Source organism: Motacilla alba, chromosome 13, assembly GCF_015832195.1.
Source record: "Motacilla alba alba isolate MOTALB_02 chromosome 13, Motacilla_alba_V1.0_pri, whole genome shotgun sequence".
NCBI lineage: Eukaryota > Metazoa > Chordata > Aves > Passeriformes > Motacillidae > Motacilla > Motacilla alba.
The window spans coordinates 12,817,721-12,958,151 of NC_052028.1; the positions used below are offsets into that span (position 1 = coordinate 12,817,721).

The 140,431-nt window shown below is 46.9% G+C and overlaps 4 protein-coding genes across 7 annotated transcripts; 3 read left to right on the forward strand and 1 right to left on the reverse strand.

The window, feature by feature from the left end:
- Positions 1 to 18,599: 18,599 nt before the first annotated feature.
- On the forward strand, positions 18,600 to 100,178 carry GALNT10 (polypeptide N-acetylgalactosaminyltransferase 10). Of its 3 annotated transcripts, XM_038149799.1 has the most exons (13): positions 19,011 to 19,026; positions 42,363 to 42,426; positions 56,599 to 56,701; positions 57,567 to 57,705; positions 60,841 to 61,007; positions 77,106 to 77,291; positions 79,130 to 79,313; positions 80,189 to 80,306; positions 88,379 to 88,486; positions 90,266 to 90,487; positions 91,758 to 91,874; positions 93,606 to 93,755; positions 94,455 to 94,622. In XM_038149799.1, the coding sequence occupies exons 4-13, from the start codon at positions 57,596 to 57,598 to the stop codon at positions 94,620 to 94,622; spliced, it is 1,530 nt and encodes a 509-aa protein (XP_038005727.1). In that variant the 5' UTR covers positions 19,011 to 19,026; positions 42,363 to 42,426; positions 56,599 to 56,701; positions 57,567 to 57,595. The 3 variants fall into 3 exon arrangements, with proteins under 3 accessions (XP_038005725.1, XP_038005727.1, XP_038005726.1); XM_038149797.1 differs by lacking the exon at positions 42,363 to 42,426 and having other exon boundaries at positions 18,600 to 19,026; positions 94,455 to 100,178; XM_038149798.1 differs by lacking the exons at positions 19,011 to 19,026; positions 42,363 to 42,426 and adding an exon at positions 55,936 to 56,057.
- Positions 100,179 to 103,539: 3,361 nt separating this feature from the next.
- Positions 103,540 to 115,187, forward strand: SAP30L (SAP30 like). The gene is made up of 4 exons (XM_038149800.1): positions 103,540 to 104,006; positions 105,775 to 105,897; positions 107,549 to 107,647; positions 109,585 to 115,187. Exons 1-4 carry the CDS (start codon positions 103,821 to 103,823, stop codon positions 109,711 to 109,713), a joined length of 537 nt encoding a protein of 178 aa, XP_038005728.1. The 5' UTR covers positions 103,540 to 103,820; the 3' UTR covers positions 109,714 to 115,187.
- Positions 115,188 to 122,705: 7,518 nt separating this feature from the next.
- HAND1 (heart and neural crest derivatives expressed 1) lies at positions 122,706 to 125,199 on the reverse strand. 2 transcript variants are annotated; one of them, XM_038150638.1, is made up of 2 exons: positions 124,272 to 125,199; positions 122,706 to 123,721 (listed from the first exon to the last, which is right to left on the reverse strand). In XM_038150638.1, exons 1-2 carry the CDS (start codon positions 124,776 to 124,778, stop codon positions 123,623 to 123,625), a joined length of 606 nt encoding a protein of 201 aa, XP_038006566.1. In that variant the 5' UTR covers positions 124,779 to 125,199; the 3' UTR covers positions 122,706 to 123,622. The 2 variants fall into 2 exon arrangements, with proteins under 2 accessions (XP_038006566.1, XP_038006565.1); XM_038150637.1 differs by having other exon boundaries at positions 122,706 to 123,724.
- On the forward strand, positions 124,820 to 131,905 carry LOC119706678. Its single transcript, XM_038150602.1, has 5 exons — positions 124,820 to 124,902; positions 125,180 to 125,438; positions 126,239 to 126,314; positions 127,074 to 127,171; positions 128,292 to 131,905. Exons 1-5 carry the CDS (start codon positions 124,820 to 124,822, stop codon positions 128,607 to 128,609), a joined length of 834 nt encoding a protein of 277 aa, XP_038006530.1. The 3' UTR covers positions 128,610 to 131,905.
- The last annotated feature ends 8,526 nt before the right edge of the window (positions 131,906 to 140,431 follow it).

Sequence of the window (140,431 nt, forward strand, 5' to 3'; positions counted from 1 at the left end):
GATGTAAGATTCAATTAATAAAGAATTAAAGGATAGAAATCTAATTAATGGCAGTCCACATGGTTTGTGGAAAACAATGTCTTGTCAAACAAAGCTGGCTGCTCCGCGGTGGGGTGGTGTTGGGTGAGCAGAGGTGACTGCGACGCTGCACCAACCCACGATTCATGGCTCTGGCTCTGGCTCTGGACTGGAGGGTGCCTGGTCCCCCAAAACTGAGGCTGGCAGGCTGCCAGCAAAGGGTGAGCAGCTGGGGTGAAATGTGGGGCTCACAGCATTGCAGGGACACTGCACAGGCTCACCGCAGCTCTGCAGGCAGACTGGGGCTGTGGTGACACACACAGGGACCCTGCTGCCACCCCCTCAGCTCCTGACGGCTGGAGTTTGCAGTGTTAAATGAGGCAGAAGAAGACCTTTGGTGGCTGCTCCTCCTGCAGGAGGGACTCTGCCTGTCCCCCTCACAATGTGTGAGGTGAAATGACCTCTCCTCCACTCCTGCTCTTTGCACAGTCAGCCCACCAGCTGGTTTCCCCCTTTTTCTCTCCTTTTTTTTTTTTTTTTCATGATTTCTTGTTGCTTTTGAGCTGGTTTCTTTCTTCCCCTTTGTTTTAATCAGGGATAAGATTTTGGAGGCAAGATAGACCTGCAAACAAGGCACAAGGAAGGGGACAGGGATCTGTGCCACGTCCAGGAGTGCCCTGCACATGTCACCCCCAGCACAGTGCCAAGGCGTGCAGGGCTCTGACGGGCACGGGGCAGGCATCCCCCACATGCCAGGGACAGGGGTTTATCAGTCACATCTCTCCCACGCTGCACATCACCCTGCTCTCACTCCACTCTGGGGAGGAATTATCCCTAGAAGAAATGCAAAGGTGTCCCACCAAGGCGGGTCCCCAAGCGCCTGTCACATCACCTCGGGGTGCAGCACCAGAGGGGACTGGAGAGCTCCCTGCAGGGAGCGCTTGAAAAATCTCCTTTCCAATGGGAAGGAAATGGGGAGAACGTGAGCAGGGGGAAGAGGGGAACATCGTGGGCATCCCAGCCGCGAGCCTGGCTGGCCACGCTCCGCAGCGAGGCCACGTCCCTGCGCAGCTGTCCCCTCCCCGGGCGCTGTCCCCAGGAGCCCAGGGGCTCCTCTGCCCGGTTTGAGCAGCGCTCCGAGGCTCTGCCTCATTGCGATTCCGTGTCCTCGCGGCGGCTCCTGACACTGGATCATTTACAATGCCCAGGAGGCAAATACAATGACTCATTATTATTAGTTAATGAAGCATCCAAGCACTAAACCCACAGTCTGCCGAACGGATAAAGAGCTCCGGCTGAAGCCGATTTAGCACACATCTCGGCGGCTCCTCCGGCTGCCTGCTGCAGCCCCCGGCCCCTGCCAGCCTGGGTGGGCAGCAGGCAGGGAGCAGGAGCAGGAGCAGGAGCAGGGAGCAGGAGCATCCATCCATCCATCCATCCATCCATCCATCCACCCATCCACCCATCCATCCATCCATCCATCCATCCATCCACCCATCCACCCATCCATCCATCCACCCATCCATCCATCCATCCATCCACCCATCCATCCATCCATCCATCCATCCATCCATCCATCCATCCATCCATCCATCCATCCATCCATCCATCTATCCATCCCTCCATCCATCCATCCATCCATCCATCCATCCATCCATCCATCCATCCATCCATCCATCCATCCATCCCCCTGCCGGAGTGCTGCTGTCTGCCCCTGCTCAGCAGAGACCACCAGAAAGGCACTGGTAATCCCCCTCCTGCAGGGGCAAAGCCCTGACACACAGCTGGCTTCAAAGCCACGAGCCTCAGGGGACAAGGGACACCAGGGGACGAGGGATCTGCTCTGCATTTCGAGCCTGCACCGAGGGGTCAGGGTGGGTGAGGGCAGGGGGAGGCAGGAAGGACAGGGCACGTCCTTGGCTGGCAGCACGGGTAATGCAGAGTTTCTCAGGCTGCATCTCCCTTCCCAGAAGAATAAATATTTGATAACAAATTACTTTGAAGATAATCCACTTAATCCTTTGCCATGTCTCCAGGTTTCAATATAATTAAAGTGTGATTAATGTTCTAAAGAAAAGCTAAAGCCCTATGCCTCTTCTTGCCCCCTCTCCCCACGCTGCAGGGGATGGGCTCAGCCCATGACAGGGATGATGGGGTCCTACCAAAATCACTGCTGGTGGTCAAGTAAAGTCCAAAACTGGACCTACACGCATCCTGCATGGCTCAAGGCACCAGGCTTGGAGCAAGGACAGGCAAGCCAGATGTGCTTCTGGCACTGGGAAGGGATGACACGGGCATGCACTTCCCTGGAGCTGCTCCCACAGATGTATCCCTGGACTGGGAAAGGACTTTCAACCCCGTATCAGCCTCCTTCCAATTCTCCACTGCCTCTCACTTTCATTAGCCCTTGTCCCCCACTCTGGGCAGGCTGCTGATGTCCCTCTGGTATCCCAGTTTAATGCTGTGGTCTGCAGAGCTGGTAGGATTCTCTTCTGCATCTCCCAAAGGCTGATGCAGCTCCAAACCAGGACTTTTAGATCCTCAGCCCTTAACCCCACCTCCATCGAGGCAAAAATATATTATAGTGGTATCCTGGCAGGGATACACACGTGACAGAGCAGAACTGTGTGGGCTGGGGAGCAGCACAGAGGGGAGATGTGTGGGCTGTGCCCTGCTGATGGAGTGGGATCACCTTTCCACTCCTCAAGCTCTGAAACCAGGGTTGAGTCAGTTGATTAAAAATAGAGAGTGAGGGGAGGTGTGAAAGCCATGGGGAAAAAAAGAAAACAGGAGAAAAATAAAGAAAAGCCAACCAACCTAAGACAATCTGCATTCGCCTTCCTGAAGGTCCTGGAGCTGGGAGCCTGGCACTTGGGTATTTCAGAGCTGAGATACCTCCAGGGAGCCATGGTGACACCTCCCTGGTGCTCCCAGACATGGCAGCACTGTCCCCATGGGGATGGTGGCAGCTCTGACTGGTCACACCTCACAGCACACAGCGAGGGATCCGAGGGATGGGTGGGGGGTGCTGGCAGCAGGTGACACCACTGGAGCTGGAGGACAGGACCCTCCCTCTGCTCTTCACTCCCAGCACAGCTATCAGGGACTCAGATGTGCAGAAACACCACGAGGTGCATCCTTCATTCCCAGCAGTGTCCCTTGTCCTGGAGCTGTTTGCAGCAAACCCAGGCTGGATTTTCTGGATTTTGCTGACCAGTGTTGAATGAAGCTCCCTACAGACCATCACCACAACGTGTCTGGGGCAGCAGAGGCAGAGCTTGTCCCAGCCACCTGTGTGTCCCCTACCATCAGGGAGGAGCAGAGGAGAGGAAAGAGGCAGCCCTGGCTGCTGACACTCATATATTCCCCTTCCTTGTGGCAAAGCAGCTCTCCCAGCAGCACTGGGAGGATGGATGTTCCTGCATGCAGCTCTGCTCCTGGTCCTGCATGACTGGTGCCACCACCTTGTCATCCCCAGGGGATTCCCCAGTCCTGAGGCAGCTCCTTTCAAGGCTGGGTGTCTGAGGAGTTCCCAGCACAGGCTGAGGGCAGGCAGATGAGCAGCCACAGTGGTAGAGCTGAGCTGGGCTTCTTGTAGGAGCTGATCCTTCCTGGGGACATTGTAGCATATCATGGGATGGAGCCTTGGTGCCAGGCAAGCCCAGCTGCCTGTGCCAGCCAGGTGAGTGTCACACTTTGCCTGCACCTAACGAGGATATGGATCCTGGCTAAAATTAACACTGTGCTTTCACTGCTCCGGTCCTGGCAGGGCTTTCCTTGTTGTGTGCCCTGGATAGTTGTGTCTTCAGGTCAATCCTGTTAAGAGAAGCTTTGGAGCTCAGGACCATTCATCATGAAGTTAAAAACCCCCTTAGCTGAGGGAGCGTGGGAGAGCAGCACGGAGCTGCGCTCAGCCAGTTCAGCCCAATCAATGCTGGCTCTAAGGACACTGACAGAGCTGCAGTATTCAGAATATGAGGTCTAACTATTGAATGTCAATAGCTGGCCAGTGCTTCTAAGCATCAAACACAGCAGGCATCTCGCTGCAAGTCAGGATGCTGCCCTGGAGCTGCCTCTGCAGCCAGGGACGTGGAAATCGGCTGAAGAGAAGGAGCCAGTTGTCGAAGCCTGCCAAACTGTCAATGGGAAAAGAGTTACACTGCTGAAGGATCAGTAATTCAACAGAGATGGCAGTTTCATTGCTGGGATGAATCACAGAGCCGTGGCAGCCGTGGTGGGGGAACTCTGCCCGGCAGAGGCTGCGCAGCCATCGGGGTCCGTGCTGCTGGAAGCTCTCAGCCTGATGCTGGGCACCAAGAGCAGGGTGGGTTTCCAACAAAATACCAGCAGGTTTTGCATCACAAGCTGCAGGGTTGACATTAAATGATAATGATAATCAAAAGGAATAAAACTCAGCACATTGCAAATTTTTCTCTCGCAGGTGCTCAGCAGAGTGCAGCCTGCAAGGCAAGAGAGCTCCGCTCCATCTACTTTGCTTTTGCTGTACCCCGGGGTAGCCCTGAGGAAGGGAAGAAACAGTTGCTTTCACAAGCCTTTCTCCCTGCCTCTTTCCTTCTACTTTTCCCATTGAATTCGGACTCCCAAACAAAACTAGGCAGAGAAACTCTCCTGGTGGTGCCTGCCCGAGCTCTCTGCAGCAAGAGGGAACTTAGGAGCATCCTGCTGGCCTTTCTCTCTCCCCTCACAGGACCTGGACAGCCATAGTGCTGAAGACCAGTGGTAAAGGGGTTGAAATCAACCTCAACCAGCACCTCCAAAAACCACTTGGCAGTGCAGGAACCCCAAAGTCCCTTCCCTGGCTGTCCCTCCCTGCTGTCCCCAGAGCCCTGGGATGCCCCTGAGGGCTGTGCCCACGCTGAGGCACGTAAGGGTTCACCTGGGGCAATGCCAGCAGGCAAGTTTTGTATTTATCTCCCTGGAAAATATGTCCTTAACAGGCAGTTAACATTATGCTTAAGTGACAACGAATTACACATTTCATTTAAGAGCAGGCACAAGGAACATGTAATTCCCTATAGACTAATGGTGCATTTCTCCTCACAGACAGTCAATTAAATATTTAATCAGCACAATAGCCAGTTAAGTATTGTATGTGGCCATAAATACAACCCAATACATTTCCATGCCACATTAAGCTGAAGCTTGTAGACACTTGTCTCCCCAGCATCAGGCACAACAGCTCGGTCAGTGCATCCTTCGAAAGCAGATTCTATTTATTTTCTGTCATATTAAGCAGGCATCATTTCTGTCCTGTCCCAGCCGAGTGTATTAACTCCTCAGCAGCACCATGTGAATAATCTGCATCAAATTGTGGGCTGGGGGAAGATTCCTGCCTTCCTGCTCAGCAGCTGTTTGTGAGGTGACTGCAAATTTATTTGAATAATTTCTCTTTGGGTCACATCCTGGAGCTGCAGCAGTGGCCAGAGGGCTCCTGCTCCCTGTGCTCCTTGGATGCTTTAGAAGAGATGAAAGATTCAGCAATTAAAAACACAAGCTACAAAAAGCAAGGGAAAGAAAATAATTCTGCTTCTCCTCATTTAATAGAAAGGGCTGAGGTTGGAAAAGCATTAAAATTTAGGTTTGCAGACAGGGCACTGCCAAAAGGAGGGAGGAAGGGAGGGGGAGATGGGGCTCATGGACCCCTCCAAGGACACAGCAGAGCACAGGCTGTGGGCACAGTGTCCCCCATGGGCAAGTGGAGCTGGCCCCAAAGGAGAGCAGTGCTGGATCTGGGCATGCAGGGCCATTCCAGGGCAGTGTCCAGAGAGAGAAACATTAATTCCTCTTTCCCACCACCTGGGAGATGTGTTCATTCTATCAGTGTCTTCTTTCAGGTTGATTTCTGCTCTGCTTGCTTTCAGTCCCCACTACCCCAAGCTCTCATCGGCTCAATTATAACCGTAAGAATAAATCTATTTATGGTGCCTTGTTGCAAAATGAATCAATAAACCTGGAGCAAGCACAAGGCCAAATCCTCGACATCCTGAATGGTTTTGTGTCAGCTGCAGCAGGGGCTGCCTCCCACATCCCCCCTGAGTCTCTCAGGTGAGTGCTGTTTGAAAGCACAGGGGTCATTCCCGGGACAGAAAGCATATGGATTATTGACAGATGGTTTTCTTTTCTGGCTTCTGAGCAACTTCAGGTACAATTGAAAATCCTCTTTTTAGTTTTGGAAGCCACAATGATCAGTGCTGGTAAAGCAACAAGAGGAATAGGAACCTCCTCTCGTGCTTGGAAAAGGGGTCTTTGCTTGATTTCCAGATTTCAAGCACGCGTCAAGGGCACAGCACCTGAATATGGCAGAGCTCCCAAAAATTTGGGACCATGTAACTGGAGGGCTGTACCAGAGTAAATCCTACAAAATGCCACTGTAAATGGCTTTTCAAGGGTTGTGAGCCACCCTTTGGAGAGCTGGAGACTGTGAAAAGCTAATGTGTAAGGAAAGGTCCAGCTATGGGAGGGGACACCAGATTTTGGTTCGTTTTGCCTGCTTTAGAATAGTTCCTGAAGAAATCTGTTACATCACGTAAAAGTTTGGGAAAGTAAAGACTGTAACTCACTGGAGGCCAATGCTCAGACGAGGCACCCCAGGCTGAGGGGGTCACACTTGCCCAGCGAGCTGTGGTGGCCAGCCAGGACTGTGACAAGTGACTTCATGACCTCCCAGAGCTTCATTCTGGCACACAATTCCATCCTCAGCCTGGCTACCAGCATGCTTTTGCTGACTGCATCAGCTTGGCTGAAGCACAGTCAGGCTTTAAGCCACATGAATGCCCTCAGTTCTGTGGCCCTTGCCTTAATTACAGCCTGAACTTCACCAGAAGTCAGTTTGATCCTGGGCACGGGGAGGAATGGAGCTGGGAACCTGCCCACAGGTGCCCCCAGCCACCCCCACGGGCTTCCTGCTAATAAATCCCTTCCATTAGGAAACAACAGGCAAGCACCAAGGGAGGGTGGTTTACACTTTTCTGTCTCTGTTGCTCTTTGTTCAACCTCTGCAACAGCTGCCAGGAGCCATAAATCACCAAGCACAGTCCTGGAGCTGGGGATCACTGTCTTGTAAAACAAACATCTTCCAGATTTTGTAGCACCTGATGCTGGTTACAAACTGTTGGTTGTCAAATTCTTCCTCTTCCATTTATTTCCCAGCCCCTCATCTCTACTGCTCCTTGTCTGCCATATATCTTCTGTTTATTGTTATTTCTTTTCCCCCTTTGTTTTAATAACTCTTTTACTGTGGATTCTTGTAAAAACAGCTGCTCTAGCCAGTAAAAGAAAAAAAAATTTAAAAAAAGAATATCTGGAAACAGATGCCCTGGCATTGCTTCAGCTGTAATCTGTTAGATTTATAATTCCTCTTCAGTTCAATATTGATTCAGAATAAAGCAACTCAAAACACACTGGCAGCTCACATCTTTTTGTAGGCTTCTCCAGTCTTTCTTCTTCTCTGCCACAACATTTCTTTTCCCTTCATCCACACAACTAAAATATGCAGAGGAACAATCCAATCCAAGCTGGTGAGATATACCCAGGTGCCTGTAGAGCAGAGGGTTTATTTCTGTGGAAGCTCAGAGGAATGATGTCAGCTCGTTTTTTATTGTTTTAATTTCTTTCCTCTTGTCCAGCATTGTCTGCCTTCTCCCAGCACCCCCTTAAGTCACTGCCCTGTATTTCAGGGACTCTGGGTGTCCCCAGAGCTCACAGGGAGGCAGTGGCAGCCTGGCAGCCCTGAGCCAGAGCACAGCACCTGCCAGAGGACCCAGCTGGGGCCATTCCCCTGGGTGTGGGTGCAGGAGGCACCCAGGCACTGAGGCCCCTGTCAGCCTGTCTGCCTCTGAGCAGCTCCACAGGGATTACTGAGTCCCCTGGCACCACGCTGGGAAGGGAACACTAGAATTTCCCTTCCATAAAGTGCCTTGAGAGCCCCCACAGGACAGGAGAAAGCTGTTAGCACACATCTCAGGTCTGTGGAGAAAAAAGCCCATTTAGGATGCATGTGTTAGACATAAAGCAGCAGATGTCCCTGAAGCCTGACTGTAAGTGGCTTGAGGCCACACCACCCACCCACCAGCACACAGATTCCCTTTGACTGACCCCACACCAATGAGACTCTACCAAAGTGCTGAGTGGAAGGGTTGTCTGAAGCCTAAAAGAGGAATCTGCTCTTTTGAACATTTCCCCACACTTCAGACAATGCTACCTGCCTCTTACATCTCCGTTTCTCTCAGGACTCTTCACCTTGGACGTTGGGACAATTTATAACTGGCCAAGTCCAGGGTTCCTTCCTCATTCCTGAGAAAGCTCTGCCAGTCCCACAGGCTGTGTCTTCCCAGTGGAGCTCCCATTTGGGTACTGTAAATGTATTAATTTCTTCTTTAGGAGAAGTGGCCTGAGCTCTCGTTAGAATGTAAAACCTCAGATGGTTTCCAGTCTCACATCCCTCCCAGATATGATACCACCCACATTCTCCAAGCCCAGCAGATCCCTTTGGGTCTCCCCTCAGATTCTCCCCTGTGTTCTCTTCTCCTCTGGCTTTTTTTTTTCCCCTTTCTCTCTGAGGAAATGGGCCCAGCTCGAGGGCAGCACACGAAGCTCAGCAGCCACGTGTGTCTGCACTTACCTAAACCAGGCTCTAAGAGGAGCAAATTTAGGCAGTATCAGTCCTATGATAAGGTGGAAAATGCCACTTCTAGCAAAGCCAAAGTGCAGTAGGGAATTTGATTGGGGAAAACAACTCCCAGTCCTCCCAGCCCACAGCCAGGCTGTCTCAGTTGGGACAGAAGTTCACTGATTCCCCTGGCTGTGCCTCATGTCAGCCCAGAGCTGAGAAACCCTCCAACAATCATTTGCATCCCTGTGCCTGGAATGGCAGAAATGATTCTAGAAAAGTTCCCAGAGGCTCTACATCAGCAGAAGAGCTGCTGTCCACGCTGTCTGTCTGCACACTGGAGTGTCCTGCTCTCCTCAGCACGGAGCCTCCTGACAGGGTGGGTGGTTTCTCCAGGAGGGATGGGAAGACACTTTTTTTTAGCAAGCTCAAGATCCACCTTCACCATGTTGGCCCAACCTGGATCATGTGTAGCCAGGGAAAATGCCAGACAGGAGCAGCTTCCTGTGCTGAGAGTCCCCGTGGTCCCCAGCTAGATGTCAGGCACAGCCTGCTGTAACCAGCCATGTCCCCTGCCCTCTGCCATGTCTGCATCCCACAAGAGCACACAGGCAGCTCTGGAAAGTCACTCGGGAGTGGCAACAGTGAAGTAACTGCGTGCTTCCAGCACAACAACTTGGAATAATTGTGGTGGGGTGTGTGTGGGGGTGCACCAGAGTGTCAGCACATCTTGAGCAGGTCAGCAGGGTGACAGACACCAGAATGCCTCCCTGCCCCTGTGTTCAGCTCTCAACAGCACTGGGGGATTTGCAGCTTCAGTGTGTCACATTTTCTGTGCTGTCCCCTCCTTCCCATGGGAACAGCACCAGGACTGAGCCCTCATGTGAGCTCTCAGGTCTGCCAGCCTGAGAGCTGGGGCTTGTGACCTGTCTGAGGTTTGTCACAGCGTCCTTGAAATCTGCTGGTGCAAAACAACTGGGATTTAACAAATTGGCAATCTCTGAGGGGGAATAAAAAACCCCTGTTCTGTTGAAGCATTTCCCACCAGCTCTGTGGTCACTGTATTTCTCTCTCAGGAACTGATGCATTGGCAGAGATGCACAACCCACGCAGTCCCCAGGGTGGCCTCTCCCTGCCTTGCACCTCCTGCCTCTCCAGCTCATTTCCAGCACATTCCCCACTGCTGTCCATCACCACTGCTAGTTACTCTGCCACTCAGCATTTCCAGGGATGTGCAAGTGCACAGCCTTTCCCACTGGTACCCAGGCAGGGGCTGCTCCTGCCCGAGCCCAGGAGGGACAGGGTCCCATGGGCAGCAGGATGCTGCGGGGACAGCTTGCGTGCCCTGTCCCAGGAGCTGGCAGAGCCATCACCAGCCAATCTGGGATTGTCCTAATTTGATTATTTGTTGGCTGCCTTCAGGGTGCTAGAGGACAATGCACACAGCCAGGACACGCCCGTGGGTTGGAGATGGAGATTCATTAGGCTCATTGCATACCCCATTACACAGTTATGAGACTCTCTGTGGCTCTGATGCAGCTCTCTAGAAGATTTGCAGTCACATTGCTCTTCCCTGGTCTGTCTGTATTTATTTCAGGGGAGAAAGGGGGAGCTAGGCATGATGGTGGCTGGAGAAACAGCCCACGTGGAACTATTCCCATAGGAGACTCCACACTTTTGCAATCTCTGTGCAAGGAGCAGGGAAATGTGATTTTCCAGATGAGAGCATCTCTTCTCCAGGGCTGGACACATTTGCTGTGTTTTCCTTCCCTTCTCCCTTCTCAGACAGCCCAGCAGCAGAGCAAGATGCTGCTCTCTCAACTCTGCTTCACCCGGTTCCTCCCTTGCTTTCCTGGGCAAATTTATGTGTCAGCTCCAGGCTGAAATCCAAGAGTCCCACAACGGACTTTCTTGCTCAGTTTCCAACAAATTGAGCAAGCAAACACCAGAACTGTACAGGAGTGTTCTGGGGCACAGAAGAACATGAACCCCTGCCCTTTGTCTCTGCCCTGGTAGTGGGGGACCCCCAATACCACCCCTCTGACCCTCTGACCCCACAGCTCTGGCCAAGGGACTTTTCTGACTGCTATTTCCCCTCTGTGACATGGACAGGGTTCAGCCGGAGGTCTTCCTTGGGTGGATGAGTTTTCCTGCCTCCTCTGAAACTTTTTGATGTGTTTCCCAGGAGGGAAAGTCTGGGGGAGTCCCGTGGGAAGTGCTTTGTCTTACAGAGCTGTGTACTGCAAGATGATGGCTATTAGCACGCTCAAAGCAGCTGTCAGTTATCTTTCATCCTGCTGCACCCCCTGGGAATAAGGCAGAAAGCTCTGCACAGGGCTTTGCTCACTAGGCTCAAGTCTTTAACATAGGACTGCTGAATTAACAATCCTCAGCAACAGCAACAGCAATGGGATGTGACAGCCCCAGCCTGGGATGTCTCTGGTGCCTGGTGTCAGCCCTGCAGACTCACCTGCTAAGCAATACAGATGTGGGACGGGCAGGATTTTGCTTCCCAGGCTTCCCCCAAAGGCAGCAGCATCCCTCCTCTGTTCCTACTCCCACCCCAGCCCAACACTGCTCCCCCCATGGGGTCCTCCCTGCAGAAGGAGCCCAGGGAGCACTGAGAGCCTGTCACAGTGAGTGCTCCTGATGGTGCCAGGTTAATCACTGCCTCTCACGAACACAGACACTTAAGGTTGTTGTTTGCTGCCCCAGGAGACTCATTACTGGCTGCCTCACAGGGCAGGAGGAGAAGAGGGAGGAGGATGGAAGGGATGAACTGCAGACTGCAGGGGGAGGAGAAGAAAGGACATTTGGGATCTTCGGGATGAAGGCAGCACTGAACTTCACCTCTCCAAGGGCAAACATCTGGTCCAAGTAAGTCACTGTAGCATCTTCCCAGCCAAAGAATGGGGAAATTCCTCCAAAGGAGAGGCTGCCTGTCAGGAATGCCTGTTGGGAGAGGGTCTTCCAGGGAGAAAACTGCCTCTTCATTGACCTCCAGATAATCTCTGTGTACTTCTGTATATCAGAGTTAAAATGTAACAGAATTTCAGTTAATTTACAAGATTCAGCTGATGGGAGCTGTACAATTCCTTTCACAAAGTCTTTGTGTGTGTCAGAGGCCAGAAGCTTTATCAGACTCTGAAGAAATAAAAAGAACAAGAGCAACCCTGGGGATGTGAGTTAGAAAACATGAGGTATCCAAACCTCTGATGTTAACATATGAATTCATCTCTAAAAGATAAAAAACTGGCAAAATACACTGAGCAGCTGAGCAGCTCCATCCCTGGCTGATGTCTACCTGCAGCCACAGGGCAGCCTGGAGGAGTGAGGCTCCCTGAAGGTGCAGAGGGCAGTGACTTTGAGACACAGCTGAAGGTCTGAGCTGACCCAGGAGAGCCTGAGCAGCGAGCTCCTGGTGCCACAGAGCTGCTGGTTCTCCGTGTTCATCACCAGGGACCAGCACCACCACTCCAGGGAGCACCTGCCCTGCCAGTCTCATCCTCTCATCCCATCCCACACCACGTCTGTAGCCACGTTTCTCTTCACAGAGAAAAGCAAGGCACACTTCTTCCCAAGAATATTTCTGGTTTCACATTCTCTGAACCTCAGAGAAAGGAAAAACAATTCTTAACGTTTTTGCTGTGCCTGTGTTGTGCCAAAGGAGAATGCAATATGGAGATTGTTCACCCAAAGTGATGGTGTTTTGTTTCCTTGGCCTGTCAGGACCAAGTGTGTGTGTGTGTCGGGACTGTCGACTGACAGTCACGAGATGCTGTGCAGATTCAGTTTAGATGCAATAGTGTAACAGAATATAGAATAATATAATATAATATAGTATAATAAAGTAATTAATTAGCCTTCTGATATCAGTGGACTCCTCCTCATCATTTCTCCCTGCCACGGGGGTCAGCCCGTTTCAATACACATCTGCCTTCCTTCTCTGCTTCTCAAACACAGCTTTTTCTGCCTTTCTTTGTAGAGACAGAATATAAAGGACAGAGGTCCTGGTTTCCTTCTAGCTCTTGAACACAAGAGCCCTTGGAGAGGATCTATTTTAAGAGAGGAGAGCCTTCCCACTGCTGGCAAAGCGGCCCAGCAAGGGCAGGCTCGGTGCCGTGCCCCGCAGTCGGGCACTTGAGACTCCTGCTAACAGCCACTCCAGCTGCCACTGCTCCTCCAGCTGGGGCAGAAATCACTGCCTCCACGACAAGCCCTGGCAGGATCCACGGGGAAGAGGGGGGAAGGCGAAGCCCCCACTGCACACCTTCTGCACTGGCTCGTGGCACGGGTGGCAGCAATGCCACCTTTTCCCTGGAGTGGGCAAAAGCACCAGCCTCCAAGGCTGAACATGTCATGCTTTCAATCCAGAGGGCCGGAGAAGCAGATGGGAAGAGGTGGCCAGCCTCCCCTTGCTGAGGACAATAATTTTTTTCCTCAGTATGAAAAATCCTGAAGCTGATTCTATGTCAGATGCAGAAGGCAGGGCAAGATCCCACAGAAGCCACTTGGCACATTTTGTTCTGTGCTTGGAATCGTAAAATCGTTTAGGTTGGAGGAGATCTTTAAGATGATGGAGTCCAACTGTTAACCCAGCACTGCCAAGTCCGCCCCTAAAGCATCCCCAGGCTTGTGCTCCAGGGTCACATCTCATTTTGGAAAGCCCCGGTGAGCCCACTCCAGCCTTGCCTAGTAGGTAATTCTCTGCTTTTTTGATTCTCCACTTGGGAAGGTTCTTCTTGACATCTGTTCCGAATTTGATTCTCCTCTATTTAGGTTTTATAGCCCTTTTTCCTCTCCCCTTGGTAATTCAGATGATATTATCCATATCACTTATGTTTTTAATCACTTCACCTAAATTTTCTTATAATCAGCTTTATTTCCCCCTTTCCATATTTTTTTTAGTGGTGGGTTAAGCACCTTTATCCTGATTTCCCCTTTCTACATGGTTATTTTTTAGTGGTGTAAACAGAGTTTATCACACTTAGCAAATAATCCGTTAAAAGAGAGCTTGAGCATATAAGCATTCTGATCCACTGCAGATCCACCCTAAAGAAGACTTTGGACCTCAGTGATGTTCTTGTCACCCCAGAATGCACCCAGCAAGCTGGAAGAAGTGCAGACCTATCCTCCAGGTTCAGCTCAGCGACGTAGAAATGAATCCTGCTCACAGGAAAGCTGCAAACCTCCACTGAAACCAGCTCTTTCTTGCCCTCACACATGCATTGGAGAGTGTCTTTAAATTCCTCCTTGTCAAAACCATGCAAGCCCTTGGCATGCCCATTCTAAGAGCTGGTACCTGTTCCAAGCACTAATGGCTGCTTCAGGGAACAGAAAAGCAAGGCTGAAGGCTACGACGTTCAAAGCTGCCTTAATTATTAGAGCGTGAGCTTCCAAATCCCTCGAGAAGCACGGGGAGTGTTGGCCTCAAAATTCACGGCGCGCTCAGAGAAGCCAGGGATCCAGGGAGTTTTGGGGACATCTTGACTGCAGTCTGTCTGCCTGGCTCCACCAGCCTTGGAATGAGTCCGATTCATTGCAGCAGCTCTGAATTCAGAGCAGAGGGAGCAGACAAGGCTCATTGCCTATTCCAGCCAGAGAGACTGCAACAACATTTGTGGTTTTCGTTTTTTTTCCTTTAAAATAAGGTTACTTGAGTAGACAGCCAGGAATAGACGCTCTGTCTCCTCGTTCCTGTACTGAGCCCCACTGATAATTATGCACAAACTGTCAGGGCTGCTTTGGAAAAGCAGTTCTAGAACTGAAGCAGCCTGACATGCAAAGCTTTGCCTGGAGAAGTGGTGTCCTCGATGACCACCAAAGTCCAGCAGGGAGAGCTGGGACCATTCAGACCCTGCACAGTGCAGCAAGAACTTTTTTTATCAGCCACTAATGTTCCTGAAGTTGGGCAGCCTGGCCACAAGGGGCACGGATTCATGTTACTCCTGAGGAAAAATATATTTCTGTGCAGAGGAAATCTCTGGATATGTAGGTGCATCTGTTTGCAATGTGGAATGCGTGAGGCTCCCTCCTTGCTTCATACTCTGCTCTGGTATTTATCCTCCCAGCAAGCCATCACTGCCTCATCTTCCAGGACTGTGCTTCAACTTAGACATCAGCAATTTCCCCTGCCACAGGCAATCAGTGAAATTACCTGATTTAGGGCCAGAGGAGTAAAAAATGTTACCCTTTTTGAAAACTCTTTCCACAGCTCCATTGATTTTGCACGTCTCCAGGCTGCAGACAGACCCAGTCACTTCTTCCATTCTGCACCAGACTGGAGGAGTGACCACTGGTGATGGCACCACTTTCCAAGCAGGACCCTGAGCATTTTCCATCAGCATCCAGCTTCAGCCACCCTCTCCTGCCTTGCACTGCTGGGCTCTGTTTGTCCAAAGTAAATTCAGGCAGATTTCCCTGTTGACCGTGGGGATTTTGCTTGCTCAAGTGGATCACCATTTTTATTTTATTTATTTTTCTGCTGAAAGTCTGTTCTATGTGGATAAAACCCAGGTCAGTCACGCCACAGGTAACTCCCAACCAGGGCACAAGGATTCATGGATGTTGGTGCTGTCTCTTCATTTCTTGGGAGGGATGGGGAGAGGGTTGGATGCTCTCCCGCGGTGACAAGGTTTGCAATTTCTTTTTAAAAGCCTGTAATCATCTCACTTCTGTGAGCTATTCAGGCATTTACATTGTTTTTCAGCATCTTGAGTGCTGGCTGGAAGCAGCTCCAGGGTTTGGGGGAGTGCAGCAGGATGGCTGTGGGGGGCTTTGCTGACAGGCACCCCCATACTGAGCAGAGGAGAGCTGTGCTCCTGCCCACACGTGAGCAGGTTCCTCAGCATTGTCTTTTATCAGGTAAGAAAAAAGGGGGGAAAAAACCCCAACAAATCAATTCTGTTCACATGAAATATGAGCTGAACTTCAACTAATAAACACTGAAGGATAAAGAAATGCCACGAAAACAAAAGTCCTGTTGTGACACAGCCATGGCTGAGGTTCATTCATTTTTTAGAGATTGTTTTTCCTTTTCTCCTCCTGGCTAAAAATGAGATTTTCAGAAAAGAGAAAGCATCACCAGCATACAAACACATATCAAAAAAGGAGCTGACTTTCCCATGGGTGCAGCCATCTGACAGGACACAGTGTGGACACAGAGACCTGGATGGGAGCTCCCTGACTCCATCCCCCACAGTGGCAATGTGTATGTGCAGCATATCTGGGAACCCAAGGGAAAAGCCTAGCAGGCTCTTGGGTGATATTTCCCCCTTGCAGATGTGCCATCCCTCTGGCAGTGGTTTTTCCCCCTAACCCATGCTGTGAGGCTGCACAGCAGTGGGAGCATGGAAAGCCAGCTCTTGTCTCACTTATGACTACTTAGCAGGAGAGGGGGGATCCCACAGCCATTCACCTCACTTACAGGATCCAAAGGACTCCCTGCTTTCCTTTAGCCTCCCCTGCAGAAGTTCCAAGGTCGAAATGCAGCCCTTCACAAGAGTCAGTCCTTGCCCTGAGGAGCTGCAGGCAGAGACCAGAAGGCAGGAGAGCACTGATTCCCTCAGTCTGTGCCATCTCGTCTCCATGCTGTCATGCCATCTGTGGGCTTTATCCCAGGAGCTCCTGTCACATCCACTCCCATTAGCATTTTTCAGTGCTCTCCTGCCCTTTCCCAGCATCTGCTGACCAAGTCCCTCTGGTCAACCCATCCTTCATCAAGGCTTTTAATTTTCATGATGCTGTTACCCACTTTTGCTGCACTCTGCCCTGCAGCAGCTCAGCACACGAGCTGCAAACCAGGCAGCCCAGCTCGCTAGCAAAGAGAGCTTCCAGACAGGGATTGAGCTGCTATTAATTTATCCTATATTTGTTTTGAAAAGATGCCTGGAGAAGGTACACCATTTCCCTTTCCAGTTAGAGGCTTAACAGCCACAGGCTTTCTCCTTTCTCAGAAATGGAAATCCATGTTTATTTTGCATGTACTTGATCAATCCCTAAGGCATTGCATCCAACAGGCCGAAATCAGAGCTCTGACTCCACCAAAGCACTTCAGGAGAAAGAGGAGAGGGAGACATGCTCTACCTTTACCAGAAGAAACATCTATTTGTTTGGGACCAAGGCACCTGCATGGAGTATAAATTATTTTAATTGGTAAACCCAACAGGACTCAGTCCCTCTCAAAGCAGAAAGGGAAGACCTGGAACATCCACTTCCAGAGTGATCACTGAGAAGCTGCCAGACTTTAATTCCCAAGAGGCTCTTCTGAGGGTTTGATCATTCAGGATGCTCTCACATATACAAAATACCAATCTACCTGCAGCACCAGCCATAATCTGCTCCCAGTTAAAACTTGTGCAACTCTGCTGAAGCCAATTTATGAAGCAAACATTTAATTTAGCGAGCAGGCTCACAATCCTAAATTTAAACATATGTCAAGCCAGCTAGTGGCTTTGTTTTAATTAACTCTCAAACTTTGTAGCTGTCATTTCTTTATATAAATGAGGATGTTCTGCCAAGGGCAGCCTGTGTGCATCCCTATGAAACCTCCTGCTATTTCACAGCCACTTTTCAAAGAGCTCTTGCAGAGGTAAGGGGATGTGGATGTTATTATAAGGGTCCATATGGCAGTACACTGGCACTGCAGCATTAAATCAGAGGTATTGTAGCTTTCCAGCCCGGATTCTCACAGTAGCAGGTAATGTATATGTAGCTTTATTGTTGTACAATTTTAGTGGCTATGCATTATTCAGGAGCAGCCCGAGTCTCTGCACTGCCGGAGGTGATTCAGCGATGATAAAGGGAATACGCTTTGCTCTAAAGGCAGGAGGGAAGGGATTTCACGGGTCGCTATCTTCTCCACCCACGGAGAAACAATGGAAGCGTTAACACTTCTGGTAAAGAAATCAGCTGGCGACAAATTCTCATCGATAATTAAAATCAAAGTGCATGCTGCCTTAACATGTAGTTAGACTTAGGAACTCTAACCTGCTCTCTAAATTAAATGCTTTCCTCGATAATTTGCCTCTCGCAGCAGGCACTGAAATCTGCTACAAGATGCCATCTAGCGGGTTATGGAAGTTTATTTAAGTTTAAATCCACTCGCTGATGTGGGGCGAGGGTGGCAAGATCTGCAAATGCTGGGGTGCATAATGGTTTCTTTTTCGTTGTTGCTCCAGGAAATTCGGTGTTTCCCTGCGGGGATTCGCATTGGAAGAGAACTAATATTTATTTTACCAGTGCCCAGCAGGGCACCGGATTGTCAGAGCCTTGCTGTTGACACAGCCGAGCCTGACGGCTGCTGTGCTGGCAGAGCATCTTCCCGAGCGCCGGGGCTGCGTGCTCCTCACTGAGGACACGGATCCGCTCCCCATTCCTGGGAAAGCTGTGCCGCCATTGCCTTATTCCCTAAAAACACCCTTCAAGCGCTACCCTGTGCCTCTAAATTATGTCGCTTTCATTATAGTTAAAGCCACTTAATTGCTTTCGGTTAAACAGCGTTGTTTTTTTAATGCGAACCAGGGATGGGGATGGATTTGGAGCGGCGCTGCCCGTCGGTGTGGCCGGCGATGGCATCTCCATCCCTGGGGGAGATGGGCTTGTTGTCCCCCGGTTAACTGGTTTGTTGTCCCCCGGTTAACTGGTTTGTTGTCCCCCGGTTGTTGTACGCCCGTGGGGCGAACTCCAGCCCTTTGGGGACCACCTGGACCCTTTGGGGAGCATTTGCAGCCCTCGCCCTTCAGCCTGCTCCGCTTCTCCCAGTCCCCGCTCCCATCCAAGGACCCTTCCCTAATTAAGGCGTTTTAAGCCAATTAACCACCGTGACTCCCCCCCCCCACCGACGGCCGGTTCGAATCCCGCTCCGCCCAGACACCCCGCCGTGCCGCGGCATCCTCGGAGCGCCGTTCTTAGAGAGTCATTAGCGGGGAGTCATTAGCGGGGAGTCATTAGCGGAGGGTCATTAGCGCGGGGTAATGAGCGGGGAGCGGGGCGGGGCCTCCCCGGGCGGTGGGCGGGGTCTCGGAGGCCACGCCCCGCGCGCGAGCGGAGCGGAAGTGCCGGAGTTGCCGCCCGGCGCCGCCGCCGAGCGCGGGCGAAAGTTGCGCTCCGGGAGCGCGGCGGGGGCGGCCGGACCGCGCTGCCTGCTCGCCGCCCGCCTCCTCCGCCCCATCCCGCCGCTCGGCCCGCTCCCGGCAGCCGCTCCGATGCGGCGGAAGCAGAAGCGGCTGCTGCAGGCGGTGGGGCTGGCGCTGGCCGCCCTCGTCTTCTTGCCCAACGTGGGGCTCTGGTCCCTGTACCGCGAGCGGCAGCTGGAGGGCGGCGGCGCGGCCGGCGGGGACGGGGCGGCCGCCGCGGGGGCAGCGGCCGGAGAGGCGCCGGTGAGTGGCGGGGCTGGGGGGCTGAGCGGCCCCGGGTGTGCCGAGAGGGCTCCCGCGGGAGCCGCTGGGCGAGGGTCGGGGGGGCTCTCCCGGGAGCCGCTGGGCGAGGGTCGGGGGGCTCTCCCGGGAGCCGCTGGGCGAGGGTCGGGGGGGCTCTCCCGGGAGCCGCTGGGCGAGGGTCGGGGGGCTCTCCCGGGAGCCGCTGGGCGAGGGTCGGGGGGGCTCTCCCGGGAGCCGCTGGGCGAGGGTCGGGGGGGCTCTCCCGGGAGCCGCTGGGCGAGGGTCGGGGGGGCTCTCCCGGGAGCCGCTGTCGCACGGGGCGTGTGCGGGGCTGGGCGCGACCCCTCCCATCACACAGAGGCGAGAGAAGCGGCAGCTGCCCCCGTAAGAGGAGGGGGCAAGGGAGGGAAGCTGCTGTGGTCCCCGGGAAGGAGCTGGTTTATGTACGCTGTGCCTGCGGTGGAGGGGGAGCGCGAGTACTTTCTTGGCAATTCGCGGGAGGGTCTCCTTGCCTTTTTTTGGCTGAGCGTGGTAAGGGGATAAAGCAAGGGCTTTGCTTCTTGCGCCAAGGAGTGAGGCACGGCAGCTCGTCCCAGCCGTGCACGGAAAAGAACGGCAATTCCGTTTCCCAAGGGTGTGCCTCCGTGCCGTTTCTCTTCACCTGCCTTGGAAGGTGTGGGAAGCAACCATCACCTGTTACTCTGCGTCCCCGCAGAGCTCAGGGCCAGGGCTCGCAGAGAGAAACTGGTGGAGCTTGCGGATTGTGTCAGTGGAGTGATGCTCCTTTGGGAAAGGAGAAGCGGAGAGCTCTTCCTGAGAGGATGCCCGCCGGATATGTGGCCTGAGGTTGTTACAACACAGGGCTGCGTTCCTTTCTTGTCCCACTGGTGTTGTAGTAAATTTAACAGCCAAACCTGTCTGTGCAGCGTGTGAGTCAGGAAGGCTGGATCACCCAAATGAGACGTTTGGAAGCACAGTTTAGCTGCACGTTCTTTTGGCTGTCTAATAGCTTTGTCCTCTTCTGGGTTTAGCTTTGTGCCATTAAGAATGATTGGGACTTGAAAGCCTGAAATGTCATTGTGTAACTATCAGTTGAGCTGCCACTCTAAAAGGCTCCGCTTGTTCAAAACCACTTAAAACTCTTAGTCGTCTAAATCTTTCCCTCCTTGGAGACTTCCTGCTGTAACTGCACCGTAAAGGTGGAGAAACCTGCTGTGACAATTTCTGCTCCGAGGGAGAGAAGGCTCTCAAAGAGCTGTGCTCAAACTGGGACTGAGCTCTTCTTTCCCCCAAGAAACACTTTTTCAAATTCAAGCTTTTTAGTGTAAGTCTGGATAAAACCATGCTCATGTCCCATGCTGTTGGGGAAAGGGATCAGCTGTTGCCTGTCATAAAACATAAATTTGCAGCAGATCCTCAAATCTGCACAGAAGTCCTTTTGACTTGACCACACAGTGATCATTACATGCCTGGAGTTCCTGATGTTACTGCCTTGTGCTTGCATTTCTGTGGGATGCAGGGAATCTCTTTTGCATGACTGGTAAAAACCAAGCCCTGCTCCACAGCTTCATGTGTTAGGGCGAAATGAAGACCTTTGAAAAATCATGTGTCCTCCAGAAGTAATGAGAAGAAAGTTGGTAATTATTCTTAGGAGGCCTCGAAGTGGCAAGTTGGCTTTTATGGTTTCGGTCTTCCAAAATTGTCCTTGTGCTGCAGGCTTTGGGTAGGTGTAAGGCAGGCAGGATCTCTGCTGATTTCTGTGTCCTTGCAGTGTTCTCGGTGTTCAGCTATCCTGAGCTGCCCGTGTTGTACACAATGCCTGCTCCATTTTTCTTTATGTCTCTGTAAAGTATGGCAGCTGTCAGTGATTTGAGATCTGCTTTTGTTTTGATGGTGTGTGGAGCTGGGCAGGAAACGCCTGTGCAGCTCGCTGGAAAATTCGCAGTAAAACCTCTCTGCACTTGTGTAAATCAGAGTTGCTGGGTTTTAGGCTGAAGGCTTCATCTTCCAGTCTAATTAACGTGGAGTTACGGGCTGCAGGGGGTCTGTGAGTGAAGATATATTTGTATTATGGGCTTATTTTTTGAATGATTTGGCCCTGCAATGATAGCTCCAGTTACATTGAGCAAGGGAAAACATAGCCTTAAGGACAACAGGCTGTCTTGGTAAAAATAATTTCAGATGAAGCAGGATAAAAACAACTCAAATGTGATTTTGTTTTTTCTGTTTAGTTGTGTGGGTTTGTTTTACTGTTGTCATAGAGGTATCTGCCAGCTGACTGCAGAGAGTTTTTTGGGCATCCTCACAATCAGTGGTTCCAGCCTCCCTTCCTTGGTCCCGACAAGCATTCGTGGGTTTTGTACTTAATAATCAACTTCCAGCTTGTAAATGAATATGCTGTTTGTCTGCTTGTTCCTGAAGCCTTTCGAAAGAGCTGACTTCTTAATACAAAAACTCCAGATGACAGGAGAGAATATAATGAAAAAATATATTCAGAGCAGTCAGAAAATATTTTCTTCTGTTTCTGGTTTTAATTTGCCTTTTGTGCAGGCTAATCTTTGAATTGAAGACATTTCCTATGTACTTCAGAATTGAGCTTTTCAATGAAATCTCTGTCCAGGCTCATTCTTTCTCTTTAAATGGTGTCTGCTGTTTCAGTCAGTAGTTCTATCCCTCAGAGTAAAAGCAGAAGAGGGGAAAAGGTTTTAAGAAACAGCTGAATTAAAGCTATAAAACAATTCCTAGAACCTTGTAGTATTGCTAAAATTTTGAAGTTTGAAACCACCCAGGAGTTTTTGTCTGTGCTGCATTTTACCTTCAGTAACACGGCAATATGCATCACTATAGGTGATTTGGCTTTATTTAATCTTTCTAGTGCCCGAAACAAATGTGTCAGAAAATTAAGCAATCAGAAACGATGTAAATATATTCTAGGGAAGATTATTCTAAACGGTTTCTGCGGAAGTGCCTAGGCAGCTAATTGCTTCTGTATTTACATGTTCAGGGGAAACATTATGGTGGCTGAAAATAGTGTCTTGCTTTAATAAGGAGGGTGAGGTATCTGCTCTTTCCTCTGCCTTTGCGTTTGTTCTTCTGCAGCTCTGTGGGTGTTTCTCCCGCCACAGAGGAGAGATGGAGAGAAGTCATCAAGGTCTTGGCCTCAAGGTCGTGCTGCAGATCTCCTTAGAAAAGCTGAAGCTCTGAGTTAGTCCTCGCTTGACTGCTGTGTGCTCAGAAGTGGCCTCTGTCACTCTGTGCAGTGCTCAGCAGAGGAGATGATCTGGGAAGTCCTTTTTTCCTGGGGTGTGTAACAGGTCTGGCATTAAATGGGGCTGGTGGCATCGTGGCACTGAAGTGTTTCTGCTGACAGCTTAGAGGCTGCTTTGACTTCGTGACTGTGCTGTTTGCTCATCACTACGTGTGTCTCAGTGTGCTCACGGAATGCAGATTGACTTTTCTGTAGATTCATCTTTTTCTTTTTTTAACAACTATTCAATAAGTAAAAACATACGATCTGTGGGTGTGGGGGTAGGAAGAAGAAGAAGGAGTGCAGCTATTCCTTTTGTCTCTTGGATCTCTGCTGTCTGCCTCCGAGGCTGCTGAGCATCCTCAGCCCAAATGTTTAATTGATGTGGATGTAGCTTTGCAGTGTGTAAAGCCTGGATGAGTTAGGCTGTGGCCTGGTGGCTTATGTTTGGGCTAATGCAAGTGTTTATGTGGCTTTGAATGCTCTGCAGAGCTGCTGCTCTGCTCCTCTGTGGTCAGGCTGGAGATCCTCACTGTGTGAAACCTGCTGTTCTGGGAATGTGGCTTTTGAGCTCGGAGAGATACTAAGCTGGAAGGTTTTTCTTTGAATTGCTGGCTGAAAGCACTGTAGCAAATTAGCTGCCTTTCGTGGCAGTGCATTTTTATCTGATATGATGAATGCTTTATGGAGTCGCCCTGTAGCTTGTTGTAGCAGTAATTTGTGCTCTATAAATTAACTCGGGAGCATGATGGAAGTGTATAAATCACATCGCTGATTGTGTGGTGCCCTCTGCTGCCGGCCGGCTGGAGTGATGTGGGGTACACCCTCCTGCTGCTTCCTTGGCAATGAGAAACCAACTGCAAACTTGGGATTGAAAAATGCCTGGTGAGGGTGCTGCTTTTGGAAAGTTTGGGGCGATGAACTTTGGTTTTAGTGCCATTGAGCATAAAGTTTCCAGCCAGCATGGCTAAAAATGCAGCCCTGGTGATGACTGAGTGGGGAGTGATGCTGCTTGTCTCCTCCTCATCTGAGGAAGAGGATGGGATTTGCTGTTCTGACCTGGGGGCAGCTGTGAGCTTGTCAAGGTTTGTCAGCATTGCGGTGTGGTTGGCAAAAGCTGATAAGAAAGAGGGAGCCTGCTAAACCTGGGGAGGGAGGAGAAGGGCTTGGGGAAAATTAGAGGAACACCTGTTCTGCTCTCTGCCAGCCAGAAGGGAATTGGAGAACCAGCTTGCTGTACTTCACAGGTTCCTCTGGCAGACTGGCTGTGTCCTAGACCTTGCTGCTGCTCCTGTCTGGGTCCTGGCTCCTCACAGACCCCTCGGGCCCTGCTGTGTTGGCAGCTGTGTTTGCCAGGCACTCATCAGCTGATGTAAAGGGAAACTTTGAGAAGCTTGTTTTTGTAAGTGTAGTGTAAAACAATTGGCATCTAAGGACTGGAGTGCAACTGCTACAGCTGAACAAGCCTGTTTTAATTTAAGAGTGACTGATTGAATGTGGCTGCTCTGAAGTTTATCACTTCAGTGAGTGCACTTGTGAAACGAGCAGGGTTTCACAGGCTAGGGAAGTGTGTCCTGCACTTATGATTGGCAAAGGGAGCTGAAGTGAAGTGTCTAAACCATCTCACAGCTGTAAAGTGCAAAGTAAAATTTGAAAATATGTTTATAAAGAAACTGGAGCTTTCAATGGCCTTCACTCAAGGTCTCATTGTGGTGATGTTTGTTGTAATGGCAACACAGAGCTGAATGAACAAATGGGCTGTATTGTAGGTCTCCTATGCTGTGTGAAAATAAAAGGTTTATTGTACTTTGTTCTTCATCATCGAGCAGGTCCTTCTGTTATTGGGAAAGTGGTTCTGTTTCACTGTTCAAACATGCTTCATATGCACTTAATTGCTGCGATGGTGACCTTTCTTCGTGGTAGGAAGATTTCTACTGCAAAACTTTTTGGCTCCTGGCATCTGGACTGCGCTTTAGGTCACTGGTGAAAACCATAATCATGTGGTGATCTCCAGAGCTGTGTGTTTTTCCTGAAAGAATATGAATCAAATTGCAAGAGACAACTGATTTAAGAGCAACCACAGTTATAAATTTCCTGGTAGATAACTACCAGGTATTTGACTTAAGAGAACTGAAAAACTAACAGGAAGTTACTTATTACCAGTGAGGAGGGTTGGTGAAATAAGGCAGGAAAATGTTATCAACCAGACTTTGTTATATAGTGCCACCTTCCACTCCCTGTTTAAATACAGGCACAGGAGTCACTGGAAAAAGATAAAGAGCTGCAGTTTCCCTTCCTGTCACTCTGTATTTGCTTCCTTGTGGAGCCAGCTGTGACCTTGCTTACACTGTGTAGGAACAGACCCTGTCTAACTTTGAGGAAGTTGTATCCAGGTGTTAAAACAAATCTGCATGCTGCTCCTGTTTGTTTGCAGCCTTTTCCAGTGCCAGGTGAAGGCAGGCAACCTTCAGCTTCCTTCTGGGAAGCACAGAGCTGCTGGGGTGCATTCCGAGTTGGTAGGAGAGATTCTGCTGAGTGCTGGAAATATTGGTAGAAGAAAAATTGTGCTGCAGGAATTTGTTTTGATTGCCCATGAAAGCAGCCATTTCAACCTGTGAGCTTTTTATTGGGTGGGTTTTAGTGGAGCTGTCAGTGGTGGGTTTTTATGGAGCGCAGTGTGCTGAGTTCCCTGGTGCTTCAGCAGGGTGTGAGTGCTGTAAATGGTGTAAATGCTCGTGTAAACAAAGCTGCTGTGATATTTGCCATCAGAGGACACTCTCTAGTGTCCATCCTGCTCCATGCTTCCACCCTGTTAACTCTCTGGAGTAACCAGAGTTAACACTGCTTCTGTTCAGTAGCAGCATGAATAAAGCACAATTCTGTGTCCACTCAGGGAGAGAGGTGGCTGCAGTGACTTTGTGAATATGAATTTTTTTATTAGTTATAAGTCCCTTCAGGTCAAGTGACCTGAGTGTGTGCGTAGATTGTTTTTTTTCTGGATCACCATGTATAGAAAACTGGAAGGGCTGAATGGATTAAAAACTGTCTGCTGTGATGGCAAGGAGACATTAATGATTATTTTAATTGTCATTCATTTAAATATTATTTAAATGTTGCTTCAATCAGACTGAGCTAGATTGGGAATAGTTAGTTTCTGTTAATTTAATTTGCTCTCTGTTCCTATTCTGAAATCAGATCAGGAATAGCCTTTCTGCCTGACATTTGTACTTGGTCTTAACCTGATCTCCTGTCCCTGGACAGAAGGATTTTGGTCAGTCCTGGTGCAGTTTGGCCACTTGCATATTCCTTCTGGATACAGCTTGGTCTGGGATTCCTCTGCTTCTAGAGAGTTGTACAAATGACGTTCTGTCTTGCCTTCAGGCCCCAGATTGTTTGCAGAACCAAAAGCTGTCGGTGGGGATTTTTAGCAGTTCAGGGATAGTGTGAATCTGTTTATCATGTTTCACAGACTCCTGAGCAAATTCTGGTGCCTGAGTCACTTCCAAGAGTGTAACAGTGTGATGCTTAATTTCCAAACCCAGGGATAATAGCCCCCACTTTCTAATTTTAAAAATTCATGTACCGCTTTCAGACTGCCTTTTGTCTTTGTGATGGTGAAAAAACTAACTTATTCTCTGTTATCTCTTGAAGAGTGTGCTTGTGTTTTTCCCTTCAGGTCATGACTTCTTAGAGCTCAGGGAGCCAGTAAGTGCTGCTGGTCCTGCTTTATTCCACATGAAGCCTGGCCTCTCAGTGGCAATGGTATCTTTTTTATCAGTGTAACCAACACCCGTGGTGGTATTTCCTGCATTTGTGTTATCCTGCATGGGTGATGGATAGACAACAAGGAATGGAGTGTTTATCTACACAGCTTTGTTAAGAATATAAGTAGTAGTGGATATCAAATTATGGCTGACTTGTCAGACTCTGCCTCTTTTGTTAGATTTACAGGGTCTGGCAAACGATTGGAGAAAGCTCCAGATCAGTAAATCAATACGAGCACAAAGAGTTGCCAGGCACTCCTCCTTTTCAAATGCCTGGGTAGAAGAGTAACTTCTACTGTGTCTGAGATCTGCTGGCAGCTCTGCACCCCCTAAAATACAAGAAATGAGTTGTTTGACATGTCTCCTTATTGTTCCTTGTATAAACTTGATAAAGCTTTAACTTGCAGCTTCAAAGAAGGGAGGAGGTCTACCATATTTTTGGTCCTTAAGTTTGCTTTTCTTTCTAAATAATTACCTCTCTTCCCTTCTGCAGTTCCTCCATTTTCTCTCATCCTTGCTCTAGGTTATGAGAGAGCTCCCTAGAGCATATATCTATAATTAAGGCTTTTAAACCACAATTACAGCGGAGCATCAGTGGTGCTCTGGTGCGACCAATATCCAAGGGAGAAACTTGCTTCAGTGGAAAAGTTGTTGATTTTGTTACAAACAAAATCTCTCCTGTCCCACTCAGAGTTTCCTCTGGTACTGCTTCATGCCTTCCCACTTTGCTAAGTTATCTTCCTAAAGCTGATGGCTATCAATGACATGTCTTCCGTAGCTCACAAGAATAAAAAGGTTTTATTTAGTCCCCCTGTCATTTTCTGGAAACACAGGCTGCCGGCTCTACTGCAAATCATGTCCCTCACGAGTACATTGAGAGAACTGGAGGGTTTAAAATGGAAACCCTGTTTTAAGCAAACTCATGTAACTCATGTGGATATTTTGATTCTTTCTTTGGTCAGAAATAGAAAGCAAAGGAAGGGAATGAGGATGGAGTCTGCGAAGGCTTGACTGTGTTATGCTGCCCAGCTTGGTGGAGAAGCTCGCTCTTAATGTCACCAAATAAGATGACTGTGTCTTCCAGTCTCAACTTCTTGATAATTTCTCAGCTTTAATACCTTTTTCCTTTGCAATTAGCACAAGTAGCAGAAAGCAACTTCTAAAAACTGTCTTTGAAAACAGTGAATGCTGACATCCTTCTCTGTTAGGCTGCAAATTGCTTCTGCCCAGAGATCACTAATTTCTGATCAAAGCATCTCCCCTCACAGCTAATGTGTATTTCTCATGTGTGTGCCATGTGTAGCTGATCTAACACTAACCTGACACCTTTCCATGATGTAGCTTTCAAAGAGAGAACTTGTCCTGTTCTTTGTGTTTGCAGATCACAGGCAAGTACTGAAGTGAAACTTCCAAAAGGCACATCAGAATATTTTTTTTAAATACACCAAAAAATGCAGCTGTTTACTAAAATAATGACCAGCAAAGGAGTTAAATTTCAAACAAAAAGAACTCATGTCTTAAACTTGGATGCCTGTAAATGAACTCTGCCTTCCTGCTGCAGAACTATTTGGTCATAAAAATAAAAGAATCACAATCACAGCATAACAATAAATCAGTCTGTCTCCTGCAAGAATTTAAATTTTCTGGATGCATGGAATTTCTTGTTTGAATACTCTCCCTTTCAAAAAATCTGGTTAGATTGGCATTTTGTCTTTGTTAGTCAAGGTCTTGTGATGTTTTGGGACTTCACCAGATCTTATCTGTGAACACTGTCAGCTGTACCTCCTCCACACAGAGCTGCCTTGCTTCAGCCCTCCTGAACAACTGGGGCTTTTTTACAAGCTTAAGTTGCTATGAAAAGTTCTGCTCTGCTTGATCCCTAAAGCCTGAAATCCTTTGCTTGCAGCTATGTGTGCAAGCTAAGGTGACTTTTCATAGGAAAGTCATTTCATTCTCTCTGCTTATGATTATTCAGAAGACCTAATATTTCAAACCCCCCAGTAGCCAGTCTTGGTTTTTTCTCAGTGGAAGACCTCATAGTTTTTTCTTGTTTTTCTGTAAGTTGCCTTTACTTGTGTTCAGATTCATTTCTGAATGAATCTGAACTTGTACCTAGTTGAATACACTAGCAAGAAAACAATTTTTCTCCATGATGGCAAAGAACTAGGGTTTGTTGTTTTTTTTTTTCTTTCTCAAGCTTCCTTAATATTTCCCAGACTTCACATGGAGTCCAAAGAAGAAATGTTCACAGGGATTAGTAAGCATGAGCTGTTTCTTAATAAATAAAACAGGTGAAACAGAGTTTGAGTGTTCTTAACACTTAGACCAAAGTTTTCAAAGATGTCTTAGAGTATGATGTTCCTTTGAAAAATAAGAGTCTTAGTGACTTTGATCTAGAGTTTGGTATAAAAATAACCACAACCAGGACTGGCGTCCCGTAAGAGTTCTTTTTGTTTGTTTTCTGGGGTTTTTTATAATATTTTAAAAGAGTAAGCAGCTCTTTCACTTCTGCTCAGACTGACTTTAATCTTCACTGTGTTTCCTTGGAAGTGGCTCTCTTTACAGACTGTAATTTCAGCTCAGATAAATACAAGCAAAATATATTCCATTGCTGAAGAAAATCAGAACCCCAAAAACTAGATAAATACAGACATAATGATGTTGTAAAAGGCTTTCATTGGGCAAGTAAGTAATTTTCTGTAACATTACAAAAGGTCACTTAAATTGAGCCTGTCCATCCACGTTAGCCACTGTGTAACAGGCTTGTTCAGGATCTCAAAAAGAAGTGAACCCTGTGATTATCTCCTGTTTTCTCATTTATCTCCCTGGTGGCCTGTTGCCAGTGTTTTATATGTGATGGCCAAGTAAGAAGGAATAACTCCTTTTTTCCACTCCTGCACATGTTGGTTTTGCTGATCCACCAAATACACTCTGGGCTGTCATTTCCCTTTCATTCTCAGGCTGTGGCAGAAATATTTAAAACTCCTATGGATATCTTGCTGCTGCATGCTGCCTAATTTTTTTAATGTGTGTGGCTGTTTTGGAAACTGATTCAAGGTACTAATTTAGCCTAGAAAAAAAAAAATCTCCCTTCAGAAAACCAGCATCTGCTCACAGGTCTTATTTGCAGCAGTGAAGAAGTTATATTGGTACTGTTAAAGTGTTAGGAGTGAGATTTCTCAGGATCATTTTGCTTGCTTGGTACTGAGAGCACGGAAGTAAACTGCAGAAGTATCGGCAAAGTATTGGAAGACCTGGGATTTTTATGTAGGAACTGGCAGAATTGTATCTGGTTATGGAGACCAGAGAACTATCCAGGTTATCATTGTTGCTGTTGCAGCTGATTTTTGGAAATGTGATTCTTGACCCATTGTGCTTCAATTGTTTCTGATCTTCAGATGTGAATAGTGTGCTCTGCTAATGGAAGATGAGAAAAGTCTTTTCTGCAAGGTGTGAAGTCCTACTTGTTGTCCTTGATTTTCACCGCTGCAGAGAATCTGTGTAAAATCTGTATAAAACATAACAAGTCATTGTACTGTCATATTTTCTGCAAATAGGAACTTGGGCCTGCTGATTACAGAAAAAGACTTCTTGGCAAAGCAATTACAAACTAACAAGAAAGTGTCTTGAACCTCAGTCTGTGCCAGCATCCTTTTCTGTGCATCTTGGCCAAAGCTGTTATCAGCATAAACTTACACTGGTCACCCTGGGTGAAAGGCCTAAGCTGTGGAAACAACTGATGGTTTGTGGTTTTTCAAGTGCTGATATTTTTATTATAAGTGGCTGCTCCTGGTAGAAATGCATCTGAGAAGTTATGAATTGTCATGAATACATGAGCAGAGAGCACTGGCATTGCTGATAAATTAGCTGGGAATTGTCAGTTGTGTAGTAGAAGAACTCAAATATTGGCTTAACCTGAAAATGTGAAATTAAATAGAAAAGAACAGATTTTCTCTCTGGATACTTGAAAACAATAACAAGTCATGTGAAAACTTGTTTTAGAAATTATTTCTAGAGGGTATGAGTTTTCAAGCCTAATGCAGTGAAGTCTATTTTTGTAGTCCTTGAAAACAAAACCTGACAGACCATATTTGCCAGCACTTATATTGCTCTGGTGACAGTGCTTCTTTTTAGAGCATGCCAGAGGAAATACTCTGTGCTGGAGCATATGTCAGTGATTAGTGGGACCAGTGCTGCAGGATGAAGTGAAAGAAATATGGTTGTGTGAAGAAAAAGCTGAATGGACATAACGTGAGAAATGTAGCGGTTTATGGGTCAGGTTTAGGGTAGGAATGGAAAATAGTTATTTTTAGGGATGTCTGTATGTAGCTGACATGCTGTCTTCCCAATCATTAAGGTTTAACTGAGAGGATGACTGCTGTCTTTCTCTGTGTGTTCCCCTTAATTTCATCTTCCTGTAGAAAACTGTTTTCCCTTTGAATCGATCAGTGTTTGCATGATGCAGCTGTTACATAATGCAGGTATTTGTATGCTCAGGGTGAGCTGAAAACCTCGGGAAGTGAGAGACCTTGGCACCCACCCCTTTTTGTGGATTTAAGGGCTGAGGCAGAGAAGGGTCCTCAGAAACCAGCTGAGTCTCTCCACACCTGACATCCTGGCTCCGGAATTCTTGCCAGTCAAGCCCATGAGGTGTGTGCTCATGTTTGGGATTGGGGTGGCATTTGTCAGGGAAATCCTTCCTTTGTGAAGGATGCTGAGCTCAGAGCACAGCTCTCAAGTTCTGCCCCAGCCGTGTGGGACTCTGGGTGCTTGTGTTCCAGCTCCTGGGCTGGAGGGAAGAGGAGGAGGATGGAGCCCTGCTGTCCGTCTCCAGGATCACTGGCAGCTTTCACTCAGGAGCTGCAGTGCAGTAGCTACAGCCCTCAGTTGACTTTGCCTCCCTGCTTTGACCATCCAAAATAACAAATATCCATGTTCTTTGCAGGCACCAAAGCGTGCAGACAGGTGCAAGTGGTTTGTGTGCAGTATAGAGGCACCACTGGATAGCAGTGCACGCCTGGAGAAACCAGGTGAAAAGCCTGTCACACCCAGTGTTTTAATGGGATCCTGAAAGTGCCCCCAGACTGTGGGAAACACAAAGCTGGAAGTTGAGCTGCAACATGCACAGCCTTGTGATTTTCAAGTTTCTTGTATATTTAGCCCTTGACATCATGGGTTAGTCATCAGTCAAGTGCTGTAAAAATGTTCTGCTGCCTCACCCTGTTTTTCATATCTTGTCACTTTACGTTGGAGTGCTCCAAAATTTTTCCTATCCAACATAAATGGGAAGAAAATGAAAATGCTCTGTTCCCTTTATCACAGTTGATGCCTGTACTTGAACTTTGCCAGTGTTTGTTTATGAAAACTGCTTGTTTTCCCCTCTGAAATGTTTTTGTCAGAGCAGCTCAATACAGCTTGTATTAGGGGAAGTCAGAAGAGGTTAGAGAATCCCTGAAAAGTGGAAAAAGGATAGATTAGATTGCTACATAGAATTACCTAACTGGTATCAAAATTAGACTGCTGCTGCAAAGTAGATATTTGGCTATTAATATTTAAAGAAATAATGCAAGAAGTCAAGCAATATTCAATTAAATGCAAATTATAAGATAACTGTCTTCAGCTCACTACACTTTTACCTGATTTAGACTTTTTGTGGCAAAGTGTTCCCTCATATTTAAGTGTTTTTAAAGCTACTTTGGGTTTGGTTTTTGCTAAAAAACCTGTAAAGTTCTTGCTTTTGAATAACTCTTGAGATAACTGGAAAAACAGAATTAAATTATTTGGGCCCTTTAGGGAAAAGTGAAGGCTTCATGAGATTTGATTTGTATTTCTATAGCACACAGGAGGCCTAGTCAGAAGTCTGCAAGGAGAACGTAAAACGCCCAAAGGCAGACTGTTTCCAAAAAGTAACCCAAACTGAAAGTATATATTTATTTTCCTTCCTTAAATTTGCTCTGTAGAAAATATCTTAAAAATTAGATCATTTACTGGTACTTGTACCAAAAAAAGGAGCTTCTCAGCAGTGCAATAATTAGATTTTGTACTGTGTCACCAGTGCTGCATGGATTTTTGAAAGGGACATCTGGATTTTCATTGGTGACTGAATCCGGTGTTTAAAGATCTTGGTGTTTTCAGTCTGATATGTGATGTCTCTAAGTTTTGTAATTGCAATTCTGAGATTTATGGATCCAGTTTCCTCTTCCTTAGTTTGTCAGAGCTGTGAAAGGAACTGACTTTGAAACCTTGATGAATCTTTCTGCTTCCTTACAATTGTTAAAGATCTAAACATTTAAGAGGAGCCCCAGCTTACCTCATTTGGGAGTCACAGCTTCACAATGACATGGTGTCTTCAGCAAAATGTTTTCAAGCTTGTGGAAGTTGGATCCATTTGAAATGGATTCACATTGTGTCTGCAGACACAGTCTGGGTTTTTGCTCTTCTGCTGGAGGGTGGTGAAAGCTGTGGCTCTTGGTGAAATGTTGTGATGTTTCTGTGGACTTGTTCATCATCTGCAGTGATATCTGCTCAGGAGATGGAAGAGAATATCAAAGGAAATTTCCTTCCATCCTGCTTAGGAACTTTGTCAGCTTAACATGAATGAGTTTGGGCTTGTGCTCAGTGCTGCTGGATGATGCAGTTAGGATTCTCTCTTCGGCCTTCCTAAACAAGAGCAGCATGTAACACATCACCATTCAGTGTGTGTGCAGCCTGCTTGGGCTCTGTGCAGTCAGCAAGAAGGGTCAGGATTTAAATAATGAGATCAGATCATGCACCTGGATCTTGTTTGAAATCACAGGGTGAAAAGCTTCTCAAGCCTCTAAAACCTCTCAGCAGCTCCTCAGAAGAGGAGACTGGTTGGCAGACAAGACCCTGAAAACTGATGGGTTATAGTGTACTCTTAAAATTTAATGAAATGTAATCCAAGGTTTTAATTGCATGTCTGGGTTTATGCATTTAATGTTGACTTTAGCAATTCTGCTCAGTACCTCATGAGGCTGAACTCTTTGTGTAGCAGTGAACCTCCTCCAAAAGATCTTAAGATTAAGAAATACTTGAAAAAGCAGGGAGGGAGAGACAGCAGTTGCAAAGATATCACCTAGTTTCTTGAAGCTCTTTAGTTTTAGGTGTCCTTTGTGGTTCAAAGTAATCTTGGCTTCAGTTTGTTGTGAAAATTTCCTCCTTGCTGGTCTGCAGAATGGCTTGGGTGTGACACATGGCAAGTGTGTCAGAGATTTCTGTGATCTGCAGCCGGAACAGTGGAAGCATCAAACAGGCTCTGTAGCAAACATACTGCAGAACAGCTTTCCAGAGGGATTTAGAAATGTCCGTTCCTTCATCTGCTCCTCAGGCAGCATCCTAATCCCAAACCCAGCAGACAGAGTGGGCTGTGATGGGCAAACACTTGGCACTAACTCTAGGAAAGCTGATGGGCTGTGTGCTGGAAGCTGGCATCCTGTGGATCTGACCCAGTGCTTGACATAACTCCTGATCTGTGTTAATGGAATTGCCTGAGTGGCCTTAGTTTTTCACTGTGGAGTCAGCGAGGGAGATGTTTCAAGTCTGTGGGGTTGAATATTTGCTCCCAAGGCTCCCACCTAGCTCCAGGGTGGGAACTGTGTTCTCTGCAGGTCAGTGTGCAGCTGATGCAGAAGGTGGCTGCACTAAAGCAGCACTCTGAGGTGGTAATACTGTGTCCTCTCTCTTGCTTTCATGTGTCAGAATTGCTCTGGTTTCTCTCCTGGTCTGCAGCTTGAAAGGAAATATCTGTCATGTAAACATTTTTGTGTATGTATAACAAGCTGTAAACACTGAGGTGTTTTGGTATCTTAAAGTGTAGGAGACCATCTAGAAACAGTGTTATGGGTTGGATGGGCAGCTTTCAGAAAGAGGAAGGTGTCTCTGCTGTAGCTTTTGCTGATCTATCTGTTTCTATCATCATTTCTATTGCTGGAAGGGGACTGGCTGTACTTGGGAAAGGTTGCAGTTGAAAGAAGTTACAAAACAGCACCCAGCAGGGTATAATCTCCTCTAAATAAGTACTTGATAAGGCATTTCAAGACATAAGCCTTCTTTAAAGAGTAAATGAAAGTTCATTGGTGTCCAGACAAAGACCCTTTGGCCATCTGGACTTGACTTAGTGTTGTCTGCTCTTGCTCATGGGTGAGGAAGTGCTGTCTGAGCTGTGGATATAAGGTGCTATGCAACACTTAAGCTCCCTTGACCTAATTCACTTGCTTTTTTGCTGGAGCATGGATTAGCAGTGGCTTGCTGGTGCAAAAGTAAGCAGCAGTTAATTCTTGTAAGTCAAGTCCTGTATGACTGTGATTTGGGTAATGCCATCTTTGTGGAAAAAGCAGGGCAAATTCCTCAAATGAAGTGATAAAAGAGTGGCAGGGGTGATCCTGGAGGCAAATACCAACACAGCAGATAATTTGTGTGTTCAGGTTTGGATGATGCTGCCTGCTTCTGACTGCTGCTTTCTCTTTCTCAGTCATGACTGATCTCAGCTCAGGCAGAACAGGCTTCCTTGGAGGCCTTAACACATTCCACAGGATTCCAGATTGTTCTGAAAATGCTTTCTAAACGCTCTGTTAATTAAAGATTTCTCTAAGTCAGAATTAAGTTATTAAAATGTTCCAGGCATTTTGTAGAAGTCTTTTGAAAGCTGGCTGTACATTCCTTTCAAAGTTGATCTACTGCCTGTTCTGAGTTACAAAGTAATATTGTGCTGCTTGTGGGTTACTAATGAGTTCAAATAAACAAATGGTTAGGTTTTTTTGCAGTAGTTTGCCTTTTTGTGAACTGACACTGCTCTTGAGTCACTCTTTAGGATTTTGCAGTTGTGTAGTTGTGGTTCTTCGGCAGTAATGGAAGCAAATGTTTCATGTGCCTAGGAGGGCACTTCTAAAATCCCTGGGTATGTCAGAGCAGGCAGTGCTGCATAGGACAGTGGACTAACAGCCATCTAAAACGCTTTTGTCTTGCAGAACCTGTGTCTGCTTCTAAAAGACTGGGTGATCATAGATGATAGATTTCGTACCATACAGAAAAATCGCACTGTGTGGCAAGTTTGCTCCCTCAGCTCTGGTGCTGCGAGTACTCAGTGTGCTGCTGAGGTGATCTGAAGGTGACAGGTGCCAGAGAAAGAGAAGCTGTGCTGTCCTGGGTCAGTCCCTGCCGAGCTCTGTGAGAGGAGATGGTTCTCTGCCACCAAAATAGCAGTTAGAGCCTCAAAGCCACACTGTCCTGACTTTGGATGTACTGACATGGATCGAGTACTGTTGGTTTGAATCAGGCTTTTAGTGTTTTAAAGGCACACTGCAACAGAAATATTCTGTGTATCAAGCTGGAAAGGCTGTGTATCGGAGGGAAGTGGATTTCTGTAGCAGTAAAGTGAAGTTCTTCGCTTGAAATACATGTTTGTAAGAGAGCTCTGCTTCTGCTTCCTTTGCAAATCCAAGTTCTGCATAGATTATTTGGCAGGTAATTTGGAGGAGCTTCAGTGGAGTTGTCACCTTTTCCTGGCCAGTGTGTAGTTAACTTCTGCAGGAAGATGATAATCGGTGTCCCCTTGACTTAGCCAGTGTTAGGAAACCTTGACTCTGGTTCCACGATAAAGTCAGTGCACTGGTGCCTTCCTGAGCTTGCAGTTTGCTTTGGCATTTTGCTCCTCAGCTCTGTGAAGTTGCGAAAGGTTTTTAAAAAAAAATTGAATGAGAACCTTGTCAGTTTATGTTGCTTTTGCCGGGACCCATGAGCAGCTGTGAAAGAGCTGATAAAGCTGATGTTCCAATTCTGACTGGAATTCGGAAGAGCATTTCAGGTTAGAACTTGGCCTGAAAACAAATGTGTGGTTATAGAGAGCACCCTTGTCATGTACATCATCCCAAAATCTTTTACTGTAAGTGAAATGTTAATTGTTTTCTGTTTGCTCTGCAATCTTCTGGTGTATCAAAAGCTGTGTAATTATCTTTCCTTATTAAAAGTTCAGCAGTGGGAATGGATGACTGTGTCCATGTTTGCTGTGCAATTACTGTTAAGTAATGGGAAAGCCTGCTGAGGGGTCAGTCAGCAAAAGCATTACTGGGAAACTGCAGCTATGGAGCATGTGGGAGCAGAAGACAAATCTTTAAATGTCTTTTGTGTTCTGAAAGAAGGATGGGAGGCAGCTCTTACAAACTTTGCACTGAGATCAGAGTCTAAGCAGTGAAGGCAGTGAGTGCATTAATCCATGGCACTGAGAAAATGTTTCTTTTCCTAAGATAACAAACTTTGACAGGGCTGTTTATCTCCCTTAAGTTTCACAGGAGGTATGAACTCAAAGCACATTGTGTTCAGCCTCTTCTATCACTGTGCTAGATAATTCCTTTGTAAAACATCTTGCCCAGAGAGGTCAGGTTTTTAGCACAAGCCTTGCTCCCCTATTCCTGCTCTGTTTTGAGAGTGTTTTGCAGATGTCCCTGGTTCTGAGAGATGCTTTCTTCAGGGCAGCAGAAGTTTAGAGTTGCTTGCATTTAAAAGACAAGGCAGCATCATGGCTGTGTGAACAGTTGCTGCTCTCTGACCCACAAAACAACAATTATTGGGAAGATGGGAGTTTTTGGGGAAGGTTTACATAGTTTAACCACTTCACTGTAATCTGGAGCACAAGTTGTGTGTTTGTTTAGAGGATTTCCATTTGCAGTACATCACTCTCCCAGTGCTCTTGGTCTGGATCTGGCTGGTGGAGTGTCCTTAGTGATGTTGAGCTGTGCTCAGAGGCCACAAAATTGTGCTGAACATTTGCTATTTAAATTGAACATTTTTGCCTACCTGTAGCACAAGCTGTTTAAGGTGGCTTTAGCTTTCACATTCGGGAGTGATTGTTTAGGGCCATAGGAGCAGCAGCTCAAGAACCTTGGCAGCAGGAAAACCCCATCCCCTTGTTTGAATGGCTTTCATTCAGAGGGAATGGAAGACCTGGGTCAACACTGAGTTCCTGACTGATTTAAAATCCCTGCTCTCATGTACTTCTTTTGAAGCAGTAAGCCACTATTTATTTGAGATGAAGTTTAAATTTAAAACCCACAATGTAAATTACTTGGGAAGGGATGTCATTTTGTGCACCCATAATGGTGATAAGCTGAATAAAACAATTGCAGGAAACTTATTTCTGGGGGAGAAGCCAAGGGAGGTATTTTAGCCATGGCATTTTTATGATAACTTCTGGAGCTTGCTCCTTTTAACAGAAAGATTATGAATGTTTGACTGGTACAATCAAAACCAGCTGGATTTGGGGAATTTTAAGGGGTTGTTTTTTAAAGCATTTTTATAAAAACCCAAGAAGTCCAATTAGTAGAATTCAATTCATAGGAGTTTAAAAATTAATGGTAACTTACCTTATGAAATATGGATCACTTGAGACTAAACTGAGAGCAGACATATGGTTTTGATTTTTTTTTTCCTTTAAACACGGGCACGGTGCTAAGGCCAGACAACTTTATTTTCCTGATGCATTATAACCAGCTGCAGATGTTTTAGATTGTTATCGCTTCTAAATGGGCTCTGACAAATGTCTCCTGGAAGCCAGCAGCTCTAAATATTACATACACTATATTCCGAGGAAATGTTGAAAACAAAGTTTTAGGAATTAAATGTTCAGCGTCTGAAGCAAGAAAATTTACTTTCTGCCTTTCTCAGGGGGATTTGCTAGCTGAAAACATGCTTTTGTGAGACAGGCACAGATGTTAGTCAAGACACACATGGAGACTGGGACAAATATTGCCACAGATGGTTTTGCATGGTGTTATTTACTGGCCCTCTACTGCTAATACTGGAAGGTGGACACTTGGAAAGGTACCTTAACATATAACTAAATGCTGACCTAGAATTTGTAACAGGTGTACAGCTACTCAGCATTAAGGCAAAAAAATTTGAAGTATTTATTAAAGCATATGGAAACATTGTGTTTTGTGCATCAGTGAGCAGGGCATGGCCCTCTGCTACAAAAACTTGTGATATTTCACTTACTCTGTTCAAAATTAAAGTAAATGGTTTTAACTGAAGATTTTTTTGTGCTTCTTCTCTTTTTTTGCATAGCTTTGAATCCTTTGAATCACCCAGAAGGACATTTTCACATATATATGGGATACAAAATGGTGCTTGTGTATCAGATGTGTGGCTTTGTGGGGAGAGAGGGACCATATGAATATTGACATGGGAATTGCATCTGATGTCCTTGACTTGCAAAATTCAGACAGCTTGATTCATCACTGCATAAACCATTCACATTCATTTTTCCATACCCTGAGAGAGAGTGGGGAAATATCTGTGCTTTGCTGTAGGCACCTCATTACCATGTGATTCCATATGCAGCTCTGAGTTCTCAGGTCAGCAGGGGAGGAAGGAGGTGTCCTGAGGGGACAGGCTGAGTGACTAAAGGCTGCAGCCTGAAAACTGGGTAGTAGGATTACCTCTTCAGGCAGGGATGTGCCAAACAGGCACTACATCTGACAGGGCTTGTTCATTTGTTAGCAGTTCACCAAGTAATGGTGGTACTTGAAATTTTGTTGGGAGTCTTGCCAAAAATCTTTATGGAGTTTTAAAGGAAAATGGCAATTGCTGAAGTGTTACCGATAACTTTTTTTTTGTGTGTGAGAGCTGTTTTGGTAAAAAGATATTTCAGAACAAGGTATGTACTTATTATATGTATAAAAGGTTAATGATGCATCTAGTTTGTACCACACAGGGTGACCAAAGGGAATCTCCTTGCCTGTCTGTGTTACCCCTAAAGAGCCTTGCTCCAGCTTTGGTCTGGTTTAAATATAAGCCAGCTTGTGCTCCCTGGAATCCCTGGAGTCTGCCTGGCACTGGGGAGCAATTCCAAGAGCAGATTAGGGCTGGAAGCATCAATGGGTAAGTGCTGGAGCAGGGACCTGCATGCTTTGCTGGGAGGGACATGGCACAGTGCCCTTGGTGGGCGCAGAGCCCAGCAAATGCAGGTCTAATGATTTGGATTTTGCTATTTCACATTAGTGTTTAAAACTGCTTAGATATAATCCCCCCAGCAAATCTCTCCATGCTCTGGGATGGTGAACATTGGCTGCTGCGTGCTGATTTTTAAGTATGAACTGGTTACACTGAATTCTTGTGCAGCTGAACAAAGGCTCTCTCTGGTGCCTGGCAAAGAGGAGAAGTTTTCATGTCTGATTCTGTTTGTACAGGAGCATAAAATGGGTCTTTGTATCAACATGCTATAACAAATGAAACATTCAGGCAGAGGTTTGGTTTGATACTTGCCAGTTGTGTGGCGGCTCTGGAAAATCACAGAGTGTATGTATAAAATCCTTGGCAAGGAGGAGAACTTGTACTGAGTTCAGAGTCGAGAGCTACTGTTGCATGTGCTGAGTTGGACATTTTTTTCTTGGCTTACAGGCCATTACTAAGAAAGTTTATACATTGAAGGTTGATGTTCATAATACGAATCTTTTCTTAGTGGTTGCTCACCTGAGCCACAAAGAAGTTTCTTCCTCCAGTCACCCAGAATATTTTCACCATCTCTTGAGCTTGCTCTGGTGTCATGCCATAACTCCATCAGAAAAAAAATCTCAAAGATAGTACATCCCCTCAGCTGCAGCTGTCTCAACATAATTATGTTCAGAGGTCCTTTTTCTCTACTATGTATGGAGCCTGAATCCTTCACATTCCAGATTAAAAGACAAGCCACAGTTCATTTTCTGAAACATCAGTCAAAAGCACACAGTATTTTTATGCAGCTCTTAGAAGATTGATCTGAATACTCTGAAATCCATAGAAGCTATGAACTTTGGCTTGCATCTTCTTAAGGAAAAGAAAATGATCCTACCTTTGATGGAATCTAGCAGAAGGTTGGCTTCCATTTAACTTGAAGGAATTTGGGGTGGTTTCTCATCTCTGTGGTCTAAGTGGAATATCTTGGCTTGTTCGAAACAACTGCTGCTTTTTAAAAATGCATTTAAAGGAATTTTGGAGGTTAAAGTATTTGATTTTCCCATGTCACTCATCATGTACTGTAGTTTCTTCAGACTTACCCCCTCTTGGAGGAAATGTTCAGCTTACTGCAGTGAGAGCTGCTGCAGAAAGTGTTCCAGACAGTCAGGAGAGTTCTTACAGAGGACAGAGGATTAAGTGATGAAAGCTTTTATAACTACATGAGCATTGGGTTGGTTTTGATTTTTTTGGGTTTGTATTTGGTTTTTTTGTTGTTTTGGTTTTTTTTTTTAATGCAAAGGTCTTTCTGAAGCTTGCAAAGAAGATTAAATAGAACAGTGTTACTGTGGAGTTGTTGTTTAATCGGGCTCTTCTTTGACTGTCACTGAGATTTAAAATTAGATTAAAAACAGGCTTGGTGCAGTTCTAGAAACTAAAGCAAGTGCCTGTTTAAAGTTTCATATAGGGAATTGGCTTAAATTGCAGCAACTAATTAGATTTAACTGTTTGGAGATGTTAAAATAGGTGTACTAAGCAGACAAAAATGTGTGCAATTCCTCCCCTACTAATAATTATTTATTGATTCCTTTAAGGCTGGCACTGAGGTTTCCCTTCTCTTTTGACAGAAGCAACTTTCTGCTTGAAAAGGTTTTTAAACTCTTTGGTTTGATAAGCCTAAAAGTTAGGGGGAGGTGGAGATTGATACATGTTCCTCTATGAGGAAGTCTGAAAGTGTGAATTTGACTTTCAGAGAAGTAGAGATGGCAGGAAGAATAGTAAATTAATTGCCTGAAAAATAAGGGTGCAGTAACCAGGGCCTGTTAAGGAGGACTTTGACAGGGATTGTCTCAGTAACAAAGGCAGTTTGATGATCTTGCCCCCATCTTCCAGTTTATTTTCCCCTCTGTTGCACTGGTATGGCCCTGGATGGGGATTTACTGCAACCAGATCGATGAGAGAAGCTGGACTGGAGACAAGAAAAAAGCCTTTAAACTGAGCTCTGCTTCCAGAGATGATGAGTGTAGACCAGCAGTGTAATTCAGCAAACTGGTTTTGCTCAGCTGTGTAGGGTAAAAAGACTGTTGGTCTCACCCCTTCAAGGAATTTGCAAAGATTTACTTCAGACCATGGACAAAAGTGTCAGGATTTATCAATGTAAGATTAGCTTTACTTGAAAGTACAGAGCAGCCTTGATTTTTGTTTTGTTATGCTAATTGGACACTAATTCCACTGAATTGCATGTACTAAGAATCTTTCTTTTTACTTTTTGGCAAGATTGACATCTCATCATTACAGTAAGTGTTATGGTCCTCCCTCCTGTTAATGTAATTTGTGAAAATCCAGTCCTATGTAGGCTCTTCTGAGCAGCTGTCCTAAATGGGATTACTGAAACACAGACATTTATCTGAGCTTTTTGCTTTTATAATTCATAATAGTCTACTGCTCTGGCTTAGGCTCTTTGGGATGGTGAACTTGTCTTGCCTCTTTGCACAGTAGTAAATTTATGGAAATACATAAATATTTCCTAATCTGGGAGCATCATGTGGACGCTTAAATCTTGAAGTCTCTTTGCTTACTTCAAGTTTCAGAAGCTGTTCTTAGAAGTAAAAAAGACTAGTTCACTTTATGTGTGGTCTCTGGAGCGTTTTGTAACATGAGGCATGGGAAAGTAGGTCTGGTTGAAGTCATCTGTGAAGACGTAGAGAGAGAAGTGGCACTTGTCTCTGAGGTAGATACTGAGGAGGGGTGAAAGTGTTTCCTTGCTCTGTCTGCCTGGTGGTGTGAATGTAGATGTATCTGAAAGACCACTCTGGTTGGCAACTTGCTGTGAAATGCTAAGGCTGACTTTTAGTATGTGTTGGATATGAATTATGAAGTGATCTAGGTCCATATTCAGTGTGCATCTCTTAATAGCATAAAATTATTCAAAGCTGACTTGTTTCCTTGCATTAAATGTGTGGCATATTTATGATTCTCTTGGAAGGTGGCAACTTCCACATCTAACATTTAGCTTGTGTTTTGGGAAGGCAGTTGCTTTTCTTTTTTTTTTTTTATATTACCTTAAAATATGTAGTTTGTCTCCCAGTGGCCTTGCATGTGCTGGCACCCAAAACTGGCACTGTTTTATATGTTTTATAATGGATTTGGGATTCAGACTAATGTTCTTGGGCAAAACACACTTGAGGTTTCATGATCTCATGGGGAGAGACTGCTCACAGGATTAGGTGTGGCTGCCTGTGGTTTGGGCTAAATAATCTGCCTGCTTATTACTGCTAGTTTTGGTAACCAGTGTGCTGCTCTTTTCCCCCTGAAGCTTGACAAGCACCCATCCTGTTGCAGTTCCACCTTTACTTAAAAAGCCATCTTTCTTACCACAGCCTGTCTCATCCATGAATCCTTACCCCGAGAGCAGCACTGCAGAGGGGATGTTTTCCACAAGAGGTTAGTTGATTAAATGCTATGACAAATTATTACAGCTACTTGAAAGCTCTTGCTTCTGTCTTTAATTTTACAGTGTCAAGTTACTCTGTCTTACTTAAGTGCCAACACTCTCCAGCTGCCTTTTGTCAAGGTCATTGTACAAGGCTCACCTGTAAACATGCTCTCTTCTCTGGGAGGGGAGAACAGATGTTTCTGCCTCCAAAAGATGCTCCAGGCACTTGCTGCAGGAGATGGTCAGCAGGCTGTCAGAAGCAATCTTTATGGGCAGGCTGGTCTTTCACAAGGAGATGTGTTTACAGAGCATGAAATGAACATTTTTGCACAGAAGCAAATAATTGCTTACAACGGAGGCTTTAGTAGCAGATTTGAAGCTTGAATGATCATTAGTAAGGTCAGCTGGAGCACACACGATGTCCATCTCCTGAGCAAAGTCATTCAGGACTTTTTAGCTGTTCTTTTGTGCTGAAAGATTTTAAGACATTGTAATGTTCATGTCATGAGCTTGTCACTTTTAATAAAAACTTGTGTTAGGCTGTGCTGCTACGTGTGTATATATAGTGTAGTTTCTTCAAAATCATTCTTGAATGGAAGACTATTTTTTGACTTGCAGGAAGAGAGGAAGGAAGCCCCATGCCCATTATCTCAGTCTTAAATTAATATTTAATAGTATTCTAGCATTGGCAGGGTTTTTAAGATTCTCTGCATGAAGTGTGTGTGAAACAGGCTGTTGTCACAAGCGAAAGGGATCTCTGTGAAAGCTTTCTGTGGTCAGGAGATGGGTCTGAAGGGCAGCAGCTCCCAGGCAGTGTTGGCTGCCCCAAAATGCTCTGGTTAATGCTCTCACTCCTCAGGTCAGAGCTCTTTCTTGGGCAGTAATGAAAAATGGTTTCCGAAGAATGGCTATTGGCAAAATTAACCAGATTGATTCTTCACTTATGACACAGATCAAGACTTGAACTTCAGTCTTCTATGGTAATAAGACCAGTTCATCATCAGTAATTGCATCTCTTTGTTCCCAGCAGCTTCTTCAGCCTCTTACCCTCCTCCAAGGTCACTTCCTCACTCAACAGATGTGCAAGTCTGGCAGAGCATTTAAAAACCACAGAGCTTGAAGGAGATGAAGTTTTTGTTAAAGCAGTTCTGTTTAATTGCAGTTCACCACGTCACAGAATTGAGGAAGTCTGACTGATGTGAACTGTGAGTGCAGACAAACGTCAGAGCAGAGGGAGCCTCTCCTCTCTGCACACCACAGTAGGAAATGCTTAAGGCTTGGAGTGCTCCATTTCCAAAACATCTGCACTGCTTCAGGGAGGGAGAAAATTGCCAGTGTCACAAAGGCTGTTCTGAAAACCTCTTTAAAATGCTGTGTGTTACACCCATGATCTTCCCGTTGCTTTTCTGTAGGACATCATTCTCCAGAGGGCAGTGGCCCTTCTTCCTTCATTCACATTGTGCAGAACAGCACTAACCATAACCCCTTTCAGCAGAGTTATCCTTGTCTGTGCTGAAAGCCAATGAATGTGGCTCTTAAAAGGAACATCTGAGCATTGCCTGAATACTCCCAGAACAACTGTCCTTGAGTCCAGGGAACACAGAAAATCTAGGATACAAGTTGTGTCTCACTCCCTGTCCCCATTAAAAGGAGGCTTTAAAACAGTTTATGCTGCTCTGTGCAAGGCTGAACAGAGATTCACCTTCAGAATTCCTCCAAAGAGCTGGAGTGGAGCTCCCTGTGTGAGCTGAGCAGCCAGCACGGTTTTGCCAGTGCTGTTTTTGCCATGAGGTGTTACACCATAAATTTTCAGAGGACTCCAGAGAGATGAACACACAATGAATTAGTCAGGCACTCTGTAACACGACCTGCTAATAGCCTGCCCTCTCTGAAACAGTCCCAGCAGTGGGAACTTAATTCTTTTTTCCTGTTTAATGAGACTTGGTAGAACAAACACCTAAGCAAATCTGAGGGGTTTGTAGCTGTCATTCTCTGCTGCATCTCATGTATAACCATGCGTTTTATTTCTTTATTGATTTTTTTCCCCCTTTTTGTCGATGTTTAAGCAGTATTCTTTCAATATGGAGCAAGACTCGTAAAAATACCAGATATAATACATTAGAGTCAAATTGGGTTCTTCTTTATCCTGGTATGAGAAGCTACAAAAACTGCATTTCAGAGAATGTCCTGCAGTACAGCAATTTTTCTCAGTCCCATGGAGCTTCATTATAGCGAGGTCAGACTATGCCGTAGAGAAGAGAATTTATATTTTATCATAGGGCTAACTTCTATGCTCTTGTAATGACCCTGAAGGACAGTAAATGCTCTAAATAATTCAGCTTCTTTGGAATTTAGTTCTACTGTGCTATAAGAGCTAGAATAGATCTAGAAAAATAGAAAATGTTGTGGTATATTTAATGTGATGCCTAAAGGATGCTCATGAGGATGTTTGGCTGCTATAACTCTATCCAGGAAGTGGACATGTAAAATATCAGGAATTTAGTGTATTATCAAGGGAAAAACCTCCCTTAAGATCCTTGTGGTGAAATGAAACTCCTCAAAGTCTAATTGCCTCTCGGTCCAGGATGGAATATATTAATTTGTCACGTATTTGAAAAGCCTCTTCCATAATTCCATGTGTGGTGCTTCTAATTTCATGGCTTAGCCTTTTCTTCTTTGCAGCAGTGTGGAAAAGTGTGAGGGCTATTTGTAATGCATGCCTTTCCTTTTCTGCCCAGTCATCTCTGCCCTCATCAGCATCCATTATTTTGCATTTTTCTGCGTGTGATGTTTTTGTAAATATCTCGGGATGAAATTAGCTTTTTTCAAACAGCAGGACAGAGTTCCATACAGTCATGATGATAAAACAGCTGCTGAACAGCTGCATAAAAAATCATTGAAGTCTCACATTTGTGCAGCTAATGTCTTCTTTACCCTTTGAATTGTATCCTAAATTTTTGATGCTTTTTTCTGTGGCCAGGACTGCTTTTGAATTTTAATCCCATTCTCCAGTTAGCGACATCAGCAGATTTAACAAGCCTGTTTTCCATTCCAGTATTGAAATCGATAGATAATTTTACAGGGTCTGGAAAGATTCTGGCAAAGATTGTTTTGACACATGACCTGAATGTTTGCATCAGAAGGTGTAAGTTTTGATTAGATTTGAGTGAATTCCAATCTGGATATTAACAATAACAAGACTCAGCGTGCTCAGTTTTACATCACTGAGTGACACCTCTCTTTTCTCTCCTGTCTGCCTGGTCTGCTTGTTTCATCCTTTTTAATCCTGACACTGCTGTAGTTAGCAGCAGTTTGTCACTTCTAAGATGACATCCAGAAGTGACAGTCACCTTTTAAACATATGCAATGTTTTGGTGTCTGTATCCCCATCCCTGCTCTTCCTCAGTTCTCCAAAAGTGTTCAGCATCTTTCAGTTATTGGAAATTCTATCTGCCTTCCACAGGCAGCCTAACACTGTCAACCAGCTTCCTCCCAGACGCAATTGATTTGTTTTTCCAGCCACTTATTTCCCCTATTGCACCCAAACCAGGGTCAGTGGTCACTACTGGAGGGCATCCAGTGGTACCCACACAGGGTCTAACCTCTAGATTGAGCATTCCAGTGTGGATTACTTGATCCTTTCCTGGCCTTGGTTCAGCCTCACCTCACCCCAGGGTGCAGGCGTGGACAGTTAAGCCTTGGGGTGGCATAAAGATGTGTGATATTCCCAATTTCACGCAGCGTTTGAAAGGGGTGGAGTGAAGCCTCATGAGCAGCTTGCTTGGGAGAGGAGTATGAAACTTGGGAAGTGTGAGGAGATGATGCACACACAGTGCCCAGGAACAGGAGTGCTGCAGGGAGCTCTGCCAGCGCTTTCCCAGGGGAGGGAGGAGTGGGAAAGGGTGCCAGACACTCTCCCCTGCTGGGTATGTGAGCTTGGCACCTCAGCTTTTAACTGCTGAGAGGCCTCTGAACATTACTGTAAATGCAAGTTTATTTTCAAGGTGCTCAGAACTTCCCTGAGTGGTTTCTGGTGGGTTTTTTAGTCCATAATTGTGTGATATGTGTGTTTTCTCCATCATTTTTGCCACCCATCAATGGTGACCTGGTCTCCTAGAAGAGGTTGATGACTGAATTTGGGGTTTTTGTGCAATAACTCTGATTTTTGAGAATTTGGGAATCTGTGCATTTGCTGGGTGAGCAACAGTTAAATAACTCCTTGGGAAGAAGAGCCCTGTTAAATGTTTCTTTTCAGTGCTGATCTTTTCAGTTTAACATTTAACATAACACTGTCAAGAAGCATCAAGTTTGCCAGGAAGGTGGTAAGGAATTCACTTTAAAATCTTTAAATAGCTAAAAGGGAAACAGGAGTATTCTGTTGATGAAAGCCAGAAAATTGTGGTTTTGCTGCATTGCTGCTAAGAAAAAGCAGTGCTGAGAGTGATGCTGTTGGTGGGAATCAGGCAGCAAACCTGTTTTGGAGCACCACCTGAAGTAATAGTAAAAGTTTATTGAAAACAATGATTCTTTTTTCCTAAACTGAAGCTGTCAGAGTGGTTGTTGATTTCTCAGTGTCTGCAAGGCAAGTGAGCAGTGTCAGCACTGAAGGTACTGCCTGAAGAGTGGAAAATCAAATAGAATAATGCTTGTGGTTCTTTTTTGCTTTATTGGAGTTAGCAGGAACTATTTGGTTCAAGATGTGTGTGTTATGTAGGCAGCCTAATTGTTCCTGGTAGCAGGAGATACATGGGGGAAGAGTGCACTCTGAAAATATCCGTAGCCTCTTGATGGCTCAAGTTCTCCCTAAAATCCTTTTGGCTGAGTATTCATTGTGCCACCTGTCTGCATTTCCAGGGACAGTTTAGGGTTTAGCTGCAGTCATGCTCTGCTGGGCAAGGCGAGCTGGCAGAGCAGGTCTGGGGATCATTCCTGGGTTGCTGGATGCTGTTCTTAGATGTTCTGCCATCCTCTGGTTTTGGGTCTGACTCTTCCACAGATGACAGTCAGATTGTGCCTCCTCTCAAATATCTGGTTAGAAATACTTCATTAATTTCATGTATAACTCCTAATGATGAGTCAAGGCTCAAGGAAAAAAAAACTAAAATACAGATTATTTTTTTTTTCCTAGTAGCTTTCAAAATTCAGAGAAGAAACAGTTTCTAAACATGATATGCAACTTGCTGTGGGAAGTGCTGTGCTGACATAAAACACATTCCCAGTACCTGGCACACAACAAAGTGGCAGCTACAGTTCTTATTCCAGTTTTTGAGTCATATCTGTCATGTAGGTTTTGTATGGCTTGAATATATTTTTCCATAGCACTGAACATTGGGTCTTTTTTTTTACCTTTTTGGAGGTTTGAGAAGAGCAGTATTAACCTTTCTGAAGCCAGTGTACTGTGTTTGCTGACAAATCCTTGCCCCTCACTAGGCATCAAACCTTCCATAATGTGCCCTTGAATTTTGTTTGTGTAAGTTTGGCAGCAGCCCAATTTCCATGAGGAAAGGTAAATATCTGATCTACACTGTCAGCTGTTGCAGACTGCAGCAGCTCTGTCAGGCTTATGGATGCCTTATGGTGCTCTGCCTGCTTTTTTGGGCAAAATCCTGAGCATTTCTGTTTACTATTATGAACTATAACTGTTGGCAAGCTTTCAAACTGCCTCGCTCATCTTACCTCAGAAAACATGTTCCAGTGCAGTCTCACTTGTGCCTTTATCACAAAGTGCAGAGTGTCCTGGTAGTATACTTTGCACATTGGTAAGTCCCCAAAATTAAGTGTTTTTCTCTTGAAATGCCTGTCTCTGTGGAAAGTACTCAGAATTCTTCTTTTGCATGTCTAGCAGCTAGATCTTTTTCTGTCCTTGCTTCAGTGATTATTGGAGCATTAGCAGCCTTATCTCTTTTTTTTTTTTTAATTTGATTTCATTTTTCATGCCAGTTATGCCAGTTTATACCAGGACTTATACCAGGGTTTCCCAAGGACCCAGTCAGGTGGATTCTAATGAACAAAAGGCAAAAATTACCATGTTTTATCATTCAAAAAGTTATAGATGCTGTACATTTTTTCCTGTAAACTGAACAGGTCAAATTTGCAGTCACACATTTGCCAGATCTACCTGTGTGCAGCACCACCTGAGTTGTCATCTGTGTTGGTTGAGTGCTGGGAATTTCACCTCTGTGTAGTATTTATGTGTTGAGGGTATTCTGGATGCTCACTGTGATGTATTTTTAATGAGATTTCTGCTAATATTATACAGGGTGTGCTTCTATGCTTGTGTATAAAGTGTTTGGAAGTTGTGTTCATCTGAGCAGTCCTTGATTGGCTTAACATTCCTATAATCTGGTCAGGAGTTTATAGCTCGAGTACAGGGAATTCACCAAAATGATGGAATTAATAGGTTTTTGTGTCCTGCATTTTTATTAAATCTTAATACAGATTATTTGCCTATTTTTGTATATGCAGCATAATCTGTAAGTCTTACTGGAAAGTCAGATTTCAGAAACAGTGCTCCAAAGTTTGCCCTTGTAGAAAGCCACTGCACCTTGTGGGCTGTTCAGTTGAGTTAAATGGAGTGTGGGTATCTGCAGACACGTGCCAGGTTCTGCTCCAAATGGTCACTTGTCAAACTGATCTCCACGCCAGCTTGGTCTCTCCTTCTGTGAATGTAAGGCTGCATTTAAGACTGCTTCAGCTCGCACTAGGTTCTGTGGAAAACAAAGTGCATCTCTCTGGATTTTATGCCCTTAGCTTCTGCCAGGAGTTCAGTCCAAAACCAGCTCTTGGACGTGTGATAAAGCACTAAATGTGCCCTGGTTCCTTGGGAGAGCTCATCTAGTTTTATGTTTCCAGCAGAAGTGGGAGGTGGGAAGTGTAATCTTATTTGGAATAGCAGTTGAGAGATTACTTTTGTCTGCATCTTCATTTTGTATGTTTATTGTCCCAGCCCCTCCTGCTGTTGTACCTCAGGCAAGGTGAGGAGGGGGTTGTCTCCATCAGCCAGAGGCTAGCCAGGGCATGAGATGCTCTTTAGGAATTTTATAGGGTGTTGCTGTATCTTAGAGCAAGGTCAAAGAATTTTTTCTATTGCTTGAGGGGGAAACACGGTGGTTTACCCCAGCTAAATGCCTGCAGGAGATTATTGCAGGGTGTTCAGCAGATTCCTGAGAAAGGCTCAGAGTGGGAGGTGGAGCACTTCTGTAGATGCAAAGGGTTGTAAACGTTTTAGTGAGCAGAAAAGATGAGAAAGCTCTTGTGGGCAAATGAATTCTAAAACTAGGCCAGCTGGGGTTTTAACAGCTGAAAGGAAAGTCTGAGACTGAAACCACTGTGCTGTCACAAGATGTGCTTAAATTCAGGGAGGAGAATGCTGCTTGGTGCTCTGTGCTGACCTTGGAAGGTGCTGTGCCTCTGCTGGCCTGGGTTGAATTGGTCAAACAGTAAGTTCACAACAGCAGACATCACAAAAATGTACTATTCCATCTAAAGGTAAGCAAAGAACAAAGTGTGAGGTGTTTGGTAGAGGCAGGTGACTAAGCTGGATGTTGAATCATTGTCCTCAGCTGATGTCTGCAGACTTTAATCCACTGATGATCCAGGACTTTTTGCAAGATGAATTTTTATTTCGTGCTAAGGGATTTTCAGCAGTTGATGTTGAATAAAACTTGTTAACTGAAGGAATTTAGGGAGGGGGGGAGTTTCATTTCAAACAAGTACTGTTCTAGCACTTGATCCAAAAACTTACTGCATTAAAAAGCAGAGTCAGCTGAAAGCAGCAGGCTGTCCCATCCACTGAGTATCGCTGGTGTTCTGCAAGGAACATATTCTTTAATAACTCTACAGCTCCCAAATGTCCCTGGGTGTTGTGCACAAAAGGCTCTGCTTTGTGCCTTTCTGCACTGATCCCTTCAGCTGGTTCTGGTCCAGCTGTGGTTTTATCCTCTGACATGGGCTAAGGACTGATCCAGGAGTGCCCACACTTATCTGGGGCTCTACTGCTGAAGGAATCAGGATATTTCCATGCTCCAGAGCCTGGCCTCCTCAAAAACAAAGCAGAAATCTGAATTTCAGTATTGCTGGTGTTACAGCTGGGCAAGAAAATGATGGCCAAGGTATAGCATTCTGCAGGAAAAATTCAGGTCTGGTTCAAAGCTGTTGCTTGGATGTGAGTCCCAACAAGCTGTGAAGATGAACTTGGCTTTTTTTGTCTTTGAAAGCACTTAAAAATTCTGCATGATGGGGTACCATTTAGTCCTGTGTGGCCTTATAATAGTTCCTGAAATGTTGAAGGTATGAATTATGTTAATGTACCTTTTAAATTTTTTATGGACTGAAATAGCTTCAAAAATTAACCTTTTGAAAACACTTGGGTAGATCACACAACAGGCTTTTAGCAGCCTTTTTTTCCAGTAGTGTGCTGCCTCCTGTTCCAGTAAACGAGGAGCTTTGATTGACTGAGGTTATGCTCAGCTTCCTGACCCAGGAGCAGCCTCCAGCTGATGTTGGTGATATTTTTATTTTTCATTAGCTCATCTGAAAGTCTCAGCTGTTTTTCTGCCAGTGGAAAGGATGGAGTCTGTTTGTGCTGCGCGAGTGCTGTACCAGTTTGTTGTTCAACACTTGCTGATAGAGCTCTGACAAACCAAAAAAAGAATTGAATTTCTTCATGGTGCAATAACACTTGCTATCTATTTATTTATGAAAGGGTCACTTACATTTGGCATGGATGGTCCCAAGATCATTAAAACCTGAGTTTGCTGCAGTGAGAGGGAGGATTCCTCCTGTTTTCTGCTAGACCTGGCTTCCCTCACATTTTGCTTCCTGAAACACCTCAGGTACTGCAGATTTTGGAAGACTGGAAAGAATCTGCCTGTAGATGTTTTCTCTTTCTGCTTTGCCATGTCACAGAATGTGACAACTGGGTTGTTCCCTGGTGTGTGCTCTTGAGTGTTCCACCGAGTTCACCTCAGGTTGCAAATTCCTTTAATAAATAGAGGAATGGTTCTTATTTTCTGCTTTCCTTTTCCCTGTTATTGTTCTTGAATTATTTTGGCATCTTCAGCATCTTGTTGTAGGATATAAGTGCAAGATAGACTTGCTGAGGTGCTGGAATAAATGAGGCGGTCTGGAGTAAAGCAGATGCCTTGTTTGACACTGTCTCCAAAAATCATGGGTCTGATTATAGGTCCTTGATTTGAAAGAAAATAATAAATCAGCAAAACAAATGTTTGGAGAGGGTTTGAGATCTGTACAGCATTATGGTTAACATAAATGCTTCAGCAAATCTTTTTTCCTCATGTGTAGAAAACTCTTGGCTTATGTCTCAATCTGCACTTCTTTTTTTTTTTTTCTTTTGGCTGCAGCCAGGAGCACTAAATAGTGATTAAACAAAAAATTAAAATTCTGTTTTTGTGCATTTGGCGTTTGAACGCTGATCAGTTGCTTTGGCGGCGTGTTAAGTAACAGTGTGGTAGACAACAGAAGGGGCTTATTTACAGCAATCTGTCTAAATCCATTTTCAATGTATTGCTTAATATGCCTTTCTACTTTAGTTCATTTTCAGTTTTTAAAAAATGAAGGCTGGAAACAGGCAAGAGAACAGTTTAAGATATTGCTGGAGAAGTAATCACTCCTTAGTGGTAAACAACTTTCAGTTCTTAAGGGAAAGAAAATGTGCTTGAGCTGAAATAGAACTTATGGGCTTGTTGGAAGAGTTACTGGATGGAATTCAATGGCTGGTGCACTTATATAGCTTGAGTAGATGATCATAATGAAACCTTCACGCTTTAAAATCTGCTTTTTACGTGTTATTTACAATTGGCCATTGTAAAAAACAGCAATATTTTTGCAAAATGGGAAGCCAACACAGAGCGGAAGTGAAAATTGCTGACCTCTTTTATAGGGATAGAAATCCATGTCCATAATGTGAATTTACCCGAACTATGCAGAACTGACAGCTCCAGTGTTCACTGCATTCCACAGATAAAATGCACATAAGGGGGGTTTGGACAAAAATGATATACCTCCTGCTATGCAGTTGGAATTAATGAGAAATTAGGATGAGAATTGAGATGAAATACAGCATTACACGTATGACATAACTCCCCATAAATGAGATACTTGTTTAAGAGTTAAAACATCAGTCCTAGGAAACTTGCTGTGTTTTGCAGATTGCTCTGATATCACAGTCTAGAGCATTTGTTGAAGGAGTATCATCAAGTTATGTAATTTGCATAATTGAGTCAAATCCCATGCAGCATCCCTGAAGGAAACCACTAAAAAAAGCAACATTCTGGTCCCTGTATGCTGTGTCTGGATTTCTAGAGCCTCAGACATCTTTTACAAAGAGGGGGATGGTGAGGGGGGAAGCAAGAAAGAAGGAAAAGAGCTTCCAAAATCACATCAATGTCAGCAACCTGCCCATTTTCCCAGTGAGAGGGACTTTGAGGACATATGTGCTCATCCTTCCTCTGCCCGTGGTGGCATCGTGCCTGCAGCCTCACACACAGCTCTGCTGATAGTGATGGCATGAGATAACTGCAGTCAAGGAGGGGGAAGGCAAATGTTTTATAGTTCACACTGACTTTTTTGGTGGTCTGCGGAAATGAAGTTGGTGTTGAAAGAGGGGTTTTTAATCAGAAATACGATGCTGATCAGGCTGCTGCAGCTACACCTTCCCTCCAGGGCTGTGTGGATGGTGAGGGCTCGCAAGGTCACCGAGGCAAAGACACTGATATTCCTTTTGTAGCACTGCAAGTCACTTCAAAATTAATGTTTAGACACTGTTGACAGAACTTGTCAGTGACTCACAGCAGACTTTTCAGTTATGGTGTTTTAACAGCGACCTGCAAAACCAGTGTAAGCATTGTATGTTTGCTTGCAAAGGATACAGTAAGAAATATTCCAACCTCTTAACATTTACCCAAGCTGAATTAAATGTAGTGGAGGACTCCAGTGTTGGATGAACTTCTCTGCCAAAGACCAAAAAAAGCTCCAGAATGCAGCCTGTCTGCCATGACCTGTAACTGTGTCTACACTTCAGGACTTGAAAAGCCACTTGGATGTTCATGCTGATCCAGCAGAGAGAGGTTCACGTGTCCTGTGTGAATAGGACAGTTTGGTGTTGGCTGTACAGGGCAGAAGCACCATGAGCAGTGCAGGCAGAGGAGCTGATGATGGCTCACCCTGCACAGTCCTCGTTTCATTGTGTCAGTGCAGACATGAAGAAGTGTTGATCCTTGTAAGTCTCCAGACTGAGAGTTGTGCAGAGCCTGTTCCCAGGACTTCAGGATGAATAACTCTCACTCTGTGCACCTCTGAAGTCCCACACTGCAGTTCAGAGAGGTTTAAATGACTGATGCTTGTGCTTCATAGTTCTCCCTCTTGCTTAATTTAAAGTTTAAATTACTGACATGTGTGGCCCTGACAGGGTTAGCTTAACCCAGCACACAGATGCTTTTGTCTGTAAATTTATCTAGGACTGAAAGAAAGACATCTGTGTGCTTGACTTTCTCCTGTCCATGTGCCTGGTTGGTGCAGTGGGTAATGCAGTGGCAGTCTCTGTGATTTTTTTTTTCCTGTTTTTGTTTTCCTTTATTTTAACAGCCCTGGAGGATGGTGTGCTGCTGCCTGCTTTCCCTCTATCGCAGGGTTTAAATTGCTTGCATTAGGTTGTTGCTTGCTCTGAGGATGTTTACATGCACATTGCTGACCCCTCTGAAGAATGGCTTGAAGCTGTGCAGAAAATTTACTTCCCTGCACACATTACCCTACACTGAGCACACAAACACAAGGATCAGTCCAGCCCAGAGCCTGGGGCTGCACACGCTGAGCAGGGATGGCTGTGAGTGCTTTTAAATGGCTTTTAGGCTGCTGCTGTGGTGGGACAGCTGTGTGATGGTGAGAGATCCCCTCCTGGCTCAGCCCAGTGCTGGGGCCTCCCTCAGAGGGCTCTGGAGATGTTTGTGTGAATCCTTTGGGGTGTGTTTCAAACTTCTCTCCCATCTCTGGGGAGCTGTTGTGGAGGACAGCTCCAGATCCATCCCCTTAGTGCATTTCAGTGTGTTTCAGAAGGAATGTGTCATGGTTGTGTCCCAGCTGGCAGCTCACCCCCGCCGTGGGGTGGGGGTGAGAACTGGCAGAGTTAGAAGTGAGAAAACTCATGGGTTGAGATAAAGAGTTGAAAAAGCAAAGCAAAAACCCCACAAAGCAAAACAAACCAGGGAATCCATTCCCCGCTTACCGCGGGCAGGCAGGTGTTCAGCCTTCCCCAGGAAAGCAGGGAAGATAAATGTCATCACTCCAAAAAAACCCTGCTTCCTCCTCCTTCCCCCGGCTTTCTGTGCTGAGGGTGACACCACATGGTCTGGGATGTCCCTGGGTCAGCTGTGCTGGCTGTGTCCCCTCCCAGCTTCCCATGCACTGCCACCTTCCTCTCTGAGGGCAAAGCAAAAAAAGCCTTGGCTCTGGCTAAGCAGCAACAAAAACATCCCTGTTTTATCAACATTTTACAGCACAAAGCCAACTCACAGCCCCACACCAGCTCCTGTGGAGAAGATTAACTCTACCCCAGCCAAAACCAGCAGAGGGAACAGTCCTCATGGGTACCTGCTGCAATGGGCAGGTGTTTTCCATGGATGTGTTCAGGGGGAAGGGAGGTGCCTCTGCAGTTCTAGTTTTAAGTTGCCCAAGTCCCAGAAAGATATGAGATTTAAGCCCCCCCAAAGCAATGCTTTGTTAGACAGGTTGGATTTTGCTGTTTGCTGGTGGGTCTGAGTTTTCCTCTTTTTCTCCAGGTTGCCTGAGTTCCCTGCTCACTTCGTATGGGTTTGATTCGGGGTGCTGGGCTCCCCCAAGTGCAGTGGGTGTTGTGAGGTTCAGAGTTGCACTGTGTGTTCTTCCTTCTGGATCTAGTCCCTGGACACCCTGGCCATGGTCTGCTCTGCAGTGGTGGGTGGGGTTTCCACAGCAACTGCTTTTAAGGGATTTTCACATGTTTAATCCCACCAAATGGCAGGAGGGACAGTGGCATTGTCAGTGATTCTCCTGGTGTGTGCATTCAGTCCAGAGCACTACAAACAAGAGACAAAAGAGACCTAAAATATAAAGATTTCAGACCTGCCAGTTGTTCCTGTGCCCATTATGATACTTGTGCAGAAGGCTAGAGCTCAGAACGTTGGCAAAATTCTCCTGGCAAGGAGGTGCTCTGGTCTGTGAGAGCTTTCCAGGACTTTTCCTGGCAGAGGAGGAGACTGGTCAGTGGGCTGGCCCAGCAAAGAATTGCTCTTGTAAAACAGAGGCAAAAATTTCACAGGATGGCAGTGTGCTCTAGCGTGGGTTATTTAGTGGGAATGATGAGAAGGGGTGGCATTATCACCAGGCAGGAATTTGCAGAACAGTGGTGTTTAATGGGACAGCTGGAAAACCACAAGGCAGGTTAAGCAAATTAGTTTGATATTTATGTTTGGTGAGTTCAGGTGAGCCCTTCCATGACAGGAGTGTGTGGTTTTTCACCAGCTCAGCTGCTCTGGGGCTGCACTTGCCTTCCCCTGCATGATGTGAATCAATAAGGCTTTTGCAGTGCCTCTCATGACTCCTCTTCCCTTCAGCAAATGTGAGTCTCCATCCTGTGCAGTCAGAGGTGAGCTGGAGACATTGGATTTCTGGGGATCTTCATTTGCTGACTTGTTTTCAAAGCACTCATGGCTTGAATTTCAGGAACAACATAATGAAATAGAATCTCTAATTGGGTTCAGCAGCTAGAGTCTTAATAAATGACCTTTTAAATCTTATTTTGATTTTATTCAGGTGTGGTAGCATCTCATTAATAATGATCCTGCAGTAGGTCTCCCAGTACATCCTATTTAATTAACAAAAAGGCTGTAAGATGTATTGGAGGTTTTCAAAATGAAAATGGGAGTTTTTAATAGATTCTCTGATTAAGAAATAATGTTCTGCATATGTGATGGTGCCTGGAAAAATATCACTTAACAGACACCAATAAAGTTCTGAGACAAGCAAAACTCACTTCCTCCCTTACCCCTTTCAGGCTAAAAGCCACTTGCTTGTGATGATCTTACCTTAAGGGAGATGTTTCATTTCCTCTTACAGGAAGGGGAGGCTGCTGAGGAAAGGTTTCATTTGTTGTGTATTTATTATATATCCAGTTTTTTGTTTAAAAGGCACCATATGTGAGGCAAAAGAAAGACCCTTACTTTGCTGATGGACAAAGGAAAAAGGACTGGCATAACAAAGAAGCCATAAGGAGGGACTCGGAGCGTGTAGGTATGTAAGATTGCTATAAAAATGTTTTAATACAGATTGTAACTTTGATTTTTATTTGGTAGGCTGAGTGTAGAACAACATGTTCAACTTTAGTTTTCTTGACATGATGCAGCATTAAAGCCAATTCATCTGTTAATCTTTTAATTGTGTTAATCCCAGTTAAATTCCTTTTTCCTCAACTCCACAATAACTATTTTGAGGTGCAAATGTTTGCAAATGTATCACTTAAATATTGGTGGTTTTATGACAGGTAGAAAATTGATTTTTAAAAACCTTAGCCCCCCTCCCTCAAAAAAGTTTGCATGTACCTCTCCCAAAAAATGGGAAATCCAGAAAGGAAGAATAAGAAAAACATTCTGGACTATAACATTCATGCAAGTCCATGCCATAATTCTGGGGTTTGTCTTGCATTGCAAATAAAGCCCATTTTGAATGTCACAGCTTTACACTGATGCTTTTGCAAGGGCTCTGCCCCTCAGTGCAGGAGCACAGATCCATCTGTGCTGAGAATTCCAACAGCGCTGAGATATTCAAACCACACGGATTCTTCCCACTGTGAAACAAAAGGCATTCTGCAGATCTTCCACGGCATTGCCAAAACCCCTTCATCTGTTTCTGGTGTTAGAAGGAAAAACTTTTACCTTGGATTTGCACAGCTGAGTGGTTTGTAGCAAAACTGCTTATCAGATAAAATTGTTAAATTGATGTGGTTGACCTGGTGCTAAATGACACAGAGCACAAAACTCATAACATAATGTTCAAAGGACTATAAGATGCTCTTTTTTTGTGCTGTATGGATTAGTTTCTGGCCTGTTAAGCACTAATTAGCAGCAATGATCTGTATTTACTTTCTGTCTATCCACAGGAAATGGAGAACAGGGGAAACCTTACCCAATGACTGATGCAGAGCGAGTGGACCAGGCATACAGGGAAAATGGCTTTAATATCTTTGTGAGTGATAAAATTTCTCTGAATCGTTCCCTTCCAGACATCAGGCATCCAAAGTGAGTATACAGTTTGCATTCCTAGGAGTGAAGCTTTGCAAGCCCTGAATTACCACCTCCTTTTTGGAATGTGTTCTTTTTTATTATGGACTCTTGTACCTTTGTTCATAAAATCCAATCCTTGCACTGCTAGGTCCTGGTATTTCCTTAATAAAGGACAGTGTACAGTAATTTCAGTGGGAAATAGAAGAGATCAAATCTGGGGGGGAAAAAAGGTTTTTTGATTTCAAAATACTTAAAATTACCACAAACTTGCAACCCTGCTCAGAAGAAATCTTTAATGTAACCCAGAGGTTCCACTTATGTTGGCCACAGCTGCAAATGACCGTGGAATGCCCAGGAGTAGAAAAAGATGTGAGTAGCTTCACTCAACAATGTATGAAGAGTTTTACCAGGTTTAGGGATTATTTTTGTGGACATTTTCCTCATAAAAGCAGCCTCATCAGGGTTCACAAGTAGAAATGAGTTCCAGTTGAATACTGACTTTAGGGTTCATCTGGTTTTGGACATTATGCTGCAGGATGGTGTTGAACTGGATTTTGGTCAAGCCAGAAGTTTTTCTCTTGCAAAAGTGCACCAGTTGGGACTTAGCCCTTTTTTATACAAAGCTGAGAGGTTTTTAAATACTGTTTGTGAGGTTCTTAATCTGAAAGCATTGTTAGACATTTGAATCTAAGATTCTTTTGTGTAACACTGTGTTTATCACAGTTTAATAAATCTGAATTCAACATCTACTTTATTCACGAGATACAAGTTCCAGAAGTCAGGTTTTATAATTTGTTAACTGCACAATTGAAATATTACCTCTTCAGCTGCCGCACCAAACTAATCAAATACACTGGCTTGACACCCTTTCTCAATATAAACACATAAAAAAGTAGTGAGTGTAGCTCCATAAATATTTTAGGTGTGCAGCTGAAATGTTTAAACAGAGATAAATCAGGTAACTGAAAATGTTTGTGGATCAGCCCATGTTCAAGTTTTAGGAAATACAGTTTGAGTTTGCTAATCTAAATTCTACCTGGCCTCCATTTACAGGCTCTGCCTTGGGCTCTAAGAACTTAAATATCAAGTAATGCCAGTATTTTGTTATCTGAGGGTTTAATGTGTTACCTCACATGCTCCAGTGTTTCCTGAAATTGCCAACTCAGTGTTGCTAATTCTGCTATTTAAACTTCTGTAAAATGTGAAACTTCTAACTCCAGCCCCAGATAAAATTAACAAGTGAAATGTCTGGGACACCAACGACTTAAGCTGTGATTAATGCTGCTGCTGCAGTGGTTTGCTTGTTGCTTGACAAATCCTTTCCCCCAGCAGAGCAAACTGTAATTGTGGGGGCCTTGAGGAGTGGATAAACAGCATGTGCCTAATGGATACTGGAATTAGATGAGCAGGGAGCAGGGTTACTCGTGGTGGGGATGTGCAGAGAAGGAATTCACAACTGGAAGGATCTGCTGTGCATTCTCTGCGGCCACTGAAAAAAGATAGACATGAAATGGTATGGTTTGTGTTACTGGAGAGGTTGAGGAGGGCAATTTATAGCAAAGCTGGGCTGAGACCTAGCCATAAAGTTACGAGTCCATAAAGAGTATTGCAGAAAGAAGGGAGCTGTGTTTTAGAGCCCCTTACATGCAGTGAGGCAATAGAGTCTGGAGACTTGCCCATAGACAACAGGGAGTGTGAGAAGAAGATGTGCTGGGGAAAAATGCATCATCTGCCTTGCCCTAAGCTTTGGGGCCACAGCTGGGCTTCTCCCCAACAGCTGCCCTGGCTGGGGAAGGGCAGAGAAGCAGCTGATGTGTGAGATGGTTTGTGTGGACTTTAATATACCAAACAGTGTGTCACCTCTGCTTTCTGTTGACTGTGGGACTCGGGGAGCTGGGGCACAGCGTGTACTGGATCTGTCTGGTGCAAACATACAATTGTTTGTTTCAGCAGTCATGTCTTCCCCTGATAACAGTTCCTTTAGGCTCCTCTAGGGTTTTTAATATTAAATACTAATTTTGCAGGTCTTGTAAAGCAATTGTAGATACAGTAGCTGCAGGGAAGCAATTTCTCTCCACGCTTAATGGTTAAACTTAATAGCTAAAGTTTTCCACTTGTTAAAGTTAGTCAGAAAATGAGGATTCCAGTTTAAGAAGAGTTAGAAACAGTTCAAGGCTCTTGGTTCATACTGGAGCAGAACTGTAGCTAGTAGCTGTTGGAAGAAGGTTGGGGGCCAAGGGCTGGATGAAAGCAGTCCCTGCAGCTTCAGTTTGCATCTTGCATCTGTGCATTGCAGCCACAGCCTGCAGGCTCTTGGCAGCACCCCAGGACAATTCATTACACCCAGAATAAGTTACTGTCCTCTCACACAGGCACCAGAGTAACTTCCTGTAGGCACAGATGTATTGAGCTTATATAACATAGGTACATCCTTCTCTGTGCCCTGGGAAAGGTACCAGGAAAAAGCTGCCACTGCCAGAGCTGCTTTCATTCCAGTCTGTCCTTCCGGGGGCCAGGCCAAGGAATGACTGCCTGTGTGCATGGGATTGTGCACAGAGTGACAGCTCCCAGGGCAGGACACAGCCTGCACAGCAGCCTGGGGGCTGTGCAAGGGACAGGGAGCAGCGTGGGACCTCCCTGCCCTGCTCCTGGGCACAGGGCAGCTTGTCCTGCTGGCACTGTCGTGGTGCCCTCCACACACCTCCATTCACACAGCACACACGGGTTTGTTCTGGACACGGGGGGCTCCAGGGATGGAATAGATTTTTGATCCCTACTGAAGAGCTACTGGGTGGTTTTTAACTACCACTGGGTTGCTGTGTGGCCTTAGAGGTTACCTGTTTAACCAGGTATAAAGTCCACTTATGGCCACACCTGCAGGAAGGTAAACACTGCACTTCATCCTGCAGAATTTTATTAATGAAACTACCTTGAAACCAGCCCTACAAGGCAAGAATTCATTACCCCTGTTTCAAAATTAAGAACATTATTGCACTCTGCGTAATTTTGAGGAGTCAAGAAGTTTACTAAATTTATTTTTCAAAGTTGCTTGCTGGTAGTTAATATGGAAGTGCTGGTGTGTTTTGGCTGTTTTTTCGTGTGTCTGGTGTGTTCTGGCGCTGCCTTTTGACTTGCTCTGTCTGTGTCCAGCTGCAAGAACAAGCTGTACCTGGAGAAGCTCCCAAACACCAGTGTGATAATCCCATTCCACAACGAGGGCTGGTCCTCCCTGCTGCGGACGGTGCACAGCGTCCTGAACCGCTCCCCGCCCGAGCTGGTGGCAGAGATCGTGCTGGTGGATGACTTCAGTGACAGAGGTAGCATGGTTTCTATGTGACATCCCCACCAGCCTTCCCTACCTAAGGGAGCAGTGCACTCGTAAATATGTGTATGATGACCTGAGGTTTTTGACTTGCCAGCAGCACAGCTCAGGGCAATCTTGCTCTGATGCATTTGAAAGCAGAAAATTCATGTTCCATATTCAGGATGTGCTGGTTTAGCTGCTGCTGTCGTGGACTGTCCTGTGTTCTGGGCAATATGTAAAGCCAGGGAAGCTGGTTTTAATATTCAGCTAAGAGCCTGTGTAGCCCTTGATGTAAAATGTTAAGTGTTGACTCTTGAAATAACAAAAAATAGCCAAGAGATGGGAATAGCTCACTCCTTACATTCTACTTTTTTCTTTCTTTCTTTCTTGATGCAGAACATGTAAAAGAATCCTTGATAAAAGGTTTCCATCTGGGACTGCCTATGATTTGGCTTGCCTTTCTCATGAATTTTGTGCTCCTAGAAAGTAAATGTGCAGCATCCAAACCTTTTCTCTCCCTTGCTGGGAGCTTCCCTCAATATTCTGTACTGCACTGCCTGGAGTAGGCACTTTGGATTGGGTTGAAGTGCTGTCTGCAGAGGTGTGGAGTCACTGGCACCACGCAACACCACGAGTGGAACAGCCATTTATTGCATGTAGTTGCTGAGATCTTTTTCTCTGAGCCATTTAAATGGTGCCTGATGCAAACTAAGCTGCACTTGGCCTTGTGTTCTGCACTCTTGCTGTGGTGGAAGAGGCAAGTGAAGGAGGAACCAATGCCCCTGTCATGCAGACATTGCATAGGTGGAGAAATCCCATGGGAAGTCTTCTGACTCACCTTGAAGAGGGCACAGTGACTTTGAGGGGCTGTGGTCAGATCTAGAAACTCTATTTTGTCCTTTAAAGTTACTCTTTAGCTTTATTAGCTGCAGAGTTCACGCCACTGATATTACTCAAGTGAGGCAAAAGAGCTTTCTGTACAGATCCTAAAGCATACATCTCCAGAAACCTGACATCTGGGAAGCTCCTAAATGAGCTTGGAAACAAGCTTGTGAATATTTAGTGTTCTGACCTGTACTGGCTTCCAGGTAGGCACTACCCAACAGCTGTAGCACTTGGTCTGAAGTTCTTCTCTCATTAGTTTGCAAGCAAGGCATGCTGCATTGAACAAATCAATGTTACATGAAATAAGCATTTCTTTAGAGAATTTTCAGGCTAAGGTGAGGAGAAGGAAAACCCACCTTCCTGACAAGGTCTTTTTATTGCTACTCAGTCTAGAAGCAAATTGGACAAGCTCATGCTGTAACCACAAGTGAATTGTACAAATGGGTTTCTTTTCACAGAAGTGGAAGTAAGGAAATCTTGTTTCCTGTGGGTCTGTTTTCCTTGTTCTTTAGATGTACCCTGACCAGGTGAAAGAGAGCCCTCCTGGCTCCACCCCTGCTCCTCAGTCTCTGCCTCTGCTGTTTGTCTAGTTCACTCTCCTCTGGTCCACCTGCCTCTGATAAGACAAAAACTCTTCTCCCTTGGTCGTCCATCTTTCATACAAAGGTTGCAAGGAGTAGCTGGGGCTCATTTGTGTGCAGCATCTATTTATAAATGGATATAAAAGACTCCAGGTGCTGGACAGTAGGCTAAATTGTCAAGGGAAGAGAATAACACTCATGCAAAGAGAGTGTGTTAACAAAAACTGGTGTAGGGGTTCTCTTTGGCGTGGATTTTTCTTGTTTGGTTTTTTTTAAACCAGTATTTTCCTGCTAACACAGTTGATTTCTGCACACTGGGACAATTGCTGGTTGGGATGAAACATCTTTCCTTCAGTGCTGTCAGTTCTGTATCTGCACTTTTCTTCCTTAACCACACTGGGGTTGGCTTCCACATCCCTCAGTGGGCTTAAGTAGATCCTTAGTCTTAGGGGGCTCTTAAATCCTAATCACATGATCTTGACTTGAAAGGCTGATGGTTACAAATTTCTGGTTGTAATTTATCCATTGTTAAAAAAAATAAACCAACAACACAAAAAACCAAACAAAAACCCCCAAAACCTAAACAACACAACCCAGTAACTGAGAATTGATAGTTTAATGCATCAAACTGAAATGCATGAAGGAGCAGAAGTTCCAGGAAAACTTTTACTTGTATGTAATATGTTTGAAAAGAGCACATTCCTGGATTTGGACTGTTAGGCAACTGCTCTGGTTTTCTGTTTCTTATTATTAAATTGGGCAGATAATAACTCCATGTCCAAGCTGATGATCATCACAGCTGTGCCACAGAACTGGAGAGCAGTAAAAAGAATGAGAAGAAATTTCTTGATTTTTCTTTGCAAATCATAAATACATCGTCCTCTGCATTGTCTGCAAAGTATTCTGTATTGTCCTCAAGAATTCTGTGCTTCTGTTTGAAATAACAGTCCCTTAAATTTGCAGCAGCATCTTTTAAAGTTACAGAATCACTGTTGGATGTAGTGACAGTAGAGGCCACATCTGAGATCAGAGGGGCATAGTAGGAACAGTAAATGTCATTTCCTTCCCTGAAGAGATCAGTAAATAGTCCCCATAAACTCCAGTGAAAAGCCAAGGATGGAAAGGATAATCACTCAATAAAAATCTATTATTAATTTTTTTATGGAGATGTTACTCTGACAGGATAAAACATTGGATATCTCTGCTGTATCTATCTCATGCTGGCCTTTCACTCAAGGCTTGTCTAAACACACCTCCAGAACTTTAATAACTCTTTAAAGACTATTCTTCAATAGCTTGACCTTCCCTGGCAAGGAGACTTTCTCTGTCTCTCTCTCTCCTGCCAGCATTTCTTGTGTGCTGACCTGTGCTGGGGTTAAATGTGCTGGGGTTTGCCAGCTGCCCTTGAGGTGCTGGAATGTTTCTCTCTTGTTCTGCTGTTTCACTGCTTTCTGGGAATGGTGATATTGGTGCTGATCCATCAGCCTCTTTCATCCCTGGATCTCATACATGGAGAATCTTTGCTGCACATGAAGAAAAGAGGGCTTTGGTAATAATAGAAGTAGTAAGTGTGGAAACCTGGCTACTGCAAACAGTGTTTTTCCTGACAGATGTTATTTTCATATGTTTTTCATCTGGTTTTAAGCTTGAGTATAAGGAATTTTTGGTGTGTCTACGAAGAGGGCTGAGAAGTTGGCTAACAGAGTGACAGGAGAGTGAAGACAGATTTCTGGGTTAGTTGGTGGCTGCTGTGGTCTGCAGCAAACCTGAGGGGCAGCTATGGCTGTGCAGTATTGGAGCTCCTGGACAGATGAATCATCATGTGGAAGTGTCAGCAGCCATTTATTTCTTAATTTGTTTGAAAGAGACAACTCTGTGACCTTTAGCAATACGCATTTTTCATCCAAAAAATGCTGTTCTGATGACAGCAAATCTTAACAGGGAGCAGCAAAAGCTCTACAAGTCATGTTTTTTAAATGTTTCCTTTGCTTTGTACTTGGAAAGTCAAAATGTGCTGGAACAACTTGGTGTCTGGAATGGTTTGGTTTGCTTTTTTTTTTTTGGTATGCCTGCAGTATAATGCAAATGGTCCAAATCTAAAAAAAGGCTAGAGCCTTACCTCACCCAAATTTAGTGCAGGATTCTGTGTCAGCCAGAGTGCTGTGGGAAAGGCTCCCTGTCAGTGGGTGCGGTGGCTCCATCCCCTTTGCCTTGAGCTGCAGTTATTGTCACCTCTAGCAGCTCCTTCCTGACACTTAAATCTTCCTCTGTGGGGATTCCCGTGGTAGGTTGGGTTGATTTAAAAGGAGCTGCTTTCCATCATGTGCCATTGGTCACAGCAGAGTGAATATTGCAGGGCTGGTTTTTACTTTCTCTCCTGGTAGTCTCTGCTGTCAGTGTAGCATTTCATTAAGACTGCTATAATGCTTTTTTTCCCCCACACACTTCATTGAGAGTGATGTAAGAACTTTCTCCCCAGATCAGAGCACTTGTAGGGATTTTCTGTGCAGAAGAAAATAGGTTATATTGAAGAGGGAGACACCAAATCAGCAAACTATTGTTGGAGAGTAAGAATTAACCTGCCCAGCATTGGCTGCTTCTTCCTGCATGGTAGAGAGAGCTGCCAGATAGCCACAGGCTCACCTCCAGGGTTTGATGACCCTCAGCTCTTGCAGGGTGGTCTAAAATTATGCCTGCCCTTCTGGATAAGCAGAATTTGGAATGCAACGCATGTGAATTACCACTCTGCAATTCCTGATTATAAAAACTCCTAGCTGTGGCTGGAGTGGATTTGTGGCTTCACTTTTAATTTCTATAGTTATTCTTTCAGTCTGATAGTTTAAATTAAACCTTTTCATATGCTGGCTTGCAGGATACTAATTGCATCCCTCCAAGCCTGTTGTTACCAGAATAGCCCTAAGTAAACTAAAATGTTTTTCCCATGTATATCAGTTTCCTCCTGGGGACTGTCATGTGAAATTTGGTTGCTTTTTGAATATCTAATTACCATGCTGCTGAGTGGGAATTTGGTTCTATTCTATCACAGAAATGGAGGAGGAGAACTGAAGTGGAATTGCAGGTTAGTTTGTAACGCTGCAGGTTTTTCTGTCAGCTCTGATGGCATTTTATTATTGATAGCTGGCCACAAGTCACAGGCAGGCAGTTCATGGTTCTGCAGGGTCTGCTTCAGTCCCTGGGCCTGCAGCAGAATTGCTGTGGTGAGAAATGGAGCTGTTCAGCTCTAGTGTCTGTCTTGTACTAAATGACTTGTTGGTCTCCACCTAATTCCTGTAGCTTGTGGACGCCTCTGCTGTAAGAGCTGTCTCTGTGTCTGCATGAACAGATGTAAAGCTGTCCTCTGTCTCCGTAATAAATGATCAGCCCTGAGCTGGGGGAGCAGGGGATGGCACCTCCCTTTGCAGGATGTTTGTCAGAACCTTCTTTGCTTTTCCCCTGGTACATATTTGGTAGCCCAGCACAGCGGGGGAACATCAAACACTCCTGCTGAAAGGCAGAAGGCAAACTCCTTTGTTTTGGAGGAGAGGTCTCTTACAGGTGCAGGTGGGACTGGAACAGGTACAGAATCACAAATAGTTGAGTTTGGAAAGGAAATCTGGAGATCATCTAACCCAGCCCCTCTGCTCAGCTGCAGCAGGTTTCTCCAGATCTTATTATTCACTCAAATTCTGAGAATCTCCAAGGATGGAGATAATGTCTCTGGGGAACCTGTTCTGCTGTTCAGTCACTCTGTCAGTGACCTAGTTTAAAAAAAAGTAATTAAAAAAATACCTTATGCTTAACCAGCATTTCCTGTGCTTCAGTTTGTGCCCAAGGACTCCCAGGTCCTTTTCTGCAGAGCTCCTATAACTTATCTAGGAAACACCTGTAAAAGAATACCTCTAAAACAAACTAATTGTTTGCATTTATGTGCTTCTGGAGCAAACTGATATCATGGATTTTTCAGCCTTTCACCTAACGTCAGGCATGGTAGGATTTTTACCTTTTCACCCTTTGCAGCAATGGAAATGTAAAAATTATTCAAGATATTTGAAGCTTACTGTGTGCAGGAGGCTGTGACTTAATTGCTGAATGTCATTAAAAGAAACATCTTGTGGTGTACTTGGGGCTGGCTGTGTGCTCAGAGGAAAGGGTACACACCACACAGGGTTTATCTTATTTTATGGCTGAGCTTGACAGAAATCAGTGATTGTGGCTCAGTGCTTGAATTTCACATAAAACTCACGTTTCAGCATTCAATTATTTGCATATTGAGTGACAGCCTGTTCTTACTTGTTTTTAAGATTACTTTGGTATAAATGACAGTGTTTTAGAACAAATGTTGTCCCTTGTTGAAGAAGAGAACTGCAGCATCAGTCATCTCTAAAGCATGAGTTACATGCAAAGCACTCTGTTGGTACAATAATAAAGCTGGATGTGGCAGCCCTGAAAATACTGCAGTCTCCAAACATCAGGATTGTTCTGGAAGTGTTAACCCAGCTGGGCCCTCTGCCCATGGTGTTGCTTGTCTGTACAGTGGCAAGATGTAAAGTCAGAGCATCCTTCTCAGAGCAGCCAGGCAAAATCTGCACCTGGCACTGGGAGGCCACAAAGCTTTCAGCCCAAGCGTTGGAATGTGTTTGACCCAAGATGACAATGACATTTGCAAAGTGAACCCTCTGGCCTTTACATCAAACACAGTCTGGTTTAGGGAGTGGCTATCCAGGAGGCTCTGTAAATACATCCTTGGCTGCAGTGGATTTCACCAGTTTTGTTCTGAGGGATGGGTATGGGAACTCATTTTCCCTTGGGTGGTCATAATGGAGACTTTGGATTTCAGCTTCATCTTCCAAGACTGCTCTGTTACCTTGAACCTTATCTTAATTTGTGAGAACTTTTTTTAGGAGTCTATTCTATTTATATATTCAACCATTTTATTTTTTTTTAAATTCCTTCCATATCAGAGGGGAGACACAACCAAATCCTTCTTTTTCCCTTGACAGATAAATCCCCGTGACATTTTAAACCTCCCTTTATATTGCAGTACAGGTAATTCTGGAGGTATGGGATGATCTGAATGGAAAACCAAATGTGAGTGAGGTGACTTGGCTGAACCATGAGCAGCATAATTTGGTCTGGAGGGCAGAAGTCACTGAGCAGTGTAGTGAGGGAGAAGGCCAGGGGTGATTAATGTGTCATTCAGTGCAGCAGCAGGTATATAACAAATACAGCTCTGTTCCATTAGCCACATCTGCCAGGCCTTAATTGAAAGAAATCAGGTTCTTAGTATCTGAAATAGAAAAAGGTTTAATACTTGAATTCTTTTTGATCTTTAAATGGAACAGTAACAGATTTATGCAGCTAAAGAGATTATCTTTTCATCTTCAGGCACATGCACTGTAAAAGTAATTTTTTTTTTCTCTTAAATGCACTGAAGTGCATCTGGTTAGTACATCTCAGAATATGGAGCAACTGTGCTTAGGACAAAGTGATGACAGCCTTTCTTGCTGAATTATCAATATTTTCATCTTAAAGCTTCTTACCAGAAAGTATGGAGAAAAGAAGAAAAAGCCAAGCTCTTTTGAGCCAACTATGCTTTTCCACAACCTTTAAGTGTTGCTTTCAAGGTCTCTCATAGAAGTTGTGGTAAATATTGTCCCAAACAACTAATAGAAAGATTATTTTTGTAAATTAAGTCACAGAATAAAGAGGATCTTTTTTCCTTGTTAGAATTCATTGCAGACCATTTCAGATCTGTTTAGACTCATGAAAAATGTCTTTGAAGTAACAGACAGTGAGGCAGATCTCCCTTTGGGTGAGTCGGACAAGGTTGGTTCTTGTTGGGTGGAGAGATGTGAAATTTCTGCCCCCAGCTGCAGCAGGGCTCCCAGGGAGCACAGCAGAGCAGGGACATGAGTGTAGGAGTGAATTTGTGAACTCACCAGCACTCTTTTCCATAGTGAGCACCAAAGGGAGCAATAAAATAAAAGCTGGTGCAGACATCCCATTTTTGTTAAGAGAAGAGAGTAATTTGTTATTCTCCATTTCTGGCAGTGTCCTGTGGGTGTGGGATACTTTAGATAACAGTGACAAAGTCTGCTTTGGATCACAGTGAGATGTGGATGAAATTCAATTTTATGTTTTCCCTTCTCTGAGTATCCATTTTTAATGTGTCTTTAATGTCTGTACTCGTGTATTCCCTTCATAAAGGGATGTCTAAAACCTGCACTGTTCATTAGGCAATGCCTGGGGAGCATTAAAAGTTTATTCTCTGTTGTTTTAAAAAGTGTGAGGGCCTATTGTAGTTGTTTACCACAACTTTGTTTGTGACAGTCTAAATTAACTAAGCAGTTTACTTTTCATCATCGTGTGTTTATTTCTCTGAGTTCAGTTGCTGTGGCTGAAAGATTCTTCCAGAAAGGAAATGAGGTGGCTTGAAAAGGTCGAGTGTACCGTGACCTCTTTCTCAGCTAATTATTGTGTAGTGAAGGATGTCTGGCAGTCTGAAGTTTAAAAAAAATAAATAATTGAGGAGCAGAGTTTCCATTACAGCTCATTAAGTAAATCTCAGTGCATTGCTTGCTACTAAGAAACCCTACACATGTAGCTTCTGTTAGAGGAGCTTTGCAGGAAAACAGCTTTAATTTCATTCTCCTCACCTTGAAGTACATGTCCTCATCTGCTAGGAGTCAAAAATCTAGATATCTGCCAGCTGCAGTGCAAATCAGCATTTTAATGCTTTACAGCTGCTTCTCTATGGAAGTTAATTAGAAATGTGATTCGAACACCCTCTGCCCATATATGATATCTGTTACTGGTAATCATAGTTTCTGCTATTTAAACCTGCATTTGGAGTGGTGTTAACAAAGCAGCTGTTCCACACAGGGACTTTGATAAAGGTGGAAACTTCTTGAAAGCTAATTGGAAGCTAAATGCTGCTTCAACTGAAAAATAAAAGTGGATAAACCAAACCACATTCCTTTTCTAGTTTTAATTGCAGTTATATTTTCTTAGTCAAGAAATGCCACACAATTCTCTGAGTGTAGCATCAATTGCTGAGGAGCACTGTTGCCTGTTACCCACCACTGATGGAGCACATTAGTTTAACTCTGCTGAGCAGGGGGAAGCCAAAGCTCCAGATTTAAAAGCAGGCACCTTCAGCTATCAGTCCTGCCCTGTCCTCTGTCATCCAGATAAAATTAATGTGTTACTTGAGAATGGTATTGCCCATAAGATGGCTTCGTTTTGGTATCAGTACACCCGTGAACAGGCCTGGATTCGTGCTTCAGGATTTAATAGATTTATTGACCTTTCTAGCAGATGTCACCAACTTACTGTGATAGCTGCATTTCTTGTGAGTAAAGTAAACCAGAGTGTTGGGAACTGATGGTGAAGAGAGAAGAAGAGTAAAATGTGAATTGTAAATTATACTTCTGGCATGGCAGAGTTTGTTACTGCAAGTCACTTGTGTGTGTGCTCCCTGCAGCTGTATTGCTAATTTTTTTCATTTGCCAGATACATTGTTTTCTGTTCTCTGGCACACAGACTGCAGGACAGACCTCCTTCTGCTTTCTCATTCATGGTTATTAATGTTCAAGCATCATTGTAGCACTGAAGATTATCAGTTTGTTTTCCAATACTCCAAGTTGGCTGCCACCCCAGAGCAAAAACTTTATAGTTCTCTGCTATTAATTTTAGGCTTCATAGTTGTTCTTCTTCACTTAGAAACTGGAGATGAGAGCCTGTGGGACCAAAGGGGTGCATTCCTACCAAATCAAAGCCATTTTCAAGTGAGTTACATCTCGGGCCTAATGGACTGTTCTCTAACAAGACAAAAGTCTGGAGCAGATTTCTCTGTCAATCCTTGTGCTCTTTCTGGAATATTTCCTTTTCTGATGATTTGCACAGAGCAAATACTTTCAGACCAAGAAGTTCTTTGCCTCTATCAGCACTATTCATGTACAAAGCCAACTCTCCGAGGACTGGTTTGTTTTGGCATCTTCTTTTCTTTTCTTTTTTTCCCCAGCAAAACTCGGTGACTTTTAAGGCTTTAATCTTGCAACTTTGATATGTTCCAAAATGTTTCAGTAAGAACTGTCTTAACACTTCATCTGCCTGCATCTCTTCAAATGATGGCAAGTTTTGCCTCGCTGTTGGTCAGAGGCTTTAGGCTCCTGTCATGCTACGCCGTGCAGAACGTCCCTGCCAGCAGTGGCTGTGTCCTGGCACACGCCCTGGGCACAGAGGAGGCTTTGGAACAAACTTCTGAGATGCTTTTGCACCCCTCCTTGTCTCCCCAGTGCCCAGAAGGCAGCTGATGGTGTAGGTTCAAGGCAATTAAAGATTTTCAGAGTGCAGGCACTCCTTTGGTTAAACAACTGGGCAGACAAAGCCACTGAAGTGGCCTTAGGATGAGTGCAGAGATTGCTGGGGTTGAAGGCAGCAATTTGGGACAGTAATGCCCTTCCTTGCCAGTCACCATGGCTACATCAAACTTGAGCTGAATATTAAGTGCACTGCAAGGAATTCACCCCTGTTTTGTAGCTATGAAGGCTGTGTAGGCCAAAACCTGCATCTCTCCAGTGTGTGTGTGCCAGCACAGCAGCTCTGAGGTTAAAAGCAATCAACAGGAACTCACTGAGAAGTCACAAAATACCCTCTTTAGATGAGATGTAGTCAACAGAGGGAAAAACCTAAGTGGGTGCTTTAATCTTGATACATATTTAATGAAATGGGAAGGGAGAAGAGCAAACTAATGAGAAGGACTTGACTGTTTCCCCTGGGAGAGAGAGGTTCTGGCAGAGGGGGAAAAACTGATCTTGGGGACTGGCCAGGAGGTCAGTGTGCAGGAATTAAGAGGTGATGCATACACCACAGGTTGGCTGCCCTGCTCCCAAGGAACAGGAGGTGTTTAAACCTTTACAGCATGAAGGAAAGATAAGTAAATGGATTTTTCTGGATTCCCTCAGAGAGCAGCAGTTGGAACAGATCCTTTACAAATTAAACTTTCCTGAGAGATTGAGAGGTTGTGCTGTCACTAAGATGATTACTCCCTGCGTGTTTCCCTGCTTGGAAATGCAGCCTACTAAGCTTTCCTTGGGATCTGGGTGTATTTATATACTGATGCCAGTAAGTGAATTTTCCCATTTTGAAATTACACCTTTGTCTCTGCATTCTGTCTCCTGAAGGGTACCTGAGCAGGGTTGGGATGTCTGCTGTAGGGTGAAGGAAGCACTGAGAGAGTCCCTTTGCAAACTGAAGGGTGAATTGATGGCATGGGCAGGACAGCAGAAGTTTGTGAACCTGAGTTTATCACAGCCCAGGCTCACACCTGGTGGTCTTTTCCTCACTAACTCACAACCTGGCTTATTTCTTGGGCACCATTCTTCCACTTCTGTGCACTTTATTGTGCCTGAAACAGAAGCTTGGTTTGAAACCCTTTAGAAATAGAACACAACCAGTAATATTTTCAGCAAACCCTTTTTAATCTTCGTTGAAGTGCAAACCATGCTGTATTATCATGTGAGGTGGTACACACTCAGCTCTTGTCCTGTGCACAGAAACTCTTTCCCCCCTCAGTTTCTGTTTTTAAAGCTGTACTGAGACCCAGCACTGATGCAGAATGGGCAGTAGCAACTGGGCCCCCTCCCCTTTTGGAGTCCACCCCAGAACTGTAATCAGTGCAGCAACAAATATTAATTCTATCCCTTCTCAAGCCTTTTCCTCTTTGTAAGAAGATTCAGCTTGGAAAGCTGTGATCAGCCTAATCAGTTTTCTATTACTGAGACTGGTGCTCATAGTACAATTTGTTAAATCAATTTATTATCCTCCCAACCAACTTCAGTGATCAGAGCGTGAAAACATTGAAAGAAAATTAAAACTAGTGGAAGTGCTGCCTGTTTGGATAACAGCACATTTTGCTGTTTCAAAGGATTACTCATCTGCACCAAAACAGGGAGAGAAGTTAATTTCAATGATTTAGAATCTTCTATTTCAGGGAGGCCTGGCTTGCACATTATGATGGATTCAGGAAGGAGGATAATTCGTTCTTAAATTGTTAAACAGCACGTTGGGGCCAAGTAGCCAAGTAAAAATGAATGGATTCATTTGTAATCTTCAACAAGCATGTCTGTGTGTGGGAGGGTGGGGATGGCAGGCTGGGCTAACCTGTAAACAAATGCCAGATGCATGCTGGCACTTCAGGCTTTGGTGTTGGAAAGCAGCCAGAATAACCTGCAGAGAAGGGAAATGGTCCTTTTCTGCCTAAAAATGGAATTCTGCAGATCCTCCAGTCCTGTCCTCCTGTGCCCTTCAGTGGGAGGGGGAGGTTCCCTGGATTTTCAGAGGGCAGTGGCTCTCCATCTTCACATCTTCAAGCTTCTGAGTGTAAACTGAAGCAAAGCACCTCAGCATCCTGCAGAGCAGGGGGATCTTTGGTGTTACCAATGGCATCTGAGTAACAGGGGAAGGGTCTGGGAATGTTTCCTTTTCCTGCAGTGCTGTTCCTTCTGGGCTGGGTTGATGATACTCATCTGGAAAAGGCACTGGAGCTGCAGATGTGCTGTACAGTGTAAAATTCAGAAACCAAAGCTGATGGTATCATGTGAACCATGAAATGTTGCACAGGCAGGAAAGAAGTGTTTCACTCATAGTTCTTTCACAGGACATAAATCACTTTAATAGTTTCAAGTCATGGCTGGTATTTTTTTCTATGGCAAATATTGGTACTCCCTTCCCTGCCAAATACTGCAGAGCTGTTACAAGGGCTTTAAGCTATTAAAAAAACCCCAAAAATCTAAAAAAAAACCTCCTTGGACTCTTCTGTCTTCCCCCAGCTTCCGCATATGCTTGTTTTTGAATTTCTTAGGTGCCTCTTCAGGTGGCAAAGTACAGTGCTGGAATGAAAAGTCAACTGGATATGAGGAATTCCAATCTTGGAAGGTCCTTGCCACGCTACAGGTGGTCACCAGACTGAGGGCAGCTCTGCTTGGATGAGGCCAGTAGGAAGAAGTACAGTGAGACCACCACAGAAATTTGACCTGGAGAAAAAAAAAATGCCTTCTTTTGGAAAGTTTAGGGCTGCTTCTGTAAAGCAGGCAGCCTCTAAAGCTTCTCTGCTGTCTTCACACAGCTTTATTTACAGCTCAAAGTAAAGAAAGCAGCAGTTCTTGACTGGTACACATTGTACATCAACTTTATTGCAAAGTGTGTTAGCAAACTACCAGAATAGTTTTTAATCTGCAGATAATCTTACTCTCATTTATATTTTTGGCTGTGTTACTTTGCCCAGCATAGGCACAGCCATTGGAATCTGTCCAGTTCACCTAACAACTTTCATTAAAGAAAATTGCCCTTGTAATAAAAATTACTCAGTGTGACAAGATTCCATAATATATTTTTTTAAAGCTTCATTAAATTTCGTAGTAGTTAATGACACTTGTTTGGGTTTTTTTAATTTTCTTTTAAAAGCAAAATTTGGCTTAACTGGGCCAATATTTGAAATAGAATGAAATAACTATTTTCTGTCTGGGTGCATAAAAGCCAGGCCATGTGGCAGGAATAGCACAAGGGTAAGGAAATTTAAAAATCTCTTTGAAAACTACATTTTACTGAGTTTTGTATATTGTGGGCTTGCTCAGATGTCTATGACTCTTCAGTTAGGCAAAGCAGAGGCAATGAACTCTGCCCACTTGCAGTTCATGATAGAGAAATGCAAAATTACAAAATGCAGTGACTAAAAGTGTATTTTTCTGCAGCAGCTGGGAGGAGCAGCTCACCTGAGCATCTCCCTGCAGGACAGCCCTCAGCAGGTGTGTCCCCTGCAGCAGTGTGAGCACACAGGTGCTGCTGGAGCATCTGCAGCTTTTTCTTGTTCTCCCAACCATCAGGGACGTGATTCCTCATGTGGGAAGCACTTCAGCCGTGCAGCAAACAGCAGGCTCCTCTCTGCAAGCATGGAATGTTTTGGTATTTTCTTGCTGTGGAAATGTACTAAAGAATTGCTGAAGGACCAAACCCAACTTTTGGGAATGCAGAGAGAAGTCAGTGGATTGGATTTTCTGCTGTCTCTTTGCAGAGTGCTTGCCTGAGACAACTCCATGGCTCCTAAGCCTTCCTTTCCCCCTTACACTACAAAAATGGGGAAATCTCCATTTTTAGCTGTTTGTTCATCAATAGATGCTAATCACCCTGTCCTCAGTCAGTGTAGCAGAGCAGCCATCATCATCATCACAACTGATGTGGCCAAGTCCAGTGACTCTCTGTTGACCTTCTGGGTGTGTCAGAGCAGGTCCCAGGGCACTCTGGTGTTTGGTAGCAGGCTGAGCATGCTGTGCCTGTGTCCCTGGAGGAGTCACTTCAGCTGCCCCAGGTGTCACCACCACAAACCAGAACGGTTCAGAAAGGCAGGTGATGCCAGAATGGAAATGATGAACACACATACGGTAGACAAACCTCTGGGATCTTTCATAGTCTCATTTTCTCATTTTAATCAAAATAAAGAGCTGAAGAAAGGCTCTTTATATTTTCCGTTGGTTTGGAGCTTTGGATTTTTTTAGACTTTCCAGTGCTTTATAGATTTGGCTTGAATAATGTAAGTATTGTGTAGTCTGATCTTCCAAGTGTCTTCTGCTATTATCAATCTCTGGCTGTTGTTAGGGAAATCAGACTGAGAGTGTCTGTGTGACAGTTCCCTCCTTTATTATAACGAGCACCAGCAGCCACTCTCGTGTTTATCTTGTCTTGGGCACATTAAGTAAAGTCTGCATCCTGGTTTGGGCTGAGCTGATTTATGCTTTAAGTGAGGATTGTTTGTTCTCTGCGATGAAACAATCTTTTGTGACAAACTGACAATGGCAAGGGATGAGCTCTGATGTTAAACAGTGGTAGCTTTTCTTTTCTACTTTTTTTTTTCTTTCTCTCTTCTCGTTTTAAGTCTACCCACTGCCTCAGGAGGAAGGCAGCTGCACTAATAATATGTCTAGTCTCTGTGGAAGGCCCTTATTTGAAAAATCTGTAATTGAGTGGACAAAATTTCTGGTTGCTTGAGAGGATCTATTCAGAAGAGACGAGGGAAAAGCACACTAGACATCAAGAAGTCCTAAGGGCTCTATTGAGAGGGAAACCTATGTAGATATTGTGAGACAATTACACTTGTCAGGCAAAACACTAAAGTGGATCTGTGAAATAAAATCCTGGGAAATGTTAAACAAAGCTTTGTACAGGGCAGAGAGCTTGCTGGGAATACCTCAAAAGCAAGGAGGTGTATTTGGGTGATGTTTGAAGGAAGGCACAGGATGGCTGCTTCAAAGAGCAGGCACAGAGTGTGTGTTACCACAGGGCTCCTGACCATCCTCACAGCTGCCAGGTCAGCACAAGGGGGAGAGCTCATAACTAGGTTAAATTTATTTGCTCCTTTGCTCTTTTCAGTGAGCTGTTCCAGTGCCCAGCCTGGTGCCCTGATCAGGGACACTTTCCTGCTGTTGGCCTTTCCAGCCCCTGTCTTTGATGCCTCCTTTGGAAGCTGAGGAAGATGTGCTGTACAGAGTGGAGAGGATGTGTTTCTGCAGAAGGCAAATACCCTCACAGGGTTATTTCTATTTCAGTGATTGCCTCTAGTCAAGTTTTGTTGTGTAAGATTGTAAAAGTTACTTGCTTAGATGTAAGAGATGAAGTTTTGTCTAGTGAGGCTTCTTTCCTGCATCAGTTGCTGACTGCAGTGGTGGTGTGGGGCATTAATGAACAATCTCTGGCACCCTCTGAATGGGCTTTGCTGTCAAAACTTCAGATGCCTGAAAGATCAACCCATTAGTGATGAGGCCAGCGTCAGCTCAGCCTATTTTTAGGTTTTTCTTTGCTGCTTCACTCTTTGATGTAAAGACAGCTGTGTTCCCCTCTCTCGTTATGCAGACCAAACTTTTTATCTCCACTTTGGAACAAGCTGTCCATTGTTTTGATCACTCAGTGATCTTTCTCTGCAGCTCTCCTGTTTGAATTCTTGTTAATCGTGGTGACTGCCACTGTGTTAATTCAGATGTGGCTCCAGTCCATGTTCAGTTGTGTAAATATTTCCATATTTAAATGCAAATCTCCTCTGATAAGCATTTAAAGAAGCCATCCCCATACACACTCTGGCTGTGCCTGCCCTGCAGCTTGGAGGGGTGTCTGACTAGGCTTTTTCCTGGTTTTTATTTATGCATGAGTAGATTGTTATGTTGTGCATTTTGAAGAAACCACGCAGAACTTAAATGCCCTGAGTGTGGTTTACTTCTGAAAACTAATTCCCCTGTGTCTTTTCTAAATTACAGTGGTTTTCCACAAGTGTCCAAGAATCCTGGCTCAGGGTCTGCAAGCTGTCTTTTTATTCCTTTTCCTCTTCCTCTGCTGCTTTCTTTCTCATCCTCTACTCTTTGTTCCTTTTTTTTTTTTCTTCTGTTTCATTGCTTCTAAAGTTATGGAGCATCTTCAAAACTCTTGCTCAGGCGTTATTTTTAGACCTTTAAAAGCAGCAAGTTTTATTTCCTTTTTCCTGTTGGTGCATTTGTTACCTGTTGAGGCCATACTTCCAAAGACGTCTCCTCCTGCTGAAGACGGAGCAGCGTTTTTAAGAAACAGTTTGTGCCAGTGTCCCAATGTTCCTTTGCACGCAGAGCACCTGAAGAAGCGCCTGGAGGATTACATGGCGCAGTTCCCGAGCGTGCGGATCCTGCGCACCAAGAGGAGGGAAGGGCTGATCCGGACCCGCATGCTGGGGGCCTCGGTGGCCATCGGGGACGTCATCACCTTCCTGGACTCCCACTGCGAGGCCAACGTCAACTGGCTGCCACCTCTGCTGGGTGAGTGAGGTGTCGCTGTAGGAGGTGAAATGAAACAACGCAGGCGCTGGAATCTCCAGGGTAAAGAGAAGGGGTTTAATTTCTGACCTCAGCATTTATAGATTTTCACAAGTTACAGTGGATTGGAGGGTGACAGTGCTACCTCTCCAATGACACTAGACAAACCAACATTCTGTCAAATCCTCCTCCTCCAGAAAAGAATGCAAGACAATAATTTTAGAGAAAAACAATATGTTTTAGAGAAAAACACGTGAGAAAGTCTGTTACAAGAATGTAAACATCAGAAGGCTTAGAAGAACTTAGAAGAACAGGGTGACAGTGGGGAGTTGTTGAAATTATTCCCACCTGCTGCTTTCCCCTCGTGCTGTAAGTGGACAAAAAAGAGGTGAAATATCATAAAAGAGAGAGCAAACAAACCACAAGACTCAAGTGAATTGTTGGCAATTTGTAGTGTTTAGTATGAGGTTTTTTTCTGTTCTGGAGTCCTGCACTGTGCAGTAACCCTGTCATATGCTTTTGCTAATTAAAGAGCAGAAATCGTATTCTTCTGTTTCCTCATTAAATGAAATCTGAAATAATTTGCATCTTGCTAGAAGAGTAAACTATCACATGGTCATTCAACAGCTTGCAGAGAGGAATGGCTTTGTGATACAGAAAAGATCTTTACATACAGTCCTTGAGTAGCTTTTAAGTGGTTTATCTCCTCTATAACTATATTTAACTTCATAGTCTGCAAAGCTGTGAAAAATACTTCTTGTGAATGAGAGCTGCGGGTGTGTATTTGTAGAACATGGGCACCCCTTTCCAAGGCAGCACTCCATCTCTGAGGAGGTGTCAGTTCCTTTCAAGGATGACTAATTGAAGGGACAGTGCCGTCTGTTTCTGGTACCTGTCTGCCTCCAGCCAGTAGCAAACTCCTTCACAGCCCTGCTGCCAGTGCCCTGTCAGAGCTCTCTGAGGTGTGACTTTCTCAAATAGGCTGTGGCAACAATAGTCAAGCAGAGGTTTAAGAAAGAGTCAGATTTTCCTGCAGGATTGATGGATGGTTATCCTGTTGCTTTCACTACAGTTTATATTTGGCAATAGTCTGAAACATTTGCAGCTTTATGAACCCCAGGGAGGGAGGACAGAATTAGCTCCAATGCCATTTAAATGAGAACACGAAGAGGATGCTTTGATTTTTAAAGCACAGAAAGGATTTCTGTGAGATGTGTTTTGGAAGCTGAAACATCATTTTATCACCTCTGCTCTGAGAGCTAATTTCCAACAAGAGACCACCTCAGTAACAAAGTATTTAAGGAATTCCACATGTTTATGCAAGAATTTATCCTGAGTTGTATTATTTGGTTGGAAGAAAAGGTTGGAGGGGAGGAGGTAACACTTGCATTTCTTGAGCCTGCTGACAGTACTTATGCCATTAGTCTAAAATGCTTCCTGCCAGATTCTGGTGTGGCAGTTAGGGCTGGGTGGTGCAGTGGGTTATTCCCTGGATCTGGATCTGCACAGAAGGGGTTCACATCCTGGTCACTTGTGGAAATGAGGATTGCTCACTGAGTACAAGAAGTCTGGTTTTAGCCTGGCAGTCAGTTCTCTGAGATAGTGTGGCTGTGTCTTCCCATTCTGCTTCTGGGTGATGGGTGCCTGGTGTTTTTCTCTCAGTGATTGCAGAAGTAGCAGATAAATTGATATAAATTGGAGCATCTGCTCACGAGAGAAGGAGCAGGAAGAAAGCTGTGTCATTCTTGCACAACTTCATATTTTGATGCTCTTTTTCTGTAATTTCATGGTGAAAGGAGCCAGCTGGTGCAGGTTTTCTAACGTGTTTCTCCAATCTTCAGATCGCATTGCCCGGAACCGCAAGACCATCGTTTGCCCAATGATTGATGTTATTGATCACGACCACTTTGGATACGAGACCCAGGCTGGAGATGCAATGCGAGGGGCATTTGACTGGGAGATGTATTACAAGAGGATCCCTATTCCTCCTGAGTTACAGAAACCTGATCCCAGTGATCCCTTTGAGTAAGTTACTGAAACTGCTAAGAGCCAGCTAATGAAATAACACCCTGCTGCAGGGTTGGTTTACACCTCAGCATAGCAAAAGCCAGAAGCTGGTGTTAAGCTGCTTGCTTTTTTGGCAGCTGTTTGCTTTGCTGGTTTAAAAGAAATGCATTGTATAGTAGCTGTGAACACTCTCCTTTTCATTGCTGTTTTTTGCCACGTTAATTCCTGCAGAAGTTAACATTTCATTGAAAAATCTAATGTGTAACAATTAATGTGGTCATTTATTACTGAGATCTTTCAAACATAACTTAGTATCCTTAATGCTCTGCCAAAAACAACAAATCAGTGGTGGGTTATGTGTCATTCCCAGGTGGGGGAAGAAGAAAACTTAGCAGAATAATTACAGCAATTTTGATTATTACAGTGCACTGCAGAAGTAAATCTGTGATCAAGTTGTGCTCTGCTGTTGCTCTGCTTGCCAACATTGAGACAGTTCTGCAGTGCTTAAAAAAAACCAAACCAACAAAACACTTTTTGAGGTCAAACTCGAAGATTCAATCCTACAACAGAAGCAGAGCACCATGTGTGGAGCATACAGGTCCCTTGGGCTGAGGTGGTGTCCTGTCACTTAATGGTCAGCTCCCTGCCTGCTTGGAGGAGAGGCACTGGCAGGTTCTGAAGGGAGCCTGGTCTGGTCCTCCTCATTTGCAAGAGGGAAATCAGTAAATAACACCAAAACAACTGTTTGATGCACTGACAGGGCTGTAAAGGCACTGGGGACAATGGGCGGTGAAAAGAATATTTGTCAAATCTTGCTTTGTTTTTTAAATGTTTAGCTAGAGATCTTTGTCTTTGTGATGTGTTTGTAATATGGAGTCTGGTTTTTCCTTAAGGTCTCCTGTAATGGCTGGAGGACTGTTTGCAGTCGATAGAAAGTGGTTCTGGGAGCTGGGAGGGTATGATGCAGGTCTGGAGATATGGGGAGGAGAGCAGTATGAAATATCCTTTAAGGTGAGCCATATTCTCTGGAAATTACTTATGTTTTGAAAAGTAAGAATTTGTTCTGAGGCACAGAATGTGAATGATCTGTCTTGTCCTTACTGACGCGTGTGACTAAAGGTGAAAGAGCTGGGAATAGTAAGACAGTGCCCAGAAAAATCAGCACTGATGTGAGCAGTGACTTGTGAGGGTGAGTTTTGGAGCAGGATTAGCTGGGGTCCCCATTCTGTGGTCACAGCTCTGGTGCAAGCACTCTTCCCAGCGAGGGTAAGTCAGCTGGTGTGGAGCTCTGTGCCTCTGGGGCTGCTTGGTGCTCACCCTGGCAAGATGGTGAAATACTCTTCTCCTTGAGGGAAGGAGGATTCCAGTTCCAGGAGGACCTCAGTGCTCAGCTTGAGTCCTCAGAGAGGAGAACAGCTTTGTCTGTAGTCAATCCAGCTGAGCCTGGCTGTGAGGAACTCAAGCTATTACTTACCCAGGAAGAAATCTTCAACAACTGGAGTCATTACTGTTGCTGGCAATGACTTTGGGTCATTATCTGCCTGGCCTGGGGACAGCTGTGCCACTAACTGACTGAGCTGGTCAGTGGAGAGCTTTAAGAGTTAGCCAGCTGACCAAAAATGCATACAAAGAGTAACAAGTCTCTGTAACCCACCAAGACTGCTGGTACCTGCGCTAGGCTGGACTATGGAACTCTGAAATCCAATTTGGGAAACCCACCAGAATGTCCCCAACCCCTGAAGGCAGGTGCCCAGTCTTCTCTTCAGTGGGAGGAATCCTTCCCTGAGTAAACTGAGTAAAGATGTCTACATTAAATTCTGTTTGAGGTTTCTTTCAGAGGTTGGTGGTGTCTGGATGCCACTGATCTAAGCTAGCTGACCTTAGCACGAGGCTGGAGGATGGCAGGGCTGTAGTGCACGGCTTGGCTTCAGCAGCTAAAATTCTGCCTGGCTCTCCAAGTCATGGCTGGTGTCTTACAAAACAGATTCCAGGATCTCCATGCCTCTGAGCAGTTCAGAGGGTATCAGTCCTCAGCAAGCCACACTGCCATACACACACACCCCCTGTGGGAGAAAAGACACTGATTTTGAGACAGCCTTTTCTTCCTTCATTTCCTCACCAGAATCCATAAGTCACCTTGGATGTCCCTTGTCCTCTGTAACAGGAAGGGAGGGCTTAGGGCTCCCTCTCTGGGGGTGTCAGTGTGGTTAGAGCCATTTCACCTTTGTGTTGCGTGTAATGAAATTGTGTAAGGCACTCATTCTCTGCAGGAGGGGCAGCATTCAGGCTCTTCCTCTCTGAAAATGCTTTTTTCCACGAGTGATGACAGTGGCTGGGCAAGCCCTTTGTCTCCAGTGCCACAGCAGACAGTCACACTGCTTGATCTGCAGGAAATAAGACTGCTTCATTCATCTGTTTGCTTATCCTCTCTGAAACATGCTGTGTTTTATTTCAGTCCAGAGATGGTAATTTATGGAGGGATAAATTTGCTTTAATTAATCTCTGCAAAGACCCCCTTTTTTCTTTCATTGTGCAACAGAAAAATGAAGTTTTCACTGAAAGAGGCTCAGTGTATTTTCAGAAATTAAGATAAATTGATACATTCATCTGTGGCTGATAGATTTAATAATTCTGCTGGAATTGCAAGAATAGAAGGTTTGTTCATAGAATTTATGAAGCTATGGCATTTCCTGGTGAGCTCAGAGCTACATTTTTACCTTTAGAAGCAGACTGAGATTTTGTAGTCAAAGGTGCGCTGTCAAATAATTTAAACCTCTGGCTTTAGGTGTGGGGTACCTGCTTTCACATTATTTGTTATCTCATGGCAATTCAGATTCTAAGCATGCCAGGTTTACAGCCCACCTTTAACAAAGAATCTGTTCCTGTCCCTGGGTGTTTTGGAGGCAGGTGCTCTTCTGTACTGCTGGCCTGTGATCCATTGCATTGGATCTGGCCTTCTCGAGCCTCACCAGGAGTACAGGACTTCTGGGGAGTTTTTTTGTGTTTTGGATTTTTTTTTCCTTAAGCATATTCTTTTTTTGGCCATTCATGGACTGTGCTTTGCTGGTTTTGTCTTTATTTTAAAATACAGGGCTCTGTTGCTGAGAGACTGGAAGTAAACAAGTTTATTTAGGAATCTCTTGCCTTGCTTTTTGGAAATCATACGTATTTCTGTTATCAGCTGGCTCTGCTTCCTTCTGAGCAGAAATTTTCAAGCAAGCCAACAGAGAAAGCATCAGTGTTTAACACCTCAGAAAACATTTAGCTAGAGGGTAGATCCAACTCTAGAAGCCTTGCACTTTGTGTGAAACATGCATCAAACATCATTAGAAAACATTGCATGTGGGAGGGCCAAAAAAATTGAGGTGAACTTTCCAGCCTTTACTGCTGGTTTGTTTTCTGGGTCTTAGCAATCCCTTGAAACAGAAATTTCTAGTTCAGAAAGGAGGGAATTGGTCTGTCCATTCCATATTCAAGCAGCAAGCAGGCACTGCTTCCTTCTCTTGCCCTGTGTGCACCCAGAGCAGCTCAGTGTCTGTGAGGTCAGGGGGTTCCTGGGCAGGTCACCCCACACACAGCACGCAGATCACAGTCTCCACTGGTACTGACAGGTGAATTCCCAGGTGCTGACCTTGAAGTGTGTTCTTGTATTTTGGAGAAAGGGTAAACAAGCATTCACAGCTGTCTCTCTGGGGTGTTTGTCACCTTTCCTTGCTGCCTCCTGGTTCCTCTGTTCAGCAGGCTTCGTTCAGGTGGGGTTCTTTGCTTCTTCGGAGTCACTTCCTCACCTCTTCTCTCTTGCAGATTTTCCTGATTTTTTTTTTTATCTTCCTGACTGTGGAAACAAAACTCAATTCTTTACCCAGAGTTATAATGGAGCTTTCCTCTTCTAAACACAATTTAACAGCTGCCTACGTAAGCGTTTTGGTTTTTTTGACATAAGTGCATTTAATTTGGAGCAGTATGTGTGAAGCATTTAAACTGTTCCCTTCTGCAAGTGCTGCTTTGTACAGCACTTATCTATGCTCAGTTTTATTTGAGATGGTGCTGCCTGTTTTCCAGTATTTTTGTGGCTTCTATTCTGTTTGGCTTACATAAATCTTCACTAAACTGCTTCACGCCTCTCTTCCATAAATACACAGTCTCTGATTTTTTTGGTTAGGGGGAAACAGAAGAGTAAAAAGGGATATGTCTGACTTGTGTAGGCATAAATATAGATGTACTTTCTATCTCACATCCGAGTGCTGTGGTTCTCAGTCCTTTAATTGCACACTGTACTTGAAGAGTAAAGAATGAGAATCCAGAATGTCCCTCTCTAGGTGATAAATCATTTCAGTTTTAGAAACATTTGCCTTGTAATTTGGAGATTGTAAAGCCTTCATAAAATGCAAAGGGCTCGTTGCAAACAAGCCAAATTGACAGTTTTCCTGAAAAGAGCAATTAAAAGGGAGACAAAAGAGCTGGTTAGTACTTGTGGTCTTCAATTCTTGCTTCAGCAGCAGGAAAAGAGCCATTGCCCTTATTCTGGTCATTGTAGGTCATTGCATTTTTCCAGATCCTTTTCCCAAACCATCAACGGGGATTGCTTCTGATTTCCACAGCATAAAACATGTTACATGTTTTCCAGCAACCCTAGTGCTGCACAGCTTCTGTTCACAGGTCTGATGCCAGCCTCTCCTTGCCCCATGCCAGCAGCATGTTTCTGATTGCCGTTTTGCCACTGGGCTCTGGCAGGTGTGGAGTTTGGGTGCAGCTGCCAAGGGATCCCTTCTGACAGCATTTCTACTTGTGATGCTGAAGTTAGTGCTGATTGTGAGCCTGCACTGCTTATTCCAGGCACATCCTCACTCCACTTTCCAGCAGCTCACGTTTGCCCACACTGGAACAGGCTGGGCATTCTGTTGCTCTTTTTTTGGTGGGTTTTTCTTTTTTTTTTTGGTTTTTTTTAGCCAGCACATGCTGCTTAATTCTAAGGCTCTCAGCTGCAGTACAGGGTGGCTTCTTTCTCCCTGTCTGGTGATGCACACATCAGTTTCAGACCATTGCCTTGAATTTTTTGCCTCTGTGCACCCTTTTCTTGGTTCAGGCTCCTGAGCAGCCTCCCACCAAGCAGCAGCAGGGAAGTGCTCCCCTCCACTTCCTGAAATGTGATTATTAGAAAGTGCTGTCATTAATCTCAAGTGCTGCAGACAGTGAGGAGGGGTTCTACTGGTGTGTGGTGTGTGAGAAGGTGCTGTGCAAACACACAGATCCCAGTGCCTCACGGGCTGCCCTAATCTCTCAGAGAGCACCAAGTCCCCACAGCAGGAGCAGCTGATGCTTCCAGTATACAGGATTACAATTTTCCTGAGTTATTGCCCTTGCTTTCATCCTCTCAGCTACTTTGTTATAAAGAGAACCCCCCTGACTTATCCTCTGTGCCCTTTTCTTCCCACCTTTCAGTGTGTGCTCACACAACCAGCCAGCTGCTCTCTGTTGGTCCATCCCATGGTCTTTATTTCTGTTGTCTCTTGCAGAAGCAGCTTTATTTTCAAGGCTTAACTATCCTTTGTGTTTTTTCCCTCTCTTGGGAAGCATTGGCTCATCATGGTGCAGTCTTTGGAAACCATAAACCTTGTATACCCAGATAATTTGTGTTCACACACCAACTGCAGCATTGTATTGTGTGTTTGAGAGGAGAGGTTCAGCTGTCTTACCTGACATTGTTTTCTGAAATTGCAGAAAGGGAATTGGATCAGCATAACATTCCCATGTAGAGAATAGGTGGCATATTATCTGCTGCTTTCACAGCATACTGACTGAATCAAAGGCTCTGGAGTCACTTTATGAATATGGAGTTACAGCTCTCCAGGCTGCTGGGAAGATGGAAGCAATATCACCAGTGCTAGTTTATTTCCCTTGTGGAGTTTTTATTATTAGGGTGAGATTGTGGCCTTAGCTAAATCTGCTCAGTGTGCCCGCTGACCTCAGTGTAGCCAGGTTTTCTCTTAATTCTAGCAGATCTGTCAGCTGCTGGATTCCAAGCCCAAAATGAAGATTGGCAAAATTGTGCCTGAGGAGGAAGAGAAATTTCCTGTTCTCTCTTGATGAGATCTGATTAGATTATTGTAAGAAGCACTGTCTGCCTGACCAGCTTTAATTCTTGTTCTTACGGCGTAAATGGCTGTTTGAAATCAGGTGCAAGTTCAGGCTCTGACGTTTTCTGTCATGTCAGCTGAGGAGTGAGGCAAGATGTGTAAAACACCTAGAAGAAACAGGCCTAGAGAAGGCAGTAAGTGACAGTCAGTGTTGTGGGGAAGGCGTGAGGTGCTGCCCCACAGCCCAGCACCATTTCAGCTCTCTGACAGCACGGTATTTTTAGCCGTGTACGTTCTGGGGTGTCATGCCTGGGAACTGTACTCTCGTTTAAAAACAACCAAATATCAGTAACTGAGTTGGAAGCATTCCCTCAGCTAGCACACAGCTATTTTGGGTTTGCTTCTCTTCCATTTACTCTTTGACAGACCCCTGGATGCGATTCTCTGACCTTTAGCTCTGGCTTTCTAATGCTTTTGTTAGCTGTGTTTTACCAATGCATATCACGCTCTTTCCCTCTCCCCTTTCTTCCAGTTGTATAGATAAGGACTGGTAATTGTCTTTATGGAGGTTGTAATGAGTTCTGTCACCACACAAAGCAGCTCACTAATAAAATAAATCAAAGCAGCAACGAATGAATGGAAAGCATGCCTTTAAAATTAGATTTGTACTGCGGGTGCCATACTGTCACTTGCAGTGTGAGGCAACGTTAAAAAGACACAGAGGTGGCAAAGTACCTTGAAAGGGTCACTGAGCTCTGCTGGTAGGGATTAGGAAGCCTTCCATTGCCTCCATTGCAGCATTCTTTGCAATATTTAAAAGCATGAGCAAGAAAAGAGTAAATCAAATGGATGTTAGGTTTTACTTATTGAGCAACTCGGTTAAGTAGCTTTTCATCACATTGCATGTGTTCGTGTGATGTCGTCACCTATGCCTGGAGTCTTGTACCAGCTTGGAGCTCCTGGCCCATCAGTTCTGTCCAGCTTCCCACTCCTGCTGCCTCTCCAGCTCTGCAGCACAAGCACAGCTCTCTCCTCTCCAGCTGTACCGACTGCAGGGCTCTGCTGCTCAGCTTACACAGGGACATCACGTTCCAGAGAAGTGGGTTTGTGGTGGCCTGGCTGAAAGCCTTTCCTTAGAGCCAGGGCAGGTGAGGCATCCTGTGGGCAGGCAGCAAGGAGAACAGGCTGGTGTTTGCAGCCAGGCTTGTGTTACACCAAACTGCAGCTGCTGTGAACCCCTCAGGCTTCTTGCTGCAGGGTGCAGTGCAGGGTGTTGAGGAGTGTGTGCGTCTGTGCGACTGAGCTCTGGGCTTCTGCTGCTGCTCCTGAAGGTTTTTATGGCTTCCAGGTCTGTTGCAGCTCTTACAGCCTTGCACAAACCATTTCTGTCCTAGAAACACAAACCATGTCCAAATTCTTGTTTTCTCAGCCTGTTAATTTCCCAGCAGTGAAATCATGCTCTGGCCCTCTGCAGCCAAAAGCACAGTCACTGCAGAATAAAAACCATTTCTAATTCCATAAGAATCTTCACAAAAGCTGAGTGCTCGTTTCTTTTTCATCTCTTCCACACCAGCCTCTCAGGACACAGCAGGGACAAAAGGAATGAAATTCTGTAGGAGTGTTTGTCAACTTTCTTCTTGTCTCTCTCACCATAACGACATGTAATTAAGTACCTTGAACTTTAGAAGTTGCCCGTGAAAAATATTTCTCTAACTGAGAGCAACCAACCTCCATTAGGTTATGTGCAGTCAGCAAATGACTGTAATTATTAGGGCCAGCAGACAGAGCTGAAACTCCAGAGGACTTTAGTGTCAGAGCTAATAATTATGCAGCAGCCTTGGCCAAATATTTCTCTTCCGAGCTAAGTATTTAATATTGTCACTGTAGAATATTAATGGAATTGCCTGCTATGTGTGAAGCTGTTGACTAAGCTCATTGTACAGTGAACTGCAGTGGCTCAAATTAGCCCCAGTGAACAGGGAGACCAAGAGCACTGCACCAACCTGCCCAAAATCCACAGCCTTTGGGGCACTCCCATGGGGTCTGGGGACAAACAGAAGGGCAAAGGCAGTGCCTCCCTTCAGGAATTCAAAAAGTCATTTCTTTGGCAATCTAAAGGGTACTTTTTCTTTAAGTATTGATTGGATATTTCTGAGAAACACAGAAATATTTCTTAAACCTCATGAGGTAGATTGGCTGGTATAGAAAATGTCTCCTTTTGTTGCACTTGGACAAAATTACTACATCCATGCTATAAATAAAGAAGAAAAGAAAGTTGTTGCAGAGTGCTGGCACAAAGTGCAATCTTCTCAGATGGGGAAGGAAGCTTTTGGGCCCCTCCTAGACAATAACCAAGCATCAAGGTAGTCATCTCCAACTTAGCAGTGTGTCTTAGTGACTTCCTGAGGGCTTTTTTAAAGCTATTTATGTGTTCATGAGGCAGAGATTTCCACTTAATTGTAAGGCTGCAAAAGCAATGAATGAATGTCAGCAATGAAACCATAAAAGAGCAGTGATAACCACGGGGAAAAGTAGCAGTTTCTTCTGATTTCTGGCACTTGGAACAGGCTCATGAATTCCCTGAAGCCTTTTGCATAACACATGACCACCTGTACTAGGGAGATGGCCTCTCTTTTACAGCCTTTTACACAACCCACACCCAGGGTTTTTTATGGCAGCCCAGTTTAACTATTGTGGTTACTATTGCTGTAATAACATATATCAGTTTTTAGCAGGGTGTGTGCTGTTTTCTCATTGCTTGGATTTTTTTTCCCTGTTCTTTTCTGTATAGAAGGCTTGAGAGCACTCTTGCTAAATCAAAGCTTGCTGAATGGCTCTAAGCGGGTTGTTATAGGATTTGGGACTAAGGCAAGGAGGGGAGGGGATTTGGGAAGAGTGTACTTTAATGTAAAAATCTGGGTTAAGTTTTTTTATTACTTGGAAGTCTTTTCTTTTTCATTTCCTCCATAAAGCCAAGCCTGAACGTGTTTCTCCACTGTTCCACAGGTATGGATGTGTGGAGGTCGCATGGAGGACATCCCTTGCTCTAGAGTTGGTCATATCTACAGGAAATATGTTCCATACAAGGTTCCCACAGGAGTCAGCCTGGCAAGAGTAAGTGGCAGTGGCCTTCCCCACAGCAGGAGTCTGACTGCAACGTGACCGTGCTGCTGTCTGCTCTCACCCCACAATGGGAGGCAAATGTAGGGGTTTTGTCTGTAATTTGCACTTGTACAGTGCAAGCTGAGCAGTTTTGCAGTGGTGGATGTGTAGCACAAAGGGAGGAGAGCCCAGGGAGCTGCAGATGTGTGTATGAACAGCTGCCATGCTCCAGACATCAAGCCACTGCTGGGTGCTGGGCAGGGACTTGGTGATCAGGCGCTGGCCATAAAAACAAGATATGGCTTTATTTGTATAATAACTTCAGTCATTTTATAGCTGTGCTCTCTAAGAGCAGCAGGCTTCAGCGTGGTGATTGGTTTTGGTGATTGAAAGACCTCTCAGCTTCAAGCATCACAGACCACTGAATGGGCAAGCTGTAATTTTCCCCAGTGGAATGTTCCGTGCCATCTTTTTTCTTAATCTAGTGTAGCCCAAAGAAGAAAGAGCTTTCGTCTATCCTGCTCTGGGTTTCTCTAGCTAATTTTCAAATTGAGGAGGGATTGCATTGCCCTCTGGTGGGAGAAAAACATCCTAGGAGCAGGAAGGCTGCAAAACTAAAAACCTCAGAGAGGTGCCCTGCCGTTCTGAAATCTTAAAGCTTGCACAGTGTTACAATGCTTTAATGGCAGCACCCCAGTTACAGATTTGGATTTATTCCTCAGCCCAGCAATGACCTGTCAGAGCTACAGAGCACTCTCCTGTCTGTGCCATCCCTTCAGGAGGGAACTGTACTTCTTTTGATTCGTAGTATTTTGATTTCAAGTATTTGGCTCTTGTGTACTCCCACAGTGCTGCAAGGAGACAGCAGAGAGGTAGGAAAGGCTGTTTCTTGACATCTTAACAGATACCTTGAGGTAAACACCTGCTCCTGTTGTGTGCAGGTTGCATTTGGGGCAGGATCAGCACACTGCTCACTCTTAGCTTCCTAACTTTTTTGGAAGTAAATGATCACTGCTGGACTGAGCAGCTTCAGGTGAGGAGTCACAACTGCACGTGGCACATTACCAAAGGGCACCAAGAATGTGCCTGATGTTGCCAGAGAACAGCCCAAGCTCCAGCACTCTCAAGGGCGCTGTGACAAGCAGGTTGTCTTGAGTGGGTGGTGTTTGTTGCTGTCTTGGAGGTGCACAGAGGATTAAGCTTTACAGTAATAAATGAAATGTGCTGCTGCCACCAGGTAAAACCCTTTGCTTCTGTTCTGAAGGGTCATTGCCTGAAAGCTCTGTGTTCCTGAGGTATCTCAGAGTTTTACCCAAGAAAATGGAAAAATAGTGCTAAGAAGGAGTATTGTGAACTAGAGCTTTTCAGAAGGGAGTACTTCAAACCCCATTCCTAGATGGATATAAAAGATGCAATAAGAAGGATTTAAGAAAGCAGCTTTTTGTCAGAGACCTTTGAATGTCCTGTGGTATTTACCAGCATCATGCTCTGACTAGTTTCCTTACGGAAAAAAGAAAACAACTTTTGATTAATGTTGTTTTTCTTAGCCACAAGGAACTAGATATAATGGCCAAGTGCCAGGATTCTGTTTTGACCTCAACTGAAAATATCTTTCTAAAAGTCCCTTGGAACTACAGAGTAATAAAAATAATCTTTGTCCTGAAGCTGGAGAGAAAGAGTGGATGTGAATGAAAATCCTTTCTGAGCAAAAACATGCGAGCTGCTCTGAATGCTAATGGTGGCTTGTGCAGCACTCTCAGGTGGTTTCCCCTCTCTCTCTCTCCCCCACAGAACCTGAAGAGGGTGGCTGAGGTGTGGATGGATGAGTATGCAGAGTACATTTACCAGCGCAGACCCGAGTACCGGCACCTCTCCGCGGGCGACGTCGCCGCTCAGAAGGAGCTTCGCAACAACCTCAACTGCAAAAGCTTCAAGTGGTTCATGAGCGAGGTCGCCTGGGACTTGCCAAAGTTCTACCCACCAGTGGAGCCTCCAGCAGCTGCCTGGGGAGAGGCAAGTTTGTGCTCTGACATCTGCAGCGGGCAGACAGGCTGCAGTTTGGTTTTTTAAGGCCGCCCGTGTGCCTCAGTTGCTGTGAGTAAGGTGCGAGCGAGTGTTTAAAGATCTGCTTGATGTTTCAAAACCCAAAACTCCTGTACCATTGCACTGGCCTGATCAAAGCAGGCAGTTGGGCAGGCAGCTGCTTCTATTAGTGCACAGCTTCAACGAGAATAGAGACTTGGCTTGCTCTGCATGTTGTGTATTTAGCAGAAAGCAGAATATGCCAGAGGGAGGATTAGGGAGAGGCAGCAGCTGAGCAAGAGTGAAATCTTGTCTTTCCAAAGGGCTTCACAACTGTGTTGAGCTACCCCTGTCCTTAGCTTTCCCATGTGAAAGGCAGGAAAACCACCTGTATTTTTGAAAGTCAACTGTGCTCTGGGAGTAGAATCACCACAGGAGTGAGGCTGTGAATTGTTACACACAACTCTTGTGGCTGAGTGCTTTGGGTCACTCAAAGAATCACTTGGCAAAGGCGTTGGCAAAAGCAGGTCTAATATAAAGGTGAAAGCATGACAAAAATTATTGGTAAGGTTCACTCTAGTACTTCCTAGAGGGTTTAAGCACACAGAGAAAAAGCAAACTAAAATCTAAAATCAATTAATCTAAAATTGAAATCAACCTGTGTGAAGACTGGAGATGGAAAAGCGCAAGGATAAAAAAGAATAAAGGAGATCCTCTCGTGGAGTCACAAGGTTCAGAGTGGACCCCCTTACTAAACTTAGCTCTGAACTCAACAGTTTAAGCCTAACAGTTTAACAGCACTTAAACTTAACAGCATTTAATCTGTAGCTTAAGTTAAACAATTCAACAAAAGCTTCATGCAGAATTTACTATAGCACAAGAGTAACTCACAAATCTAAAGTACTTAAGAATCCAGAAGAGCAACATTCACTGTACATTTGCTATAGCATATTCACACTGGCACAGACTTAAGAGAGGAGGTACAAGGTACAGACCTGTGCAAAATGGCACCACCAGACAACCCAGCCCACAGTGGGCTCTGCAGTCCTGTCACTGCTAGGTTTTGCTGTGTGCTGGGGGTACAGCTGGGTCCCATTTTGAGTTCTGTGCTTTCTTCCAGCTGTTACTGTCCAGCTCAGACTCACAGTTAAGAGAGGAATCTTAAAAACTAGCTTTATACAAATACTGCTGCAATTTGAGACTATCTGAGCTTTCTTTCCTGGTAGGTGTAGGAGACTCAGTGATTAATTAACTCTTTCAGATCCGCAATGTGGGAACTGGACTGTGTGTGGATACTAAGCATGGAGCCCTGGGATCCCCACTGAGGCTGGAAAACTGTGTGAAGGACAGAGGAGAGGCAGCATGGAACAACGTGCAGGTAACAACCTGAGAAATCATCAGCCCCTAAATGTGGGCAGGGACAGGTTCCAAGGACCAATGCTGGAGGAAGGCCATTCAGAGCTGTCAGGTGCACCCCAAGGCTCACATGCTGGTTGTACTTCCGGACAGGATGTGGCTTGTGCTTGTGGCACAGGGGGGTCTGGAGCCTGGCAGACTGTGCAGAGCTTTTACCTCTGCTTTGAAGTTCTCCGAGTGAACAAAAGAAATGACAAGAAAACAGTGTGCCAAAACAATAAACCAGTAACAAGGCAGCTGTAATATGTAACAAAGTGAATATTAACTTCAAAGGTTGTGCTGAAAGAAGTGATAGAGGAGCATCATGCATATTAATGAACCTGCAGGAGCATTCAATAACTGTTCACTATCATCCTCCTGACAGGAGGCAAATGCATTATAAACACCCAACCATTGCTGGAGAGATGAAACCAGCCAGGTTATAGATTCACCCTCTCAACATATGAGGTGCCAGAAACGACAGCTTTATTGTAACAGAAGGGAGGAAAATATTAGTTTGTCTAAACTGTAGCAGCTGAGCTGAGAAAGAATCAAGAAAACAATGCCTCTATTACAGAGCCATGCATAACTCTTCAGGGAATGGCTTCAGTAGTAGGAGACAGAGGGTTGTTGCATATCAATTTGATGCGTGAAAAATAGAAACAAAACCAATTTACTCAGGCACAGTCCAAAACTAAGCCTCTGTTGTGTCAGGAGGATCTTGAAAATTAGTTTTGGCTTATGTTTAGGAAGAGAATGCAGTTTGAACTTCTGAGTAGCGTTGAGCCTAAATGATTGTGGTAATTTCTGTCTCAAGAGGGATTTAAAAGACAGCCAAGAACAAAGTAGTTTCTTTGTGCAAAAGTTTTTGGCCACACTGCTTCAAATAGCAGCACCCTGATCATTACTTGCCTTCCTGAGTGCCCCGTGAGAGATCTCTGAGGAGAGCTATTCCTCCAGCTGACTCCAGAGGAGCCTCCAGAACAGCCTTTTCCTCAGGGACTGGAAGGGAGTTGTGCTGGCTGGCAGCCCTGCAGAAGCACATGGGCCAGTGCTGCCCTTTCATCAGGGCACTGCATTGCCAGGCACAGATGTGCTCAGTTACTGGAGTTAAAACTCTTCCTCTGCTCTGTAGAGTCCCTCCTTCATTTCACCTGAGTGCTGGGAGTTCTTTTCAGGGTCAGTAGAAGGGAGCATCAGGAAGCAACACCCAAGTGTTTGCCCTTCCTGCACTCCTGTGGGTGGGGTGGGAAGCTGTGGCTCCTGCTCTCTTGTCCCAGGAGTGTGGGACAGTTTCTCAAGGTGACTGCAGGCTGCCTGTGCAGGCTCTGGTGCTCACTGCCAGCATTAACTCCGAGCTGCTGGAGCTCTCTGACTTTTTTGCTGGCTGGGAAGGGCTGTAATTGGTCAGCTGCTCACTTAATCCTTGATGTATGTCTGCATTGCAGAGACATCCAGGGCTGCTCTAGTACCCAGGCTGACCAGCATGGCTGGCTGCAGCAGCACGATCTTGTTTCACATGCTGTGTGACAGCTGGTACAGAGTGCCCTGGTCAGCAGTCCCTGTCCCCAGAGGCAGGAGGAGTTTTTCTTCTAGGAGATACTGTCCTTCCCTTGAAGCCATCCCCACCCTGTGGGCACAGGGAACAGCATTGTGCCAGTGAAAGTGTTATACCCAGTACCAGCCATCGTGAGGGTCCTGTTTGTCCTGACAGGTATTCACCTTCAGCTGGAGAGAGGACATCCGTCCAGGGGATCCTCAGCACACCAAGAAGTTTTGTTTTGATGCCATTTCCCACAGCAGCCCCGTGACCCTCTATGACTGTCATGGAATGAAGGGGAACCAGCTCTGGAGATACCGAAAAGTGAGTCTGTGTGTGTGGGTGTATTCTCATCTGAGGTGTCAAATTGCCCGAGGCGCTTACGTTTCCTGAAAATGTCACCACAATGTTTTATTCCTTCTCTTCACGTAGCTGTAATAAGAGAATCTGCAGGCAGCCTGTTGTCATTGTGCCATTGGTTAAAAAGAGGTGACTCCCCTGTTTCACTGGTTAGAAAGGCGAGGACCCCAGGGCTCCTGAGTAGAGCACATTCTCTGTGCAGTGTCCCCACAGCTGACAGTGAGGTGGTGCAGCGCCCTTGAGTTTGCAAAGAGGTGTTCTGAGAGTCAGTTTGTTCTGAGCACTGCAATGGCTTGCCAAAAGTAGATAAGGATTTATTCATCCTCCTACTAAGCAATGCCATTGTAGGCCACAGGTAAGTAAATTCTTGTCCAAGTGTCCTAGTCCTTGCAATCTGCTGGCATGGTGCCCCAGAGGGATGCAGCAGGATTCCAGAGAGAGCCCCTGGGAAGCTTTAGAGAGTCCCAGTGCAGGGACTGGGATTGGGCTTCATTCTCTTGGAAGGGGTGGGAATGAACCCAGACACTTGTCAACCAGTTAAGTGTGGAACAACTTCAGATACACCCAAGTGACATAATTGGTTTTTAAGACTTCTTTCTGTTGGTTTGAAAACAACTTTTCTTCTCCACTTATGCAAGCTCACATCAAATTTCTCTCCTCCAGGACAAGACCCTCTACCACCCAGTCAGCAGCAGCTGTATGGACTGCAGTGAGAGTGATCGAAAGATCTTTATGAATAGCTGCAATCCTTCATCTCCAACACAGCAGTGGATATTTGAACACACAAACTCAACCATCTTGGAAAAATTTAACAGAAACCTTGATCTTTAAAAGACTGAGAGAAAAAATATATATATTTTACAATTATAGTTTTTACTGGGGAGGGTTACAAAAACAAATTTTTAATACTTTTTTTTAAACACTTAATGAAGGTAAAAGGGAGAATCTCAGGAGAAGGTTAACTAGCAGGCCAGTCTTTATTGTGAAGATGCTGCATCCTTCTCTTCTGGGGATGGTGGAATTTTAAAGGCTTTGCCAGAGCCACTTCTGTGCTGAGACTGAACAGAAACTCTGTTTTTAGAGGAGTCTGAATGTGTTTCAAACGGCGCTTTTTATTTTTTACCTTTTTTGTTTTGTTTTATTTCCCACTGGGGTCTGGTGTTAAATGATTTTGTTATCCAGGACCCTGCAGGACTTTTTGTAGCTGCTATACCACCCACTGAAGCATTCCCACGTAGGTGCTTTATCTCCCAAACTCCATATAAGTAAAATATTGAAGACAAGATTTAAGCCTCCAATCAAAAAAAAAAAAAAAAGCCCATTATTGTAAAATGAAATGTGTATTTTTTTGCCCAGAACCAAATATATTTCAAACAGGTTGAGTATTATTACTTTCCAAGTCATAGCTCTGATGAAGGAATGAGCTCTAGTGGAAGTGCAGCCAAGTGTTGGGAATATGGCTGTTGTTATTAGCCATGAGGAATCTGGGTTTCTGGTCCATTCACTCTGCAGTCAGTTTGTCACTCACTGTTGAATCTTCAAGGTGAAAGATTAGCAGAGGGTTTTCAAATAATCACAGTTCTTACAGGTAAAGACTTTATGCTAAGAGCCTTTGGATATCAGGTTCCAAATTTGCCTCTTATAACCTTTTTAGCACAGACATCTCTAGGATTTCTGAGTTAAATCTACAGCGTGAAGACAATTTCCATTCTTCCTTTAGAGGTTTGAAGGCTAAGTTAATTTACAGTTGGTGTGAGTGGATTAATTCAGGATAATAAAGTCAGGGCTGAGATTAGCCATTGGTCTTTATCCGTTTGTTCGTCAGTCTGTAGTTTCTTGAGTCCTGTGGTCAGTGGTGTTCTAACCTTGTGGAAAACGTGCTAATAATCTCTCCTCATTCCCCAGCACCCACAGCACTGTCCATTTTATTGTGACTGAAAATCTGTTTGCTTTAGCAGAGATGTGGGACTGATGGACTCATTTTCCTGGTACCCTCTCCTTTGTGCAGTGAGCAGTGCAAGGTGTTACCCCACCTGGTTTGGCTGTGGGATCTGCCAGACAGTGAACCAGGATTGTCTCATCCCAGGAGCTGGAATGTACTGACACTAAAGAATGAATGGAGGACCATTGGTTCAAGTCTGTCTGAAGCAAGTATTTGTTAAAAATCTGGTTTAAAATGAAGCTGTTGCAAAAACACATTTATTAGTTCCCCTGACTTAGTCTTGTACTGAAGGGAGCAGTGGCATTTTCTGGTAAAAGCTGGGAATGATGTGTAAATTAGTAAACAGGATTCCTTTGCTAGGAATTGCCCAGCTCCTTGGTTTGTCTAGCTGCCCATGCAGGGGTGTTGCAAGAGTAGGTCACAGGCACCCAGTTTTGGGATGATGAGGAGGGGACCTCTGTGGGATGCTTGATGAGCAAGGTTAGTACATTGCCCCTCCTCAGAGGCACAGGGAAGCTCTGCTCCAGGATGTCTCTCTGTGAAGGCAAGGAGATGCTTCCCTGGTGTCCCAAAACAAGCAGGGTAGCTCCCTCTGCAGAGCTCCAGAAGCAAAAGCCCTTTTGTTGCCAATTGTAGGGTTGTGTCCCATGTTTCAGATGTGTTGGAGGCCATGTGGTGCTGTGCCTGGCACTGGGAGCAAACAAGGACACAGCTGTCTGTCCCAAACTCTCCAGTCTGGTGTGTTGGGTAGGACACTCAGAATCGTTTCCACCTCTCTCATCCACACATCTGAGGCCATGTCTGACCTTTCCTGCCAACTTAGCTGGTCCATGCAGCCATGGAGAACAGGAAACACGGGCACTGCATTGCAGCTGGGACCAGGCTTTCCAAATTGTGTCTAAGATTTTGGGAGTGAAGAAAGAGAAAAATTCCCTTGTGACAGTTCTGCAGCACTATTGGATGGAAGTGAGACCAGCTTCAAGCAGAGCTGACATCTTACGTTCTCAGTTACTACAGTATGTCTGTCATTACATCCCTTTGCATTTCTGTGGGAGCCAGAGTCACCTTCCAGCATTTTGTGTCTGACTGCTGCTTTCCCTAAGTTATTAATGCTCTCATTAGCAGAGTAGTGCTGACTGTGGAGCCACTAGATGGCCTGACTAGATGTCTTTATGAATGTTTTAATGCCTGTGGAACAAGAAGCTGTTTGTCCATGAACAGTGCTAGTTTTTTATAACTGGGACACAATCAGCATATTCTATAAATGGACTGTAGGTTGTTCTGCTTGCAGGTTGCAGCTTTGTGTGTCTTAGTTTTCTAATGAGAGGATTAGCTTCTGTTTCTAAACTGCATGGCTTGCTTTGTACTTGGGCTCACCTTGTGAAGGGAGCCCTCGCTTGGCTCACTGGATTCTTGCTTCAGAGAGAGCTGCAGCAATGAACGGGTCTTTTACCACTTGGTAATCTTAATTTGGAGAGAAAGGTCAGCTCTTAGCAGCTTGCACCAACAGATTAGGCAATAGTTGAGGCAATTCCTGTTCGACAAGCACCACCAGTACACAGAAACCAGAGATTTAGTGTCAGTGCTTGTACCAGGTCCATCTCAGTGTGGTTGATCTCTTTTCTGAAGGTTTGGGATCTGAGTGTGGCAAGAGCATCACAAATTCCATACACTTCTGACTAGCTCACTGGGCTTTGAGCTATTAATTATTTGCAGCAGTTATACTTTTCAGTACCCTAGAGGCTTTGTTGACTAATGCAAAGACTTAATATTAGCCAACCATCCACTGATTGAGAAATATAAGCTGTATTTTATCATCTGCATCTTTAACTGAGCCTTTGCAGGGCAATCTCGTTAATTATTCCAATTACTTTTGGTTATTTGTAAGCAAAATCACTAAAGCATGAGTACATAATCAAATCTTCACATCTGCATGCAAGTCAAGACTGGAGATTAAATACTGGTGATTATCCAATGCCAAATACATGTTTTCCATGTTTTCCCCCCAAAGGTATTGAAATACCCCTCTCTTTGTGGCTGCATAAGTTTTGCTGCTTTTAAGTATCAGAATCCCAGACAACAGGGTGTGTGTTATGTTGCATAAAAATACTTTGATTTGCTCTTGAAGCTGTTGTTGATCTACACTGGTGCTAATCTCCAAGGCCTACAGACAGTAAATAGGTTTGGGGCTCTCATGTGTGCAAGGTGTCTTTTCTCATACCTAGGAAATTAATTATCTTTTTCAAACCACAATAGAAGAAAGTGTGAGCCTTCCTGAAAGGGGAATACAGCATCATTAAAATAAAGATGTGCCTTTTTAAATGTAAATGTACAGCAAATGCTTAAACTTGAACCATTTCCTAGTGCCTTGCTGGACAAGAGAGGAGAGGGGAAGGGGTTGGGGGATAAGGATGTAAGAGAAGGCTTGACTCCTGCAGGGTTTGTGTGTGGGATTTTTTTTTTTAAATGTCTGATTTTCAGTGCAGAATTTGTGTGAACGACAGTAATTCAGAAGCTCCTGGGTTCCCTCTGGAAAATCGATATGGCTAATGACTCTGGGGAGGTTTGTCACTCCTAATATAAGACTTGGAAAGGTTGGCAGCTTCCTCTGGGTGTGCTGTAACAGCTGAAGCTGTACTGGAAGGTGTCTTGGTGAGCTGCTGGATGTTTCACCCCATGGTGAAGCTCATGATTTCACTGGCATGCAGGATCCTGCATTTCATTTTCTAAGTATGCAAATCACAAACAGTCCCAAAAGCATATAAAATCTGTAGCAGAAGTGTCTTTCACAAAAGCTGATGCCTTCCATCACTGGGAAACTTTTTCAAGAGTGTATTTAAATCTCTAATACAGAAGTAGCAAGAAAGCACTTTCTCAGCCTTTCCTCATGGTTGGTTTTACAGCAGTCTGTGCACAGGGCTTTTCTTTCCTTTACTAGGGGAGCGTTCCAGTCGGCAAACTTTCCTTCTCCCTGCTGCACTGAGAACAGTGACCTGAGAGTCAAACAGGCACCAGCAGCATTGCAGGAGCACAGTGCTCTGGGGCTGCTGCAGGGCTGTGACAGCAGCTCTGCTGGCTCACATCACCCAGGGGAGACATCTCCTCACAGTCAGATGGGGCAATCATGGAACTGCCAGGTGAAAAGGGAGAAGATTTTATTCTAAATGGCCTTTCAGGATACAGACAGGGACTTGGAATTGATTGGAGAGAACAGCCAGCCTCTGGCAGTCAGCCTGTGACACTTGCAGTCAAAGGAGCCCTGGTAAAGCCAGGTGTGAAACAGCCCAAGTGGTGCAGGTGTACCTTGCATCCCACAGCCACTGCAGCTGCTGGGATTCATGGATTCTGCATGTTACACAGCAAAGGGGGAGCTGGCTTGTGAGTCAGGAGCACTGGGTCCTGCTCTCAGCTGCCATGGCCTGTTACTTATCTTAAGCAAGGAAAGTCTGTGTGCTGCAATCTCCCACCTTGTGTAGGATTCACCTTTAAGTGCTTTATTTTCTGACCTAATGAGTGTTGAGTCCAGATTTTAAAACAAGCTGGAAATCCTCACCTGCTTCAAGTGGAGAGAGATGTGGTAGGTGGAGAATGGGAAATGAGATCTGAAATTGCCATCAGAATTCAACACAGACTCATCAATTCATTTCATATTCCTCATTAACCAGTCAGATTGATTTATTCACATTATAAATTTGAAGTGTAACCAAAATAAGTTCACCTCCTCCTCTGATTTCTGCTTTGTACTGCCATGCTTTAGCTTGGTGAATCTGTATGGAACTAGGCAATGATAGATCATGGAAACCCTAATAAAAAGCCTGTGTCTGTTTTTGACTCTGCCTCTGCTAGCTGAGTACACTCCTTAATTGACTGCATTTGAGCTTTCTTGATGCTTCTGTATGACCCCAAAAGGGTTCAATGATTCCAGCAGTTGTGAGTGATTTGGGAGTTTTATATAAAGCCATTGGATCAATGTGGTTTTAAATATACTAGTTCAACTCATGGAGAAAGTCTTAATCCCTGGTAGTGAGCAAACAAATGTGAACTTCAGCCACAAAACAAGATAAAAACTGATCAAGCTAACAGCCTGAAACCTTAGCCCTTACGATAACAGCAACAAATAACTTTAGCCTCTAGGGTGGAGAAGGGAATTGGTTTCAAAATGCATTCTCTAGGATCTCGGTGATTAGGTCTAAGTTTGTCTGTACCTTGTACTGCATGCATTTTCTCTGTAAAACTGGATGGTGCCTCTTGAATCAGTGTGTATTTATTTTGTGCGTATTAGGACCAACAGCCTAATATCTGGGGGTGGTAAAGGACTTGTAGCACTTTAATGTAGTAGCTTTCATAAATTGGGAATCATTGATAGAATGCCTAGTGTTTTTAAAGTTGAATGGACTTCCTTTTATAATATATTTAAAATAAATTTTTAATGTGTTTTCTGAAAACTGTGTACGCAGACATGACTGGTTCCCCGCCTGTGTTGCTCCAGTGATTGATTTCTACTTATGAGAATAAACTCAGCTGCCCTGGTGTGGTGTTTCCCCAGCACAGGTTTACTGTCACTCCGTGCCCAGTGGTGCAATCCTGAAGGAACCATGGCTGTAGTGGACGACTTGTGCCCAGGTAGGACCCCCCTGGGGTGGACCGGCCTTGGTAGGGCACACTGGGAAGCACAGAGGAACAGAGAAAACACAGCTGTGACTCTTCTTTCTCTGCCTGTTGGCCTTGGGAGCGGCTGCTGGGAGATCCATCCCCACCCCTAGGTTTGCAGGGGAGGGCTTTAACAGCTCATGGCCTTGTTTGTGTTCTGATCTCCACGTGGGGAGAGCAGGCTCAGCCCAAGACAAGAGAAGTGGATCAGTATTGCTCATATTCCCTCTAGGACCCTCAGCGCTTCCTACTGTCACCACTTCATTTCTTCAGTGGCCTTCTCAATACTCCTTTCACTCACTGGGGAAAAAATAGATGGGAGACAAACAATGAAATGTGTGAAAATCTGTGTGTGGGGAAAAGGAGCCTTTCTGGGGGGACCAGCAAGGCATGATCCCCCGGGAAGATTGTGCTGTGATTCTTGGCCACGGGAACATTGCCCAGGGTAAGGATGTGCCAAAAGCTGTGACAGTTTAAGCATTTTAGCAGGTTCAATATGTGCAACCCTAGAAAAGTGCTGAGGAGAGTGGGAGTCTGGGGGAAGGTGCCAGAGCAGTGTTTTCATTGGCCTCCCCAAGGTACTGCAGTAGGAAATGGTCTGATTTCTGATGATGAAAAGTTTAAAAAAACCTTCTCCCCAGGACATCTCAAGCAGCCCAGACCATTGGGAGAGAAGTATTTCTGTCCTGAGCCCCCTGAATGGCTCCATTAAAATACTAAGTTCCCGATGACAGCTACACCACCGACTTCTCTTTAGAGGGTAGTGCTGCTCCAGGTGAGATTTACAGGCCTGCACGGGCTCCCCTAATTTGATTAGAGGCTGACTGGGATGGCCAGGCTATTACTGCTTCAGAGGCACTAAAGCTGCCTGGCTACTGATGGGTTTATGAAACATTGTTTCTCACTTCATTGCAGCTCCCACAAAGAATTATTGGATCAGGTTAGTGATAGATTCCTAATAAAGAATGTCTCGATGAGGCAGTTTATTTTGCAGAAAGCTTGTTCCAGACTAGCAGACTGTGAAATCTGGAGGTTCCCATGAGGATAAATATGCTGAAATAAACTGCAATTATAAAAACACCTCCATGCATTTTTTTTTTATTTGAAAGACTGAAAAAAAGGTGTCATTGTGGTAGCCTGAGCAGGAGGTAATTAGCATCGAATTAGCAAACAGTGACAAAACCTGGGGTTTTTTCTCCTAGTGCTCATTGCAAAAGGACTTAAAACCTTTTTATCTGTAGGGATGAGAGGTTGCAGCCCAAGGAAATACAATCTGATGGTCAGTACCAGCCTGTTCTGACACTTACAGTGCCTGTTTCTTCCCAAAATACAGTCAGGAGGCAGGGAGCACCTGCACAATCTGCTCCTCAAGGGGACAGGAAGAAGTTCTGCTTGTTCCCCTCTATCTCCTTGCTTGCTGTTATTATCATCTGTCCCTACAGTCTGTGGGTTTGGCTTCCTGAGTGTCAAGATAATCCCTCTGCAAGATTTCCTCAGCCAGCCATTTGATTTTTATTGGTAATGTTAAGATAAAGCCAGAAAGCTTGTTATCAGCAGCTCTGAGATCTCTGTCAGCCTCTTGGTGTCTTCCCTTTCCCCAAAACAAGGGAATATCTGTATGGCTTTGCCGGCAGGGTGTTACTTCAGACAGGCAGATTCCAATCAGTTTGGTCTGGGGCTTTTATAAGCCGTAGTGTTTTACTGTTTCAGATCTCTTTGCTTGTTTGCTCTGTGGGTAAAGCCATTTGTTTGCACCAGCTTCCCGTGAGAACGGCCGGCTCCGAGGGAGCGTGTCCCCAGGAGGGTGCACTGTGGTTCTCTGCCGGTCACATGCACAAACAGAAATTACCAATTGCCCGAGGGCACCCGCAGTAAAAGCCGACACTACAGCGGGACTGTTGAGGAGTATCAACTCTCTGCCCTCCAGATCTATTCTGAGGCTTGTTTGGTATTCGAAGGAGTGTTTGGAAAATACAGATTTTTGCTTTTCTCAGTTGTCTTCTGCAGAGCATGCAGAACTGTTGCCAGTGTTGCTGCAGGGAGCAGCCTGAGCTGATGACCAAGGGCTTTAAGGAGTCTCTTTCTTGCGAAGGTATTTCGTGTGATTCAGCACAGCTCGCCCAGTGCTCGCTCACATTGTTCCATGTGCAGCATTTCAGGCTTTGAAGTTATTAAAGCCGATGGAACCTTTTCTTCTGTCTGAGCAGAAGATCCTTTCTTCAGGAAGATGAAATCCTTTTCCTTTTAGAGCTGCTCAGGAACCTCTGACAATAGCATTTACTGTCTGGTATTACAGAAGCCACAGCATTTCCAGAAGTTACATCTTCTCTTCACAAATCAGCAGGAATTTCATTCTTTCCCTGCCACCCCCGACTTCGCCTCCTCCTTTTTTCTCCCCTTTTTTATTTTTGGGGAGATTTGAGGGTTGGGGTGGGGATTTTTGTTGTTTTTTCTGAGTTATTTTTGGGTTTTGTGTGTTGGTTTTTTTTTTTTCCTGAAGATTAAAAACGCGAAGTTTAAAAGTCACATTGCTTTAAAAAACACTTCTCCAGGTCCCATCTTTTCACTATCCCTGCCTTAACACCAGGAAAAGAAAAAAAAAAAGGGAAAAAAAAAACTGTATTTCTTGTAACATAAAAAATTACATTTCAGGCAGGAACTGCAGCCTAGGTGCTGAACAGGCATTTGTGGCTGTGCCGACCCTAGTTTTGAACGAGGGCCGGGCGGGAGCCGCAGCTCCAGGCCTGTTACGGGTTCGGGTCGCTCACAGGAGCGGCGCCGGTGCAGCTGCGGGCGGCTGCAGGAACCCGCAGTCCCGCTGCATGCGGGCGTCCCGTGCGCGTCTCGGCAGCAGGGGCAGACCGAAGGCCGGCGGGGCCGGAACGCCTCCCGCCTCCTGCGGGCGGTGCCAGCCCGGCACCTGCGGGGCAGCGCGGGGAGCGGCCGGCTGCCCTCGGCTCCCCTCGGCTCCCCTCAGCTCCGGGGGGGCCGAGCCGCCGCTCCCTCCGCGCGCCCCTCACGGCGACCTTCCGGCTGCGGGGGCCGGGCGGCGGCGGCGGAGTGACAGCTCCTGCGGCCAATCGGCGTTCGGAGCGGCGCGGGCCGCCCCGCCCCTCCAGCCTCGCGGCCCAATCGGAGCCGCGGCTGCGGGCCGGGGGCGGGACTTCCGCGGCCGGGGAGGCGGTTTTGTGTGTGCGAGCGCTGCGCGGTCCCGGCTCCCCGCGGGCGGCGGCGCTTGGGGGGCCCGGCCCGGCCCGACCCCGCGGGCAGCGCTGAGCGGCGGCGGCGGAGGGGGGGTCCCCTCCCCTGCCGTAGTGGGGGGCCCCCGCGGAGGCGGCGGGGTCCCCCCGAGGGCGCGGTAGTGACGGCGGCTCGTCCCCCGCTTGGTCCCCCGGTTGTCGGCTCCCCGCGCGGGGTGAGGGGCGGGCAGGTGGGCGATGAATGGGTTCAGCACCGAGGAGGACAGCCGGGATGGGCCGCCCGCCGCCCCCTTTTACGGCCAGAGCTGCTGCCTCATCGACGACGGGGACCGCTGCGTGCGCCCCGCCGGCAACGCGTCCTTCAGCAAGAGGATCCAGAAGAGCATCTCGCAGAAGAAGCTGAAGCTGGACATCGACAAAAGTGTGAGTGCGGCCTCGGCCGGGGCTGCCGGGCGCCGCCGAGCCCCCCGGAGGGGCGGCCGGGCCGGCTCCAGCCGCCACCGCAGTGCGGTGCCTCCGGGGAGGTGCGGATCCGCCCGGCGAGTTTGGCTCCCGGGCGGCCGGGGGGGTTCGCGCTGGGGCCGCGGGCCGGGGCTGCGGGGCTGTGTGCGGCACACGCGGTGCCTCCGGACCGCCTTTGCCCGTCCTCAGCCTTACAGCGCTCGGGAAAGGGAAGGACGTGCCTGGGTGGACCCGGCTGTTCCCCGGGTGCAGAGCCGGCTTTTCCCTGTGGCTCTGCCCGCCTGCCGAAGCATAATGGAGCTAAAGCGCTGAACGCCGTGCTTGGGAGGCGGGCGGCGTGCGGGGAAGCCAAGGAGCGAGCTGTCAGTGCTTCGGAGGCAGGAGTGCTGTTCCCATTGCGGTCTCGGGTTGGAAAGACTGCTGCTGTCAGGTGAAAACAGCGCTGTGGTCGCTGCTTCAGTCAGGCGGCACTGACGTTACTTCTTTAATTGGTAAGAATTGGGGTTGTGGTGAAGCAGGTTTAAGAGCGAGCTGGCGGTGAGATGTGCTGCCTCTTCAGCAGGGTCTATTCGCACACAGAACAGCCCGGTTTGCTGCCTGATGACATTGACAGCTGTCAGCTCGAGATGCAAACGGGTTATTTGCCCAGCAGAGAAATAGGCAGAGCAGAGCAGATCGCAGAAGGAATTTCTCAGAAGTGACTTCGTTAACGGAATTCGGCTCTGCACGCTTTTTTCGCCTGATCTGTAAAGATCAAAACCACTGAAAACAAAGCAAAAGCAAAAAAAAAGGTGAAGTTTTGAGTCAGTCTGTTTGGCAGCTCCCCCAGTTGGTTGGGTCCCTTCTGCACAGCCAAAATGCATCGTGTCACGGGAAAAGTGACTCAGTTTGAAACATATTCTTAAAAAATAGAGCATTTCTCCCAGTTGTAGTTCTCAGCGGATTTGTCTAGTGGCGTAGTAATTTTTTGCATTTTAGAAATGAGTCTTTGTTGACAGATGCCAGGCTTTAGAAACAAAAAGGGGAAATGAGACTAATGCAGTCAGAACAAAGGGAAAGTGTAAAGCAGGCTGCATGGAATGATTCTGGATGTAGAGTGCCTGTGTTATCTGAAGATATTTTGCCTTATAGATACCAAATAATTTTGATCTTTTGAGTCCTTTGTTTTGCTAACTCTAGTGAGATTATATTTGTTGAAAGGGAGATTCCATTGCTGAACAAGCAATAGGAAGGAGGCTATTCTGCATTTGATCTGTTTGTTTTAATTGAGGTGATCAGCCCAAGTTTTATTTGTCAAGGTTTTGAAACACTTGCCTTAATAATCTTCTGTACAATTCAATCCAGAAAGTTCACAAGAATGGAATAGAATGATACATTTTTTGGTAGTTACCTGCTAGTAAGTCCTGAAATAAATGTACTTCTTCCAGACAAGCACCCATTTTTTTTTCCTGACACATGATTGCAGCCATAAAAAAAGAAATTTATTATCTCCAGAGGTTCAATTCAGCTGGAGCTTGAGTTCTTTGTTTTCTTTGCCTTTAGTCTTTGTAAGGTGAGTTATCTCTGAATAAAGAATGTGATATCAGGGCTGGGATTTAAGATAAGAAATTCCTTAATGTTCAGTCAGTCACACCAGTCTTGAGGGACGCACTGGTGTCGAAGTGGCTGCTGTTGGATGCTGTTTCACAGTATCATTTTTTATTGCTTTTTCACCACTTCTGGTTCTCAGGTGCGACATCTGTACATTTGTGATTTTCACAAGAACTTCATTCAAAGTGTTCGGAACAAAAGGAAGAGGAAGACGAGCGATGATGGAGGCGACTCTCCTGAGCACGACACGGATGTTCCGGAGGTTCGTGGGCTGCTTTAACCCTTCTTAACATGCTGAAGTTTCACTTGGATGTTCTCATCTATCAGAAAATATTTATGTTTTGAATTGCAAGGCTATTGAAGCTGCTGTGGAGTTACTTTCACTTTCCAGGAGGAGTTTTTTCTAACGTGTGGTGTCCTAATTTTCTTCATTCCCCTATGAGTTCTTAGCCCATGTAAAATTTTCTATAAAAAGAGGTGTGATAAGGTAACTTCACAGCTTCATGTATGTACAGTTAAAATTGTATTTTATACTATTTTTTTAAGGCTAAAAATAAGTTCTTTTTGGTGGTGTCTGATGCCCCAACATAATTCTTTGTTACTTAGTATGCATCGTTTTGCAAAAACACTGCAGAATTCAGTAGGTCACTCTCTTTGATTGGGTATTTGATACCCAGGGATATGGAGCTGCTCCAGATATTTGCATATATGGTATTTTTTAGCACTATTTAAAACTACCTTTAAATAGTTTGTGGCACATTTCACATTTTTATTTTCAGGAGATAGGCCTGGGGGAAGTTTTCTGTGATAGAGAACTCTAGAATAATCCTTTCTCTGTGCCACTGCGTGCTGCACTTGCTTCAGTGATGTTTCTGGTACTGTTGACATGGCAAAAGTTGTGCAGAGGTGATGTTCAGAGAAGCAGAGCGTGGCCACAGTCAGCAGAGCCCTCTGCTGGAAATGCCAACCCTATTGGCAAAAAGCTGTTTATTTCTGAAAGAAAAAAAAAAAAAAAAAAAGCCACCAAGAGTCATTTTGCCAGCAAAGCTGTGTCTTGGTGCAAAGCTGGTGCACACACCTCCTGTGTGGAGGTGTTGAAAGAGTAGCAAGTTTTTGGTATGGAGTTTTTTTTAAGATAACCTGACCTTTTTTTTTATCACTGTTCATGTTTCCATTCTATGAGCTTCTCCATCAAAACTTTCCTGTTCAAGCTTTGCAGTAGTTGCCAGGGTGATTGCTGAAGACCCAGTTGGCATCTAAAAATGTTGGTGCTGTAGAGCACACAGAGTATTTGGAGACTGAAACCTGATGGATGCACATCACCCAGCTGAACTGGGAACTCTGCACCATGTCAGTTTTAATGTCATTTCCCTCTCAGTTTTCAGCAGAGATTCCTTTTGTCTTTGAAACTTGGCATTTCCCACACAATCTTCATCCTCCCTGCTGTAACCTCGCCACCACCCCCTTTGCTTCTAAACTGTGCACTTCCTATTGAAGTATTTGAATTTCATTTCATCTCTGTACTCTGTTTTATGTCACAAGCCGTTTGTTCAGTGCCTGCTAAATTGTTATTTCATGTGTGAGCTTTTTAAACCTTGTGGGAACAAAAGGTTCCCCTTTGCTTGGAGGTTGCTGAGGTGTAATTGAGAGCAGAAATTGGCCAGCAATTCTGTTGACAGCATGTGAACCAGAACAAAAATTTCTATTTCCCTGAGGCTATTTTGGTCCTTTAGCATTAACAAATACAAAATATACTTAGGTTTGTCAGTAAGACAAGCCAGTGTGGTTCTGAATGCAAGCAAGGAGAAGTCCTGTTGAGGAAGAAGTAGTTATTTTTAGATATTTTTAGATAAAATAACTACTCACAGAACCTAAAGGTAGTGCTCATGCCCTCTTCTCTTTATCACTTTCAGGTTGACTTGTTCCAGCTCCAAGTGAACACCCTGCGACGTTACAAGAGACATTATAAGTTGCAGACTAGGCCTGGACTCAACAAGGCTCAGCTTGCAGAAGTAAGTGAGGACAGCAGTGGTGTTATGTCTGTTACAAGAAAACTTTTTATCTCCTCTGTTCAAGGGCACATTTTGTGGACATTCACACCTGTGGCACTCACTGGTGTGGACCAAGTGCCCACTGGAAGGTTTCAGGGAATGATGCCAGCAGAAAGCTGCCTGCCTGCTTTCACCTGGGACGGGCTTGGAAGCCACAGTCAGTGGCTGTTGAAAGCCTGTTTTAGTAACTTGCTTGTCTCTGCTTCCTTTCCCACCTTTTTCATAGTCCCAGTTGGTGCCCTTTAGGGAACAGAAAGAGGATCCAGTTTCTGGGTGTTATCTGGGGATGGCTGCTCAGCTGAAACTCAGACTTAACCCACTAATCGTCTTCCTAAGTGCTCCTAAGTTTTTATTTCCTCACAGGCACTTGAACTCGTTGGAATTGCTTATTAACGGCAGCATCACTGTCCATGGATTCAGATTCTTCATTTCCCTCCCTTGTCCTGACAGTTCTGTGTTATAAAAGGCTTTTTTCTTAAGGGCCTCTGCTACTTTCTCTCCATATGGGCTGTTTGTTCAGAAAGAACTCTCTATATCTCTCTGGTATTTGGGCAAGTTGTGCTTGCTGTGCTTCTGCTCTGCTCTCTTTCCTGACTTGATCTGAAGCCATGCTGTGGAAAAAATCTTCTCTAAACTTGAAAAAACTGCAGTGGTTACTGATGAGTACTGAGGTTGATTTTGTAAGCTGTGGCTTTCACAACTGTCTGCCTAAAATTGTCTGGTTTGCTTTTACTTTTGATTTAAAGAGCAAAAACCTGACAGACCAAAAAAGTCAGCAAGACACTGTCTTCCTTTCTTTCAAAGTCAGCCAGGGAGTGAATATATAGAATATAGAGAGTGTGCAGTGTAGGGCATGTAGGAGTAAGTTGAACAAAGTAGGATGGGGTTGCTCCTCATTAGCAGTCCTGATTTGTCATATTTTAACTAACCAATTCATGTCTGTCAGCTGCCTCCTGCCATGAAGGACTGCCTGCTTGAGGAATTTACCATGACTGTACCCAAGAGGAAAGAAAAGATCAATTACTGTGCAGGCGGAAAATAAAGGGAGCCTGACTTAAAGCTGTCACACAGTTCCCAGATTTCCTGTGAAGCCTCAGCAGCTTTGACTCGATGCTGGATCCTCATCCAGCTCCCATGCTTGAATCACTGCTGCCTGAGGCTCTTTCACTCCTCATGCTCTCCCACTGTAGAGCTTCCATAAATCTCCTTGGAGTGACTTATTGCTCAACCTGTATCAGAATCCTGTTCTAGAGCTGTGTTGGGTACCAAAGAAAGAGTTTCTTCTATGTGAGGAGCAGATCTTGTCCAGGCTCCAACACGTTTTCTACATTCACCTTTTGAGGAAAAAGCAGCTAATGTTTCAGGGCTTAATGCTACTGTCAGAGAGGGGCAGCCCTAACCAAACCCTAACCCTCCCATTGCAAATTCCCTGATGTTCCTTTCAGTGAAAACTTAAGAGTGCAGAGGAAATCTTTTTGGCCAAAACTTTACTACACCTGGTTCACACAGCAAGGTGCTGCAGTGTTTCTGACACTCTCCTTCAAAACATGGAGGTGCTGCGAAAACTCGCTCGCCAAATAATCTCAGCACAAAATGTCGCTGAGGAGAAGCTGTGCTGCTTTGGCAGGAGGACATTCTGGCTTCCAAATTCCTCTTGTAGGTTGGCTGCAAATCCTGCTGACATAGCAAGGCTAAGCTATGTTCATACACACATTCCAGCTGTAAAGAGAGAGGGAGGTAAATGAGGACTGACAGTTGGAATTGGTGCACGTTTCACTCAAAGGATAATGCGCTCAGTGGCCATAAAATTGGTTTTGGAAAGCAAAGAGAAACCCTGTTCTGATTAGTTCTAGTTTTTAATTTCAGCGTTTCTGTCTCTTTACCTGTTGTTCTTCTAGACTGTCAGTCGTCATTTCAGGAATATTCCAGTGAATGAGAAGGAGACACTTGCATATTTCATCTACATGGTGAAGAACAACAAGAGCAGGCTGGACCAGAAATCAGAAAGCAGCAAACAGCTCGACTGAAGATTAACAAGGCTTGGAATAAGAGAGACCTTGAAGGAACATGTGGTATTGTGCATTTTAGGTTTATAAAAACTGTTAAAGTATATTGTAAATTTTTTTTTAAATGCAGTGTCTGGATGACAGAAAAAAATATAGACATTCTTATGAGGAGTATTTGAAAACATGTGCCCAGCATGTTTCCGAAGACTTCTTCCCCTCATTTCAAAGTCATATTGGAATAAAGAAATGAGGATAATGGGGAAACCAAATAAATCTGTAGAACTGTGGAGTTTGTCAACTTGGTGTTTTAAACCATTTCTGGAAATCTACATCTCAGTGCAATTCCAATGCCAGATGGAATTTTTTTCACTGAATTCAGGCTGCATCACAAACCACCATGCAGTTTGTCTTGGTACAGGACTGGAAGAGCAGCAGAGATAAAATTCATTATCAAGGTGCATGGGTCAGAAGTTTGTCTGAAGCTTGCTGCTCACCTGCACATGCTCTGTCTTGCCTTGAGTCAGTGCTTCAAGTCCCAAACTTCTACAAATGCTCCAGCTCACCAGATCTACTCCAGTGAACGCTACTTGACCAGTCTGAAATTGATGGGGGTTTTTTTGCAAATTTTTTTCCTTCTGACCCCATCCGACACAGATGCCAACCAACTCTCTGCAGTCTCTTTTCTAATTTCTTTTAAGAACTCACTAATTAAATTTTCTGTAAGCATTTAAAAATTTCTGCATTTCTCTGAATGTGGTATTAAGGCAAACACAACCTATTTGCTGATCATGTTGTCTGATCATGTTGGTAGAAGTGCTTCTTTAATTGATTTATGCATATTTCAGTGATGGTAGGTGAAACAATGGCTTGAGACATCAGTCTCTTAATTTCTGTGTCAGGTCAGTATCGGTCACAAGTGATGTGGATTTTATACTGAAGCTTTAGCAGGTGTCACAGAACTGCTGTGTGCATTCAGGGGCTGTGTTTTAGTATGAAGCAGATTTATGGGTGAGGCACCATAACCAGGGCAGTGGTCTGACTGGAGCATTTCATGATACATTTCATTTCCCTTTGCAATGGGCAAGAAGCATCAAAGCATTTGCCTTTCATGACCATTACATGTGCTTTCATGAGAGCTGTGTGAGTGAGGGTGGCACACTGGTGCTCCCTGACAGGGCACTGTAGGAGGAGATCACCCTGATTTTATTTAAAGCCGAGGTGTCCTTACAGATAATACAGTGATTATTTTGGCAAAAGGAGCTTTTAAAAGTGTTGGTCGTGACTGACTGTTCTCCAGTGACCTCAAATTCTCTTCAGGGGATCTCATGATTTAAAGCACTGCTCTGTTTCTTTGCTGTCCTGACCAGTGTCTCCATTCTGGTACAAGACTCCACATAGAGAGGATATTCTTAACAAGCCTTAAGCAACGAAATGAACAGTAGAAAACTTCAGCTAGCATTTTGTAAATGGCAGGTTTTATTCTTTCAAAACTGGATGAAGCTTTGTTTAAGAGCTAAACACACTGTCATGGTCCCAGCTTAGTACTGCATTGTGTTTTGTAAGGCATGAAGGGTTCACTTAGTGAAGCTCTTGTTAAAGCTCTCCCAGGGTCTCTTTAAAATTGAAGTCACAGTTTAAAGCAAGTTGTTCACATCACTCTGAATTGTTTGCTAATACTCCAAAAACATGTTCAACAAACTTCAACATGTCTTAAGTCCTGTGTCATAGGCAGAAATACTCTGTTATGGTACATGTCCCATTTGTGACATCTGGGGAGTGTGATTATTTCAGCATTTCCTTGTTCAATTCTGTATGGATTTTTAGAGCATCATACAAGAGAGAGGTTCAGGGAATGAGGAGAGAATGTCTTGTGTCAGTATTTCATGAATGTTTAAAAATTTCCTATTTGTGCTGGTCCTTTCCTTATTGAAAGGGTGGAGTATTTCCCACATCAGTCACCATGATCTGGCTTCTCTCATTCAGGACAGATGGTTGGAAGGGTACATTCTCTGACTGCATGTTAACCTTCAAAGTGCTCACGTAATCAGAGGATGCTGCCAAGGGAAAATGAGTTTCTGAGTTGAGAGGCTTGTGCCTCATCGTAATTCTTCCCTCCACTGGGCACTGGTGAGGCCACACCTCGAGTGCTGTGTTCAGTTCTGGTCCCCTCAATTCAGGAAGGACATTGAGGTGCTGGAGCAGGTCCAGAGAAGGGAAACAAAGCTGGTGAAGGATCTGGAGCACAGGTCCTGTGAGGACTAGCTGAGGGAGCTGGGCTTCTCTGCCTGGAGAAGAGGAGGTTCAGGGGACACCTTCTCATTCTCTGCAACTCCCTGACAGGAGGGTGGAGCCGGGTGGGGTTGGCCTCTTCTCCCAGGCAACCAGGGATAGGACAAGGGGAAATTGCCTCAAGCTGCACCAGGAAAGTTGAGGTTGGACATTTGGAGGAATTTCTTTACAGCAAGGGTGATTAAATATGGGAATGGGCTGCCCAGGGAGGTGGTGGAGTCACTATCCCTGGAGGTGTTTAAGGAAAGACTGGCACTTGGTGCCATGGTCTGATGGACACGGTGGTGTTTGGTCATAGGTTGGACTCGATGATCTCAGAGGTCTTTTCCAACCTAATTGATTCTGTGATTCTGTGATTCTAGACCAAAACTGTAAAAATGTAGTTTGTTTGGGATTTACTTTTTTTTTTTTTTTTTTTTTTTTTTTTGTGGTTGTATTTTATTTTGTTTTATTTTTAAGAGTAAATAAATCTGTTGGGGTGTTTTCGTAGCCAGCAGCAAAATGATTCTTTTCAAGGAAATATGGTGGCAGGTTCCATCTGTTCAGGTGTATTCACTGGAATGCTTTTGTGCCGAGGTGGTATCCAGGAAACTTTTCTTTTTTTCCTGAAATAGTCAATTGATGTTCAACGTGATCCTTGTTGGTTTCACTTCTAAAGCAATTCTACTTTTTTGAAAAAAAAATTCTTAGTGAAGTGTGATGATGAAGAGATGTTTACCAGCCATTAGCAGTTGTTTATAAGGTGGAAAGCTTGGAGGCAAGACACCAAAGAAACAGAAGAATCTTTGGCTGTCAGACCCCATGGCCTTATAAACCCCTTGCAAATGCCTTATTACCTTGTTCTCAACTTAGCTAGAACAAAACACCTTGAGCAACAGAAAGCTGATGGTCTTGTTGGAAGGGCCAGCCACTTGCTGGCTCCCGTGCTATGAGCTGAAACCACATGTCAATTCAGTAGCAATATCCATGTTCAGGGTGCCTGTGATTCTTGAAAAGCATTTCGTGTCTAATAACCAGAAAACGCAACAATGCAATTGTCGCTGTGTACGATACCGTGCTGTGTGTTCGATCCCTTATGCTGCATGCCAAGTAAAAAGAAAAAAAAAAAATCTTTCCAACTTTTTATTTGAAATGTCAAATTAAATGTGTTTGAACCTCACACTTGTGAAGCCATGAGGTGGGACATTTTCTCAGCACTTTTAGATGGGACTTGTTGGAAAGGTGTAAGACCCAAATCGCTTTGGCTGGTATGATGAGATATTTTTTTTTTTTGCATTTTGCTTTTCACAGATGGGCCTTAAATTCTGTCTAGCTTTGAACCATGGAGCACAAGCCTTGGGGGCATGGAGGATGACCAGATGTCATCTTCTGTTTGTAATAGTGGAAGCTTATTTCTTACAAGCCTGCATAGGTGACATTCACCCTGGGGCAGAGGAATTGTCTCTGAAGGTCTCCAGCCATTATATAGCCTAATGCAATTCCATAGCCTAGCTCAATTCTCATTGCAGAGTTCCATTAACTTAATTAGAGTTCTGAATAGATCCAAAGCCATTAGTATGCAATCCAAATAATGCAGAAACATCTCTTCTGGGGTTAATTTCATCCTGTATGCTGACCCTCTGCTCACTTCAAGGGAAGAAGAAGAAATCATTGCTGGTAGTTATTGGCTTGAGCTCAACTCAGGGGAGTTGGAAGCATGCAAAGACTCGAGTCAGTAGCAGCCTGATGGCTGAAAAGTGCAAACACGTCCAAGGAGGCTCTGTTAGAATGCAGTTTTCAGAATTTCATAATCTGAAAGATTATTGTATAAACCTGAAGTAAACAGTTGCAGTAAAAAGTAACTTTTCTTTTGCCAGGCACTTTAGATGCTCAGCCTGAGAAAAGCAGAGCTTTGTACCACTTCTCTCCAGTATTCTGGTGTCCCAGTTTTCCTTAGAAATGTGGCTGTAAACCACTAGATACCCCAGGGTGCAAGAATTGACCAGAACATGTCAAGCCTAGCATTTCAAGTGAGTCTAAAGTGCAAGCTGGGTTCAGAGAGGCTTTGAACACAAGAGCTGAAATAATCTGCAGTAAATGGGAGTTTTCATGTGGGTCATGATGGCACAGGGAGGATGAAGCAGGACATGGCCCACAGGGAGATGGAACAAAGCACACTTCCACAGCAGCAGCGGCGTGGAGGGAGATTTATTCTCTGACAGCTCTTGTGATGGATGTTTTATGAGAGGGGGAGGAGGGTGAGCTGTGCACTTACATCTTTTGGTTGAGCCAAATGTAAATACCAATGGGAGATCTTCAGCAGGAAGTGCAGTTGGAGGGGAGAGGAGGGGTCTGCTGAGGGGCTCTTTGTTGAAGTTCGCAGATCTCTGGGCTGCCTGGAGCGCTAGAGTCACTTTGTCTCTACAGTTTAGAAAAGTGGGCAGTACAAGGTGGCCTCCCTTCCAAAAGGAGTCCTTGTGCTGCCCAGAGCAAGGACAGAAGAGTCCCAAAGGTGAAGGAATGTTATTGATGCCTCACTCCTTGTGTCGCTGATGCCCTTTGACCATCTCTAGCTTATCAAGTTAGGGAGTTCTCATTATCCACTTTCCAAGTGCAAATGAACTGTTAGGATGTAAGATACTCCTTGCACTTTTCACAGCTATCCCTGGTCTCCTGTTTTTGACTTGCTTGTGAACACAGCTGTTTGGGATGAACTAAATGCTTGAACAAAGTGTGGGGAGAGGGGAGGCTCCTGCTTTAAACCTGAACTTCCCTTGCAAGCAGCTCTGCAGGCCATCCTGAACATCAGCAGGCTCCAGGAGCCTCTGGCTCACCTGAGCCTAGGGCTGGGTTTACTCCTGTCCTACCCACGCCTCTGCTCCACGCCTACTGCAGGGGAGGTGGGTAGCAGGTAACTTGCAGAATGGTTTGGGGTCTTTTGGCAGGCTTACTGGGAGAGAAAACTGTGTTCCCTCTTCTGTTTCTGGCCTCCATGTGTTGTGCTGATCTTATGCCAAATGTTTTGGACACCTTGTATTTTTAACTGTGTAATATAGCTGTGTATTGTTAAAGCAACTTAGTAACTTATAGCAAAAACTGTAGAACTCATTTCTCTGAGGTGTAGGAAATGTCCTGCTTCCACTGTGTATGAGACTTTAACTCTGTACTGTCTGACAAAGATAAAATTCTGAATTTCACTTTAATAAATGATCTATCTAGCAACCAGGCCCACATTCCCTTGTTTGCCTTTCTTCCCCTCAGTACTGATGGTTCCAGAGCCAAGGGAGTCCTGCTTTGTGTGGATGTTTTGTGCCAGGCTTCTCAGATTCACTGCCTTTTCCCACTTCCCCAGGGCTGAAAACACTGCAGACACGGAGCAGAGAGTGGCACTGCTCAGTGGGAATGCCAAGCCTGCAGTAGAAATCTCAGGTGGTGGGATATTTTCTGACAAGCCCAGGTGGGTTGCACAGGTGCAATTCATGGAGTCTTTTGAATGCAACAAAAATACAACTTGCAAGAAAGATGGAAGCTGTTGAAGAGCCACATGCCCTTGAATTTTGGGGAATGTTTCTGTGATGGGAATTCCTCCCCTCATGTATCATGAAGAGTCTGTCAAGTGCAGCTTCTCATTTGATTCATGTTTCCTATTGAATCTTCTTTATGTCTAGTTCAGCCCTGTGCTTCTGCTCCTTTCTCAGGCACATCCTTGGCTTCGTTTCATGCGTGATTTATAGCTCCTGTTGTCCAGAGTCAAACTTGCATGCCCAGCTGACAAGGTGGGCACTGCTCCAGAGCAGTAATGACAGGGACCATCCCAGCATTCAAGATCCTTTGCCATGAAATGCTTTGTTTCATTTTTTTTTTCTGATACTCCTCCTGACCATCAGCCTTACAAGCAAAGGTGCCTCACTTTTTTGCTGCACTGAGGAAGCAAGTGAAAGAAACTGGGATTTGAGTATTTGTTTGTCTGAACTCTGTCATGGTATTTTTAAAGGCTCTGCTGGCACTGTTTGTGTTGTGCTTTTAGCCTTGATTTTTAGCCAGAAAAGAGGTTGTAGCGTAGCTTTTCACACACTTGGGTTCTCCCAGAGGAGGATGATCAGATGTCGAAAGCTTTACACCCAAAACAGATGCTGGTGTCCCCAGTGCCTGCTTTTGTAGATGTGCCTGGAGGCCTTAATGAACCAGGATCATTTTGGAACATGCTGCTGTGCTACAGGAGGTTGTCCCTGCCTCGGGGAGCTCTCAGTTGAGGAAGGCAAGACCAGAGGTGACCCAGGTGGGCACCAGGGGTGGATCACGTCACACAGCCTGTGTGCTGTCAAGGGTTTTTAGGAAGTGTCAGGAGAGAGTCTTCAGGGGAGGATAAGGACAGCATACCCCAGTGGAAGGGGGAAACTGTGTCATTTGCATTCCCAAATTGATGACTGGGGGCTCTTCTCCCAGCACAGTGAGAAGGAGAGGCAGCAGGGCTAAAGGAGGACAGCTGTAAGCAGCAACCTGTTGTGCAGGTGCTGACTTTAGTACAAGAGAGTAAAATGCAAACTTGTGACAGAAATAAACTGCCAGTTAATCTGTTACTTGTGTAGAGTAATGAAGAATACTACTTAATCTCATGTTTGCTCCCTGCCAAGAAACCCACAGAAGATTTCAAGCTCGAAACCAAGGCGGAATCTGCTCAGTCTTTTTAAGATATTCACGCTGACAAAGGAACCAGCAGATTGATCTGATGGCCGAGAAGTGCACATCCCTCTCTGCACTCCCGGCTGCCGTGCGAGGGCAGTGTTAGCTCAGGAAGGCGGAGGGGGGGATCTCTGCCTCTCTGAGCCCCGGGGCACCGGGGCCGTGTCCCCGTCCCGAAGATGCTTCCTTGGCAGGAGCTGGCTGTGCCTGTCAGAGACCGGAAGCGGGATTTTGCTGTGCTGGGATGTGGAGATCATAAAAACGGTTTGTTTGGGTTTTGAGGGTTTTTTTCCTGGTTGGACATTGAAATTGAACACGTCCGATCCTCTGCGTGAGCCGTCCCTCCTTGCAGCCTTGATGGAAACCAGGCATTGCTTCCCTGCTCCCCAGCAGAAAGGGCAGCACAGAGGACCAGGGAAAAATGTGAATGTGGATTTAATGGTTTTGTGTCTTAGAGATGTGGCTGTGCAGGAGGAGTGTGGGGGAAGACACTCAGGGCTTGCTTGCCTTTTTTTTTTCTGCTTTTTAAAAAAATTTCTCCTCTATCCAATAAGGAATAACTACACAGCTCCACCAGCACTCAGTCTCACTTTGCCAGGAGCTGGAGTCCATTTTACATCTCTTATTCTTGCAGGCACTGCTGGATAAGTACCTGAAAACCCTGCACTTCTTCCCTAAGTACCTGAAAGCCCCCCAGTGTGCTTTTACTTAATTGTCTTTTGCACTTTCTCCAAGATCTCGTCCCTTTACCTGTTGCAGGAAGCACCCCAGCACCTTCCGCAGGAACACCTCGGTGCTGTGGGGAAGAGGGGACTGTCAGGTAGCTGAGGTGGCTCTGCTGCTTCTCCTACCCCTGCCATGGACTGCCAGAGAGCACAGTGACGGGCACCCCCCAAGCCCTGTGCCTCCTCCTGGCCTTGAAGCTGTGTGGGCAAAGCCTGTTGTATCCAGCTCCTTTGCACCTCGCTTTGCTGTCTGGGTTCTCAGCAGCTCCTGCACCCTGCCCAGCAGCCACGGCCTGGGAGGAAGCCCAGGTGAGCAGAGGAGGAAGTTTCAGGGTTCCCAACTCAAACTCGTAACTCCTTCCCACGTCTCAGCTGGGGAAGGAGCTCCTGGCCATGGCAGTTAAACCAGCCTGCTCTGGCTCCTGCTTTCCCCTCAGCTGCTCCTGCAGGTCAGTCACAGGCCATGACAATTTTGTCAAGGTAGCTGCAGTTTGAGGGGGAAAAAAAATGCTTTTCCTCTCAATCCCTCAGCTTTCAGCTGCTGGTGATGCCATAAATTCCCTTCTCTGGTTACTGTAAAGTCTTTCAGGGTGGTCAGGACCTGAATTCCTCACACAAAAGAAGAAGCAGGGGGAAAGGAAACAGCAGGAAGGGCCTTCCCTGCCTTGGGAATCTATCACAGGGGCTCAGCGAGGCTCCAAGTGTGTGCCATGGCTCTGCAATCCCTCTGCTCTTGGGTAAGAGCCTCTCACTCCCCTCTCACCAGTGCACAGCCTCCTCCCAGCCTGTGCTTCCCACTCATGTTCCAGCAGCTCCATCTGGCTCCTTGGCCCCTCTGATCAGCTCCAGGGCTCCTGGAGCTGCGGCACCTCCAGGTTTGTTATTGCACTTCAGCTTTGGAGTAACCAGGAGAGACAGAGCTCACCCAGCATCGCAGGGCTGTGGCACCAAGTGCTGCTGAGCAAAGTGCCTGGATGGTTCCACCCCCTGCCCTGAGCTGTACAGCACTGATCCCCTGCCAGTCCTTCCATCCCGGGCCTTAAATCCAGCTGCTGCATGTGACACAAGTGGGCTGCTGTGCCACCCCACACCGCCCACCCTCCCCTGAGGCTGTGCTGGGATGTCGTGGGAGATCACTGGGAAATCACAGCAAAGTGTCAGCACTGCCAGAGAAGGTGTTTGCTGTGGGGATTGCTCCACCACTGAGCAGGACAAGAACAGGGAATTCTGCAGAAAGCTGTAGGTCTCCCAATCCTCTGCACTGGAGAAAGAGCCTTCATGGAGTAAAGGAGCAATGCAGGCTGGCTTTGGAGAGGCAGGGACGTGGGATGGATGATGATAAAGGATGGTCTTGGGAAAGTTGGCCCGAGGTGCAGGGTTCTTGGTCTTTTCCCACCAAAGTCAGCTGCATGGAATAATTTACCCTGGGCAGAGCTCAGTGCAAGCAGAGCCAAGCAGGAACTGCCACAGGGGTGAAAACCCAGAGAGTTTGGATTTGGTTTAGAAAACAAAATAAAAGCAAGAAAGTGAAAAAAAAAAAAAGTGTTCATCTACCTTTGGCTGCAGAGTCTTGCTGTGCTTGGACATCATTCCTATAGCTAAGGATTAGAAATGCAGCATCTCTTTAGATGGGTCTGGGCATCACATGACTCCAGGGGCATGGAGATTTGAGGAAGAACTATTGAATGTCATGAACTTTGCAGCTGGGCGGGGCCTCGGTTGGCAGAAAACCTTCCCACCTGAGCAGGGCTCCCAGGAGACAGCCTGACTTAGGAGCCAGCAACTGGCCTGAGAGGCTCCAAGTGTTGGGAGAGGATCAAAAAGCTCCCCTGGCAGTAAATCTTTCACCTGCCATGTGACTCACTGGGGCTTGTGGCCATTCCTCCGAGGTCGGCCCCAGGTCAGGATTTCTCCTGTCTCTTTAGCCCCCAAACCTGGAGATTTTTGTCTTATCTTTGACGCCATCTTGACACCGAAAACAAATTATGGCCCAATTACCCTTACTCAGAGGGGCTGGGCTACCTTAAATGGCCACAACTCCTAGGCCCTTCCTTAAGAGCGGTAATTAGGGGGGCGTGGGGTGGGAAGGGGAGGGGGCAAGAACTGGGGGTACCCCTGGCATGAGGCTGCCCTTGCTCCCCTGTTTGCCAAGGCAGGAGGGGACATCCCATCCAGCCCCATCCCCTCCCCTCCCGTCCCGTCCTCTCCCTGCTGCGCTTTGGGCTCGCAGAGGCCAAGCAGAGGTGGGGCTCCCTGGGTGGGGGCTGCCCTGCCCCTGCCTCCCCCAGCCCTGTGTCACCGGCTGGGCCAGCCCAGAGGGGCCCTGTGACGGGAGGCAGCAGCCCTGGCCCTGGCCGTGACCTTCGGGACGACCTCGAGTGAGTCCCTGCCAGGGCTGGGGACCGGCCGTGCCTCTCATTCCAAGCTGGGACATTTCCGTGCTCGCCCCGAGAAACGCGGGACAGCGGCATCGCGGCTGAACCGCCATGACAACCGATCTGAAACGTCTAAAAATTATTTTTCTTCCCATCTTTCGGTGTCATTACACTGTCCTCTCCTCTGCTCTGTCCCTGGGCATTTTTTTGCCCAGGGTTGTGCTGTCCGCCCGAACCCAGCAGCTGTTTTGGAAGCTGGCAAATCCAGCCTGCAGCCTGGACAGTGCTCCTGGGTGATCGGGTGGCTGGGTCTGGGTGTTTCTTCCCCCCCCCCCCCCCCCCCCCCCCCCCCCCTTTTTTTTTTTTTTTTTGTCAGATTGGTATTTTATTTGGCTCCATCCTGTCTACCGAGCTGTCCAGTGTAACCCTTCCCTTGCTGCTTCTGAGATAAGAATAGGCTCCCCCGAGATCAGATAAACAGGCCCATAAATACCTACAACAACAAGAAGCGGGGTCTGGGCTTGGCAGGAAAGGAGGAGGGGGGAAAAAAAGTCAGAAAAGGAGCCATTCCTTTGCATGCCAAACCAGGGGTGCAGAGCGATGGTAGGGAAGCGCCCGACAGCCTCCTTGCCCGCAGCATTGCCCCCTTGGCCAGACAGGGGCCAAGCAGGGCTGGCAGCAGGGTCTCCTGCGGTGTCCCTCGTGGGGTTCCAGCGGATTCCAGCGGCAGGAACCGGGCACGTAAGATGCTGCCCCGGGGCCAAGCGATCCCTGCGTGCGTGTTCCTCTGCCCGGGCAACCTGCGGCCCCCGCCTGCGTGCCCCGAGCCTGCTGCTCCCAACGGCACCAAGTTCACGGCAGGGTCGAGCCTGAGGTATGTGCAGGGCCATCTCCCCTGACCGATGAGCTAGGCACTTCCATAGCCGAACCCTCAAAGCTGCTGGCCAAGCCGCTCTTCCAGGGAGCTCCGGTGCCGGCGGCTCCGCAGCTCTGCCGCTGCCTGCCAGCTCTGCCGGCACGCCGCTCCCACCGGGGCTCGCTGCCGGAGGAAGGGAGGCTGTCCCTGTGCAGGGCTCCCATCCCCTGCGGCTCCTCTCCCTTTGGGGGGGAAGGGGTGAGCCCATCCTAGGCTGGAGCAGGCGCTGAGCTGGAAGCTCGGCTCCCCGTCCCGGCCCCGGAGTGGCTGAGCTCCGGTGCGGAGCTGGGGACGGAGCTCGCTGCTGGCAAACGCAGCCCTTCCAAAGCTTTTTGGGGAGCGAGGAAGCCCGAGGCTACAGGAAATGCTTAGTGATTTTTTTTCCTCTCTCTTACCCCGAAACGCTGAGCCACTACCTCACAGGAAAACCCTTTTGCTGGGCAGGGAAATGCTCTGCAGCCGTGGAAACGGAGAGCGCTTTCACTTGCAAAATCCCGAGGAACAGGGGAGGCTGGCGCTGGGGACACCTTCCCCAGCAGTTTGCAGCCAGCAGGTACCACCTGTGGTAAGAAAAGAAAAACTCCTGCGGATGCAGGCAGAACATCGCCCTGGCTGTGCAGGGTGCCCCTTCCCAGAAGCAGAATTGGAAACACACAAGGTAACAACCAGCGGAGGTTTCCGGCAGGGTGAAAGGTGCTCAGGCTGAGAGGGATGTACCATGGTGTGCCGGCAGCGGGGACACGATTCCCGGGCAGAGTCACCTTTGCCTCACAGCAGAGCAAGTCCCGAGTCCCCATTTCACCCTTTCCCTCATCGTTGCCGAGGGCAGCCCCGATTGGCGCTGTATGGATACACGGACACCGGCTGGCACATATGAACAGGACTGCGGACACATTTATGGGGCGCTGGATTGTAGTGTTAGTGACAGCTTGGGAGCTTTCCCATAAGAACCCAGCCTTTAGGAGACTCTGAAACTTAGACATAAAATAGGATCTCTGAGGCTGACTTTCTGTACGTTTTATTTCCTTTTTTTTTTTTTCTTTTTTCTTTTTTTTTTTTTTTTCCCTTGAATGCATTCGGGTTTAGGAGTGCCCTACTCTACTTCACTCATGGAAGTGCTATCATGCTAAACCTCTTATAGCTCAAACAAAAAGTACCACTGCGGGCGGGCATTGCTCTTCTCTGGCAGTCAATTTTCATCTCAGCCTCGCTCAAAGGGATCAGTAGATAGATCAGGGGCAGGGAAGGCAGCCGTGCAGCGGCTCCAGAGCGAGGGAAGGCTGATTTACGCAGCCAGATTCCTCTTTGTAGAGAGTTAATTACACTGACTGTACCCCCCAATGTTTGCGTGTCCCTCCATCTGTATTTGTACACATGCACAAAGTGGCTATAAAACCCAAGCCCCTTCCCGACGGGTGAGCTGGGGTATTCTTGGTGTGTGCAGACTAATCGATGTGTCAGTATTTTCCAGAAGTTGCATCATTATTTCTGTACCTTCCGTCGCAATCAAAAGCTTGGTTTCAAGCAGAAAATGTAAACGTCCCTGCTGTGAGCCCTCAGATTAGCCCTAGAATAATGTGCACATTTTCTCGTGCTGTTTGTCTTTGCCCCACGCAGCCTCCCGAGTGTCAGGGTTTATCCCGGTGTCTCTGGGAGCGGCGGCGTGGCCGGGCTGGGAAGGCAGGATCAGGCTCTGAGCCCATGCACGCACGTCTTGGAGCTCTTTGGTAAGAGCACCGTGTGCGCACAGTGGTGAGGATTTGGCTTTAATTATAGAGGATTATTAAGGATTTATGCCTGAGTGGTGACAGAATTTGGGCTGCGCGAGCGTTGCTGTGTCTGAGGCTGGTGGCATCCGTCGTGTTGGGATGGCGGGGAGGGGACGCTGCTCCTTCGCCCTGCGGCCGGGGCAGCGCCGAACGGCGGATCCGTGTCACACGGTGCTGCCCGTGCCAGCGGCCGGGCTGCCCCGGCAGGACAGGGGAGCCGAGCCCGGGCTCTCTGCGAGCCCGCAACGAAACCTGGGCCTCCACAGCTCCCTGGTGCGCTGGAAAGGCCTGATCCGGCCATCCTTCCCCAAGGCGAACACGAGTGCAGTCCCTCTAGCCGGGCTCCTGGGGAGGGAAGGGGTGGTAGGGCAGGGGCAGAGCCCGTGCCCTGGAGGAGGTCGCGGGTACACGTTTGCAGAGCTCCACCAGCTCCTGCGCTGAGCAAGGACGGCGTAAACAAGGATCTCGAAGGATCCCGAGCTCCCCAAGAAGGAATTCCCTGACATGGATCGGCCCCACAGCAGAGTACTGACTTCAGGGATGTCTTTAATCCCGCAGCATCCCTGTGGGCAGCGCAGGGGACCCGGCCAGAGCAGCGCGATCGCCGGAGCAGGGGAAAGCAGAGGGCTCGGACCCGAGGCCATTTGCATAAAGTTTAAATTTTATTTTATTAAATTTTTTTTTAGCTATTCATTTTTAAATACGTGGTGTGGCGCGCTCGGTCCCTCGGGAAGTGGTCATGCAGATCTGAGGTAGAAAACCCGGCACAGGAGTGTTCCCAAATGCACCTCTAGGTAGTTTCACCGCAGCCACACGTCGGTCAGGCAGCGGACGGGGAGAGGGGATCGGGGGCTCGTATTTACAACAGCAAACGAATCGAACCGTCCGCTCCGGCCCGGCAGGGCAGGAGCCGCCGATCGCTGCTGGCAGCGGGAGGGAGCAACGATTACTGCAAATGCGGGAAGGGGACGGGGGGAAAGGGCCCGGCTGGTCCCCGCTGCCGACGAGGCGGGCAGGACCGAGCCCGCAGAGCGCTCTCGCCTCTCTCCCGAGGAGCATCCGTCCGGGCGGGGGGCAGCCGGGCCGGCTCCCCGTGTCCTGCGCCTGGATGGGCTCCGGGACCGGGCTGGGCTCTCTCCGACATTGCACATGGAGGGGCGGGCGGGGAGGGCCGTCGGGGCGGCGGGGCAGCTCTCAGGGGTTCAGTTCCAGAGCCCAGACCTGCTGGGGCCAACCCGTCCGGCCCTTCAGCTTCTTCTCGCCGTGACCCAGAGGCTGCGAATAGACCTCGGGCTGCTGCGGGAGAGGAGATGGGGAGAGGAGCGAGAAAGGAGCGGTCAGGAACGGAGCGGGGTCCCGGGCCGCCCGCCCGCCCCTTGCGCCCGCCGCAGGGCTGCAGCCGGGCCCGCAGCTCCGAGCGGCTTTGCCAGCCCGAGGACAAAGAGGGGCTTTAGAGGTCCCCACCCCGCCACCCGCCCGCTGCAGCACGGGGAGAAGCGGCCGCCCATCGCTCCGAATCGCTCCTGAGCCCGCTGGTCCCGGGAGAGCTCCGGCAGAGGCGAAGGACAGACCGGGGGACGCTCCGGTCCCGGACCCGCGGGCTGAGCCCTCGCGCAAAGTGCTCGCAAGCCCACCCGGCCCGTCGGGCGGGCTAGTTTTCGACGAGTTTTCCTTCACAGATTTGTTATTACTATTATTACTATTACTGTTCTTATTACGCTGGGGAAAAACGCTTCAGCGAGGCCGGGAGAGTTTAGAGGATTTCCCCCCCCAGCCCCGGGGTTTTTCCCGCCCGCTCCTGGCCCACGGGGAGCAGGGACGCGGGTCCCGATCCGCCTCTTACCGTCTCCCTTTTCCTCTTGTTCTCCCTGCCATCCGCCTTCTTGAGTTCGGCTTTGAAGCCCTCGGTGTCGCCGGGCTGGCTGTCCTTGGCCAGCACCTCCATCAGGTAGGCGATGTAGCTGGTGGCCAGGCGCAGGGTCTTGATCTTGGAGAGCTTGGTGTCGGCGGGCACGTTGGGGATGCACTCGCGGAGCTCGGCGAAGGCGCTGTTGATGCTCTCCGTCCTCCGCCGCTCCTTCTTGGGTCCCCCGACGCCTTTTCGCCGTCCCAGGCGGCCGCTGAGAGCCTCCAGCCGCCCCGGGCCGGCCGGGCCGTACTCGGCGGGGCCGTAGTTAGGGCTCTGCCCGGCGAGCTCGGGGGTCGCCTCGGCCGGGTTGAGCACCCAGCCGGGGAAGTAGGAGCGCTCCTGGTGGCACCGCGCCGCCGGCCCGAAGAGGAAAGGGTCGTGCAGCATGTGGTGGTGATGGTGGTGGTGGTGGTGATGCTGGTAGCCCCCCACCAGGTTCATGATCCGCTCCGCTGGCCCCGGGGGCCGCTCAGCAGCGCTCCATGGCCGGGCGGGAGGCGCTCCCCGCCGGGCGGGCGCGGCGGGCTGCGGGGAGCGCGGCTCCGGTGGCGGAGGCGGCTGCGGGGTTTGGGGTGGGGCGGTCGGGTTTTGGGGTTTTGGGTTTGTTGTTTGGGGTTTTTTTTAACCCCTTCTGGAGCCTCCCGACCCTGCCTTTATATAGGGCCGCGGCCCCCCCGCCGTGGAGCCAATGGGCAGGGGAGGATGCGCGGAGGCCCCGGGGGGAGCGGAGCGGCGGAGGGGGCGTGCGCCGCGCTCCGGGCTCGGGGCTTTGGGCTCACACCTCCGCCGCTTGCCCTGGGTCCCGCCCGCTCTTCGCTTTCGGGGAGAAGGGGATGAGGAAGAGCCGAGGGGCACCCCGCCCCCGTCCCGGAGCGCTCCGACCCCCGCTGCCTCCCCGCTGCCGGGGCGGGGGTGTCCGAGCCCCCCGAGAGCCGCCGCGCCCGGCCGGGGCAGGAGAGCCGGCAGCGGGGCGGGGGAGCCGCGGCTCTCGGGACCCCCGACGGCCGGGCCGAGGGAGCGGAGCGCTCCGGGACGGGAGGGCAGCGTGCGGCGCTCGGGGCCGCACTCGGAGCCGGGGACGGGGAGAAAAGGGGGGCGAAGGTAACGGAGTGAGGCGGGCTGGGCGCCCCTGCGGTTGGGGCTGCAGGGATGGGGTGTGGGCTCCCTCCCCGCACATGGGGCTCCCGGCCCACGCCTGCGTTGCACAGCTGCACAGGGATGCGCGCTGCACGCGTGTAGAGCTGTGCAATGCACGCTGCACAAATCCACACTGCACTTGTGTTGGTTACACCACGCACTGCTGCTCACACCTCTCTGTACTGCGCGCGTTGCCCACATGCACCACAAAGATGCTGCATGCCCCACAAAACTCTGTGCTGTACACACACTCCACAAACATGTCACACTCGTGCTCCCACATATGTTACATGCATCAGCAGCACGGATGTGCCACATGCACAATGTCATTGTAATTATATGACTCACACTCGTGTGGCACATGCACAATTGTCACTCTAAGTACATGACACACGCGCGTGTGGCACATGCACACCCGTCACACACACGGCTTATAAACACACGCCTGTGTGCTGCTCACCCGGGCACAGACACTGCAAAGATACATAAATATATAAAAGCTATACTGGCCATGGACATAAATGTATTTACAACAGGGAGAGGGGGATTTGCCGTGCCTTTCCCTGTCCCAGCCTGGCTACGAAAGGACTGGGGGGACCCGCTGGGGTTGGGGTCTTGTAGTTCACCACAGCCCCAAGCCCTGAAGTGGACAGCAGATCCTGCTTGCCTCCACACCCATGGGTGACAGATCCCCAGGACCACATCTCCCAGAGCCCGGGCTTCCCTGCTGGGCGACATGGGGCTGACCCCTGCTCTCGCTGCAGTGGCTCCAGAGGGGACGGCTGGGCACGGCAGCGCTGATCCCAGCACGGCGGGGCAGGAAGGGGCTTCGGGCCCGAGGTATGTTAGCGATTAACGGCGCTCTGCAGCGATTCATCTTGCAGCGGAGGGTGGAAACGTTGGAGGGTTGTTTGCAGGCGCTTGTATTAATCATCCGGGCTAACACACCATTAACGTCCTCCTGCATTTTAAAGATGACAAATTTTATTTGACTTCTCTCAATCACCGTTCCCGGGCGGATTCGGGAGCCACTTAAATGCCTCGGATTTTCCATCGTTAGCTGTTACAAGGCGAGCTGCGAAGGCGGGAGGCTGGGGGGGCCGGGGCAGGGTGCGAGCGGGTCTCCGGTTCTGCCGGGCCTCGGCGGCCGGGGGGGAGCGGCCGTGCCGGATCTGCCCAGCTTTGTTCCCCCCTGCTTTGTTCTCAGCTGCTGCAAAGACCCCGCTTCCCCACCCCCTTTAAACGAGCGCCCTGCGAACATTTGCTAGTGATTACTCTCCTGTTAGAGCCAGGGTTGGGCAGGGTAGGGCGTCGTGTCCCCGGTTTCCTTCAAAACAGCCGTGGCTGGGTGGGATCCCCGAGCCCGGCTCGGAGCTGATGGGAGCCAGTGCCCACCTGGGAGAAGCTCAGGGGTCCCGCTTCACGCCTCACCTCTCCCTGCTGGCAGAGCATCACCTGTGGAGCCTTGCTCCTCTTACAAACCACCCAGGCTCCTCGCTGAGCTTCTCCCCAGCCCTGCAAACTGCCAGGTTAGAGTCTGTGGCACCCAACCCCAGCTCTGGAAATACCTCCCAAAAATACCCCTTTCATCCCCCACAGCCCTGCATTGCACAGGCCACTTACAGCCACATCCAGCTGGGAGCTGTCACCTGGAGCTGTGCGCCAGAGTCACCTCCAGCCTCCAGCTGCCAAGCCAGGTAAGTCCAGCCCAAGCCCGGGCATTATCTTGCTTAATCCACCCCCTGATGGAGGTCCCTGGACCCTGCAGACTTTGGAAGTGCTCAGCTGAGCAAATAGTGGGACCAGAGGGTTGATTTTCCTTTGGAAAATCATTCTAATCTTTCATGTTTTAATAAAATAATAAAACCAGAGCCCTTTTCATGCCGACACCTTCTAAATCAAACCAGACTGCCTTTGTCATGCCGTCCAAATTTAGCACTTCTCAAACTTTCGGTGAGTTTCTTTAATTTCACATCTCCCCACTCGCATGGGGGAGAAAACGCTGAGCAGTTTGGATTAGGAGATTTATGTCTGGCATGGCAGGAGGATCCACGTTTCTCTCCACCTGTTTTCCTTCAAATCAGAGAAAGATTCCCTGCCCTCATGGCCAGGTGATGGTGAGGGGGCCAAAGCTGCATGTTGGGAGTGAGGTCATCCCAGGTCTCTGTGAACCCCAGCACCCCAAACCCAGCAGGGGCCACCAAGCCCTGCATCCATCCCCATTTCTGGGACGGGAGCTGAGGTTTTGGCCCTGGCCCCTCAGCCACCTCCTTATCAGCGCCCAGCCAGCGGCAGCCCCGGGTGTCCTGTGACTTTGACGCCAGCTCTGCTCCCCCCCTCCGGCTCCCTTATCTAAATAGGAGCGTAAATCAGGACCTTGGCAGATGCCCTGGCAGGACAGGGACTCCATAAAAAGGGGCTCTGCTCCAGCTCTGTTTACATTGCAGCCCCGTAAAATATTCCCCTTGTCTTCCTTGTTAGCGTCTCCCTGCAGCATCCCAGCACCCTGCTGCAGCATCCCAGCACCCTGCTGCACCCACATCCCCCCACCCCAAGCCCCTCTGGAGCCCCAGGGTGCAGACAGGAGGGTCCCAGCCCTGTCACCCCCCAGCCCCACACCGTGTCTCCCCTCAGGTTATGCCCAGGGTACCTCCTCACTCCTTCACTGCCTTCAATCCCCTCCTCAGCCACTGCAGGCGCAGAGCAGGGCTGAGCCAGCTCCCCTGGGCAGCTGGGTTGTGTCTAAAGGTGCCCCTGGGTATTTATAGCACTTGCCTGAAATAATGCAATAATAATCACTCAGCACCTTCCTAACAGTTCTGCTCTCAGAGGCCTCGGGGGACGGTGGCAAAAACCCTTGGGAAACTGAGGCGTGAGCAGAGTCTGCTTCAAGGAGAGCTGCAGAGAGCTTCTCTGGGGGATTATTTTCCTCCTGGCAATGCGAGGAGCGAGAGAACCTGCAGCAGTGAACGGAATCAAGTCAGTTTGATCAGCAATGAACTGAGGTCTGGGGTCACAGCCAAGGCCGGGCTGCAAAAGCCCACTCAGGGCATCTCTCCTCCCCAGCAAGGTTTGCCACACGTGTCCTGCTGTGCCAGGATGGGTTTCATAGGGGTGAGGGGTGCTGGGGTGTAGCAGAACTCACGCTTGCTGGTGCCCTTGCTCTCCTGTGCCCACACACTGCCTGAGTCCCCCAGACTGCATCACTGGGCTGCTTGATCCTGCACCAGCACCACAGGAGCAACCCCCAGTGAGGTACGGGCTGCCAGAGCCCCACAGAAGGAGCAGGAGGAACTGGGGGTGAGCACAGGGCTGTGCCTGGATGTTCCTGTTCCCAGCAGCAACCCACAGCATCTTCTCTGTCCTCACCCCTCCTGTGCCGCCCCTATGGCGACACACAGGATGACTGCAACCACTGCACCTCAAGAAATACCATCTATTTATGGCCAAACAGCCACTGTCTTGCTGTGGATAAATCAAAAGGAAAACAAAGCTTTACGGAAAAAAGTATTAAATTTTCCATGTGCTCCTGAAGGGATGGGCCAGGCACTCGCTGTTTATTTTTTGGGCTCTCTCTTTGCTAGTACTGTAAGTGACATTGTGTTTACAAAAGTTTTTATGTCATCAGAGCAAAGTCACAGCTCAGCTTCCTCTCCTGTGTATTTTATGTAGATGGATGTGTCTGTGAGGAACATTCAAGCTAAACAGAGAGCTGGTTTATAGGAAAATGTATTTATTTGAAAAATCGTAACTCACAATTTCGGCAAAACCGGGCTCCACATTTATTGCTGTTAATGGGGTGTGGCGGCCATAAATTAACCTGGAAAATTGCTGCGGCCATTTCAACAATGGCTCATTGTGCTGATGGAGCAGCCGCTCCTCAAAGACGGCTCATGTCAACTGGCAATTAGGTTTGGATGCAAACAACAGGTAAAGGGAAGGTAACAGCAGCCTCGCTGCTGGAACCAGCCCCAAAATCATCGCCCTAGGCTGGCATGGGTGCCCTGAGTCTCACTTAAAACAGAGCTGTTCCCTCTTCGGATTGCGATGGAAATCAGTGGAAGGAAGCTCCACCTGCCATATGGGGAATTTCTATTTCTGTTAAATTACCTGTCATAGACACATAATCAGAGATGACAGAAAAACCCAGTCCATGAGCTCTGTCTGGCAGCCCAGGTGAGCCACGTGCATGGAGAGCGGGTCCAGTTGCTCCCTGGCTGACCTCTCTTCTTGAAAGAAGTTTTGCATGGAGTCAGGAGTGATGCTCCTACCCTAAAACCTCTTCTTTCCCACTCAGATTCCTTGCTGAGACAAGCACTGATCCCCAAAACCTTGAGGCTGGCTGCTGACCCTGGGGTACAAGCTGCCCCTGTCATTGTCCCATCCTTGATCACCTGGCTCAGGGCAGGGTTTGGCTGCTGGCTCGCGGTGGCAACTCTCCACTCGTGGGGAGTAGTGGAGAAGAGCTCCCAGATGATTCAGGTCCCTGACAAAAACCAGTGCCTTTCCCTCTCGAACCACTTTCCACTCCTGAAGCAAATTTACAAGGGCTCTAAAATGTCCTGCTCCAGGGCATCAGCCAACTGCTAATGGCTGGGGATTGGGAAAGACATTTCCTCTGCTGAGAAGGATTGCATAAGCGCTTATTAAGGCAGCTCCTGGCGTCTTGGACAAAAGCATCTGGTTTGGGGCACAGCTGGAGACAAACTGCTGGGTGTGCATGGGCAGAGCTGGACTTGCTGCTTCCAGCCTTTCCCTTAGTGCAGGTTTGGATCCCCTCCTTTGTGCTGGTGGGGAAAGGGAGGTGGGTCATGACATGAGATGTGTCCTTCTCCCTCTCCCCCTGCTCTCCATTAATCCTGGTGGTGCCACTGTGGGGACTTCTCTTCCCACTCCTTCCAACTCCAGGAGCTCAGGGACCTTCCCACCCCGGGTACCATGACACCACATGTGCAGGAGGGATTTCCCTGCTCCCTGTTACACCCCATCCCACATTCCTTGAAAGAGGGGCTTCCCTCCTGTCCCATTGCTGCTGTGCCTGGCACATGGGCTGGCCTGGCTCGGTGGGTGAGCTCCTCTTCTGCACCATGTCTGTGTGACATTGCAGGTAAATGGCTTTGTGGTGAGAAAAGGCTGCTGACAGTGGTCCTGATCCCCAAAAAAGGTTGGGATGCTTTTAACAGGGCTCTGCTGTGTCCCAGGCTCAGTGTGCTGTGCAGCCAGGGCCAGGGAACAGCATCCTGTCCATGTTTCCCAGGGGTGGGACCATGTCCTGGTATCCCTACTTCCCTCCTTCTTCTTTGTGTGGCTCCACATGGGGTTTTCAATTCATTTTGTCTCTAAGATTGTCAGGGCAATTCCAGTCCTCATCGCACAGTGTCTCACGCCAGGTCTGGCTATGCCTTCCCAACTGTGCCAGGGCAGGAAGATGAGGACTATTAGTCGTGCCTTATTATCCTGGTTATACTCAGCTCTCTCAGAATTCCAGGTTTTCTCTCTGCTCAGGTGCAGGAGTTACTGCTCACTTCCATGGGAGCAGAGGGACTGATTTTCCCCTGGTTCCCCCCACTGCATCCTGAGATGTCTGAGCAGCTGCTGGGCCAGCCATTACAGCAAGACTCTCAAGATGGGTTTTCCAAGGTTGGATTGAGATGGTTTTAAGAACTAACAAGCATCTGTTAATACTTTTTTTTTGCAACAGAAAATTATTTGGGAGTTGAGGGTCTTAAATAATTTTAGTGCTTTTTCCCACCCTCTTTTCCCCTGTTTTATAAATGGGAGGTAGTAGAAGCCTCCCCAGAGCTCATTATTCCCCTTCCCAAACTGGGATCCAGCACCCAGCATGGCTATGCTGTTGCCTTCATAGGCATGGGGGGAAGTGGGGGGATTTGGGGGCAAAAAGGCACAGAGACACTGAGTGTGCTTTTGTCAGTATGGCCCATGGTGTCACCAAGGATACTGTACCTCCTTGCATTCAGGCAGTCACAGGATAGGGACATGCTGTACAAAGTGAATCCAGACCTCCAAAGAATAACTCTTTTATTGTATATCAATATACACAGTAAATATGTGACTCCTCCTAACACGCTCTGGAGAAAAAAAACACCAAAAAACTGTCTGAAATGGAGCTTATTGGAAGGAAATAAATTGCTTCATAAAAGTGCTGATCCCTCCCTACTTCTCAAAACTGAAACAAAATAGTTTGCTGTGAGCTGAAGACCTTTCTTCCCTTGGCTCCTGGTTTTCCAAGAAGAGCTGGGAACATGAAGGAAAAACAAGCCTTCCCCATTAAAACCCGCTTAAGTGAAACTCCAGTTTTCTCTTAAACTTTGCTTGGAAACATTTGGAGCAGCTTCATGCAAACCAGTTCTGCTCTTTGAAAGGCCATTAAAATAAAAAACACCCAACCCAAAATAGCCATCTCTGCAAGAAGCATCTTGTTTGGACAAAAGTGGTTTGTTTTACACCCTAAATCCAAACACTCCTGGGGAAATGTTGTGAAATCCGCCAGGCTGGCGGTGCAGTGGCTCCAGGGATGTTTTGTGGGACATGGACAAAGCTGGTGGGTGCTGGCAAGGTGATGGCCACCACCAGCACTTCAGTGCCAATTATCCCAGCTGCTGGAGTATCCCTGGCTTCAGCACAGTGCATTTTCCATCAGGGTGAAGGCTTGCAGGGTGAGTTCTGGCAGGGAGGGATTTTGTACCAGCGTTCAGCCCCACTCTGATCTTGCCCCAGAGCTCCTGTGGCCTCTCTGAAGGGCCCATCATAGGCAGGAGCTGAGAACACTCCCCGTGGGACAAACAAAAACCACTTTCCAACACAGTCTTAAAACCCTTAACTTTTTTTTTTTAACATACTCCGTGTTATACCTAGAGCACAAAAAAACCCACAGTAATTCCTAAGCCAGCAATACACACACCAGCAATCCTGATGCAGTATTTATACCTATATATAAGAATAAACTTGCATATACAAATCAATATTTTAATATATAAAAATAAATATAAAGTACAAATATAATTATGATTGTAGTTGTAAACATAAAGAAATATATATATATATAAAGAAATATATGTATGTGTGTGTATATATATATATATATATATATATATATATATATATATATATATATATATATGGTGCTGCTTTTTTTGCTAGTGGCATCAGTCTGTGATTTAGGAAATCACAAATATTTCTATGCCAGGGTCTTTGGCAGTGAAGTTTTGCCATGCAGCTGCCCCTTCTGTGCAGCAAGCCCAGCCTGGTGAAGCCCTGCCAGGAGCCCAACACCCATGGAGTTAAGGAGAAGTTGTTCCTCACGGATTTGCCTGAACCTGCCAGTTCCCTGGGGAGCTGGGATCCTCTGGGTGGGCACTCCACCTCACTGAGGCTCTCCAGGAGGAAGCTGGCCCAGCCTCATCTGCTCGGTGTGATGCTGAAATCATGGGGTGGAGGGTGGTGAGCCCCCAGTGCCCTGTCCTCCCACCCCAAGAGCTGCTGCCCCACCTTTCCTCTGGAGGGGATGGGGGGAGAAAGGGCTACACCAATGTGAAACTGCAGTTTTAGAGGGTGGTGATTGTTTTCTTGGGCCAAAAGGACAAGAAACATCATGTCTAAAGATGACAGGCTCGATTTGCTGTGTCATTAACCAGAGCCGAAACTCTAGATGGGCTGGGTCTCCTGTGAGCTGCACGCTGCTTCCCGTGCTGCTGCTGAGCTCTGATTCTGCCAGATAAAGGCCTTTGTGGGTGCATTTCTCTCGCTCAGACCTTGTTTTAATTCCATGGATGCTATTTACGCTGTCTGTGAGAGGAGGAAGTTGTTTCTCCCCCACTCCCACATGTATCTGAATGCGCCCCCTAAAATGCACTGGCTCCCCAGCACGCATGTGCTCCCCCAGGTGCTTGCAGGGGCTTCAAATAAGCACAAAGCATAACCCTCCTTCTCAGCAGGGAAAAAACCCCTTGTTCCCAACCTTCCACAGCCTTGAGATCTCATGGAAATAAGCCCCAAGGTCCAACCCAGGAGTGGTGTGGTGAAAATGGTGTGAGGAGCAAATGGGCAGCAGAATCGGGAAGCCCCGCAAAAAGCCCCACAACCACCCATCACTTGGTCCTGGCTGTGGTTACAAACCCCAATCCAGGTTAAAAGCAGCTGCTGAGACCCAAATGTGGTGGATGAGGAGAGCAGCCACCAGCCAGGGGAGCTGGGCTCAGCATTCCGCCACGCCAGGGGCTCAGCTGGGCTTATGGACACCAGCATCTAAACACAAAGCACTTTTTAAATGAACACGGGTGGTCAGGGCTCTGAGCAGCCCCTGCCTTTGCAAGCAGAAGCTGGAAGAGAAAAGGCTCACACGGAGGTGGCTGGAAAGGGAGCAGTGGAGCCGAGTGTGCATGAGCCGGCTCAGAGCGCAGTAGGAAAAAATACCGCAATAGGCAAAGCATCTCCCGTTTGCCCCTAAGCTCTGGCTCTTCCTGTGCTGATAACAAGCCCAGTAAATCTCCTTACAGCAATGAGACATTTTTTTCCCCTCTCCTTCCCTTCTCACAGCCTTGTCAGACCGTGCTGGCTTCAGGAGCTGGGGTGGGACCGCCCTCCTCACCCCTCTGTGGGGAAGTGTTCCGAAGCATGCAGCCCCCCGAGCATCCCAGCAGGTTCCAGAGGTTTCAAGCTCTGCCCTGAGGTGTGGGAAGGAGCTGGGTGCAGGCAGGAGCTGTCTCCTCTCTAATTGCCCCCGGAGCCCTATGGCTGAGCCACTTGCTGCTATCTCAGGCCATCGCAGCTGGTGCTGGGCTGAGTCAGGAGAGATGGAGACTGATACTGGCCCTCTGTCCGGCTGACAGGGGTGCAGGGCAAGAGTGGAGGAAGAAAACCTGGGATGTACATGTTCAAAATCTCCCTGGCCTTAATGCTTTGGCTGAAATAGGGAGCTTAGGCAGTGAGCAAGCTCCCATCAGCAGTTTGGTGCTCAGCCCTGGGCTGGATGAGCCCCAGTGACCTGTTAGATGTAGCTCCTGACCTGGGAGAGTTTGAGCCTGCCCAAAACCTGGCAGAAAGAGCATTGCTGCTCTGAAAAAGCAGCTCTAGATATGCTTGGCAGCAGGATGGGATTTACTCAATTTAGGAGTTGTGGTGGGACACAGGGCCATCATTTCCCATGCAGGAGATGGCCACAGAACTTCCTCCCAATTGCTAATTTTATGGCTGAGGGCCGGGACCCCTTTCTGGTCCCACCATGCTGCTGTTCCCTCCCCATGGCCAGGACACTGCCTCTGAGTTGCCCCCAGTAAGTTCCACCATGCCATGGCTCAGCTGCTGCCCTGTTGGGATTTTCCTCCCTCGTGCATCAGCAAACACTGCTCATCCTCCTCTTCCTCTTGTGAATTCCTCATAAATTTCTCGCTGCCGGCTCCACCAGCACCGTGCTCCCATTAAACCTTGCAGGCTGATTGCATCTGTCAGTGTCACTGTCTGGGGCTGGAATGTGTCACCCTGCTCCAGAGGAGTCATGTATTCAGCCGTGGCAGAGCATTTCAGGACAAAGCACTGGGTTAGATCACGGTTCTGCTGCTGTGGCAAGCGCTGATCCATCTCACGGAGCAGGAGGAAAGCACTGCCTCTGGATTCTTTCCTATTTATTTTTCCTAAACAGAGGGCTGAGAAGTGCGAGAGTCACCTACCAACAGGATCCTGAACTTTGCTGGAGCGTCCTAAAGAAAGGGAGTTTGCTTTAAAAAGCCTCCAAACCCCATGAATTTGGAGCAGACATTTTTTTCCACTGTTCCTGTCATGTCTCACTGCTTTTGTCTGGATTCTTGTGGTGCCTGGTTGGTGGCAGGGGTGGCCCCAGAGCTGCATGTACTTTGGGGTCCCTGGTGTGTAGCAAGGGGGGTCTGGGATGTCCACAGTAGTGGAGGAAGCAGGTACAACCATGGCCCAGCACCTCACCATGTCCCTGCAGGCAGTGGGACGGGAAACTCTGGTGGTGACAGTGCAGTGACCGTGGGGAGCAGCCAGCTATGACAATTCCATGCCCAAAACAGGTCCCTAATGGTGAGGAGGGGGGAGTCTCTTGAGCTATTAGGTGTGATAATCAGACATTCAGAGTTAAAACATAAAATGAAATTATGCTCCTGCTCTCATTATCGATGTAAGTGTGCAGCTGCATGATGGAACACCACATGCTGGGAAATACTTATCCTGACCATCAGGAACATCATCCCCTGTCCCTGCCTGGGGAAATCTCATCCCTGTGTGCTTGGGTGGGGCATGGAGCGAGATGAGGAGATGAAGGCACAGCTGTAACCTCAAGGACAGGCACCCTTGCGCAGCGGCTGTGCGGCAGGAGCGAGTAACTCCCGGCACAGTGATGGACTCAACTGCCTTCCTTTGGGATACATATCCTTGGATGGTCCTGTGCCACAGGTAGCAGGTTTCCCATTGCTTTTCCTCAGCTACCTGAACTGGTGTCCTCCAAGGGGGGCTCAGATGTGCTGGGAAGCTCCTCTCCCCAGGGTGCTGCCCGGTGACCTGTGTATGGTAAGGGTGGAAGAGACAGTCAGTCTGTGTTGCTTTGTTTATAAGAACATATTTGCAGTGATTGATGTCTGAGCTGGGGAAGTATGCTTGCAAGTGAGACTTTAAAACATGAATCAAACAATGTTTGGAATATGTATGCTGCTCTGTCAAACATTTCTCGGCGTTTGGAGTCTGCAGAGCCTGCGCGTCCAGAGGTACCAGTGCCTGCGCAGAGGTGTCTGCAGGGAAAGCATCCACCACGCTGTGAGGGTGAGTGTGGGCATCCTTCAGCCTCGCCACCACCTCTCCACATAGGAGGCTGCTGGGAACAGCTCAGGATTTGCAGCATGGCCAGGGGTGCACGTGGAGGTGTCCTGTTAAGCGCCGTCCATCACGGGACATTCCTTTACGCGACGCTCCTTTCTGCCAAATCGTCCCCTGGGCTGCTGAGGAATGAGAGCGGCCCTGGAGGACAGAGTCAGCTTTCAGGCTTCCTTCCCCTCCAGATAACCCGGCTGCCCGTGGAGAGAAGAAAGGTCTGGAAGGGGTGGGCCATGTCCAGATGTTCACTAAGTGCATTAAGACCCTCAGCCAGAGGAGCACATGCTTCAGGTTAAGCCCCTGAGCAGTCCCAGCTGCAGCAGAATTAATGAAGTCTTCACTTAATCACTTACTGAATGCTCTCCTTGATAAAGACTGGGAGAGTTTATAGTGGACAGGGAATCTTCTCAGGGTTTCTCTTTGCATGTCCTGCTTGGGCAGTCCTGTATGGGCATCCCTCCACACGGGCATCCCTGCTGCCATGCCAACTCCTTTACCCATGGAGCAGTGTGGGTTTCCCAGTTCAGAGAGCTGCCTGCACTATAATACAAGGATTGTGGATCTCATCCCGTATTTTCTGGAGCTCTGCTTTCTCTTCTATTCAAAGGGATGTTCCACCTCCCATTGCCCATGGAGTGGGGCTGGACACGGCTCATCTCAACAGAACCAGCTGTGGAAATCACTGACAGCTGTTGGAACAGCTCTGTCCTAGCTGCTCCATCCCACTTCCTTCAGGTCCCAGGGGATACCTTGCTCTCCTAACCCCAAAATGGCCATGGGCCCCCACCTCACTCCACACAGAGGATCCAGCCATGGCAGCTGAGGGGAGTGATGTCCTCAGACTCGGGAACTTGCAGACATGACCTGATGGCACCAGGTGTTCTGGCATGCTCAGAGAAGCATGTTCACGCCAAGAAGCTGTCCTGGCGGGCAGGATATCTGGGGTAACGCCAAGCCCACCTTTCCTGGGAAAGGGATTGGTTGGGAACAGCCTGAGAGGGGCGGGTGCCAGCTGGCTGCCATTCACTGCCCATAAATGATGTATCCAGCCCCACACTGGGTGAGGCATTTGGAACAGAGAGGGACACCAGAAACTGGGCATCCCTCCAAGATGGGCAGACCTTCCTCCTCTAGGCTCTCTGCCCACTGCTGCCCACGGGGACAGCAGGCCTGCTTATCTTACTCCTCCTCCCAGCCATTATTTATTTATTTGTTTTCCCCAGGAATCCCAAGAAAACCATTAGAAAATCTCCTGCTCCTCCACCCAGGCACACCACCCTTGTGTGAAGTCTCTCTAAGTGCACGCATGGAAAACACATCCCATGAGCAGATCCCCTTCTCACGGGTACGCTGTCGTTGCCTTTTAGCACAAGGAAGATTTATTCCCTTCACGGGTATTTTTAAAAGGCATTTTTTTATAGCTGGGCTTCTCCTACTTAGGGGAGATTAGGAGATCGTATTTCATGACTTCTTGTGGATCCCCTTTGGCAGGCTCTAATGAACTATGGATGAGTGACCATGGTAATCCAGTCTGTGCAGGACCTCATTAAAGTCACCAAGGCCCTTATAATAACTGGCTACATCTGATCACATTACTGCTTTAAATCGCTGATTCCACTGGTATATGAGAGCCTGCTCTTAGCCCAGCACAGGCAGCAGGAGCTCTGCTCTGGGCTCTCACCTCCTGTGCTGCTAACGAGGCACAATTTGATTAACTCGCATTGCAGAAAGGCCACAGGATTTCCCTTCACTGTTTTGCTCAGCCAACCCCAGTCAGAGCAGGCACTGTCCCGTCCTGCTGGAAGCAGGTGGATGGTGCAAAGAAAGGATCCCAACATTTCCCAGTCATAAACTGAACTTTGGGAGAGGGCTGGCAAGTGGCTCCCCGTGGCCACATCCAGCCTGTGCCTGTGTGATGGCACCAGGGGAAGCAGCACTTTCAGCTCCATACCTTGTGAAAATCAGCCTGGAGCAGTTCTGGCTGTCCTGACTGGCAATTGCCTGCAGCTAGCCCTGCTCCTGTGCTTGCCACCACAAGCCCACGGCATCCCACGGTGGCAGGGCTCACAGCCATGGGATGGATCCCACCTCAGAGTCCCAGTAAGATGGAGCCCAGCACTCCAGTAGAACAGGCTGCAGCCCCTCTGGCAGTGAGGTTTTCCCTCCAGCCCCACACTGGAGTGGTGGTCCTGACCCCTGCCCGTATCCCTTCCTTACTGAAAGCAGACACAGGCAGCCCAGCAAATATCCAGAGGGGCAGGGTGTGGGGGGGAAAGAAAAAAAAAAAAAAAAAGCCAGATCCATCTGCAAAAACCCAGGCAGAAATATTTCTTTGTCTTGGAAAGTGTCAGCGAAAGAAATTCCCTTTGAGGGTAGGTTTGTGTTTGCAAGACTTCAAACCCCTCATCTGGACAATAACAGCTCCTGTCTCAGGGAGCTGCGGCCGCGAGTGCCGGCCAAGCCCGAGGAATTAGCGGTCCGGGCAGTAATTAGGGCTCTGGCTGATAAGGGTGCAGAGCTCAGGCACCTCGGGCTGTGCTCATGCCAGAGCAGTGAGTGTGCAGCCCGGCCCGGCTGTGCGGGGCTCCGGGGGATGGCACCAGCCGCGCCCAGGGCTCTCCATCCATCGCTGCCACCGCCGGGCACCGGCACCCGCGCCCAGCAGCAGCCTGTGCTCAGCAGCCGCGGCAAACACGTCCCCACTGGCAGCAAAACACCAAACCTGATTTAGTACAGGGGAGAAAAAAGCGATTTTTTTCTTGTCTCGGCCACCCGTGCTGCGCCAAAGCCCTGCAGCTCCCGCCGGGCTGTGGGTTTGCCACAGGGTACCAACTCCTGCCGGCTCCTCCCTGATGCACAGGCACAGCCAAGCACGTTCAGGACCAGAGAACCTGGGGTTTACAGCTGCTGGAAAGCAAGGATCTGCCTTTGCTGCCTTCTCAGCCCGCTGGCAGGGAGCCCCAGGCTGGCAGGGGCTGGTGCCAGCCCCAGGCTGCAGAAGAGGAGGTTGATGCACAGGACTGCAGGCAGAGGAAGGCCGCCGGGGACTTCTGATCATCTCATTAACCACGAGAACGGCAGAAAATAATTGCTCGTGGTTCAATGCAGTCCATCTGTGTGGGATTTTCTCAATAATAAGTGCATACGGCCTGGTTTTAATGTTTTTCAACGTTTTCTAAACTGAAACATTTCCTAGCGCCGAAACCTGGGCAAAAATCAGTTCCAGCCCTGGGGGCAGTGAGGGGATTTAGAGGCACAAGTCTCAGGTTGACTTTTTAACAGGGTTTGTACAAACTATCCTGCCCATAATGCTCGTGTAATTGATGCTTTTGAATACTCCAAGGAGGCCAAGGTCCTCGGAGGCTTTGAAAGTATGTTTTACAGTACTTTCTGATGTGATATATTAAAAAAACCCTGATCATGAGTCAGGCAAGCAAAGCTCTTGAGACTGACTTAAAACTATTTACATGCACACACACCCCTTTTTAAGTGATCACACTTAAATATTTTCAATTTTTTTTTATTTTTTTAAAGAAAAGCTGATTTTTCATTCAGAAAACAGATCTTCAGGACTCTGCAGTTTTGGTGTAAAAGCTGCCCCTCAGCCAGCTGCAGGGATGCAGGGAGGGCAGGACACACAGGCTGGACAAGATTGGGCTGTGCCTTCCTGCAGAAGGGTTCATACCCAGAGCTGATTTGTCTTATTTCCCTGCAAGATGCAGTTTGGGGTTTAACTCTGGCCAAGCAGCAAGTGACTGTGAGGAATTTTGCTCATGGGGAGGGGTGAAGCAATGGGCTTGGTCCTTTCCAGTTTTTCCCAGTCCATGAAAGCCAAGCAGGTAACTGGAGCATTTTGCCTGGGATAAGGGAACTTAACGGGCATCTTGCAAACACACACATGCTTGTTAAAGTCATGGCTGTAAAAGTGGTGCTCTGACCCTGCCAAAATTCTGTCCTAATAATTTCCCCATGTGGTGAAACACCGGGCATTTATTGTGGCTTTGCTCTGCCACCTTCTCCCCAGAGAGAGAGCACAGGGGGCTGCAGACCCTGCCCACCCCACAGCTCAGCCCCAGCGCCAGCCCCAGCAGCCCCAGCCCCTCCTGGAGACT

What these genes read in the sequence shown, in the direction of transcription:
- GALNT10 (XM_038149797.1), top strand. Translation starts at nt 18,622, where the DNA reads ATGAGCGGGGAGCGGGGCGGGGCCTCCCCGGGCGGTGGGCGGGGTCTC. An exon ending in CAGGAGTCAGCCTGGCAAGA is followed by an intron (nt 88,487 to 90,265) that starts GTAAGTGGCAGT and finishes TCTCCCCCACAG; the next exon opens with AACCTGAAGAGGGTGGCTGA. An exon ending in CAGCATGGAACAACGTGCAG is followed by an intron (nt 91,875 to 93,605) that starts GTAACAACCTGA and finishes TTGTCCTGACAG; the next exon opens with GTATTCACCTTCAGCTGGAG.
- SAP30L (XM_038149800.1), top strand. Translation starts at nt 103,821, where the DNA reads ATGAATGGGTTCAGCACCGAGGAGGACAGCCGGGATGGGCCGCCCGCC. An exon ending in AGCTGGACATCGACAAAAGT is followed by an intron (nt 104,007 to 105,774) that starts GTGAGTGCGGCC and finishes TCTGGTTCTCAG; the next exon opens with GTGCGACATCTGTACATTTG. An exon ending in ACGACACGGATGTTCCGGAG is followed by an intron (nt 105,898 to 107,548) that starts GTTCGTGGGCTG and finishes TATCACTTTCAG; the next exon opens with GTTGACTTGTTCCAGCTCCA.
- HAND1 (XM_038150637.1), bottom strand. Translation starts at nt 124,778, where the DNA reads ATGAACCTGGTGGGGGGCTACCAGCATCACCACCACCACCACCATCAC. An exon ending in ACAAGAGGAAAAGGGAGACG is followed by an intron (nt 123,725 to 124,271) that starts GTAAGAGGCGGA and finishes CCTCTCCCGCAG; the next exon opens with CAGCCCGAGGTCTATTCGCA.
- LOC119706678 (XM_038150602.1), top strand. Translation starts at nt 124,820, where the DNA reads ATGGCCGGGCGGGAGGCGCTCCCCGCCGGGCGGGCGCGGCGGGCTGCG. An exon ending in GGGAGAAAAGGGGGGCGAAG is followed by an intron (nt 125,439 to 126,238) that starts GTAACGGAGTGA and finishes CTCTCGCTGCAG; the next exon opens with TGGCTCCAGAGGGGACGGCT. An exon ending in GAAGGGGCTTCGGGCCCGAG is followed by an intron (nt 126,315 to 127,073) that starts GTATGTTAGCGA and finishes CATCCCCCACAG; the next exon opens with CCCTGCATTGCACAGGCCAC.